This window comes from Bos indicus, chromosome 3 (genome assembly GCF_029378745.1).
Source record: "Bos indicus isolate NIAB-ARS_2022 breed Sahiwal x Tharparkar chromosome 3, NIAB-ARS_B.indTharparkar_mat_pri_1.0, whole genome shotgun sequence".
Lineage (NCBI taxonomy): Eukaryota > Metazoa > Chordata > Mammalia > Artiodactyla > Bovidae > Bos > Bos indicus.
In genome coordinates this window covers 114,761,299-114,904,626 of record NC_091762.1, presented here as the reverse complement: position 1 = coordinate 114,904,626, position 143,328 = coordinate 114,761,299, and the positions used below count along the sequence as shown (strand labels likewise).

The window sequence follows — 143,328 nt, the reverse complement described above, 5'->3', positions numbered from 1 at the left end:
GAGTCATCTGTTTCTGCTTGAAGTCAACTGTATTTGATCCCAGTTACAAAAGCCCAGAAAAATAGAAGACAGTTACTTTATATAAGACATGTACATAGAACAACCATGAAAAATATTACTCAGGAAATGAAAATCAGTTTCAATCAAACAGAAGATATTTCTTAAGAGATTTACTAACATAGGCTGACCAAACTTATGATATGTGCTTTTCCACCACTTTTTAAAAGATTTCTTTGTTTATTTTGTTATTTTTGGGCCGTGATGGGTCTTCTTTGCAGCACCCAGGTTTCCTCTAGTTACAGTGAGCGGGGGCTACTCTTTCTCATCGCGGTGGCTCCCTTGTCTCGGAGCACAGGCTCTAGGGACGGTGGGCTTCCGTAGCTGTGGCCCCCAGGCTCACAGTAGCAGTGTGCATGGGCTTAGTTGCTCCTTGGCATATGGGATCTTCCTGGACCAAGTATCGAATTGGTATCCCTTGTGTTGCAAGGCAGATTCTTAACCACTGGACGCCCAGAGAAGCCCCTCCATCACTGTTCTTTTGAGCTATCTTTGGAGATGTGGGGACTTCCTAAATAGTCACACAATAAACAAGGGCCAAGATGAATTTGAGATGTAGGGAAAGTCCTGAAAGGTGATCATGGACCAACCAAGCGAGGAAACATGCTGCCTGCAGAAGAAACACACACACTTAGCAGTCTCAGTGGATGCAGAATAACGTGGAATAAACCCAGGTGTGCACCGGACATTGACTGGCCAGACTTAATACCTTCTATACTAAGGTGTAGAAGTAACTGACAAAGCAGGGTCACAGCAAATATACTGTTGCCTCGTTTCTTCTGGAGACGCTGCTGCCTTTGACTCAGAAATTGTTCTGATCAAAATTTGGCAGCTCAGTGACTTCTTAACATCTTTATTTTCCCAAAGTATAATACATAAAGTTAATTAAAATTCAATTCTAGAGTGATTCATACATTCCGTAATTTTCAAACTTTGTGATCCGAATCAGGCTGACCTCCCCCAAGGAGCTACTGTATGTACAACAAGGAAATTAAAATGTCAGATGTGAGTGAAATATGCTTTTCTGCCTTAATAAACAACTGAATACATGCACACTGTGAATTCAAATCCTTTCCCCTGTGTGTCTTCAAGTTACCTAGCAAGACCATGATTCATCATCCTGGGTTTCCCTGGAAACCATTGATAAGATTTCAAAACACTTCAAAACAATGTAACCCTTCTCTGGAGATGTTTCCTTGGTTGCCTAGGAAACCTGTCTCTTGTTTTGGCTCCAGAGTGGATGGAATGAGATTCCTATGCCAGGAGCAAAATGGTATCTGAAAATTCCTGAAAGGTGGGTTGGCCCCAAGCACCTTAGGTATTTCTGTCACTCCGCCTCTGGGATTCAGTCCGCTGTCCTGTTAGGGGCCCTCCCACCCAAGACAAGAGGGCTGCCTGCTCCGAAGTCCACCGCCCTCATTCCTCACCATCTTCCCGCACAGCTGGAGACGTCAACTTTGGAAAATGTGTAGGTGATTCAGTGTAGTGGTTTCCTGGCTTTCCTGCTGTTATCTTGGTTTCTTACTGTTATCCAGATAATTCACAGAAACTGAGTCTGCAAATCCAGGTCCCACCCTCCCCTCTTGCTCCAGCCCAGAAAGTTGTGGTTGTGGGCAGGGGTCTGGGGTGGGAGGCAGGAAGTGGTTAATGACACAGGGAGGAAGTGATCACTGGCATGGAGAGCAGAGACATCCATCAGGGCCTTGTAGGTCCCTTCCAGCCAGGGTTTGGAGCAGAGGGGGCATAGAGCCAAGGTGAAGGTCAGCTTCTTCCTGCGGTCTGATCAGAAGGTGCCTCTGGGCTGGGTGGGGGGTGGGGTGGGGTGGGTGTGGGGTGGGGGCAAGTGTCCCATGGGGATAAAGACAAGGCTGCAGATGGAAGGAACTGCATGGAGACCCGAATGGCCATGTGCATCCAGGAGTGGATGTGACCGGGCAATGGGCCAGGATGGGCTGAGACCAGAAGGACAGGAGTCCAACCCCTACTGACGGGAGGCTCCCTAGGGGAGGGGTGGGAGGAGGGGCCCAGGAGGAATGTTCCAGAAGGAGCTGGAAGCATCCGTGTCCAGCCACGGGGTGAAAAGCCTCCTCACAAACACATAAATCCACTTTTTTAGAGAAAGCACAGTACTTCTTAGGAAAGTTGAACTGTGTCTCTCAGGCTCAGTTTGAATGATGAGTTTGACTCAGACTGAGGCTTGACTCCCGGGCACCCCAGCCCTGTCTGGGGGCAGCAACAAGCCCACGGTGCCTGGGAGGGCAGAGGTCAGCTTTGGGAGCCTGGATGCCCCCGGGCACACAAGGTGACCGGACACTGCTGAGTCCTCAAGAGATACAGGCAGGTGGGTAGGGGACCTGGGGACACTCATGGGGCAGGAGGTGCTTGCTTGAAGCCTGAGGTCAGGTGCCCTGTTTATGACCCTTGAGAAGGAAGGAAGACTGTCCAGGAGCGATGTGATGGGAGAGTTGGAGGCCCAGTGTCCGGAGCTCCGGTTTTTGAAAGGGGGAGATACAGGTGGGTCCCGGCAGGTATGGGAAGCCTCGGGGTCCCTCTGTGGACAGCTGACAGAGCCCACAAACCCATCGGTGGCTTCACAGCTGCTGAATATGCCCAGCTTGGAAACATGGGGGATTTTCCTACTCTCAGGAGAAGGGGGATGAAGGCAGGATTTGGAGGAACCGCAGGCCGGTGGTGGAGACAGCTGGCGTCTGGGGTTTTTCACATCCTGCAGATGGGCCAAGGATGCTGTGTGCACAGGCTGGTGTGTAGGGGAGCCTCAGGGTCCCAGTGAATCCAGGCACCGTGTTCCTCTTACTGAGGACACAAGTTGTCGGGCCGGGACAAGGCTCCTTCACAGGCAGGGCTGATGGATGCTCAGCATGTGGAAGGAGATTCACTTTGCTCCCTCAGCTCCCTCCCTCCTCCCCAGGGATGTCAGTTCCAAATCGCCCTTCATTCTGCATTATCAGTGTTTCCAGCTACGGGGTTATCCCCATTAGCGAATAAACTAAACACACACGCACACCAGCAGCAAAGTGGCGACCTTCCCTGCTCCTCCGACCGCTCTCTTGTTTCCTCCTCCCCTTCGGCACTCAGCTTCCTGAAAGAGCCGCCTTGACTGCTTTCTGCCCCTTTTCTCCTCCCAGCTCCACACTTTCCCTCTGTGCTAGTTTGAGCCCCATATACACAGAGCTGGATTAATCACGGTCCTCGATTCCTGCTCTACCCTCACGGTGGATCCATGGGTGAACCACACTGGCTTATCTACTCGTTAGTCACCCTTAAGCTCCTTTGGACTCACCGCCCAAAATGAAAGCTGGCGCGCTGACAGCGACCCACCTGTTGCCACCTGCTTTTCTCTGCTTCGGAGAAGGCAATGGCACCCCACTCCAGTACTCTTGCTTGGAAAATCCCATGGATGGAAGAGCCTGGGTAGGCTGCAGTCCATGGGGTTGCTGAGGTTTCTCTGCTTGCCCATCCTGCTCCCGGCTCCTGCTCCCAGAGGCTGATCATCACCCTGAACCCTGAGTCTGTCTTTCCCCAGCTTTCCTTCCTGTGTGGCTTTACCACCTGGCTGGGTGGCAATGAACAGGTCATCTCTCCCATTGACCAGCATGAGGTTGTTCCCACGTCTGTGCTAAGGCCCCAGGGCTGCAGTGAATGTTCCTGTACAAGTTTCCTGCTGCACAATCTCGAGGGCTCACCTCTTTTCTTTTTAAAACACTGTATCCAGAACTATCTTCAATGCACACATATCTTTCTTCCTCGGGAAATGCACACGACAGCATGTCCTGTTTCTACCGTCCTCATGTAACGTGGTCGCGTGAAGTGGTCACAAAGTCCACTTCATGGATGTGGCCCTTTACCTCTAACTTCCTTACTGTGTGACTCATGGCTGATGCAAACGATCCCACCTTGAGTGTACTGACGGCACGACTTCCTGTGAATTCAGATTTGTGTCCCCTTTCCTTTTACACCATCGACCCCATGGACTATATAGTCCATGGAATTCTCCAGGTCAGAATACTGGAGAGGGCAGCCTTTCCCTTCTCCAGGCAATCTTTCCAACCCAGGGATCGAACCCAGGTCTCCTGCATTGCAGGCAGATTCCTATCCCTTCTCCAGTGGATCTTCCCAACCCAGGAATCCACCTGAGGTCTCCTGCATTGCAGGCGGATTCTTTACCAACTGAGCTATCAGAGAAGCCCTCACAGATACTTAAAGAGTAGTAAGTGGAAGTTTAGCAAATAACTAAAGCAAATGGCTAAACCGGGACCTTTCAACCCCCTCGACTGTGTGGATCTTCAAACCCGCCATGGGTTTTCTCTTTGGCTTGTTTTCATAGATCTGTAGGGGCTGACTATGTTTTGTTAATAAATAATTGAAAGGCGCTCCCTTGGTTTCTTTAGGAAGGACAGGAAGCGTGCAGAACTCCTCCAGGCATAACAGATGTTGGGTGAGAGAGAGGGATGCATCAAGGAGACGAAAGACTCTCCACCCCATGTGTGAGACTGAGGAGGAGAGCTACCAAGCAATGCCCTAGCTATTTTGCTATAGAACCAAACTCCCTGAAAAGTCGAGGTGGAAAACAACATCATCATTCGTGCGGATTTTGTGGGTCAGGAATTGAGGCAGGGTAATGGGGAAGGCTCATCGCTGTTCTACCATGTGACTAGGATCTGCTGGAGGCTTCTGCACTCACATGTGCTTTGAAGGATGGAGTTTGACCAGAACTGTCCCCACGGCCTCTCATGTGATCTGGGCTTCTTACACAGGTGCAGCCTCGTAGGACTCCTTTTGTGGCGGTCAGGACATCAAGCGTCTTCTGGAAGTCGCAGACACTAGGGGGCCCTCCTGTCCGGGCTTCAGATGTCACATAGCATCACTTGGCCGCACTCTGCAGGGTGAGGCAGTCACAGTCCATGTAGCTTCAAGGGGAGGGTGCAGAGAATGCAGAGCAGGCTGGGAGGAGGGACCAGGTGTCATTTTTAAATTAGAGATAGCAAGGGAAGGAAACTTGGTCTCAAAGGGCAGCTCTGCTGTTCTGCGTGTCCCAGGAGAGAGCAGAGTGGGATAGAAGTGGGGTTGCTGGGAGCCCAGCCTGGGGAGCTCTGAAGACTTGGTGCCTTGATCACATTCTCCCAAAACACGAGAGCTGGGCGGCTCCATGGCATCCTTAATCCAGCCAGGCAGGGAGAAGGGCTAACTGTCCTGATTCAAAACTGCTGAATGGTCCATGATTTCTGCTCTTCAAATGTCCTCACCACTGTGGTCCAGGCTTGGCAACCCCTTCCAGAGTAAGATAAAATGAGTTGAGAGTTCACTGGACTAAATACATTCTAATGAGAAAGAAAGCCATGAAGTTAGAAGACACTTGCTCCTTGGGGGAAAAGCTATGACAAACCTAGACAGGATATTTAAAAGCAGAGACATCACTTTGCCAACAAAGGTCCATATAGTCAAAGCTATGGTTTTTCCAGTAGTCTTATATGGATGTGAGAGTTGAACCATAAAGAAGGCTGAGGCCAAAGGATTAATGCTTTCAAACTGTGTTGCTGAAGAAGATTCTTGAGAGTCCCTTGGATTGCAAGGAGTTCAAACCAGTCCATCCTAAAGGAAATCAACCCTGAATATTCATTGGAAGGACTGATGCTGAAGCTTTAATAATATTTTGGCCACCTGATGCAAAGATCCAAGTCATTGGAAAAAATCGTGATGCTGGGAAAGACTGAAGGCAAGAGAAGGGTGTGGCAGAGGAAATGATTCAATAGCATCACCAACTCAATGGACATGAGTTTGAGCAAACTCTGGGAGATGGTGAAGGACAGGGAAGCCTGGCAGGATGCAGTCCTTGGGATTGCGAAGGGTCAGACATGACTTAGCGACCAAACAGAATCAACAATGAGACAGAAGAGACTCTGACAACTCTAGTAAAAGAGAGTTTGGGATCCACGGTCTTTGTGGCAGGAGAGAAGAAAGAAGGCTGAGAACCTGGGAGAGGGGAAACAGGGAGGAAGGAGGCGTGCAGTGGCTTTGATGGAGCCAGGAGCTGAGCGGGCTGATAGTTTCTTAATAGTTAAGGTGGGAGTAAAGGGCTCTATGTGGATATCCTGAAGATTAAATAAGCATCTTATGTGAGTGATTAGTAGGAAACTTGTGTATCCTTCATTTTTCTGGTTTTTAAGATGTGGTTTACCCCTGGGGATCTTTTTAAGAGAAGTTCTGGGACCTGGAGCCACTCAGGGACCAGATCCTGCCTTCACAGCACTCTGGACTCAACCTTTCTCTGTGCGAGTATAAGCATCAGTGGTGCCCTGGTCACTAGTGGGGTCCATCCCTGTGTCCCTCATCATTCCTAAGGGGACTCTGCATTGGAATCCCCTCAACCAGTAGATGACAGAAACTGGTGAGACACACACACACACAAAATGCACTCAACTCCAAAAGATGTCCTTGATGAGGGCCTGCAGCTCAGGGGGGCCTCCAATGGAGGGAAGTGGAGACTCTTGTCCTGGAGGGGTCTGACACACTCTGCGGGTGGGGGTCGGGGTGGCAACAGTCACAACAGCGTTTCTCAAGTCTTTCTTTCCTACAAAGTTCCTCAGGGGATTTTCAACATTTTTCACAAAGATGCCTGGATTACTAAAAAGAATTTTTGCATTGTTTTCCTTTGAAAAAATCTTCTGGAAAAACATTCTTTTGGTAGCAGCACGTTGTACCTCTGAGACTACTGACCCTGCTGTTTATTGGGGTCAGGGCTCCTGTGGGCCAGACTGACTTGTGCTCATCCCAAGATCCAGACAGACTTGGGCATGTGTCTGCAACCTCTGGGCTGACACCACCAAGGTCATATTTGCTGAGAGCCTTTGGAACTTCCTGCAAGGTAAGTCATCTGAAGAAGAAGGAGAGAGGAAGAGCACAGGGTGACCTACAGCTAACTCAGGAGGGGTGGGGCCGCTGTGATTCAGAACGGCGTGTTCCACAAACTGTCCACAGCCCAGGCCTGCATCTTAGGAAGAGGTTCTGGAAATGAAAAAGTGAGTAGGAATGAACAGACTTAGTGTTTCACTAAACTTCTCCCATTTTGCAGTGTGGACTATGGTAGGGAAAGGATGTGCGGTTTGGTGGCTTTGCAGGCTGTCCATTAGGAGCTGGAATCAGGGACTGACATCTCATATCTCCCTGTGACTCAGAATGTGGAGGCAGTTCCTAGGAGCTGTGCATGGAATGGTTTCTGCATCAAGTAGTCCTAAGGGCCTGAAGAGAAGGTCAAGACAAGAAGTAGACCAGAGATGATCAAGACTCAGTGAGGAGACTTGAGGAGGTAGGGAGATGAATCACAGAGGAAACCCTTGACTTGAAAAATAAGCAACAAATAACACCAATTAAAACAGAAGGCTCCCATTTCTCAGCTATGACACTGGCAAGGGTCTTTAAAAATTATTATTCTAAGGGACATCTAAAACTGTTAGGTGAAAAGCTGGTAGGCTGACAAGGCTGATCCCACTCATCTGTCTTAATGTTGCCAAAAGTGGGACTGCCAGGCATCAACTCCCCACTGAAGCTCTGCAGTAGGAGGGTTACAGCCCCACCGGTGAAGTATCATTATGGAGAGATTGAACCTGAACCCGATCGAGCCTCTAGACCTACGTGCCCATTCATAGCTAATGCGAGGCTGAGAAGAAATTTAAATGATGCCCAGCGAGTCAGCCGGCCAAAGCCAGAAGTGAGACATTCTCTTGGACAAATGACCTGGAAAATGATCAGATTGTTTCTAACAAATCACTGGCGTGGAAAAACCAGAAGAGGAGGCAAACTGCTAAGATTACAAAAGAATTAAGAGTCACATTATCTGAAAGCAGAGAGTAGAGCAAATGAAACCTAAAGGCACTTCTGAGACAATCAGGAAAAATTATAGATTGGTTTTCAGGCAACATAAAGAGATTATTGCCAATCTTTTGGGTGTAATATGGTGTTACATGTGTGTGTTTAAGCTTTGATCACTTATTTCTTAGAATGAACACTTGAATATTTATAAGTGAAATTATATGATATCTGAGATTTGTTCTCAGTACTCCAGATTTTTTTTTAAGTGTTCAGAGGCCAAATGAAACACAAAATAGAATCTGGGTAAATGCTGGAAATAAATGACAAGCACTGGAAGACCATCACCTTCTTTTCGACACTCTTCTGAATGTTTGCCATATTTTCATAAAGATAGAAAGAAATGGCTCCTCTGGATTGGCAAAGGTGTGGAGAATTTTCAATTTCAGATTTGTGTTATCCATCTTACTTATCAGTTTCCTTTGGTTTTATCTTCTATTTCTCTCTTCTTTATGTTCTTATTTTCCTTAATATGCTTAAGCATATTTATAATAAGGTTTAAAGTCCTTCTCTGCTAATTCCATCAATTCTCCATTATCTGCACCATTTCTGAGTCTGTGTCTGTGACTGAACTATCTCTTGGTGGTGTGGCACATTTTCTTTCACCGTTGCTTATCTAGTAAAATTTGAGTGGATATTGGACATTATGACTATTATGTTATTGAATGTCCAGATTTTTTTTTTTGCGGGGGCAGGGGGGTGGCTTCCTTTAAATAGTATTGCAGGGTTTTCTTTTTGGCAGGCAGTTAAATTATTTTTTAGTCAGATTGATATTTTTGAGTCTTGCTGTTAAGTGTTTAGTAGACAGGTTTACTCTTGGGCTGTTTTTATCTATGACTAATGCACAAACTTTCTGAGTTCTTTTCTGAATGTCTTGTACATTCAGTGAGTTCTCTCCACTTGAGTGGTTGGGACTATGTGATCTCTAGAAATGGTTAACCTTACAAATCCCCTAATAGTTGCTCTTTCCCTGACTTTGGAGAGTTGGTCATATGTATGCACAATATAATTTCCCCCACAGAGACTCAAGGACATTGAAGGAGAACTCTAAAAGAGCTTTTTTTTTTTTTTTTCCCCTGTGTGGTTTATTCTACTCCAGTACTCTGCTCCATAAATTTTGGCTTCCTTGACCTCTCTGAATTCCAATTCCTAATGCTCAAGTCAATTAAACATCTATGACTTGCTTGGATTCCCCCTCTCTCTGCTGTGGTCCAGAAAGTGCCTCCCAGTGGAAATCTGGGGCCATGGTGGCAGTCACCTCATTTGTTTTCACTCTCTCAAAATCATGCACTGACAATCCTGTTCACCATTGCAATAAAAAGAGTTAAATATCTAGGAATAAACTTACCTAGGGAGACAAAATAACTGTACACAGAAAATTATAAGACACCAATGAAAGAAATCGAAGATGACATAAACAGATGGAGAGATATCCCATGTTCCTGGGTAGGAAGAATCAATATTGTGAAAAGGACTATACTACCAAATACAATCTACAGATTCAACATGATCCCTATCAAATTACCAATAGCATTTTTCACAGAACTAAAACAAAAAATTTCACAGTTCATATGGAAACACAGAAGACCCCATATAGCCAAAGCAGTCTTGAGAAAGAAGAATGGAGGTGGAGGAATCAACCTTCCTGACTTCAGATTCTACTACAAAGCTACAGTCATCAAGACAGTATGGTACTGGCACAAAAACAGAAATACAGACCAATGGAACAAGATAGAAAGCCCAGAAATAAACCATGCACCTATAGGTACCTTATTTTTGACAAAGGAGGCAAGAGTATACAACGGGACAAGACAGCCTCTTCAATAAATGGTGCTGGGAAAACTGGACAGCTACATGTGAAAGAATGAAGTTAGAACACTTCCTAACACCATACACAAAGATAAATTCAAAATGTATTAAAGACCTAAATGTAAGACCAGAAACTATAAGACTCTTAGAGGAAAACATAGGCAGAACACTTGATGACAAAAATCAAAGCAAAATCCTCTATGACCCGCCTCCTAGAGTAATGGAAATAAAAACAAAAGTAAACAAGTGGGACCTGATTAAACTTAAAAGCTTTTGCACAGCAAAGGAAACTATAAGCAAGGTGAAAAGACAACCCTCAGAATGGGAGAAAATAATAACAAATGAAACAACTGACAAAGGATTAATTTCCAAAATATACAAGCAGCTCATACAGCTCAATACCACAGAAACAAACAACCCAATTGAAAAGTGGGGGAAAGACATAAATAGACATTTCTCCAAAGAAGACATACAGATGGCTAACAAACACATGAAAAGATGATCAACATCACTCATTATTCAGTTCAGTTCAGTCGCTCAGTCATGTCCGACTCTTTGCAACCCCATGAATTGCAGCACGCCAGGCCTCCCTGTCCATCACCAACTCCCAGAGTTCACTCAGACTCACGTCCATCGAGTCAGTGATGCCATCCAGCCATCTCATCCTCTGTCATCCCCTTCTCTTCCTGCCCCCAATCCCTCCCAGCATCAGAGTCTTTTCCAATGATTCTTTTTTCCAATAAAGTCTTTTCGCTCATTATTAGAGAAATGCAAATCAAAACTACAATGAAATATCACCTCACACCAGTCAGAAAGGCCATCATCAAAAATCTTACAAACAATAAATGCTGGAGAGGGTGTGGAGAAAAGGGAATGCTCTTGCACTGTTGGTGGGAATGTAAATTGTTGGTGGGAATGTAAATTCCAGCCACCACGGAAGACAATATGGAGATTCCTTTAAAAACTAGGAATAAAGCTACCATATGACCCAGCACTCCCACTCCCTGGCATATACCCTGAGGAAACCAAAATTGAAAGACACATGTATCCCATTGATCATTGCAGCACTATTTACAATAGCTAGGACATGGAAGCAACCTAGATGTTTATCGACAGATGGATGGATAAAGAAGTTGTGGTTCATATACACAATGGAATATTACTCAACCATAAAAAGAAATGCATTTGAGTCAGTTCTGATGAGGTGGATGAATCTAGAACCTATTAGACAGAGTGAAGGAGTCAGAAAGAGAAAGATAAATACCGTATTCTAACACACATATATGAAATCTAGAAAAATAGTACTGAAGAATTTATTTACAGGGCAGCAATGGAGAAACAGACATAGAGAATAGACTTTGGACATGGCGAGAGTGTGAGATGTATGGAGAGAGTAACATGGAAACTTACATTACCATATGCAAAATAGATAGCCAACGGGAATTTGCTGTATGGCTCAGGAAACTCAAACAGGGGCTCTGTATCAACCTAGAGGGGTGGGATGGGGAGGGAGATGGGAGGGAGGTTCAAAAGGGAGGGGATATATGTATACTTGTGGCTGATTCATGTTGAGGTTTGACAGAGAACAACAAAATTCTGTAAATCAATTATCCTTCAATAAAAGAAAAGAAAAAAAAAAAAAAAAGAAAACCCATGCACTGACACATTGACTCTGGTCCAGTGTCTGAAAACTGCTGTTTCCAGTATTTTTGTCCCATTTTCTCATTGTTTATGGTGAGTAGGCAGGTTCAGACCTGGTTATACCTTGAGGCTAGAAACAAGTCCAACTTAAAAAAAAATCATTTAATCAATTTAGAAGCTTCTTCTAGAAAATGAACCAAGGCAGAAATGAGGTCTAGACAATAATAGGTTCAGCACTGCAGGGAGGTGGGAGGGAGGTTCAAGAGGGAGGGGAGGCATGTATATGTATGGCTGAGTCACTTTGTTGTACAGCAGGAACTAACGCAACTAGTAAAGCAACTAAACGCCAATAAGAAAAATCATGAACGGTGTTTTATGGCCAGAATGAGGGCCCCTGAAGCGAAGAAGTGACCATGACTCATTATTTCTTCATTATCTTTGCAGGAAGGAAAAACAAGTGCAAACAGCCAGCAATAAACCAGAATAGGAGAGGGAACCAGTTTCTTTAGGCCTGAAAGACTTTTAAAGGAATTCGATCCTTAGAATGAATAATGAACAAGCTCCCTGGTTAAAAACAAAAACAGAAACAGGTGTATCCTTGTTCCCAGCCACAGACCAACAGTAAGTCCAGAGGACCTGATCTGCTGCCGCTAAGTCGCTTCAGTCGTGTCCAACTCTATGCAACCCCACAGATGGCAGCCCACCAGGCTCCGCCGTCCCTGGGATTCTCCAGGCAAGAACACTGGAATGGGGTTGCCATTTCCTTCTCCAATGCATGAAAGTGAAAAGTGAAAGTGAAGTCGCTCAGTCGTTTTCGACCCTTAGCAACCCCATGGACTGCAGCCCACCAGGCTCCTCCGTCCATGGGATTTTCCAGGCAGGAGTACTGGAGTGGGGTGCCATTGCCTTCTCCGCCTGATCTACTAGCCACACATAATAGTAATTGGATTCAATACATTGTAAACTTGCATTGATTTCCCTGGCACACACAGACAGCTTCTAATTTCTTATAACAGTACTTGAGTGGAGAGGTGTTGGTATGAAACCACTTTTATTAAGAGTGTGAATTCAAAACAAATGAGCCTGTTCAAGAGCAGTCAACAGGGGCAGACAGGATGAGCGGTGATATCCCACACATTTTCTATTTAGGAAACTCTCCCCCATCCTCTCTCTCTCTCTCTCTCCCTCTCTCCCTCTAAGTCCTCAGGTCCAGGGCAAACCAGGCTTCTCTAAGAGCCGGGGGTGTGGTGGATGTGGCAGAGATCACGTCAGATCTTCCAGGATGGAATCGGGGTTTTCTAGAATGCAGTTCAGCCCAGAAGGACACTGGCCAACTGCTGCCACCCAGTCAATGGATGTAGCTGTTTCTCCAGCACTCTGAGCCAACCTCCTCACGGATTTGCACTTTAACACGAAGAATCAAGTATCTCCCCTGATGCAGGGTTCAGGTCAACTTCACAGAGGTCATGTGTTGTGCATTTCTTCCCTTCACACGGGATGTGTGTGTATTAATATAACTCAGGAGGAAAGAGCATCAATGGAAAATATTTGCTGCAGAGCAATGGTGAGTTATTGTCGTTTAGTCCCTAAGTGGTGTCCAACTCTTTGCAACCCCACAGACTGTAGCCAGCCAGGCTCTACGGGATTCTCTAGGCAAGAATACTGGAGCCAATTGCCATTTCCTTCTCCAGGGAATCTTCTCCAAATCAGAGATCAAACCCTTGTCCCCTGCATTGGCAGGTGGATTCTTCACCACTGAACCCCCAGGGAAGCCCAAGAAGGCTGGTAAGAGCACTTAAAGGTCCAAAGTTTGCAGAGAAGACTGAAAGGAGCTTCAGTCAAGCTCCTATCTATAGGCAGCCCTTCATTTTAACAAAACCAAGCTATAAAGCCGCAGGTAATGGGATTCGAACCAGACGCCTGCAGGCAATTTTCAAAAACCTACCATACATTCAGATCTCTGAGTATAAAATGTTTTTTTTATAAAATACGATGGCAGTTTTGTTCCTTTAAGCCACTGTAAGCCCGATGGGAGACGCAGCTTGAGAGCGACATTAGGCAAGGGGACGGCGCAGCAGCAAGGAAGCTGGCTGGAATCTAGCGCTTGGGCTGGCGTTGACGGGCTGTCTGCCTCTGAATAGAATCAAAACACCCAGCAAAGTTCATTCTGGGTTTGGCTCCAGTTTTGAGCTCCGTAGGGCTGTCAGACCAGAGCGTCCATGTGAGAATTTGGGGGGCTCATCAATGCCACGCATGCCTCCCCAGCATTCTTCCCTTCTCCCCTTCCTTCTTCCTCCACAAGTGCTTATGGTGCGGCCAGGGATGCAGTGGTGAGCAGAGCCCAGAGTCTCATAGGGCAGGCAGAGGTCAAGGAAGCAATCACATTAAAGATGGTTGTTGAACTGAGCTTCCCCTATGGCTCAGCGGGTGAAGAATCTACCTGCAGTACAGGAGATGCTGGAGAGATGGGTTTGATCCCTGGGTCGGGAAGATCCCCTAGCGAAAGAAATGGCAATCCACTCCAGGATTCTTTAAAGGAACGGAGCAAGCCAGGATGGAAGAGCATCCCTAAGATGTGCTGGGGAAGAAGCTCACTGGGGGCTGCGCAGGAGGGAGACGATGGAGGGAGCCGAAAGAGGGGACCACCCTCCCTGCTGTGTGTGTGCGTCCTCCCCAGGAGGCATCAGGGAACTGAAAGCAGCTTCCAGGTGTGATTTTTCAGGTCTCAGATGTGACCTTCCTGTTCATCTTTAACTCAAAGAGATTTCTTCTATGGCGTGGTCCTGTGCAGGCTGACAAGATGTTGTTCTGGGTCTCCCGAGCCTGTCCAGATAAGGGGATTCTGGCTGCTTATCAGGGTGACCCCAGCACCTTGAGGAGGGGCTGTGCCAGACACCGAGTACATGTTTGTGGGCTGACTTCAAGACAGCCCTTACAGCTCCTACATTTTTTACGGAGTAACTCATTTTGTATGCAGCTCCCACAGGGACATTTTAAAAGATTCACAAGCTGTCGTCGCATGCTCCAAAATGCTCTAAAGAATCAGAGTACACGAAATCCACCTCTTTAAAATATTTTAGAGCTGTGATAAACAAAGAATTTTTATGTTAAAGAAACAAGGGTGATAGGTTTATCCTCAGGAACTAAAAGAAAAAACTGATATTTCCCCAAATTATAGGCTTTTGAATCACCTTACAGTTACTCCTTTGGGTGTATAGGAAACATAAATCAAAGGTACTTTTGGAAGACTTAAAAAAATACCATCATGTGTAACCAGGAAAGAGAAGCTATGATCTGAATTCCCTCTCAAATAATCTTTCTAAAACGTTGAGCAAATATCCATGTATTTTGAATTTTCTCTTTTGGAGGCAAAGAAAACGTTATTCTTTTTCTTAAGCTTTGGGTATTTCTGTAAGGATATTACACTCAGTGTTTTTTTCCTCGTGTATTAAATCTTGATCTAACTGATCTGCCATGTTCAGGACGACCCTTATATTGTCATAAACAGGAGGGGAAACTTGAAGATTATGCTTTCCGGTAGCCTCGCTTTAAAATATAAGGTTTTCACATTAGAACTTTGGAGTTGATGTGAAGAAAATGGAAGCTTTTTAAGGAAGAGAGTGCTTTTGAATTTATACCCATACTCCGTTTCTGCGGAGATGCTATCATTAAGTAGAGGGTGCTTGACCTTTGGGGAAATACCACACTGCAAACATTTCTTAGCAAACATTCTGAAAGGGAAGGCCGTGTAGCCAAGAGCTTTCCTGGCAGTTTGATGAGTGCAGCTTGGACTATTGGACTGTTTGGATCATAGGAGAGGGGGCTGGGCTGTGGTGGGTGTGATTGTAGGAGGCTGGCTCTTATCCTCCAGAGAGACTGCTCTTAGTTAGAATACACAATAATAATAATGTCAATGTGTTAGACACTCAGCCGTGTCTGACTCTTTGAGACCCCATGGTCTGTAGCCCGCCAGGCTCCTCTGTCCATGGGATTCTCCAGGCAAGAATACTGGAGTGGGTAGTCATGCCTTCCTCCAGGGGATCTCCCTGTCCCAGGGATCGAATATGGGTCTCCCACCTTGCAGGCAGATTCTTTACAGTCTGAGCCACCAGGGAAGCCCCAGTAATGTCAATGTCACTTCCTTAAACTTGAATTCTATGTCATTATCTGGACAGTCACTCTCTGTGCATCTGGACCCCTGTTTGGCCATTTACATCTCATCACTTCTAGCTGCCCTTTTCTTCCAACCGAATGCTTCTCTGGTGACCCAGCTCACTGCCTGCTCCTGCCCCAGGCTTCGGGCCCCAGTTGGGAGAAACCCACCCTTGCTGGCTGGTAGCTGGTGGTGTATAGGATGAGAGCTCAGAGAAAAGGCTTCCTTGCTTATTTTTAAGAGTGAGGAATGTGAGCCAGGCTCATGGAATTTTTGTTGATAATGGAGGTGCCCTGGAGAGTGTGCAGAATTGGAACTTAGGGTGAATTAGGCACAGGTGGCTGCTTTATTTATTCTTTTCTGGTAGGTCAGTTCAGTTCAGTCTCTCAGTCATGTCCGACTCTTTGCAACTCCATGGACTGCAGCACACCAGGCTTCCCTGTCCATCACTAACTCCTGGAGATTGCTCAAACTCATGTCCATCGAGTCAGTGATGCCATCCAACCATCTCATCTTCTGTCGTCCCCTTCTCCTGCCTTCAATCTTTCCCAGCATCAGGGACTCTTTTCCAATGAGTTAGTTCTTTGCATCACGTGGCCAAAGTATTGGAGTTTCAGCTTCAGCATCAGTCCTTCCAATGAATGTTCTGGACTAATTTCCTTTAGGACTGACTGGTTGGATCTCCTTGCAGTCCAAGGGACTCTCAAGAGTCTTTTCCAACACCACAGTTCAAAAGCATCAATTCTTTCATGTTCAGCTTTCTTTATAGTCCAACTCTTACATCCTGATCTGGTAGACCACAACTCATCTGGTAGGTCATTTTTATTAAAATGCATTTTCCATTCAACTTAAAAACTCGCTAAACTCATAAACCTTCAACTTACTGCTGTACGTCAATTATATCTCAATAAAGCTGAAGAAGAAACACAGTTTGCTCTATTTTTATAATTTTTATTTATTTTTGGCTGCTCTGGGTCTTTCTGCAGTTGCAGCAAGCGGGAGCTACTCTTGGTTACTGTGAGTGGCTTCTCGTGTTGCAGAGCACTGGCTGCACTGGCTTCAGTATTTGTGTCTCTTGGGCTTGGTTGCTCCAAGGCAGGTGGAATCTTCCCAGACCAGGGCTCGAACCCATGTTCCTTGTATTGGCAGGCAGATTCTTAGCCACTGGACCACTAAGAAGTCCCAGTTTGCTTTCATCAGGAATGTTTTACCATGTCCCAAGTTGCGCCAGGCACTTTTATTGGAGTTATACTTGAATAGTTTAAAATCGTGTGATACTTGGCTTTGATTCTAATGGTACCAGTGGAAGCAGGTCTGTAATCACAGCTCTTGGCTATACTTTCACAGTGAAGGTTTTAAGCCAGCTTTCATGTCCAATTGACCAAATAATCCATGCTTGCCTGCGGGGAGCGAGCTCCGCCCCTGGCAAAGGTCATGAGGAAGGAGGCTTGGCATACGCAAAGGCGGGATCAAGCCTCAGGAGTCTCCCTGGAAATTCTCGAGCAATCTACCCCCAAAACCAGAGTCTGCCTACTTTCTGCTTTGTGCTCTCACCTACACCTCTGACTTTACGGGGGGCTGTCCCCCACTACCTCTCTGAAAAAAGAGTTAGCTTACAGCTCCAGTTAATAATTCCTGGGTGTGACAGTGTTTCAACCTACAAACTCCCTTGGAAGTCCTCTAGCCTGCCTGAATAGGTTTTTCTGGCCACATGTGATTGCTCAGAGCCTCCAAACTGTGAGAGGCATGAGATGTTCTAAACTGTCTAAATACAGATTCCTTTGAGCAGTTAAAAGATTGATTAGAAATTGTATTGGTGAAGGGATTTTCACTTGTTGGGCCAATGTTTGCTGCTAAGTCTCCATATCCCTTACCTGCTGTGTCCCTGGCAGTGTATTGATTAATATAATTGGTGTAAATAGTAGCTTTAATGTTTGTAACCTGGGACCCTTGAATTAATTCTTTTTTTTTGTTATAGCCCACCACACCTTTGCTCTGTAGGAATGCAACTTTATCTAATGCTTTTTGGAGGCTGGCGCCTGACTTTAGAATAATCACCTTTAGAGAAAAAGGCCTCCGGGCCAGAAGATGATGCAAATCACCTAAACTTTTGCATATGCTAAGTTTGCAGGAAGAAAGCCTGGCTTGCTGCATGACTCTACCCCTTCCCCCATTATCCTCTATGCATAACTTAAGGTATAAAAACTACTTTGGAAAATAAAGTGCGGGCCTTGTTCACCGAAACTTGGTCTCACCATGTCATTCTTTCTCTTACCTTCTGGCTGAATTATTCAGCCTCTTTTCTCCACTGAATTTCCTCACTGAGCTATCCTCATTCTATTACTCTTTATATCCTTAATTAACGTTTAATTAAGCAATTGTTTCCTGATCCTTGCTGACGCCGTCCCCACTTCGAATTCCCTGGATCCACCGGGGCTGGACCCCGGCACTTGCCAGCACATGGTGGAAAAATAGGTTCAGACACGTGTGTGCATGTGCGTGCGGGGCTTCCACTTGGGGCTGCACAGCTGGCACCGGCCCCCAGTTGTCCATCCTCACAGGACGTCTAGTTGGTTTATGGTTACAGGACAACCAGCTAGCCGACAGACTGCTCCCCTTATGGCTGGGGAGGGAGGTGTCACACAGATGCCCCGAAGCTGAGGATCGTGGTGGGGGGGCAGTGAAGCACGATGGAGTTCTACGGAGTGCAGTTATCAGAAGGTTTTGCTTCCCTAACTAAAAGAGACAGACACCTGGTAGACCCCATGCCCTTTGCCCTCTCTCCCTCTTGCCGCCTGGAAAATGGACCTGGTACCCAGAGATGTGGTACAAAGCCACAGGGTAAGGATGACTGTGCGGGAGGTGGAAGGCCAGTTTTCTGAGCAAGTGCATCAGCCCCGGAATAAGCACTCAGCCTGGGCAACGGGTCAGATGAGATAAATAAACTCAGCTGGTCTCGCCCAGGTTTCTTTGCATTTGGCCCAATGCAGTCCTGGCAGACTGGTAGAATGATGGATGTCATGCATGTGAGACACACGAGATGCAGTTGTGAAAACCTCCAGGCAGGATGTGTGCTGGGCACTGGTGGGCTGCATTTGACCACGGCCAGTGCGTGGGGCCCTCCTGCTATGTGTTCCCCTAATACTTTTGAATGCCCTGAATAGGAGAGTCTTTTATATGGACATCACCATGTTTTCATATCCTCTAGGGTAGTGGTTGTTCAACTTTGGGGGATCATGAACATGTATGAGTACTTAATTAAAAAAAAAATACTCTGGGACTTCACAGGTGGTCCGGTGGCTAAGACTCCATGCTCCCAATGCAGGGGCCCTGGGTAGATCCCTGGTCAGGGAACTAAATCCCACATGCTGCAACCGAAAAAGATCCCACATGCCACAACCAAGATCCAAGATCTTGAGTGTCCACCACCAAGATTTGGTACAGCCAAATGAATAAATTAAAATGAATATTTAAAAAAGCAAGCTCTAGATGTCTTCCTTGGAAGATAAACAGATCAAAGTAAAGAAAAAATTAGCACACCTTTTGAGGGTTTCAGAGAAAGTCCTAAAACGCATCTGAGGGCGCTGGCTACAAGCATTCTGTTCCAACAGCCAAATCAATTTTGATGATCTCCCTCCACAGGCCCACTGTGCTAATTAACAGTATGCAAATTAGGTACTTGTATGATTTTTTTTGATTTTGCAAATTGGAGTATTCGTTCTAATCCCTGGATGCCTACCAATTCTAAATTACTCTCATTTCATGAATCATTATCTGCAGCATATAGAATTATGAAAATATCACTGGTGCAGAGCCAGAAATCAAATGGCACAAAAAAGTGTGTGTTCCTACTTGTCACTTCAGTTGTGTCCAACTCTTTTTGACCCTATGGACTGTAGGCTCCTCTGTTCATGGGATTCTCCAGGCAAGCATACTGGAGTGGTTTACCTTCCCTTCTCTAGGGGATCTTCCTGACCCAGGGATCAAACCTGCGTCTCTTTTGCCTCCTGCATTGGCAGGAGGGTTCTTTACTACTAGTGCCACCTGGGAACCTGGCACAAGAAGGTCCACAAGGAAAACGGAGCCCTTCCCCGAAGGCAGATCGCCAGGCCCCAGCAACCCGTGCCCATACTTCCCGAGTGGCGTGCCAGGAATGCTTTTTGTGTGAGTTCCATAAATGGGAGATTTTATAGTCACTGTTCAATTTGTTTTCTTTTTAACTTACTAGATCTTGGAGATCCTTCCACATCAATTACTATAGATCTTCCTGTTCCTTTTAGAGGTTGAAGAGTATTCCATCGTGTAAACATACTGTGACTTATTTAACCACCCCAGTATCACTGGTCATTTCTGTAGAGGAAAATTTTTAAATCACTCTCACTTCAGCAGGCTCATTGCTGTCTCCACATCAGCCATTGAATACATAGAGGGAATATAAACTAATTACATCTCTTTAAGCAAAGGCAATTAAAACAACAAGCGAATTACAAAACCTCTCTCCACTTCTCATTGTCTTCATGTAAAACATGCTGAACTCAGAAATACAATGTTTGCTCTTTACCACGTTCAATCACGCAAGTCCCCATTTCTTTCTCTTAGAAAAACATCACCTGGGTATGGCAGGAATGGGGTCCAGCAAGCACCTTGGAGCCAGACTGTCTGGGTTTGAATCTCGGCTCCACACTTCGTAGCTCTGTGACTTTGGGAAAAGTATTTAACCTCTCTGTGCCTCACGTTCTCTGTAAATGTGGGTAACAATTTTACCGATCTCACAGATGTGTCAAGAGGATCAAATGAGTTAAAATCTCTAAAGTTTTAGGGTGGTGACACACAGAGAAAGCGCCGAGTAAGTGTGGGCTCTCACTAGTCTGGGTGGCCTTGGAATAAAATGACGGCCAGTGGCTTCTGCCGTGGCATTGCTGCCCAAGGTGAGGAATGCCTGGAGGCTGGCTCCGAAGCCTCTGGACCCCTGGTGCAGGGACCCTCACACACATGCTCACGCACTCAGGCATACTTGTGCACACACAAGAACACTCTGTGCACACAGCCCTGGCATACCTGAGGTCTGCTACATGTCACACACAGAAAATGGAGTTGCTCTTTACTCGGGTATTAATGTTGGAATGCAAAACCAATTTATTTTTGTTTTGATGGTTTGAGATATACCGTGCCTGGCATCCTGACACTAACCATCAGGACATCGCTACATGTTTTGCACAAACCTAATATTTGAAAAATGATGACTGTCTCCCAGGTCCTGGGAAAAACACATAGATCTCCAAGGTCTGTGTAAATTATTTCTAACTAGGTCAAGTGCCCTGAGTCTCTCAGTACAGATTCAGCACCTTTTCTGACTTGAATTTCTCAACTCATCTGTCACATAGAAAAAGTGATAATTAGAAATATGTAAAGGTGTTTTGAGAAATGACTTGCGGAACTGGAACCTGATTTTCCAAGATTTTTGACACGTAATTGTTTTCCCACTAATTCACCAACTGCACAAAGAATACACATTCGTACGACACTTCCATACACACAGGTGAGGTTGCATTTGTATGTTTCAATATTACATGTTGTTAAACTGACTTGTCAGCAGGGATTTTATTATAAGTTCTTCATTCTGCAGATGTGGATCTGAACCAGGCTCAGGGTCAAAAATGAAACTGACAGTTGTCCAGACCTTTTCTCTTCTAGACAAGGAGGACGCTCTGTGAGTCCCCAGAGTTGCTAGACAACCTCCTGCCTGCTCTGCTCAGGTGTCAGGTGGCGGCCCAGGGAGGCCTGTGACACCAGGACAGCTCACCTGAGGCTGCGGGTCTTCACTGAGTTTACCTTCGACTGCTAGTCTCCCCGAGGTGTGATCGTCCACACTGTGGGTGTGAACTGATTTTATACTTAGAGTGTAGAAAAAACATGCCTGTGTGTGAAAAATAAAGCAAACACTTTTTTTTTGCCCTAGTGTGAGCTTCAGCTGAGTTGAACATATGTAATGTGAGAAGACCAGTGAACTCAAACAAGTAGAGATAGAACTTTCCAGAAAGAAATCCAAAAGTGGACTCGCCACAATCTTCTATTTGTTTGATTTTTTAAAATCAGTACAATTGCACGCAAGGCTACTCGGACGCTGGTACCTGGCCTCCATTCTCCCAGGGGAATCGGTCGGCCGTGGTCATTGGAAGTTGTTCATTCAAAGGGGTATTCATCCAAGAATGTACAGAGTGTGAGTTGCTTGAGTGTGACCTGGGCATGGGAGCATCTTGGTTGTCCAGTTTACAGTCTGGACACAACAAGCAAATGCAAAGCTCTAACAGACAGATTCGGGGTTTATTGTGGTAAGGCTGGAGGGCTGGCATGTGGGTTTGCATTTTCTGGGTTCCATGTACAGCAAGACTGTCCTCAAGAGGAGGACAAGCTGACCACCTGGAAAGCATGGTAAAGCCAAAGCACAGCGAGGAGGGTGGTCTCAGTAGAAACGGCCGTGAGAGTAGACAGCCACGGAAACAGTACACCTTGTTTGTCCCTGCTTCAACGGACGATCTGAGTCATGAGAGATGCGTGGGTGTTTGCCCCTAGTGGCTCAGATGGTAAAGCATCTGCCTACAATGAGGGAGACCCAGGTTTGATCCCTGGGTCGGGAAGATCCCCTGGAGAAGGAAATGGCAACCTACACCAGAATTCTTGCCTGGAAAATCCTATGGGCGGAGGAGTCTGGCAGGCTACAGTCCATGGGGTCGCAAAGAGTCGGACACGACTGAGCAACTTCACTTTCACTTTCATCATCAGCCAGCACTGTACTTTGCCAAGAAAGACATTAAGACAACTACGATGGTTTACTAGGTCCATCAGTTACCAAAACGGCTCTTCAGTTAACATTAAAAAGGGACAGAGGGCTTCATCTCAGCAACAGAAAGGTGTTTGCTTTCTGTAACTCTGGCTTTCGTGAAAGCCCTCTGAGCAGTGTCCCTGTTCCTCTCATTTCATGGGGACAGGTAGAAGCTTATCAGGGCCAAAAGGGTCTGTGTATTTGGGAGGCCTCCATTCATCCGCAAGGTCAGGGTTAAGTAGGCAGGGGCACGCGTTTCTAGTCCACGTGGACCATGCTGGTGGCCACGTGGGCGATGCGCTGAGGAGGCAGGGCTGGGGTTGCAGGTATAGGGAAAGGTGACGTGGCCAGGATCAAGGTGGAGCCCCGTAGACAGGAGGAGAAATGGGGTGGGGGGTGACTCAGAAACCTCAGTGGTCAATGTAATGATCGTGGGAGTGGGGCGAGGCCCACCCAAGGACATGGAGGATGTCCTTCCAGGTTTCCATACCATCTGCACCAGCTTCTCACTGGCTTTTTTTTTGGTCTAAAATTTTCAGTGGTATCTTCCATCTTTCTGTTGCTTCCAAACAGAAAGAACTCACTGCTCTCCCCCGACATCCATGTCCATCGCCTGTAGCTTTCCTCCAGGACCATCCCCTCCCCACTTTCCGGTAAAGCTGTTCATCAATGCCTGGGACCCGTCATGACCCGCTATGTTCTCAGAGGCCACTAGCCCCTCTTGGTCTCACTGCTGCTGTCCAATCAAAAGCCACACTGAGTCCATCTTCCCCGTCTGTCACCCACACCCTTCTGCCTCTGACATCCAGGGCCTTTGGGACTCCTGCTTCTCCTCGGCTAATCACACCAACACCTCCTATCCGATCTGTCACCCCTTACTCCAGTCCCCCAAAGCCTTCCCCTCCCTCTGAGCCTAACCTGGCTTCCAGGCTGCTCCTCCCTGACCCCACCTTCCCGCTCTGCTTTCTCTGCCCTTTGTAGAGCAGCATACTCCCCAGCCTCTCTGAACCTATGCATGCGTGCATAGTCGCTCAGTCATGTCTGACTCTACAACCCTATGGACGCAGGCTCTTCCATCCATGGGGTTCTCTAGCCAAGAATACTGGAGTGGGTTGCCATTTCCTCCTCCTGCAGATCTCCCCGACCCAGGGATCAGACTCAAGTTTCCCATGTCTCCTGCATTGCAGGCAGACTCTTTACCCGCTGAGTCATTGGGGAAGCCCTCACTACTCCCAAACTGTGCCTCATCAGAGGCCTTCCAGGCTGTCCCGGTCTACACTCACTCCTTCCCCTAAGGTCACAGTTTTCTTAGTTCTCCTCACAGCCCTTACCTCCATCTGACCTGCAATGAACACTGATCACGGTTATTGGCCCTTTCCCCACTAGCATGTGGGCTGCATGGGGACAGAGGCTACACTCCAGGCAGTATCCCTTAGTAACCCCTTTCCCCTGCCCTTCCAGAATCTTCTCAGGATTTCCCCTCCACCTTGGGGTCCCTTCTCAGAGCCCCCATACACAACCATACTCGGAGTCCCATCACCCAACAGGCTCCATTCTCCTTTCTCCAATTCGTTCTTGGTCCACCTCGTGGCAGTGCAGGGCATGGCGTTAGGAATGGCTGGGGCTACTAGCGGCTGCAGGGACCTGCTGACCGACGGAGGGGAGGTGTCGGGGCTAAAACTAGTCTTGGTGGATGTGGACAGGTGACCTGAGACTACCCGGAGGAGTGGGGGCTCAGTGACTACGAAGTAAACAGCCTCGTTTGCTAGGACTGCATGACAGTCGGGTAGAGACCAAGGCAGGAATGGACCACAGACAAAATTGCCCTCTTCTTGGGAAACTGGAGCACGGCTGTTTCCGATGTAGTCTTTCTTCTGGGTGTTACATCCTCGAAGTGTTAGTCGCTCAGTTGTGTCCGACTCCTTGCAACCCCATGGACTGTAGCCCACCAGGCTCCTCTGTCCACGGGGGTTCTCCAGGCAAGAATACTGGAGTGGGTTGCCATTCCCTTTTCCAGGGGATCTTCCCCACCTGGGTCTCGCACACTGTGGGCAGATTCTATACCATCTGAGCCACCAGGGAAGTCCTAGGTCCTCAAAGACAACTACAAATACCATAACTTTCATGCCAACTATTACCATTCTCAATGTCAAAATCAACATCGTAAAGGACTGGAAATTTTATCTGAGCATCTTGGACCAGCTTAGAGAATATTCAGTAAAAACAGGATTAAGTCATTCATATTCAGACTAGTAGTGCTCAATTCTGGACATGGACAAGCAAAGAAAGAGCAGGACTAAGTTCTCCTCTTTTGCAACCCCATGGACTATACTGTCCATGGAATTCTCTAGGCCAGAATACTGGAGTGGGTAGCCATTCCCTTCTCCAGCGGATCTTCCTGACCCAGGAATCAAACCCAGGTCTCCTGCATTGCAGGCAGGTTCTTTACCAGCTGAGCCATCAGGGAAACGACTTTCACTTACCTGATATAATCCAGGTGTGACAGGGATTTTTCCCTGTAAGAGCAAACCCCTCGTGCCTCCAGCTTTTCCACTAACAGTAGTTATCTGAGAATACGGGACCTAGAGGAATGCCGGCTGCCCTAACAGTGAACCCCACAGCCTCAGAGGCCAGGAGGTAAACTCTGGTTTGAAGGGGTCATTTGAGGACCTGTGTCCTCATTTAGGTCCCTGGAGTTCTTTCTGCTCAATTGGGAGAGCAGAAGGGGTGCCCAGAAGGTTCGACAGGCCAGGCTGATGCCACCTATGGGTGGAGTCACTTGGCCACCACTTGAAGGGAGGCTGGGAAACACGAGATGGTGATATGGTTGGATGGCATCACTGACTCAGTGGACATGAGTTTGAGCAAACTCTGGGAGTTGGTAATGGACAGGGAGGCCTGGTGTACTGCAGTCCATGGGGTCGCAAAGAGTCGGACACGGCTGAGCGAACTGAACTGAACTGAGAAACACTTGAGCTGTTTGCTCAGGAAGGAAGTGGGTTTCAGTGAACCCAGTGGTCCTGTCCAGAGTAGCTTCCCATTGTAAAGATTCACCTCCCGCTGCCCCTCTGCCTTTTGCTTAAACTGAGCAGAGACCCTGGAGACAGATCCAGCTGGATTTCTTCCCCATCCTCCTAAGCAGACCACCGCCAAGGCCTCAGTATAGGGGGCCAGGCTGTGGGTTGAGCTGTTTTTCAAGGTCTGCTGGAAGTCCCATCCCCCAGCCTGTGAATGTGGCCTTGCTTGGAAATAAGGTCATTAAAGATCAGTGGCTCAGATGGTAAAGAATCTGCCTGCAATGCAGGAGACTTGAGTTTGTTACCTGAGTCGGGAAGTCACCCCGGAGAAGGGAATGGTTACCCACTCCAGTACGCTTGCCTGGAGAATCCCATGGTCAGAGGAGCCTGGCGGGCTACAGTCCATGGGGTCACAGAGTCGGACACGACTGAGCAACTAACACACACACACACACACACACAGAAGATCGAGTTAAGATGAGGTCACACTTGATTCGGGTGGGCCCTCTCCCATAACTGGGGTCCTTAAAGAGAGGTTTGGACAGGCACAGGGGGACGGCCATGGGACGCCCTGATCTTGGACTTCTGGCCTTGAGATCTGTGAGAAGACGGCACTCTGTGACAGCAGCTCCGGGCTAAAACCGCCACCTCTGCCGCTAGCCTGTGTATGTCAGGGGCCTCACTGAGCCCCTTCTCAACTGCAAAATGGTGCGAGGTTCTGGCTGGCGGGGCTGGACTTGACAAACACTGAGGGGTGATGAGGAGGGCAGAGGTGCGCTCAGAGGCTCTTGCCTGTTCAGCACACCCCGGCCCACGGAGGGGTCAGCCTCCGGTGGTCCCTGTGCCCCCTCAATGCTGCAGGCACCCTGTTCCCCTGGTCTGGCCTGGCTGGTGCCTGCTTACCCCTTGACCTTGGGCTCAAGTCGCTTCTAAAGGAGGCTGGCCTCCTCCCCACCCTCCCCACCACCTCCAGGTGGGGCTGGGCTCCATCGCTTGCCCCCACCCCATTCCGTTCTCTCCCTGAGCTACATGGTATTCCGAAAGCAAGGTGAGGGCAGGGCCTCTGGGAGTCTGTCTTGCTCTAACCTGATGTCCACGCTCAGCTGTGTACGGTGGGTGTGGGATTGGCCAATTCCAGGTGCAAAAGACCGAGAAAAAGGTAAGCCATCTGCACCTTTGGGTACTCTGGGCCACACTTGATTCCCATTAGTCAGTAATGGCTGAGATTCCTATATTCCAAGAGCAATTAAATCAGCAGCAAGAAAACAAGAGCCTCACTAACCCAAATGTCACCCTGCCATCTATGTCATGTCCCCTTGACCATGGCGGAAGGCAGAGGGGGAAACGGGACATGGCTCTGTGCATAGATACACTAGGCTTTGTGCTTTATTTAAAGTCTGGTTGGGTACAGAAACACACGCACGCACAGTTAGGTTAAAATATCCAAAGAAAATTTACTGCAACTTTCATACAATTGAATTTGTGCTACAAGACACGTTGCATAGGAAACTATTTAAAGCCCCTGAGGAAAAAAATCTCCATATTTAAGGTGCGACTGGTTTTGTTTCTTCTTTGGGGAAAAGTGAGAGATGCTCTCTGGGAAGACTGAAGGCGGAGAGTGGAGCGCAGAATGTAAGATGATTTCGTGGGATGATGGGGAGGGGAATCGTGGGGTGTCTCGGTTTTTGCAGCATAAAATCTGTAATGTTTTTTGTTGTTGTTGTTTTCTAGCTGTGGGTTTTCTGAATCGGAATCAATAGCTGTAGAAGAATGTTTTAGCCCAATAAGGGATTTACATGGATTATACTAAGTAATTAACGCGCTTCCAGCAAGCAGATTTAGAGAATGAGATTCCGGAATCCCAGATGGTGCATCGCTCCTGTAAGCACGGCGCGTGTCCCGGCACCTTCCCGGGCATCGACTCTATTGATCTTCCAGATGTTTCTTCTCGCCCATCCCTCACTTTCTTCCGAGATGATGCAACCACACGCGACTGCAGAATTCAGCCCAGCAAGGTGATCTCCAGCTATCAAGCCATCAAGGCAACCGTCAGCCAAGGCTCAGATTTTACGTGAGAACATTTTCAGACAATGGTCACCCTGCTCAGATAATCTTCATGCTCTTTTTGTCTTTAAAGATTTCCCTATGCTCTTTATTTCCAAGGAAAGGAGAGACAGACAGACGAGGAGGGGAGAAGGGCTCCATTTCAGGTGAAGTGGAGTTTGGCAAATGCCAGCAGGCATCTCTGGACATCAGCATAGGGTGTGCTTGTGGTGATGTGCTCTCTGTGCCCAGAAGAGAGGCTGTAAGCTCTGCAGCAAGCATTCCCTGCCCCCGGGAGAGGCTGGGCGAGGCCTCTCAGAGCTGCAGGGACCACTTGGCTCCGGGTGGCGAAGGGCACACAGGCAGGGGCTCAGAAAGTCTTCCCCTGTGTCATGGCCGATCCTTCCTGCAACACGAGGCCAGGGTCGGAAGGTAATAAAAACAGGAGGGAAGAGTAGGACCAGGACAGCCTCAGAAAGAACGGGCGGGCACCGACTGGACTCGTTTACTGAGACACCACGTTTCTATTTGATTTCTTTTTCACAAGTACACAGCCAAGAAGGTCTGGCACTTGAGCAAGTGTCTTCCCGTGCTCAGTGGTGAAATTCAAAGTGTGTCCGACAACCAGAAACGCTCCCACAACCCTTAAATACATATATACATCTGTGACATAATTTAAAAAGGTCTTCATAGAACATAAAAACCTCAACACTATCTGATCCTAAGAAGTGTTTTCTTCTTTTAATTTAGGGTCCAGTAAAAAATTAGATAACCACCTTTCTGGTACGCCCTACCCCCATACTTTAAAAAAAAAACAAACTGATTTTAAATTTAAATTTATACTTAACAAATAGAAACCTATTTGATTGGCAACTACCTGCAGTAGAAATTCCCTTCGGGCCTCCCCCACGATGGAGAAGGCCGGTGGAACATCATATGTGTGCTTGGTCCTGGGTGAGGGTCCAGTGGGGAGGGCCCCTGGGTGTGTCTGAGCAGCTGACCCTCCCTCCCTCCCCAGTGCCATGTGCCCGCCCGGGCATCCGGGGCAGACGGAGGGTCCGTGCCCCAGAGCAGCAGGAGGTCGGGGACCTGTTCAAATCACGAAGTCATCATGGTCCACGGGACTGAAGGCGGAGGCCCGCAGGATGTCCAGGGAGTTCACCAGGATCAGGGTCCCCGTGAGGTGCTTCCAGCGCTTGGTGATGGGGTTCTTCATCTTGTCCAGGCCGATGTGCAGTTCCTGGATGACATCCCGGTAGCTGTCCCCAATCTGGTGGCTCCAGGTGAGGAGAAAGTCGTAGGCGGGCTTCCACATGGCCTGGATGGTGCGGTCATCGAAAACCAAGAGAGAGAGCAGAGATTAGGAGACAGTGAGAGAGCTGGTCCGAGTTACCTCTCCTAGCACCAGCATCATGAACCCCAAAGCAGTCGACCCTGTCCTGGGCCAGCACATTTCAGAGGGAAGAAGGCACTTTGCGTGAGAGCAGGTGGGCAGTGCTGAGAGTCAATTCCTAGGTAGGTTGATAAGAAGTCCAGGGTCCCCGAGAAAGAGAGAGGGGTCTGAGGCTCTCTAGGAGAAAAGGACAAACTTTTTTTTCCCTACTTTGCTTTGTCTTAGTCAATATAACAAAGTATCCTGCTCAAGTTCATGTTTCTGCCTAACAAGAACCCTCTGATTTATCTTGTTCTCTTAAGATGTTTGTTGTGGGAGTGGGTCTGGTAAAAGTATATATGGCCTTGGTAAGACTAGTGAGTGGGAGACGCTCTTCGTCCCCCTTCTGAAGTCTATGTCAGAAGATTCCTCTGTCCTTTTCATACTTTAACAAAACTTTGCTATACAAAAGCTCCTGAGTGATCAAGCCTGGTGCCTGGTCCCTAAATCTTCTTCTTCGGAGATTATGAATCCAACACCGTTCATTGTAAGCTATCAGTACCACGTACTGGCCAAGCCAACAGAAGGGGCCTCTTTCCTTCCAACCCCATAGCACTTTCCATTTATTTAGAAACTCGCCACATCAATAAAGGATGCCCTTATCCTGGGGACTTCCTGCTTCCTAGGTCTTCAGAGCCTTTCTGTCTTTCCAGAAGCTTAAAGTGACCTCCACAAAACAAGTGAGAAAACAGACTCTCTGAGCAGGGACCCAACCAGCCTTGGCTGAAGCCGGCAACATACAAGGATCTGTCCACCCCACCCTGTGTGGGGCAGAGCCCCATCATCCTGCGTCCTCCAATTGGGCCAAAGGTAATTTAAGATCAGGATCAGCCAGGGACTGGCAGTTCCGAGGATGCCGTTCCAATGTCCCACCTGAGAGCAGAGCAGCCTCACCACCACCCAGGGCCTGGCTGCCAACTAAGGATCCCGATAAGGATGGACATGCTCCCTCTCATCGCGAGCCTCCTCTGCACTGAGCACTTGCCTTCACACTTCATCATCTGTCCTCCTAAAAATGATCTAATGTAGACGCTGTCACCACTGCATTTGACAGGTGGAGGGAAGGGCAGCCGGGCTCACCTCGCTGTCCACCACCCCGTTCCTGTCCCGGTGGGGAGACTCGTATGCGTCCATCTGCTGCTTGGACACCTTGGCGAGCTTCTCGGCCAGCTCCCGCCAGCGCTGCGCCACCTCGACCGCCGTGGTCAGGAGCACGAAGTCTTGGATGAGTCTGACCACCAGGCCCTGGCAGTCCATCTTCAGTAAGGCCTGAGGAGGAAGGGGCGGGGATGAGGCAGGGCTGAGGGCAGGCTCTGGGATCCCAGAAAGCTGGCCCTGCAGAGACCACGTGCTGGCTCCCTGGATGCTGTGTGGCCTGAGCAAACCCTCTGCTGGAACCCACGATCGCAGGATGTACTGGGCCCCCCGCCTGCACATCCTCGCCCTCCTGTAAATCACGCAGGGTCTTTGCAGATGGAACCAGATATGCTGTGGCCCTGGTGGAATGGGGTGCCTGCCCCTCTTCCAATGACTGGTGTCCTTATGCGGAGAGAAACAGACACGCAGAGAAAGAGGGAAGACTGGAGGTAGGGACAGGGTGATGCAACCGCAGCACTGGAGCCCCCAGGAGCTGGGAGAGCGGCACGACAGACCCCCGCAGAGCCCCCAGAGAAGCCAGCCCTGCGACAGCCCCAGAACAGAGGCAGGATGAACCTCAACTGCTTGGAGCCTCCCAGCCTGCGGTCCTTCCACTCGGTAGCCCGGGACACGGACGGGTGGGGTGGGTGAGATGACGGCTGTTCGTGTGTTCCCACCACCACTGGGGAAACTGGAGAAGTGATGCGCTTGACCCAGACGGCCAGTGCAGGACGGCCAGGGCGCAGAGCAGGACAAGCTGCCGTCAGCGGGTGGGGAGCCTGACTCACAGAAGAGGCGCGAGCAGGGGGTTCAGATTGGGACCTGGCGTGCAGAGCAAGATCTGGGACCCTTGGGTTCTGGAGACACACGAAAGGCTGGGATACAGGGAGGCTGAGAGAGGCCAAACCATCAAGAGTCTCCAGAATCGATGGGACCCCCACCCTTGTCACAACTGTGAGAGATGTCCAACGTGTCTCTGCACAGGGCTAACTAACCGTGGAGGGACTGGGGGGTCAGGAGGAGAGAAGTGTTGTCAGCTGGGAAGGAGGCAATGGGCAGATTCCCAGGCCACGTCCCCGCGTGACCCGAACAGCATGTGGCCCCACCTTGGATGTCATCCCCCACCCAGGTGAGGGGCTGGCCCATCAGGGCAGGCTTTTAACACAGGGCTTGCTGCCCTGGGGTTCTGTGCAGCCCAGGCTGGAGGCGCGGTTCACACTAATGTTTCTGGCTTAAAGAAATGAAGCCACATCAGTATCACAAACCCACAGGTCTACTGTCCCCACACGTCACCCCAAGCCACACGGACGTCTGCTGGGTGTCGGGCTGTGGGCCCCACGGAGCCGGCACAGAGTGTGTGACTGTGGGCGGCCAGGATGCAGCCCTGGCAGGAGGAGAAGACTCGGTGAGGACCAGACCCACCTAGGCCACGGAGCCAAGGCTCACCCCAACCTCATTCACCCAGCAGATCCCTAGATTACAGCCTAACAGCTGCAGAAGGGAGCCTCCGGGGCCCCAGCGATGGGGTCTGAGATGCCCTGGTGCCCTCGGACATCGAGGATGCGACTGAAGAGACACTGAGACCAGGCCCTGGCTCCTTTCTGTCCCTGAACGCTCTGTCCAAGCACCTGAGGCTGTCACTTCAAGGCTCCACAGAAAAAGTGCTAAAAACATCAAGACACCTACCAGCCAACCCCTCCCCAGCTGAGCCAAACACATCTTTCTCTTCAAACATTTTGTGAAGCTGCAGGCAGCCTGGCATCCGAGCAAGGTCAGTCTGCTGGGCTGCTACTTGAAAAAACGCAGCTATTTTAGACTGAGCATTCTCATTGAAGTACATTTATTTGGGGGAACTTAACAAAATGAATGGATGGTGACTTTGGGCAAAGGGGCTCCCTGAATGTATAAGCATCTCAATCTTTACCTTTAAAACACAAGCTCATTCTGAGGCTGTCCAGGGTCCAAAGGCTTAGCAACTGGCTTTAAGGTGGGAAACCAGAAGGGAGGACCATGTGGTCCTTTTCTGATTTTTGTCTTTATAAACAAACTGCCATCACTGAGTCCTTCCGGTGAGCTGGGCATGGGGCTCATCTACTCCCCAGAAGCCCCATGGAGAGAAGCCAAGCTCACCCCAGTTTGCAGATAAAGTTGAGAGGACAGGGGTCCAGTGTTGGAGCTGGTCTGGCCTCCAGGCAGCCTGTGCCCGGCTCCTACTCACTGTGTGGGCTGCGTGGTGTCTGATTTATAGACCCCGTAGACACTGGGTGACTTGTCCAGGATCCCATAGCTCGAGGGGACAGGAGTGCTGCGTGGTGTCTGTTTTATAGACCTCGTAGACGCTGGGTGGCCTGTCCAGGGCCCCACAGCTTGAGGGGAGTGAGGGGAGGCAGGTAAGATTTCCCGGCGCTCAGGCCAATGCCTTGCCAGCTCTGTGGGCACCACGTGACTTCAGGACCCGTGCATGAGGCTTCAGCGCGATGATTCAGACATTTCAGAAACTGGTCTCTTTGAATTTAGATATCTTCAAGTGACATTGTTTGAAGAAAATTAAATGTTTACTAGATTTGTACTGCAGAACCTGCTATGGGGGGGATGTGTGATATATTGGTAGAATTCAGGATTTAAATTCTTTTGCTTGAATAATAATAAATAATAATAAAAAAACAAGGTCCTACTGTACAGCTCAGGGAAGTAGAGCCAATACTCTCTGATAAACCATAATAAATATGAAAAAGAATGTCTCTCTATATATGTATAACTGAATCACTTTGCTGTGCAGCAGAAATTAACACAACACTGTAAATCAACTATATTTGAATAATAAAAAAAAGTAAAAAAAAAAAAAAACTTTTGGCGTGGTGTGGTTTGAGCCCAAATGCACAGCGGAGGCAGGGCCCCTGCTTGCCATGCCTGCTGTTCTGAGAAGGAGCCGGCCGACCCCCCGTGACAACGGTCCCTCCCAGGCTTCCACATAGCGTCCCGGCAGCGCGTGTGTGCTCAGCTGCCTGGCTCCGCAAGCGGCCTGTTTTCCAGATAACAGAACACTTCAGAGTCCCCTGCTTCTGCTTCGGGGATCCCTGGTGGGGGTGATCAAAGCTGCTCTCTCCTCAGGGTACAGTGCACAGGGACAAAGGTCCTGAGAAGCTCAGCCCCTCTCTCTGGCCTCTGAGCAGCTACAGCTGCCCACACCATCTTCAAGGGGTAGTTCTTACATTTTCCCCCCACCCCGAAGGATGCATTTTGGGTGCTCACCAAATCTCAGAAATAAAATTTTCTCAGCTGCAGGGGTCTGGTTCTGGAACCTTTTCCCTGTGGCACCTCTTTAATTTCTGCACACACAAGTTAACACAGGTAACAGCAGAGAACAGAACACACCCAATGAAACAAAGCACAAAACCGGCCCCAGCTTGACTCTCAGTAGCTGGAGTGACCGTGCCTTAGGTCAGGGTGGCCAAGCTTGCTCTGTAGGGCCAGACAGGATCTGTTTTTGGCTCTGCAGGCAGGGGGTCTCTGCCTTGGCTGCGTGACTGCGGTGGGGCGAGAGAGTAGCACAGACAGCACTTGAACGAGTGGACAGGGCTGCGTTCCAGTAAAACTTCCCTTACGAAAGCAGGTGGCCCTCGGGCCAGGGTGCCAATCCCCGTTTGAAAAGACATTCTTATGAGAATACGACAAAGCATCATTCTGCGGTATGCTCATTCCAAGCTTCCATTCCAGAGGTTCAAACACCAGAAGGGCGGTCACCATGGCAACCCTGCTCCTCCCGGTGTCAGTGCCCTTGGGGCTTCGGGACCACCTGGCAGGAAAGAGCCCAGAAACCTCCATAAATGCACAGCTGGTAGGTAGCTGCATCCGCTTCTGGGGGAGAAGGTGGTTTTGCTCCCTTTTCAGAGAATTCCTTCATCCCAACCTTTCCAGCCCCAACTCTCCCTGATCTCAACACTCCCCTCATTTCCATTCGCTTCTCCAGGTTCTCAGTGTTGATTTCACCTACAACCTTACTCCTAAAACCACCACCTGCCTAGACTTGTATTCTTACAGCAACTTTCTCTTTTTTCAGAGAAACTCCAAGAGCCCACAGCATCCTTCCCTCTAGCTCCTGGACTCCCACCGCCACCACCCGTGACTCCTGGTCACCCACCCTGATGGCTTCGCTCCTGGTGGCCCCAGGACCAGTTCTGATTGCTGGCTTAGGCCCCTTCAGGAGAGGCCGCCCTGCCCACATCCTGGTTCCTCCTGTAGTTCCAGCCAACTCTCCCTCCTTCCCTCCCAGCCCGGAGGACAGACTCCTTGCCGCTCCCTCAGGGTGTAACCCCCAGAGTCAAGAATAATCTCTTACATTGAAAGAGTGTTGCTAAATGAAGACACTTCCAGTTCTTACAGAGCTAGGTTCCTGAGGGTTCTGTCTGCCACCCTCCATACACACGCACACACACACACGAGATGGCCATCACCCAAATCTTCACAGTCCTCGAGTATGAGCCAAACCCTTCCCTCCACTCACTGTAGTCGCCACGTCCTGGAACAAATACACAGCAGTGTTTCCCACCTGGATTTTCAACCACACTCAGAAAACTCTTCCCCAGACCCACAAAGTGTGTCAAAAGCAGCATTAATGCCTTAAAAACAGAAGAACACACTCTGTCATTTCTTACTCTCATGCGTGCTGCATGTTCAGTCGCTCAGACGTGTCCAACTCTTTCGAGATCTCCTGGATTGTAGCCTGCCAGTCTCCTCTGTCCATGGGATTTCCCAGGCAAGAATAGTGCAGTGGGTTGTCATTTCCTTTTCCAGGGGATCTTCTTGACCCAGGGATCGAATTCATATCTCCTGCATTGGCAGGTGGGTTCTTTACCCCTGAGCCACCTGTGGAAGCCCTCTCACCCTCATAAAACAAAACTAAATCCCAGATGTGGGAACCCAAGGGTCAAAAAGGCGAGAAGGGTGCACACCCATCAGCAGGGGCCATTCAGTCCGGTCACTGCAGAGACAGAGATGGACACCGGTGGGCTTTTAAATCATCCCCCGTCACTCTCAGGCCTTGCTCGCCTCAATGTGACCCCGCTGCCATGGCCAATGCTGGCTCCTCCTTCTCTGCAGGGTGCCTGCAGCTGGCAGAATGTTGTCACGAAATGGAAGGGACAAGCCTGCAGAGTCACGGGGCTGGGACCTTCCTCGGAGCAGCGTTGGTAATGGTGAGATCAGGCACCACCGCCTTCTTGGAGATGGAGGACCAGAGCATCTGCCCAGCTGGGGGTGGCAGCTCCGCACAGACCCAGAGCCGCCTGCTCACGTGCTCCAGGGGGAGGAGCTGATCACAGACAGTGCAGGGCAAACCCAGGGAATGGAGGAAGACCCATGGTGTCTACCCTGCGGACCGCTAACACAGGCTGCTTTGGAAGACGGGCCCGGAGTGGGGGCTTTCTGCTGCTGTTTCTCAGGACTGGCAAATAACAATGCAAGAAGAGCATCCGCCGTCTTCACAAACAGAAATGCCAATGAGGACTATCTTCATTTTGGAAAAAAACCAAACCTGGGATGAGCCACAGCAGCGGGCCAGGCCCAGGACCCCGGGGGACTCTGAAGGTCAGCACAGCTGTGCAGGTGGCCTGGGAACTGCCCCTCTGGGCCACAGCACAGACCCGGGGCCATCCGACCCCCACGCAGCATGGCAGGATGGAGAGAAAGCCCAGGGCTGCCTCGCTGGCTGCCCGTCCTCTTGCCAAGGTGGGCCAGGTCTGAAGGCTAAGAGTGGGGCAGGGGTGGGGGGGCACTGACTGTCAGCCGTGTGGCTCGGAGGCTGGGAGGTGACAAGGCACAACAACACACCTGGGTGGGTCCCCAAGGAGAAGCACACACCTGGGTCCCCTTCCCGTCCCCTGAAACACTTACCCCATCCCCTGGCCCAATGCTCAAGGAAGAAAGCACGAGCGTCATCCAGCCTGGGCCAGCCCCACCGTCAGCACGTGGCCATCTAGACTCAGCCCAGCCTCTGGCCTCCCCTGGCTTCTGGTGCTACCTCACCCCTCCCCCCCTGCACACAACAGCCCCTCTCTGCTGGGTGGGCCGCGGCCCATCCCCCGTGTCAGCCCCTCTCTGCTGGGTGGGCCACGGCCCACCCCCCGTGTCAGCCCTCCCCCCACACTTGCCTTTCCCTGGCCCACTCACGTCAAGGGGATCTTTTCTTCAGGGCCCATCACTGATCTGTCCTGCACTCCTGTGGGTGTTCACTCCGCATCTCCCTCAAGGAAAGGCGCAACACCCTACCCTCAAATAAGGGCACAGCAGACACCAGAGACATGTTTCATGAACATGGAGTACCAACTCCCGCCCTGGACGGGGCAGCTCTTCCGAGCTCTGTTAGAAGCTGCAGCCATATGCCTGCCACCAGTTCCCCCTGGCCTGTTTCTGACAACAGAACTTGACTTCAGAAGCTCTTCAAGTATGTGGTGCCTATTCCAGGATCTTCCTAAGCCACAAGTCCCGCCAGCCAAGCGATCATCCGGGGGGTTCATTCAATGCTCTCTCATGCCTGGGGATGCTCCGCGAGCTCCGTCCGTCCTGGCTACCCTCCTCGGGGTCAGCGTCTCACCTCCCCCCAGGGGGGTTCATTCAATGCTCTCTCATGCGTGGGGATGCTCCGTGAGCCCCGTCCATCCTGGCTACTCTCCTCGGGGTCAGCGTCTCACCTCCCCCCAGGGGGGTTCATTCAATGCTCTCTCATGCCTGGGGATGCTCCGTGAGCCCCGTCCGTCCTGGCTACCCTCCTCGGGGTCAGCGTCTCACTCCCCCCAGGGGGGTTCATTCAATGCCCTCTCATGCCTGGGGATGCTCCGCGAGCTCCGTCCGTCCTGGCTACCCTCCTCGGGGTCAGCGTCTCACTCCCCCCAGGGGGGTTCATTCAATGCTCTCTCATGCGTGGGGATGCTCCGTGAGCCCCGTCCGTCCTGGCTACCCTCCTCGGGGTCAGCGTCTCACCTCCCCCCACTCTATTGATGGTCGGGGTGGTGGTAGCATCATCCATCCTGGCTACCCTCCTTGGGGTCAGCGTCTCACTCCCCCCAGGGGGGTTCATTCAATGCTCTCTCCTGCGTGGGGATGCTCCGTGAGCTCCGTCCGTCCTGGCTACTCTCCTCGGGGTCAGCGTCTCACCTCCCCCCACTCTATTGATGGTCGGGGTGGTGGTAGCATCACCGTGTTGGACGGCCATCGTTTGTCACAGACAGGCAGGGCCTCTGCTGGAGAGCTGGGCAGGCCGGGGACAGAGGGGTGCTTTCCACGGTGGTCACACCGTGCGGGTGAGACAGGGCTGCAGAAACAGCCGGAGATCGTAGTTACATAAGGTGCTGCTGGGCCAGCTCTGATATTGAACAGATGCACGAAAATGGCGAAAGAGCAAGTGGAACCAGAGAACAGAAACACACCTGACCTCAGGAGACTGCGTCCAGGTCAGATCCTCAGCCTGCGTCACTCATTCATTCGCTCACTCCTCATTCACTCACGTATTCACTCATTCATCGAATGTCTGGGTGTTTCCTGCGTGCCAGCATGGCTTCCCTCGTGGAGTTCATATCCAATTAGCCTAATGATAAGGACCGTGAATACGAGTAAACAAGAGCATTTCGGATTTGAGAAAGCGCCATGAGGACGAAGCCACAATAACCCAGGGAGCCTGGCGCAGGGACCCAGAGGCGCCAGGTCGCTTCATCGAGGGCAGCAGGAAAGGTCTGGCAAGGACATCTGAGCCGGGACCTGAAGGACATAAAACGCAGCCACGTGAAACTGGAGTGGAGAGAATTCCAGGCAGAGGGAACAGCACATGCAGAGGCCGGGGCAGGGGCAGCCAGGTGTGTCCAAGGCACGGAGAAACGGCCACCGGTGCAGCTGGTGTGCAGCGGCAGGTACGACCCCCAGCGGTGGGCCCCGCGGGGCTGGACAACTCAGTCCTTGGTTCCTTTATCCTTCTCATCTGCCTGCAAATTTACTGTCTGAAAACCTTCACCACTTTTAATTCATTCAATCACTGCTTCCAAACCAAGGAGTCATAACTGAACAGAAAGCTACCCTCAAAACGAGAGGGGTGGGGAAGAGGTGGTCTGCCTGGGACAGGGCTGGAGAGAGGGGGGGGCGGGTGAAATCAGCCACTGAGGCCGCAGGAAGCCTGACAGCCCAGTGATTTGTTAAGTCCCTGGAAATAAAACACCTGGTTTCCAGCAACTCCCCAGACACGCTGGGATAAATCAGCCTGTAGTTTCTAGAAGTTTGGCCAAGCATTCAAACCTGCCAGCCCACAAGATGAGGCGATAGGAGAGGAGCCGGGGAGGGGCGGGAGAGGGGAAACACTGCTAAACCACTTCCACTGCGGCACCACAAATCCAACCTTGTCCCGGCGCCACGCTCCTGCGAAGGTCAGGTTTCATTTCCTCCTTGCCTGGGAGTCCTGGTGGGTGCGGGGCTGGCAGGGGATGGGGGGAGGACCGAGTTGCACACGGAACCCCTCTCCCCTCCCGACTAACCCAAGGAAGCTTCCCGAAAAACCCACTCTCAGGGCAAGCTCCCCAAGTTGAACAAAAAGATGAAAAGAAATGAGTTGGAAATGGAAGTTGAGCGCCACCTCCTCAGTCCGCCCAGGTTCATTCATCCTGCCCCGTTCAAGGTGAGCGATTTCCAGCTGTGAGGAAGGAACAATTAAATACCCTTCATGGTTCATGAATGCACATCATTCCACCATCATGGAGAATCCCTGCTGGTGGCTCCCTCCCGCCCCCCTGCACGGGGTCCATCCACGAGGGCACCATGAAACTCAGGCTGGACACAAATTGCGAGAATTGATCTCACAGGTGGGCTGGCGGGATGAGCCCTGAAGGGGGGCCCTGGCTCCTTGCTGTGCAGGACCCCCATCCAGGGCCTGGGCAGGTTCCTCTGTTGCCCATCCCCCTCACCTCATCCCCACCCCTGTTGCCATGACAACGGGCTTCCTCCCCACTGAAGCTGCCATCAGTGATGGATGCCCTCAGTGACCTCCTGGTTGCCACCTCCAGGTTCGGTGTCCCTCCCGTGGGCAAAGTCAGGCTCTTATCCCGTTCCATGTGTCTGGCACTTTGTATTACTGTGGGGCTACTGTCAAGGGGTCTTTCTTGATGCCTTGCTTCCTGTTAGGCTGCCGTTCACGCTCCCTGCAGCAGGGGCCATGCCCCCGAGGACGTACCCCTTCTGCGTCCCCCAGCCCCAGGGGGCAGCACGGGATGTGAATGCAACACTTCCATCCACGCACACACCCTCACACCCACACAAACAGGCCGGGCCCATCCATTCCAACAGGCACACACTCAGAATGGCAGGTGCTGGGGGAAGGAGGGGAGTTGAGGTGGCAGAAATGCAGGGGTGCTGGGAGTCATACCTTACAGGGCTTAGGAGGTGAAAAGGGCTGAGTGGAATGGGCAGAACGAGGGGGAAAAAAGGCTATGACCGAGTCACGGGCTTCCCACGGGAACAAAAACCAGTGGCATGTTCGTATCGGGGGACGGGCAAGGGAACTGAGTCGGCTTCTGTTACACAAAGAATCAACAGAATGTCTGCTGGCATGAATTCAATCAGTGATGCCCAGAAGGCATCAAGCTTCTCCCGGGTAACTGCACCGGCAGTTAGAGTGACCAGTGCAGAGCCCGGGCCTGTTGGAAGCTGTGAATGGGTAAGGAAGGTGCTTTCCGGTTGGTTTATAAGCTCTAACCAGCAGGGGGGGCTCTAACCGCCCCCCTCTTTACTTAGGATTCCAGTTCCCAGCTGTGCTGGCAAAACAGAGGCGGTCCTCACTTGTTTCCTGAAGGAAATCAACCCTGAATGTTCACTGGAAGGACTGATGTTGAAGCCCCAAGAATACTTTGGCCACCTGATGTGAAGAGCTGACTCATTGGAAAAGACCCTGATGCTAGGAAAGATTAAGGGCAGGAGAAGAACGGGACGACAGAGGATGAGATGGTTGGATGGCATCATCGACTCGATGGACATGAGTTTGAGCAAGCTCCGGGAGATAGTGAAGGACGAGGAAGCCTGGGGTGCTGCAGTCCATGGGAGTGGCAGACAGTTGGACGTGACAACCACTGAACAACAACAATAACAACCACAACGTCACCCCAAATCAAACAGAAGCAAAAAGGAGGAAGAGGAAATGATACTGAGGAGGGCAGAACCTTCAGGTGAGGCCCAGAGAGAAAAATTCACACTGTGATCAAGTCAGACTTCGGGGCAGTGGTTCACCAAACCTTCACGTCACAGGTCCCACTGGATCTGACGAAAGGATGGATCTCCTCCCAGGAGATCTAAACAGGAGCGGGTGGACACAGGGCCCCCTTGTGCCCCAACCCCCGCAGCCGGCAGGGGGAGATGCATTCTGGACCTCCCAGCTCACAAATTCAGCGGGAGGAGCCCTGAACGGCCCTCACGCCCCGGTGGTGCTGAGCTGCTTGGGGCTCCCCTCCCCGAGGCCCACGTAAAAGCCTGTCCCCAGGTGCATGTGAGTGTCCGGGAGCAGAGAGGGGCCCCAGACGCCGGGCCCACCGACTGAGGAGACCACGCCCGTGCCCGCGCGTGCCAGGGCTCTAAGGCCAGGCTGGGCCCCCAGCCCCCGCGAAGCCGCGCCCGCCGGCCACTCACCATCATGAGCTCCTTCTGGAAGGACTTCCGGTCTTTGTTGTCCGTGTTATTGCAGTCTTCCTTCAGCTTCTCCAGGACGGACGCTACCCGCTCAGGCTCGCTGTCCAGCTCGGCCCGGCAGAAGAAGGTGAGCGGCAGGTCCCCGTAGCCCAGCGCGTCAGCGAAGGAGCGCCAGCTGCTGACGTTCTCCATAAGCAGCGTGCGGACGGAGGCGTAGATGTAGGTGAGGAACTTGCAGGGCCGCAGGATCTGCTCCAGCAGCACCGACGTGCTCAGCTCGGGCCCCGCGAGCAGGCTGGGCCGCGCCTTGCCCACCACCAGCACGTTCTTGGCGTGCACCAGGCCCACCCTGCCCTGGTGGTAGCCGATGTACCACTCCTTCGTCCACAGCTGCCCCTTGAGCCGGATCTTCTCCTCGCTGAGCAGGGCGATGGCGTCGCCCTTCTTGTACTCCAGCAGGTAGTGGTTCTTGCTCTGCCGCACCACCGTCTTGAGTAACTTGCCGAACTTGAGGCTGGACACGGGGCGGTCCTGAAACGTCGGGTACTTGGTGGTGGCGGCCAGCGGGGACAGGATAATCTTCCCCACCTCGTTCTTCTTGAGGAAGCGTCTCTGCCCGGATGGCTTGATGGCGCTTTTGGGGGGCGGCTGGGGGGTCTGCACGCAAAACTGGGTGAGGATGGCCTCCTGGTCATCTTTCACCTGAACCCGCAGGGTGAAGTCAGAGAGCTCGCTGGGGTTCTGGCAAGTGATGGGGAAGATGAGGCGGCTGACCTTGCCCAGCTTCACCTGGAACCCTCTCACGGCCTTGGCCTGCTCACTGGCTTTGACCTCGTAGTTGGTCATGTTGGAAAACACACAGACTTGGAGATCCTGGGGTCTGGACAGAACGAACTGGTGCTTGCCCCAGAGCTGCAGGGCCACTGGGGCTGGGGTAGGGGCCTGGCGGGTGACCTCGCTGACCAGGAGGGTCTTTGGGGCGCAGTCATGCCCGAAAATGGTCACCACTGTCTTGAAGGACGGGTGGATGTGTTTGGGGCCATAGAGACCCACGGTGACTTTTTTATTGATGAAGTCCCAGACCGTGGAAGGGTAGAGGATGTTCGGGCCGTGGGCGACGATGGCCAGGTACATACAGGGCTCCAGGTTGTCCAGCTGGACCTGGACTGTGTCCCCGTAGCTGTAGGCGAGAGGGATGGGGACGTAGGGCCCCTCTTTGGAGTCGCTCCTCAGGCACTGGAGGCCCACCGTGCTTTTGCTGAAAATGTCACTCTTCACCTCGGCTGATACCTTCATCTCCAGGATGAGGTGGGTCTTCACCTCCAGGGTGCTCAGCTTCACCTCCAGCACTGGGCTGATGGAGCTGCACCGGTCGCTGTTGAGCTCCAGCGGGGGATCCAGCAGAGCCTTCATGGAGATCTGCTGCATCTCCCCGGGAGCCACGTGGCCCTCGGGCACGTGGATGCTGATGTTGGCGTCCGGGAGCTGTACGGCGCCCCCCGAGCTGTCCAGCTTGCACACGATGTTCGTCTCCACCGCCTGGGTCTGGCCCCACCCAGGGCTCTGGCCCAGCAGGTCCAGGTCGTGGCAAGACCGGGCCAGCTTCCGGTGGCTCAGCCAGGCAGCCCGGAAGTCCTCGCGGCTCTGGAACTGCTCGGGGGCAGGCGATTTCAAGCCCGTGAAAAACCCCGAGGACGCGGGCGCGTCAGACTTGGCCTGGAGCACGGAGAGCTCCGAAAGGCTGTAGGAACGCTTGCTTCGGAAGAAAGGGTTGTCCCGCTTGACGGGTGGCTCCGTGGGGAGGCGGCCAGCGGCCGGCAGCTCGTCGAAGATGTTGCCGGTGCTGTTGGTGGTCGCCGAGCTGGACTCGGTGAAGGAGGATGTCCCTGTGTCGAAGAGGAGCAAGTCCACGGCGCTTCTGGGCATCAGCTCGTCCACGCTGGGCATCGCTGGGACATTCCCATTAAGAAACGGGTTCGTCTGGACCCCGTTCCAGAAAGGATTATTACTGTAGGGTTTGCTGGATTCCTTCTTGGCATCCGTCCATCCCCCGAGCAAATCGAGCTCCTTGGCGACTTCGTCCGGGCTGTCTGGAAGATTGTCGATCATCCCACTGTCGCTGAGGGTGGAGTTCCGGTAGTTTAAGGGCTGCACGTAGGAGGAGGGGATGTAGCCCATCTCTGTGGTGTTGTGGGCGTACCACCACTCCCCGCCTGATGTGTCCAGGACATACAGGTGGTCGCCCTTGGAGAACTTGAGGGTGGTGAAGTTGGTTGGGCAGTAGTCCTTGATTGCAATCACCTCCTTCGCGTTTCCAAAGGGTGTGGGATTGTCGACGAGCAAGGCACTGGGAGAAGGCACTGTGCAAAACAAAGAACAGGAGGTGAGGGTGGGCTCGCAAGAAGAGGCAGAATGTTGTCCCAAGCCATGGAGAAAAGAGGCCTGGGAAACCATCACCCCTGACATGGAGACAACAAGCCAGGCATAACTGACAGAAACCAATCAGTGAAATCTGGGGTCTGATTCACCTGGCTGAATTCTCCCCAAATTCCATCACATCCCAATCAAAGTCTAAGTCAGGTAGAAAGCCTCTCCACCATCCACAGAAACACAAATCAGCATGATAGAATTATCAGATGTCCCGGGTTTTACCATAAAGAAGGCTGAGTGCCGAAGTATTGATACTTTTGAACTGTGGTGCTGGAGAAGACTCTTGAGAGTCCCTGGGACTGCAAGGAGATCAAACCAGTCAGTCCTAAAGGAGATCAACCCTGAATATTCTTTGGAAGGACTGATGCTGAAGCTGAAGTTACAAAAATACTTTGGCCCCCTGATGCAAAAAGATGACTCATTGGAAAAGACCCTGATGCTGGGAAAGTCTGAAGGCAGGAGGAGAAGGAGGCGGCAGACAATAAGATGGTTGGATGGCATCACAGACTCAATGGACATGAGTTTGAGCAAACTCCGGGAGATGGTGAAGGACAGAGAAGCCTGCAGTGCTGCAGTCCACGGGGTCACAAAGAGTCAGACAGGACTTACTGACTGAACAGCAACAACTGGGGTTTTAAACATCTCCTTTTAACTGGACTTTTCTTGATTTAACTAACTTATTGGGACTGCTGCTAGGTCAAAAGAGAAGTTGAAAGTGATTTAGAAAAACAGTGTTAAATGACCCAATGCATGTAACCAAAGACCAGAAAAGCCCTCCAGCAGAAATCTCTGTGTCTAAGAACCAATTCCACTCTCTCCCTTCAGAATGAAATACATACACCGAGGGGAACGTACCCTTGATAATCAGACCCGTTTCCTGGTTCCCAAGTTGAACCCATTTTTCATCAAACTATTTATATGAAATAAGATTTTTGAGTCGGGTCTCTTTCAGCCTCTTTTAAACAATCGTTCAGAAGAACACCATGAAATCATTTCTCTCTTATCCCCTGAAAATTAAAGGTTGAGGTTCAGTCATAATTCACGTTCTTTTGAACAACTCTTGAAGCAATCTGAAAAAATGCCAACACTTTAAACAGCGGACTTAAGCTAATTTATGGCTCTTGGTGTCCAACTATGTGTTACCAATGTAGACAGCAATTAGAAGAGCAGAGAAAAAAGTCATCTAAACAAGTAGGATGTGTTTTGAAAAATAACGGATAATTAAAAACCTCCCATAGGTGACCAAGTACATATACATAGAGGATTAGGGTTAAGAGGATGAAGACATTTCTTTCTGATGGAAATAACCCCATATATTGGCCCCCTTCTTAGCCCAGCTGTGCCTTGTTTTACAGAGTTTGCTGCCTTCCTGTTACGGAAAAATGAAAGCAAATGTTCTTAGTTGTCTTAAATGAACAAGCAAAGAAAGGACATTTTTAGTGGAATTACACTTTCATCTTGTCTAATGTATGACTAAGTCAACAGATAAACTAGTCTATCAAATCGGCCCTCCTGCAAAAAAAACTCACCTGCCCATTTCCCTTTCCTAAAGGAAATAATAATAAATTGTATAAAGGAAATGATAATAAAGTATATTGTATTTCTACAGCAAAGTCTCAGGAAATAAGGTAGGAAGTTTCTATTTATTTACACTAACTAAATTACAGAGATATGCTTGGCAGGGTGTGTACCTGGGCCTTGGGGAGGCTGTCACCTACCACCAAGTCTGGGGTGTCAGAGAAAATCTGGCTCTGGGATCATCAGATCTGGACTTTTAATCTATACCCTTAGGGCTTCCCTGGTGGCTCAGCTGGTAAGAGAATCCACCTGCAATGAGGGACACCTGGGTTCGCTCCCTGGGTTGGGAAGATCCCCTGGAGAGGGGAACGGCTACACACTCCAGTATTCTGGCCTGGAGAATTCCATCGACTGTGTAGTCCAGGAGGTCACAAAGAGTCGGATTACGACTGAACAACTTCTTTCACTTTAACAGCTGTGGGATCTCTGGAGTCTGGGATTGTTCATGATGGATAAACCATCTATCCTCAATGGGCTCTGGTGGGGATTAAATGAGATGATGCTGATGAAGTGATGAATATAATGATACTTAGTCCAAGCAAAGGACTCACAAAACCAACGAACTTATGGTTACTGCAGGGAAGGGATAGGGAGTTTGGGATGGACATGTCCCTGTTGCTATGTTTAAAATGGATAACCAGCAAGGACCTACTGTATAGCACAGAGAACTCTGCTCCATGTTATGTGGCAGCCTGGACGGGAGGGGAGTTCAGGGCAGAGTGGATGCACGTATGTGTCTGGCTGAGTCCCTTCACTGTTCACCTGGAACTATCACATTGTCAATCAGCTATACCCAATACAAAACAAAAAGTTTAAAAAATAAATAAAGCCCCCTCCTCCTCGAGCCCCCTCCTAAGTTAATTTTTCTCCATAGCATTTATCGTTAAGTGATACAAAATGTCCTTACATATTTATTTTGGTTTTGCGGGGGAGGGTTCCACTGCCCCACTAGGCTGTTTGCTTTGTTAGGGTACGTCTTGCTCACAGCAAGTTGCTTACAGCAGAGAAGCAACATCCACGTTATTGAAACAAGGTGTTGGCCGAAGTCAAAGTTAGTATTCCCCTGGCTTTGCCCTTTTTCTGTAAAATCACACCGGAGAGAAATCACTTAAGACAGAAAGGAGGGAGTGAATAAAAACAGCCAAGCCAAGATAACAGCTTTGGGGGGGTGGGGAGTGAAGAAGGGAGCTGGGTCAGCTGAGGTCCATGGATAGCATAAGATCTTCCCGCCTACTTTTTTTTTCCAGTCACAGGCTCCAGGAATACAAACAATTTTTTGTTTCCTTGACACGTCTCATGAAAGTGTCACGTAAAAATTAAAACCAAATGATAATTAAAGAAAGCTGGCCGGCTATTAAAATCTTGTTAGACTTCCTCAAAAGTTATATCCCTATTACATTCCTCCAGAATAATTCCCTTACAGTAATATTTTTTTAAATTAAAAACCAAAGCTATTAAGCAGGATGTAGCCTGAGAAAATGTATCAGTGCAAATGAAGAATAAAATGGTTTTACTTAATATTCCAAGCTTTCTTCTTAGGAGAGGAGTGGCTACAGACTTCACTTAAGGATGAGGCTCATTTGATGGGAGACCGCACCCCTTCCAGTCGGGACCCTGTGGAGGTGGACCGCGGGGTGAGCTCCCTTCTAAGACCTGCCTCTTTATCAGTCGAGTGCTACAGACACCTGGGGACAAGAGGCTGGGACTTCCATTAAGTCCGATGCAGGAAAATCCCTATCGAATTCCATCTTAATGAATTCTGGAGAGTGCTGCCCAGATTCACAGGTACCTTGATTTTTAATACAAAAAAATATCCCCGGGTGTCAGGAGGTTCAACTTACTGAATAATACATTTCCTACCCTTCTGCCTTGGTTCTTATATAGGAAAAACATTTATCAGGTGTGGAAGACATTGCGCTGGATATTTTGCCTGAAATAAGACCCCACCTTGAAGCTGGCTTTATCATCAGGATGTGCAGGGAGCTGCTGGGCTGAAATGCTGCCTGGGCCACAGGTCGCCCCCTCCGGAGTGTGGTCCAGGGGTCTCTCCCCACTCCATCGCCCTAAGCTAACCGGCCCTGCCTCACAGCCCTGGCTGTCTCGCCTGCCTTCCTTCCCAGCTGCAGCATTCTTTTAGGATCAGCGTCATCATCTTTCAACGTTCCGCTCTCTGCCCCACATTTCAACATCCCCAGCCCAAACCCCATAACTTAAGTTCCCAGTTTCCCGCTTCAACTGTGAGTAGCTGGGTTATAAGGAAAACAGTGCCCAGTACCTGACTACAAAAAATAAATGGTTCGATTATTTATAGCAACACCCAATAGGTCCGCTGCTCTTATTAATAAAGCCTCCTGACTTCCCTGGTGGCTCAGATGGTTAAGTGTCTGTCTACAATGCGGGAGACCCAGGTCCAATCCCTGGGTTGGGAAGATCCCCTGGAGAAAGAAATGGCAATCCACTCCAGTACTATTGCCTGGAAAATCCCATGGACAGAGGAGCCTGGTAGGTTACAGTCCATGGGGTCGCAAAGAGTCGGACACGACTGAGCGACTTCACTTTCTTTCACTTTCCTGATTCCTTGGGGCTTCACTTCAGGAGATGTAACAGATGTGGGTTCAGTCCTTGGGTCAGGAAGATCCCCTGGAGAAGGACAAGGCAACCCACTCCAGTATTCTTGCTTGGAGAATCCCATGGACAGAGGAGCCTGGCAGGCTACAGTCCATAGGGTTGCAAAGAGTCAGACACAAATGAAGCGACTTAGCACACACGCATGATTCCTTGGCTAGTCTTTTCTTTAGAAGAAAATTTAAAGCGATACTCAGGGCCACAAGAATAAAGCACAGACAGGAAGAGGCAGAAGTTGAGGATTAACGGAAGAGAAAAGGCAGAAACGTGCACATATGTTTACTACATCAGGGTGAAGTGTCATGATTTTATCTGGGAGAGAGCAGTTTAGCTCAAGAAATATTTATTTAGCACTGACTTTGTGCCAGGGACTAACGATATAAAGGTACAGAGAAAGCTTTTGCTGTTGAGCTGTCTGTAGGCAGCACAGTGGATCATTTCAACAGAATTCACCGGCAGAGTCGACTGATGATGGTGGTGATGATGATGACGAAATGTAAGATGCCAGGAACCTCACAGGAGACACACCATGATGGCTAATGAGGGCAGGATGAACTCTAGGAGAAAAATGACCCACCAGCATCCTCTTTAGTGTCTAAGAATAGACTTCACCACCAGCCCAGTTTTATGGAGCTGTTAGGAAAACCCGGACTCAGTGATTAAACCCTGGGTCCACCTCTAAACCTTCCCTGGTGGCTCAGATGGTAAATTGTCTGCCTACAATGTGGGAGACCCGGTTTCGATCCCTGGGTCAGGAATATCCCCTGGAGAAGGAAATGGCAACCCACTCCAGTATTCTTGCCTGGAAAATCCCATGGACGGAGGAGCTTGGTTGGCTACTGTCCATGGGGTCGCAAAGGGTTGGACACGACTGAGCGACTTCACTATCACTATCTATCCACCTCTAAACCAGGGGTGGGCAAACTCTGGCCCCTGGGTTTGTCAGCTGTTTTGTGATCCAGGTGGTGGTTTTCATCAAGTTTTGTTGGAACACAGCTATGCCTACTTGTTTACTCTCTTCTGTGACTGCTTTCTCGGCCCAATCGCAGAGCCGAACAGCTGTGACAGAGGCCATGTGGCCTGCAAGGATTCGAGTACTTACCCTGTGGCCTCCTGCAGAGAAGGCATGCTGACCCCTGTCCCAGACCACCCTTCCCTTCCCCAGTGGCTCTCAGGACCTCATTGGCTCACCACACTCTCCTTCCCCTGGTTCTGTGTTCCACCACGCTCTTGTCTTAATGTCATCAAAACTCACACAAAGAGAAAGAATATTCTTCGTTAAGAAGCTGTTTCATTACTAAGGGGAAAATTCAAAACAACCTCCCCACACATCAAAACCAAACCAAACACGAGGCTGTCGTTCCAGGGCTGAATTTATAACCTGACGAAGTTTAGGCAGCTCAGATTCAGTTATCTTAATGTGAAACCTGGCAGCCTATAAGTAGGAGAGTCTCTGGGTCTTGAGTGCTCATATGCTGCATTTTCTCCCTAAGCCAGTGCTGTTCCCGGGAGCTCACCTTTGACATCATTAAAGCTCGATTCTGAAAACCCTTCGCTGAGGTCAATCAGGGTCCCCTCGGACTTGCACCGCGGGAGGCCGCTGGAGTTGGCAGCCCGGATGCGCTGAGCCGCCATCCTGAAACGCTTTTCCCCGGGCGGATGGGCTAAGGTTTCATATTTCTCCCTCCAGTTATTCCAGTGAGTGCGGAAGCTGCTGTCTCAGGCAACCATGCTGCACGACGGCATCAGCTTGGCAATGTGCTTCTTCCTGTGAGGGGTGGAAGAAAAAGAGAAATTTCCTTGGAGCAAGTGAAAAGACACGGGTTAAAGAGAAAATCAACGGCAAGAGGGAATCCTCGCTCTTCCAGAGGCCGTGCCATTTTTCCTGGCCCAAGAGCACATAGCAGGGCTCAGGCTCCAGCTTCTCTGCCCCTCTTATGCCTGTCTCATGGGTCTCTGGGTGCACACAGTCCCAGCAGTGTTCCCTGGCCTGCTGTGTGCACCCCCTCTTGCTGGGGGGTCATAATGAGGTTTGTGAAATCTGCTCGAGCACCTGGCCAACCCATTCATTATAGCCAAAGAGGAGGACAAAACAGCATCTGTCCCGCTGCTAGTTCCAGGGCTCGGAGAAGGGGGACTAGAGCTCAGTGTGTACAGAAAGTGGCTGGTCCCCTTGACTCCAGCCCGGGGCGGGCCGTGCTTTGCATCTCTGCAGTGGGTGTGAAGGGCCTGCTCCCTGCCCACACACTCCCCTAGATCCTCCCTGGACCCCCGAATAAACACAACACACACGTGACCACCTGTGCATGCAAGGTGTTCTCATGTGACTTCTGCAGACGGAATTCGGTACATTCACTGAGTCACTGTGCTGATAGCACACCGGGAGAGGAAGATTTTGTGGGAAAGAACACAGCTTCCCTTCTGAAGCCTCGGTTTTCCTGGGAAGGGGCACCCAGGTATGTGTATGTGTGTGTGTGTGTGGCAGGGGAGGGGGTAGTGGTTGGAGATGAACAAGGTAACTGACTGTGAGCAGACCCCTCACCAGGGCCAACGGACAGGAAAGGACCATCCAGGAGTCAATTTCAGAGCAGGGAAGGTCACACGCTTTCCCAGAGCAGACCTGGGCCGACGTTGCTCTACCTGGCCACAGGTGACCACAGCACTCAGCTCAGCGGGCAACTGAGGGCAAGCGAATTTCACCCAGTAGAGCCGGGTTCATGAACCCTGGCCGCAGGGCCCCTGTTCCTGGATTGTTCCATCCACAGACAGTAGGAGATGCATTGTTTTAATGCAGGAGGATCACCTTTACTCATGAGCGAGACCTGGAGCCCCAGCACCGCCCTGTGCAGGGATGGACGCCCTGTGCAGAGTGGGCAGGACGGAGCCCGCCCCAGGCTGTGTGTGCAGCAGGCAGACCCAGATTGCATGCGTGCTGTCTGCTGGGGAGGAGCCTGTATTGAGCACCTTACATGAGGTTCGCTTTCATGTTGGTAACATGGGACAGTGAGAGCACCATCCTGATTTGTCTGAAGGAGAGAGAGATAATAACAACGGGAAGGTGCTGAGAACGAGGGGCCGGACCCCGTGACTCCTGGACCCCCCCCTCCCCCGCCTCGGCCTCCATAGCCCCCATCAGCAGCCCCAGTCCTGGCTCTGAGTGACCCGCGGGCAGTGGCTCAAGGGCAGAGTTTGGGCCGTCTGTCTCAAAGGATGCCACATTCCTGCACCTGAGCACCCTGGGGAGAAGGCTGGCTGTGGGCCGAATGCATCTCCTTTGTCAGAGCTCTGACACCCTGCAGGGATATCTGGAGATGAGGAAGGGGTGGGGTGAGGTTAGATGAACCGGGTGGCATCAGTGCCCTTACAGGAGGAGACCCCAGACAGCTTGCCTCTCTCTCTGCTGCCTGCCAGGTGAGGTGAGGACACAGCGGGAAGACAGCCAGGAATGGGGCCCTTAACCCAAGATCTGGGGGTGGGGCACGCATGTGCACAAGGGGCAGGTCAGGAGTGGCAGGCTCCCTTGGAGGACACTTTCCCTAAAAGCAGGCCCAACCTGAGCCCAGACTGTGGTCCCTCCCACCCGTCTCCCATCCTGGAGTCCTGCAGCCCATCTGGAGTTGCCCCATCACACACACACACACACACACACACACACACACACACACACCAGCACTCACAGGCATGCCAGATATTTGAAGGATGATGGGGTGAAGCACCTGGATGGTTTCCCCGATCGAGTGGCTCCCACATGACTTCCATTCCTTCCCTGTGAGGTTATGACTGACCAGGTGCTCAGACCCCCCTGCCCCACGCCCGGGTTCCTCTCTGCAGAGAACTGAGCTGTGCCTCCAGGAGAGAGGACAGTGGCAGGGACCTGGACTGGAAGCAGGAGGGCCTGAAGCCAGTCCCGGGATTCCCTGCCCCCAACCCAGAGCCCACCCTCCAGGTGGGGACACAGCCCCACTTCCCCATCAGCCACGGCGGCCACATGACTGTGCAGAGGCCATCGGAGCCGGACCAGATGACTGGTGACCAGGCCAGAGGCTCTGGCCCGACCAGGCAGCCTAGGGCCCTGAGAAGAGAGGATGTGAAAACATTTCGGATCCAAAAGTCGAAGCCTCATTTCCTGGAGGGAATCAACGCAGAGGATGAAATGGGATTTGTGGGCGGGCAGATCGGTGCAGGAAGAACTCTGTGATGGTTCTGCGCCCATAACCTTCATTTGACAGGTGGGCTTTTTTCAAACTAAGGACAATTTCTACCTGGGATTCCCGGCCTCTTGGGGAGGCAGCAACAGGGAAAGGAGGTGGGGGTTGGTTAAAGCCAGGAGATGCCATCAGCTGTGGAACCTGCCAGCCCTCCCCTCCAGGCCAGGTTGCTCCCAGGACTCACCAGCACAGGGACGGTGCTCGGGGTCACGCTCATAGTCGGACGCACTTCCTGCCCCACACCCCCCAGTCCAACTCCCCCCTGACCCACAGGCTCCCGGTCAGGACTCAGGAACCCCAGCAGCGGTGTGCTCACGGAAACAGGATCCCTGGGGCTTCCCAGGGCAGTTCACCCTGACCAAGCTTTGAGAGATCAAGATGCAAGAGGAGCTGCCCCCACTCCCTGCCTCCCCTTTACTCACTTTTGAAGTATCACTGAGCTGCCGCTCACATCTGGGGAAGCATCTAGCGGAGGGAATAAATAAAAGTGAGGATGGGCTCAGTCATGAGGCCTCACTGCTCCCGAGGACCCCAGGGCCTGCGGGACCGGTGAGGGTCCCCAGAGGCGGGACGGCAGCCCAGAGCAGGGAAAGGGGCCCAGGTTATAAACTGCGAGGAATCAGTGCCAGGCAGAGCAGGGCCTGTGAGTCTGGGGGGCACGGTGGTTGAGCACCGCAGGAGAGGCGGGGCAGGGGCCAGTCTCGGCCCTGGACGCCACGGGAGAGCCACCGAAGCTTTCTGATTCAGAAAGATGACTTTGGCTGCTGATGACACCGCTGGAAGCACCAATGCTGTTTTGTCTTTCAAGACTACTGACACAGTTTAGGAGAAGCCAGGGACAGACGCAAGTGGAATTGGCAACGGAGAGGGGATATCAGGCAAGCCCCACCCCCTCAGAACTCTGCACAGACGCCCATGTCCTCGACAGAGGAGCTGGATGAAGTCTGGATGGGCTTTTACGCAGGGCTGGGAGACTGGTGGCCAAAAAGTCAGCTGAGGCCCAAGATAGGACACAGACGGCTTCGTGGGAGCAGCCAAGAAAAGCAGAGATTTAAGAGCGATCGGATTCCCGCCGCCCCTGCCGCTGCCAAGAAGGCAGTTGATGGGGAACCAGGGCCTCAGGGTGGGCAGAAGAACAAACCACAGAACACCGCTGGGAGCTGGGGAGACTGATTCCCGTTTCTGTTGTGTTATCGATGGCAGATACAACCGTGACCCTGAGCCAGTGCAGGCAGAAAGCGTGCTGGCAGTTACAGTAAGAGATCTGTGGTCCTTGTAAAGCACAGACAGCCCTCTCTGAGGCTGCCGTGCAAGGAACCTGGAAGCCACCAACTGTGGTCCTGACGTCGCCGCCACTTACCAGCCGGAGCTGAGGACTGAGGTCTGATTCCCCAACGACCGGGAGCCTCATTCACAGGAGCATGAACGCGGTCATTCACACCCTTCCTTGGGACCGGGGCCCTTTGGTCCGTGCTGCTCAATGCCCTGTGGAAAGCCTGGAACGGCTACTTTCCTCAGGGCAGGCCTGACATCCACCCCAGACACTAGCCTTCCCCTCGGGGATGTTACTTCACAGCAGAGAAAGAGCCAGGCCGGGCCACGCCTGTTGGGTGTGCTCCTCCCGACCTGACACCGCCAGGGTGAGGGTTCACGGTGAGGCTCTGTAACTCCTCCTCCAGAGATGCCTGGAGGGACCCCACTGCCCCGCCCAGCCGGGAGGGCTCCAGGAGGTGCGGCTGCAAAAAACGCTCCCTGCTTCCCGGCTGGCTGACACTAGAGCTCACTTTATTGCTCCTGGCTGTCAGACCCCCGATTACCGCCCTGGTCCAATCCATGAAAATGAAATGAAATGGAAATGAGCTCGGTCGTGTCCCACTCTTTGCGACCCCATGGACTGTAGCCTGCCAGGCTCCTCTGTCAGTGGGATTCTCCAGGCAAGAATACTGGAGTGGGTTGCCATGCCCTTTCTCCAGAGGATCTTCCCGATCCAAGAATTGGATCCAGCTCTCCTGCATTATGAGGGGATTCTTGACCCTCTGAGCCACCAGGGAAGCCCATGCCCTTAATTTTCTCAAAGGTCCCTCCAGCTCAAACCGCCCCACCCGCACCCCGATGGGTGTGGTTTGCTGCTTTTAAACCATCAAAGGTGGACTCCCCGCCTGGTACTCAGAGCCCCACCGCCGTGCAGCTCCCCTGGGCTCACCTGGGCATCTGGGTTTACTCACCTCCACCCCGCGTGAACCGGGACCACTCGTCCGCCCACCCTGCGTGTCCATTGCACCTTCTGCCCCTGGAGCCCGCTCGCTGCCCTCCCCTGTGTCTCCGGGAAACTGTCTTCTCTCTCCCCACCCTCCTAGGGCTCCACCCTCCTCCCCACGGCCCTGCGAGCTCCAGATGACTCAGGGGCTGGCCTCAGCCCTGCAACCAGCAGAGGAGTTCTGCGCCTCTCTCCTGGAGGAGCCTCCGATTCAAGAGGCCCAAGGTCAAGAGCCACGCCCCGTGAATTAGTCCTTGCTTTATTCAAATAATAATAATAATAATGTGGGGGTAAATGACCTGATGCTCTGATCTGCTTGGCAGTGAGTTCACCAAGGTTCATCAACACTGTATTTTAACCATCTGTTATACTATTCCTAGGACATCCCTGGTGGCTCAGCTGGTAAAGAATCCGCCTGCAATGTGGGAGACCTGGGTTTAATCCCTGAGTCGGGAAGATCCCCTGGAGAAGGGAATGGCTGCCCACTTCAATATTCTGGCCTGGAGAATTTCATGGACTATATAGTCCATGGGGTCACAAAGAGTTGGACATGACTGAGCGACTTTCACTTTTCATACTATTACTATATATTACTATACATTATGCTTTCTCTACTTTTTTTTTCACCATTTCTCTATTTTATTATTTTTTATCATTATTACTTTCCTTATATATTCCTTCTACTATTATCTTATTTATGCATGTGTTTGAAAATGTCCCAAATGAAACATTTTATAAAATTAGGAAACCTCCATCATTCGCCTCTCCAGGAGGGATGTGTCAGGAATGAAGTTATGAATATATGTGTGTATGTGTCTCTTTGAAAGAGAAAACCTCTAAGGAGCGCTAAATACAAATGCCCAGGTGGTCTCACAGCACAGCTGGACATGGCAGGGTTCCCGCTCGGTTGACAAATGACCAAAACTCCAGACGTGGTCACCGGGGGCTCCCCTCAGGGCTAGCGGGCATCCTGTACCTCCCAATCCAAACCCAACTCCGGGTTTGCCCCAAACCTCCTCCCCAAAGTTGCTACCTTTAGTCAACAGGAGAAGGGCTCACTCGACCAGGCCCAAAGCCCCGTGTCCCTCCCCTGGCTCTCCATGGTGGGTGTGCACGGCGTGTGTGCGTGTGTGCCCACACCCCACCCCACCCCCGGCAGCTCCGGCTGAGCTCCCCTCAGCACCTCTGGCCACCATCCCCCTTCAACTCAATACAGTGGTTGGCTCCTTTCCATCAGGTCTAACACGTCCAGCTCTGCCCTCCCGTAATCCACCCCGCCGTCAGCAGTCAGGACTTCCTTCAAAACAGTCAGTTGGGCCTCTGCTCAAAACCCTCCAAAGCTTCTCAGGCCTTCCTTCATGCTCGCAATGCCCTCATGGGCCCTGCTGGCTTTCTGGTCCTTTTCCTGTTCTCTCCCTCCCACCCCAGGGCCTGTGCACATGCTGTTCCCGCATCCTGGGAAGCCCCTGCCAAGTATTTGCCAGGCTGGACCCCTCACTGCAGTCAGGGGTCTGCGACACCCCACTCTACTTTCCTTATCAACACCAGATAAAGCCCATGCTCTTCCGTTTCCAGCCTGATTTCTCTAAGAGAATGTAAGCTCTCTGAGGCCTCTTGGGTTGTGATAAGCCAGTACAGAGCAAGCTCTCAAATATAAATGGGTGAATGAATTCTATTTAAATAAAGAATACAGCGTTGGAGCTCTCTGGCAGGTAAAGAACCTGCCTGACAATGCAGGAGAAGCAGGTTTGATCCCTGGGTCGTGAAGATCCCCTGGAGGGGGAAATGGCAACCCACTCCAGTACTCTTGCCTGGAGGATTCCATGGACGGAGGAGCCTTTCGGGCTATGATCCACGGGGTCGCAACGAGTCGGAAAGAACTGAGCAAGTAAGCACACAACCTGGGCTAGTACCCTGTAAAAGCCCCAAACCCAACAAGGGTTACATGTCTCCCGGCATGTATGTCAAAGTCATAGTCGCTCTGTGTCCGACTCTTTGTGACCCCAGGGACTGTAGCCCACCAGGCTCCTCTGTCCATGGGATTCTCCAGGCAAGAATACTGGAGTGGGTTGCCATTCCCTTCTCCATGGGATCTTCCTGACCCAGGGATCACCCCCACATGGCAGAAGTCAGGTCTCAGAGTCAGGAGGGAGCATTAAAACTTACTAATGTCTGACTCACAATTAATGAGGTTTTCTTTTCTTTAGTATACAGGCCAATTCATTCAGAAAGAAAGGAGCCCGCTGCCAGCTCCCTCCCTGGTTAACTAGGGGGCTGGCCTCTGGATGGCCGACACCTTCGTACAAGGACACAATTATTTACAGATGCTGGTGGCACAGTCAGGAACCCACACACAGCTGCTCAGCTACCCCTGGGGACTCGTCACTCCCAAGATCCTGGAATCCCAGAATACTACTGTGGGGGCCTATGTGCCAACATTCTGCCCGACGAACAATTTAAAAGCGAAACAAACTGGGCTTCCCTGGTGGCTCCATGGTAAAGACTTCGCCTGCCAATGCAGGAGACACAGGTTTAATTCCTGATCAAGAAAGATCCCCTAAGCAGTGGAGCAACTAAGCCCAGAACGACAGAGCCTGGGCTCTAGAGCCTGGGAACTGCAACTGCTGAGCCCACGTGCCTTGTCTACTGAAGTCCCCAAGGCCTAGAGCCTGTGCTCTGCAACAAGAAAAGCCACAGTGAGAAATCTGGGCACCGCAACCAGAGAAAAGCCCATGCAGCAACAAAGACCCAGCACAGCCAAAAAATAAATCAATAAAATAAAATTATACAGAAACGCAACAAAAACCAAGCAGGAAAAAGGACAGAAGCATTTGTGGGGTGGAGACACCCTACAGCCAGGACCCCAGTGTGTGCACCAGCCAAGCCCGGGCCCTCCAGGTGACCCACCCCAGGATAGCACAGGAGGCAGGCGCCGGGCCTGGACCGCTGCTGCGGGAGGCCCCGGGCGCCGAGACGGCCCTCGGCCTCCCCTGGGTGGATTCCGGTCGTGCCTGGTTTTTAAGATGACTCACTCTCCACGTCGGATTTTAATTTCTGGAGTAGGAGTATCATGTGGATTTCATCAGATTTCCTCCGGCTGAAAGAGAAAGCACGAGTTTCAACCGGCTCCGGGGCGCCTCGGTCAGCAGGCTCTGTGGACACACACTTCATCCTGTCTGCCACCGCCCCCCCACCCCCCGACTCTCTGCCCAAGAAAGAGCGTGATCCCGAGGACTAAAGTCAACCAGAGCTACGCTCCCTCCCTCCCCCAGGAGATCCACTTCACTTCCAGCGAGCAGCCAGAAGAAACCCAAAGCCCGGGGCTCCTGAGCCTCTGCGATGCTGCCTCAGAGAGGCCCACACGCCCGGCCAAGGCTGCGGGGAGGAACCTGGCTTTACGGACACCTCCCCGGGATCGAGGAGGAGCCCTGAGGAAGGCGGGCTGGGAGTGACCCAGCGGGCGAGTGTGAGCCCGTCAGCATGCCTGGAAACGTCTACAACAACCTCAATACCCTCTTCCCTCCAACGCCAACAGCCAGAGAGGGAGACGCCAACAGCCAGAGAGGGAGACGCCAACAGCCAGAGAGGGAGACGCCAACAGCCAGAGAGGGAGACGCCAACAGCCAGAGAGGGAGACGCATCACCCAGCCTAAACAGCACCCTATCTTCCTCTGCCTCCTGACCTCCTGACCCTGACCTTGACCGGTCTGGGCAACTGGCCCAAGTGAAAAGGCAGCACGTGACTCGTGCCCCTTTCCAGGTTCTGCTCTCTTGGCTGGGAACGCATGGGCTCCAGTTAGGAGAGCTCCGTCCTGCACAGGGAAATCTGAGCCTTCCCGCCACCTTCAGAACCTTTCTGTGTCCTGGATCCACCTGGAGCAGAGATGAAGGACCATGATGCTGCCCTCTGGTGTGGCCTGGAGAAGGGCCGCCTCCTTTCGGGGTAAAGCCCACGGTCCCATCAGAGAATCAGGACCATGGGGAACCCAGCTGCTTTTTCCAGTGTCTGTCTGCGATGTATTTTGCTTTGGTTCAACGAGGACCTTAACATAGGAGATAAGTATTGGGAGGTATCAGAGCACCCCACAGCCGGCTGTCTGTGCGGAGTAATGAGGTTCGTGGGCAGAATCATCGTTCTGGCCCCTGGGCACCTCCTGAGCAGGGGACCACATCTCCTGGGTGAACAGCTGCTGAGAGCTCCACCTGCTTCTTGGAACAGGCTCTGTGTACACTGGGCTGGCAATGTGTCCATGTTCAAGGCCTAACTCTGTTCACCCAAAGCTGGTGATCAAGTTCAACCCCCCATGGTCTCTACGTGGTGCACAGGAGGGACCCCGCCATTGTGGGCACCACTTCTCAACTGCTGCTTTTATGGTGCCAAGTGTGATGGCTGGAAGGACCCAGCCTAAGGACCCAGCGTTTCACCTAGTGCTCAGTCGTGTCCGACTCTTTGTGACCCCAGGGACTGTAGCCCACCAGGCTCCTCTGTCCCTGGGATTTTCCAAGCAAGAATACTGGAGTGGGTTGCCATTTCCTCCTCCAGGGGATCCTCCTGGCCCAGGGATCAAGCCTGTGCCTCCTGCATTGGCAGGCGGATTCTTTACCACTGAGCTATGGGGGAAGCCCCAGTGTTTTCATTGGCCAATGACAAAATAAGAAAATCTGAGTCTGGAGAATTGCGGGGTCGTGGGCGATGGTCAGGGTGGGGCCAAGAGCCCTCCACTGCCTCTGCGTGGCCTGAGCTTCTCACTCCGTGGCCTCCTGCCTCCAGCCTCCAGGATGCCCAGCTGTGGAATTTTTCTTTGGGGCGGGCTGGACCAATCCCACCATTTCCTTGAGTCAAAACAACAATCTCAATCCCTTCAGGGGCTCCTACAGTCTGTAGAAGACAATCGACACCTGGCTTGTCTTTCCAGACCCTCTATACACTAAGCCACCCTCCATGTCCGTATCACACTCGCCTTTGTCAGCCCTGAGCTCACCAAGCAGTGACCGATTCTCCCACTTGGCTCTAAACGTCCCTTGACCACCTTGAAATCTCAAGCTTCCATCTCTCTTTCCACCCCATGGACTTAAAAGACCCAAGAGGGCTCCCAATTTCTGCTCTGTTAAAACCTACCCATCTGAGAGGACCCTCGTCATATGGTGCTTTTGAAGACAGAATTCCACCTTTTCTCTGAGCTCTCTTGGGCTTTATCCATCATCTTGTCTGGGCACTTACTGCTTTCACTCTGGGCATCAGAGCTGTAATCCTGCACACGATTTCATAGTTTCCAGACAGCTACCCTCATGTCCTCTCAGAAGCCAACTGAATACCTGGCTCCTCTGTAATCATCCAGCACCAAGCACATGGGCCTGGCCCCAGCTGGGGTTTGGTCCATCTGCTGAACAAACAAATGCTTCATTCAAACATTCGTTCAGCATCACGGTGCATCGGGGGACCAGCAAAGACACAAGCAGATGGAGATGCAGTCTCTTCCCTTGACTGCTCCTCACTTAGCTGGCGCGACAACGTGCATGAAACTGACACCGAGGGGAGGGGAGGGCTGAGGTCTGCCCCACGCCTTCTGAGCCTGCACAGGACGAGAAGCCTACATGCCTTGGATTGCCCAGCACACTGTGTGTGCCACACGGACACCCTCTACCCGCCCGCCCTCCTGCGCCATCACCCCACTGCTGATGACAGCAGGGAGTTCAAAGATGGCCAGATCTGTGCATGTCGAGTGCTCCCCAGGCATGGGGTTTAGCCAGTCTGGTGGGGTGGGGTTGCCCCCACCGAGTCACATGGGAAGAGCTGCGGCAGACAGGCTGGGAAATAAAATCTTGTGATCAGCCCAGACTAAAAAAACTTCCCCACTCTGGTCCCCAGCCAGTGACAAGAAAGAAAAGGCATGATTATCTCTGAAGATGTTATAACAGAGATGAGAAGAGAGGCCCATTCACTTGATGGGCTGGAAGGAGGGAGACTCAGATTCTTGACTCTCATCTGACACAGTCAATCAAACCGCAAAACATCAGCACTGGGAGGACTTGTGGTTTCCAAGCATTAGTCTCTGATTTACTGTTTTCCTTTAAAAAAAAAAAATCAAATTATTTAACACTTCTCTTTAAACCAACCTACTTTCTAACAACGTAAGCTCATTCAAAAAAGTTATTTTAAAGGCAGCTTTCTATAGCTTTAAAAAGGAAGTTTCTAGTTTTTTTTTCCTTAAAAAAAAAAACAAAAACTCTTCCTTAGACTGATAAATCTTTTCTAGTATATATTAACTTAAAACATTTTTTAAAAGTTCATCTTAGCTACCACTTTGGGAGACAGAAGAGTAGCTGGTGGTACTCATTTTACAGATGAGGAAACTGAGGCTTGTTTGGTTTTGATTGAAAGAGGTTTTCCCTGGGGTTCACATCTGAGACTCATGAAAATACCAAATTCAGACAAGCTTGCTTGCCTGGGAAGGCATCATCTAAGGCTTCATGCTACTCCTGAATTTATGGATGATTCTCATTAATGACAGACACGTGCCACATCTGAGGTTCAAGTTCAAGTGAAGACGGGAGGACTGCAGAAACCAAAGGGATGGGGGTGGGAGGACGGTGATGCGTAGGCAGAGAACAGAGCCACACCCACCAGGAGGCATCACTGAAAACAACCAGCAAATACAGTGCGTGGCCGGCACTAACCCCACAGAGCCTGCCGCTGAGCCTGGGAAGAGAGCGATGCTCGAGGACGGACTCGTGAGGACAAGGAGCTTACTGCTGCCCCTCAGCCAGGCCCTCCCCAGCATCAAAGGGAACTGTGTCAGTTTCATCCACCCGTTTATCAAAGACCCAGCATCTGGCATAGTAAGCAACAGATGAAACTCAAGGAATAAATGAATTTTTTTACAGAAAACCTACCGTGTCCATGGCTAGTTGAGATATCCTGGGCAATAAACCAAGCACCAATCTCGACACTTCATCAGTATTTGTTAAGGGAAGGAGAGAGGACAGGACTCTTATTCCTGCTCCCGTTCCACTGCCCCTCAGCCTCTCTGTCCTGAGGAGAGCAAAGCTGCCGGCCCAGCGACCTCCGCACAGCACTGTTTGAGTGAGACAGGAGTGCTGCTGTGTTCAGCCGCTCGCTCAGCGTGTCCGAGCCCCTGCGACCCCGTGGACTGCAGCGCGCCAGGCCTTCCTGCCCATCACCAACTCCCGGAGTCGGTGGTGCCATCCAACCATCTCATCCTCTGCCACCCCCTTCTCCTTTGGCAGGTATGGGAACAATTATTTAACATGTGGCCTGAGGGTGTTCTAACTCCAGCCTGGGTTTATGCAGCTGTTAAAATTAATGTTCTAATACTCAAAAGAATGGAAAATCCACACAACAGAACTCTTGAGAAAAATGAAACCCACAAATATTACAATAATGTGTTCTTAGAAATGTGTATTTGCTAGAAAAAGAAGAGTCAATTTCACACTGAACGCCGACGGTGATTATGTCCATGTGGCAAGCGTATGGATCATTTAGTTCTTTATTTTTCTCTAAATTTTCTACTTTTTGTAATTAAAACATACACACACATTTTACAAAATAAATTTCCATCCTCCTTCCCAAACACCATGATTCCAGCAGGTCATTTCCAGCCTTGCAAGACCGTTTTCTAAGTATGTATAACAGTATGCCATCTGCCAAGCTGATTACACTTTCAAACACTTGACTGAGCATCTAGAATGATGCATCCATTAATCCCCGTGGATCTAAAGCCAGCCTTCCCAATTCTAGCTCCATGAATTCCTATTCCTTCTGGCCTCATGATTCTCCTAACTAGGAAACACAGGCTATCTGATTTCTGATAATGTGATTTATTTTATATACATATGGGCTTCCCTGGTGACTCAGCGGGAAGGAATCTGCCTGCCAATGCAGGAGATGCAGGTTTGATCCCTGAGTCGGGAAGATCCCCTGGAGAGGGGAATGGCAGCCCACTCCAGTATTCTTGCCTGGAGAATCCCATGGACAGAGGAGCCTGGTGGGCTTCAGTCCCTGGGCCACAAAGAGTCAGACAGGACTGAACAGCTACCACTTTCCTTTTCTCCATAAGCTCTCTGTAAAAACCCAAGGCTGGAGTTCTGGAGGCTTCAGGGCTGGTGACCACATGGAGATGTGGGGGAGGAGAGGGGGTGCTAGGAGAGGAAGTGGAAGCCCTGCCCCCTTTTCCATACCTTGCTTTAGGCAGCTCTTCTGTCTGGATGTTCCTGAATTACATCCTATTTACCCTGTTAGTAAAATGTTTGAGTTCCATGAGCCTCTCTAGCAAATTAATCAGACCCAAGGAGGGGATCATGGGAAACTGAAATCTGCAGCCAGCTGGTCAGAAGCACACGTGACAACCTGGACCTGTGATGGGCCTCTGCAGTGGGGCGGTGGCAGCCGTCTTGTGGGACCGAGCCCTCGACGTGGGGGACCTGAGCTCATCTCCAGGCAGAGAGTTGAGCTGCACTGGACCCCCAGCCCGAGTCTGGGGACTGGTGGTGGGTGGGGGGGTCCCCACAGGTACTGGAACCACTCATTCCCCACGGAGAGTCATCACCAAAGATACTGCACAAAGGAGCTTGGGCTGCACAGTGTCCCTGGGCACAAAGGACTCGCCAGGCTTGTTTCCAGGTCTGTGAAGCAGGGAACACCCTGACCTGCGGTTGCCCGCAGGCTCCCCGCTTTCTGCGGCTATACATGGCAGGGTGGTGACCGTCTTTATCCCTAATCTCCAAACTTTGGATCATTTTCTTAAGATGAATTTCTAGTAGAGTACGAAGCGTTGCCAAACGCTTTTCCTGGAAAGCTGTAGAGAGTCACCCTCCCAACAGCAGCAGACATTCCTTCCCTCCCTTGTGACGGAAGTTCAAGAAAAGCTTCGCTTATCTGACAACTGGGCAATGAAATACCAAGTTTAACTCCACATTCCTTCGAAACCATCAGTCAGAAAATTTTCAAGTTCATTACATCTTGTTTGCTGCTTCACGACTATCATTATGCATCCTTTGCTTGATTAGACTGTAAAATTTCATTTGTTGTCGCCCAGTTGCATAGGAATCTTTGTGACCCCAGGGACAGTAGCCCTGCAGGCTCCTCTGTCCATGGGATTTCCCAGGCAAGAATACTGGAGTGCATCGCCAGTTCCTTCTCCAGGAAATGTCCTATCAGTTACAAATATCTCCCCTGCTGTTGCTCGCACACAGGAATCCATTTGCTAGCTGAATGAAGTCTCAATTATCTAACCCCATCAATCTTTCCTTTGTGATTTCACACTGAAGCACAGAGAAGCCTCCTCCATTGAAAAACTTGATAAACATTCACATCTATTTTCCCCTATTTAAAAAAAAATGGCGTGTGGACTGACATTAATGTACAAAGAATTTATTTGGCTGCTCAGAGAAGAACTTCGCCAAATTAATTAGCAAACAGCTAGGCAATTACTCGTTCATCAGTCCCTGCACAATCTGTCCCCTCCGTGATGTCACTTGGTGCTTTTTAAGTGTGTATAGATACCAGGGTTTGAATCCGCCCGATTCTGCGTCGTGAGTCTGCCTATTTTTATCACAACACCAGTCCTTATGTAACTCCGGGAGTTCTACCACAGTTGGCCATCTGGGAGGACTAGCCTCCATGACTCGTTCTATTTCAAAGCCTCCTATCAGTTATTTTTACCTATTTTTGTTTTCTTCCAAATGAACTTCAGAATAATTTAGTAATATGTCTTTCCCACCTTTTCATTCCTTCAAAAAAATTAACCCCACTGGGTTTTGGTTTTTGCTGGCATGGCACTGGTGAGAACTGACACCTTTTTACTATTTTATCTTTTCCTCCAGAAATATGGTGGGTCTGTTTATTTAAAAACGAGTGCCAGAACAGTGTGTGTGTGTGACTGTGTACGTGTGTGTGTGTGTGTGCAGTTGCTCAGTCATGTCTGGCTGTTTCTCACCCCGTGGACTGTAGCCCACCAGACTCCTCCATCCATGGGGTTCTCCAGGTAAGAACACTGGAGTGGGTTGCCATTTTCTTCTACAGGGGATCTTCCCGACCCAGGGATCAAACCCAGGTTTCCCGAATTGCAGGCAGATTCTTTACCATCTGAGCCACCAGGGAAGCCCAAGGAAGCCCAGCTGGTTTATAGCTGCTTCTGCTACTGCTAAGTCACTTCAGTCGTGTCGGACTCTGTGCGACCCGATAGATGGCAGCCCACCAGGCTCCCCGGTCCCTGGGATTCTCCAGGCAAGAACACTGGAGTGGGTTGCCATTTCCTTCTTCAATACATCCCTAGCGACCCCATGGACTGCAGCCTATCAGGCTCCTCCGTCCATGGGATTTTCCAGGCAAGAGTACTGGAGTGGGGTGCCATTGCCTTCTCCGCTGGTTTATAGAGGCTTTATTAAATGAGGACATATACTTTCTTTATAAATTACTGATCACTTCATAAATCCTACCTCCATTGCTATTACAACTGTGGGTTGTGTGTAGTGAGGGTTTAATATCACTGCACCTTACTTCCATTACCTTGAGCTATTTAAGGCCCAGCCATGGGGTTGAGGTCAGGTACTTGAGCAAGCATCTCTTAGCTAAAACCTAAAAACCACCAGGCCAGGGAGAGCAGTCCTGAGCAGTCACACATGTTCACGCCTTTCTCCTACCCTCATATTATGAACTGAACTGTGTCCCCTGCCGACGATGCTGAAGTCCCAACCTCCGCTACCTGCCAACACAAACTTATCTGGAAACAAGGTCTTTGCAGATGACCAAGTTCAGATAAAGCGATGAGGGCGGGTCCCCATGCAATATGACAAGCATCTTTACAAAACGGGGAAGCTGAGCACAGAGGGAAGGTGACGTGGAGACACAGGGAGGAGGTGGCCATCCAGAAGCCCAGGAGAGGGGCCCAGGATGCTTCTCCCTTGGGCCTCAGAAGGAGCTAGTCCTGCCGCCACCGCAGCCTGAGTCTCAGGCCTCCGGAGCCACGAGAGATGGAAGCTCTGTTGTGCTGAGCCCAGTCTGCGGCAGTGTGCTCTGGGGGCCCCAGGAAGGTCACACAGCCTCCTGGGGGTGTGGACACAGATCCGCCATCTCAGCCCCTGGTGCTCCTCAGCCGGCGTGGCCTCCCATCTCCCAGGAATTCCTCTTTTCCAGCCCCCTCTTTGTCCCAGCTGACACAACCGGAACTCAAGAAGCGAATGAGTGTCCAGTCCCAGAACACACGCCCGGCCTCTGCAAAGTGTGGTCTTACCTCCACATTTCTGGAACGTTATTTCCTAAGATCCCAAACTCCCAGGCCATCGACTGAAGTGCTGAATGTGGGGTGACCCACATTCCCGAAGTCAGAGTTGGACGTCGGCAGAGAATGGCACCCACGGACCCAGAGTGCTTCTGCAGAAAACCTTGCCACCTCATGGGCCCTGCAGAGGCATTTCTTTGCAGCAACCAAGTACGTGGGGGTTGGAAAACAAGCAAGTTTCACCATGATTCTGGAGCTCTCTGAACTTTTCCATTCACTGAGAACACAACGGAACCACCAGAAAATAGGGGTCGGGTGGAGGACAAAGTAGATCGGTGTCCCCTAAGCTACGGGGAGACCCTCCCTGCCAGAGGGCTCCATCTCCATGATGTCAGGCTCCCCGTGGGGGAGTCCAGCCCGTCTGCAGCAGGACACGCACAAAATGAGCAAATCCTTAGCAACACAAAAGACACCTTATGTAGTCACAGCACAGAAGCAAAACCTTGGCTAGAAATTTCCTGCAGCTGGTGGAAGCCGAGTGGGAAAGCAGCTGAGGGCAAGCGATTAGTCTTCAGGGGGCCCTGGGATCCCCCAGGGACACAGAGACAGAACGGGCAAGACGGCACAGCTCAAAATACAACAAAGGAGCGAGGGACCCGCCGTCGAGAAGAAGAAAGGCCGGCGAGAATGACAGGCCCGTGGGAACAGCAGCCGTCTGGAGGCCAGACAGCCCGGAGGACCAGCATTTAGGGGAGTGCTGTGTCTCCTGGCTCCCTTTGTAGCTCAGTTGGTAAAGAATCTGCCTGCAGCGCAGGAGACCCGGGTTTGATCTGGGTTTAGAAGATCCCCGGAGAAGGAAACGGCAAGCCATTCCAGTATCCTTGCCTGAAAAATCTCATGGACACAGGAGCCTGGTGGGCTGCAGTCCATGCGGTTGCAAAGAGTCAGGCACGACTGAGCAGCTAACTTACACTTGTGTCTCCTGGCACAAACCGAACCACAGCTTCACTGATTCCTCAAGATGCAATCATTCTGGAAAAGACCAGGGCAGGGACAAAGCTGTTCTGGAAACATCTGTTTCCAGACAAAAGCTCATTTTCTCCCGCGGGCCAACCCTCTCTGTAGCCTGGGAGATAAGAGGTCGTTTCCGGCGGCCTCACAAAGGTGAAGACGCTGCAGTCTGCACGCTCGGCACCCTGCCTCCAGCCCAGCTCTGTTCCGAGGCTCTGCTTGCTCTTCTAGCACGTGGTTTCCTCACCTGATCCTTTTATCACCATCTTCCTCCTCCTCCTCCTCCTGGCCTGCAGCCGGGACTAAACTAAGGTGATGCCACCGTACAAAGAAGGGAACACGAGGCTTTGGAGTCAGGCTGGAGCGTGACCAGCAGCTCTAGCTGTGTGCTCTTGGACACGTTGCTTAAGCTCTCTGAGCCTCTATTTGTATCACATTCAGCAGAAAGATAGTAAAATCTGGCTTGACATGTGAGCACATAGTAGATGCTCAATGAGGGCCATTCCTAGTCATCACCGTGCCTGGAGATGAAGGCCAGCTGGCCCAGCATGGATGTGCCCAGACAGCGACGTGCCAGGGGCTCAAACCCACTCAGGAATTCTCTGCGTTTGCACTCAGAGGCACTGGCATGTACTCGAAACCAAAGCCACTACCTTCTCACCTTGATGAGCTCTCTTTACTCCGCTGTGTCACCTGGCTCCGGGCAGGGAAGCCCTCTGGCGAGCAGAATTCAACTGCTTGGCGCCTCCCCCTCTCCATCTATAATATGGGGTGACGCGCTCTCTGCCTCTTCCAAGCGTGTGGGTAAAGTCGGCTGGTTCATGCCGAGCGCTTACTAAGACCCAGCAGGTGCTCTGTCCCCAAGTCAGGGCTTCCTGCTCTTGATGCTAGAAACACTTTGGATGGGACCACTCTGTGTGTGTGTGTGTGGTTGGGTGGGGCCTGGCGGGGGTGGGGTGCCCTGCGGGACTTCTGGCAGCATCCTTGGGCCCCCACCCCCAGAAGCCGGGAGCATCTACCCTAGACAACCCAACTCCAGGCACCACCACGTGTCCCCCAATATCACCCCTCTGAGAACCACCGTCCCTGCTGAGGGCTACTGTTATTAACGTTATTTATCCTCTTCCTTTACCTTTAAAACCGAGCTGCCGGGTCGTGTGTTTCCGCCTCTCTCTGGCTCCTGCCCTTGCATTTCAGTCTCAACCTCCACCCCATGGCCACGGCCGACACCCCTGGGCCCCAAGGGGCTCCCCCTGACAGTTTTCCCACCCTGGATGTCAATGACAACCACCTGGGGAGGCGTTGGACTAACACGGTCCCACCTGGAGATTCAGCAGCACATTTTCAAAGCTCACGCACTCCCAACGCACACACAGGGCAGAGGGTCTCTGTGCAGCCCAGACTCACCTCTCAGTCAAAGAGTCTACAACAGTCCTTCCTTTAGAACCCAGACCCCGATCGCTCAGCCCCCGCTGTGAATGGCAGTCCAAGGTCACCCCCGCCAACCCCACATCCTGGCCTCCTCAAGCCCCAACCAAGCTCTCTCTCCCTATTCAGGACCTAGCCTTCTCCAAGGTCCTCCAGATCCCTCAATATCTGTACGGCCTTACTACTCAGAAGAAAGCCCACTTGCTCAACCCCCGAGATACCACTGGCTTCATCCCCCTCAACCCCAACCCCGAGCTGCAGGTCCTAACGACCAGCTAACAGGCCCCCTCCCCAAACTCTGCACTCTCAGCCAGGCGCGCCGCTCACCTTACCTGGAAGATGCTCTCTGACTCTTTTAAGCCTGACCAAACCCACCTACCCTTTAACAAATCCTCCCTGGACCTCTGCTGTCACTGACCCTAACCCCAAGTCCATCACAAAAGCACCCAGGGGCAGCGGCACTTTCTGGGTGTTACTCACAAGGTCCTGAGTCTACACACTCACGGCACTAAGTCCTGGAGGCGAGTTCTGCAGGCGCACACAAGCTGCACACGGGACCCTCAAGTGACTCCTTCCACGCGGGGCACAAGCCCACAGGGCAGGTGATAGCAGGTCTGCGAATCCACCGGCCACTGTGCCCAAAAGAGCATTTTGACCTTGAAAGGATCAAGGTGCATTTTAACAGGTAAGTAACAAAGGCCAGAGAGACGGCCCATGAAGGAGCAGACTGAAGCGGTCCCAGGAATTCCAGCACCTTCGCGTAGCCTTCAACCCCGACTCCCGGTGTGGCTATTGCTGCCTGCAGAACAGATGCAACCAAACGTCTCTGGGCCTGAGTCTGAAGTGAAGCGGATCACAGAAACACAAGGCCAAGCACTGGGGAGAACTCCCTGTAACAGGAGGGCCCCAGGGGCAGGCAAGGTTTTATTTTTAGAAGCAGGACACATTCTTCAAAGGAAATCTTTGCAGAAACCTTGAGCCAAAACCTCGCCCAGGTGTCCTGGGGTCAGCGAGGCCCAGATGCGCGGGTTCCCAGGGCTGGTGTAAAAAATAACCACAAACTGGGCGGCTTAAAACCAAGAAACCATCCTCCCCCAGTCCTGGACGCTGAAGGTCTGAAATCAGGGTCTCTGTGGGCATGCTCCCAGAGGCTCTGGGATGAGCGTGTTCTAGGCTCCCTCTTGGCTTGTGGCTTCATGGGCAAGCCTGGTCTTTCCTCGGCTCGTAGATGCCCCTGCAATCTGCCTCTATCGTCCCGTGGCCCTCTTTCCTGTGTGTCCACACGGCTGTCTTCTGAGGACACCAGTCACGGGATTAGGGCCCACCCCTGGTGGCTCAGTGGCCAAGCATCTGCCTATCAGTGCAGCTGCTGTGGAAGATTCAGGTTTGATCCTTGGGTTGGGAAGATCCCCTGGAGAAGGGCATGGCAACCCACTACAGTATTCTTGTCGAGACTCCCATGGGCAGAGGAGGCTGATGGGCTACAGTCCCTGGGATTGCAAAGAATCAGACATGACTGAGCGACTGAGCATACACACAGACTTCAAGTCAATTACATCTGCAAAGACCCTACTTCTAGATAAAGTCATACTCTGAGCTTTTGGTAGATGTGACTTTCTGGGGACACTCAGACCCTGGACATCGAGGAACAAAGGACAGGGTAGGGGCAGCAGGCCAGGGGAGTGGGAGGAGGCAGGCTGGCTCCTGGCTAGAGCAGACGGGACCCGCCAGAAGTCCGAGGGGTGTCCAAAGTCCATAAGCCAGCAGGCTTCGTTCTGAGTCAACACCACGTCTGTGGTCACCAGCCCCTGCGCCCCACGCTCCCCTACGATAGGACTGATCACTTCACGCAATAGCTCTTTTAACTGCTTGCATCTCCAGCCAGGCCAAGAGCTCGGTGTCAGCAAGCACCTTCAGCCTCCTTGGCAGATAGCATCACTCAGTAAGTAGTTCTTCACCAACCAAGGGTTTGTGGGTTGCTCCCATCTCACAGTGCATAGTGGGCTGCCTCTCCAACCGAGACGTCTCGTGTTCCCAGCCTTCTTCACCTCTGTCTAGTGCAGATTTCTGTCCTGAAAACGGGAAGGTTATCAGGAGCGGCACCCTCCCTAGTGTCAGTCACTGACGACAGGGGCACTGAGCCTTGCCCTGCACTATGCGAGCTGCTACGTTAGAACACAGGAGCAAGACCAGCCTGCCGTAGAGGGCTCACAGAAATGAGGAAGACACTGAACTACAACAGAAACCACGATACAGGTTAAAACAGCCAACCACGCCCACTACAGGCGGTTGAATGGTGTCCCCCCAAAAAGGGGCGCTGGAATCCTAAACCATAGTACCTGTGAATTTGACGTTTGGAAGCTGGGTCTCTGCGGACGTGATCAAGTTAAAATGAGGTTACAATGGTTTAGGGCAGGCCCTACATCCAATCTCTGGTGTCCCTGAAAGAAGAGGGACCTTGGGATAATGAGACACAGACACATGAGGGGAAGATAACTGGGAAGATGGGACAGAGACTGCAGCGATGAAGCTCAAGCTGCTGGGCATGGAGATGGGGAGTGAATGTCCAGAGCTATGAGGAGGAGTCCTCAGAGGAAATCTGGCCCTGTAGACGTCTCATCTCAGACCTGCGGCCTCCAGGCTTGAGAGAACCCACTTCTGTTGTTCTAAGCCAGGGCGCTTATGGTCACTTGTTATGCAGCCTTGAGAAAGGGGCAGACCCCTGAGACACGCAGGTTCGGTGCAAGACCTCGGCAATAAAGCCAGCAGCAGGACAAACAGAGGTGGGCTTCCCTGCTGGCTCAGCGGTATAGAGTCCGCCTGCCAATGCAGGAGATGTGGGTTCAACCCCTGATCCAGGAAGATCGCACATGCCGCAGGGCAATTAAGCCCGTGTGCCACAACTCTACAGCCTGTGTTCTGGGGCCCGGGAACCGGAACCACTGAAGCCCGCGCATCCTAGGGCCGGTGAAGCCACCACAATGAGAAAACCACGCACCGCAGCTAGAGAGTAGCCCCGCCTGCTGCAGCTAGAGAGAAGCACACGCAGCAATGCAGACCCAGCACAGCCAGAATAAACAAATAAAATTTTTTTTAAAAGAGAAACTTAAAAAAAAAGATGCAGTAAGTCACATGAATAAGGGTTCAGTTCAGTTTAGTCACTCAGTCATGTCCGACCCATGAACCGCAGCACGCCAGGCCTCCTTGTCCATCACCAACTCCAGAAGTAGGTACCCCACCCCCAAAGTTGTACCGCTCTGGTCCACGGCCTGTTAGGAACCAGGCTGCACAGCTGGTGAGCGGCAGACAAGCGAGCAAAGCTTCATCTGCATTTATAACTGTCCTCCATCACTCGCATTACCGCCTGAGCACTGCCTCCTGTCAGATCAGTGGCCACGTTAGATTCTCGCAGGAGCTTGAACCCTCTTGTGAACTGCGTGTGAGGGATCTAGGTGGCTTGCTTCTTGTGAGACTCTAATGCCTGATGGACTCTAATGCCTTGGACTGCAAGGATATCCAACAGTCCATCCTAAAGGAGATCAGTCCTGAATATTCATTGGAAGGACTGATGCCGAAGAACTGACTCCTTGGAAAAGACCCTGATGCTGGGAAAGATTGAGGGCAGGAGGAGAAGGGGATGACAGAGGATGAGATGGTTGGATGGCATCACCGACTCAATGGACATGAGTTTGAGTAAACTCCGGGAGTTGGTGATGGACAGGGAGGCCTGCTGTGCTGCAGTCCATGGGATCACAAAGAGTTGGACACAACTGAGCAACTGAACTGAACTGAACTGAATGCCTGATGATCTGAGGTGGAACTGTAATGTGCTTGAAAGTGAAATGAAGTTGCTCAGTCGTGTGCGACTCTGTGCGATCCCATGGACCGTAGCCTACCACACTCCTCTGTCCATGGGATTCTCCGGGCAAGAATACTGGAGTGGGTTGCCATTCCATTCTTCAGGGGACGTTCCCAACCCAGGTCTCCTGCACTGCAGGCAGATGCTTTACCATCTGAGCCACCAGCGAAGCCCTTGGATCATCCCCAAACCATCCACCACCCACCCCCCAACCCTGCCAATGCCAGATCCAGGGAAAAATCGTCTTCCATGAAACCGGTCCCTGGTAAGAAAAAGGCTGGGGACCGCTGATGTGAGTTTTTTGGTTTCCCAGCGCATCTAAGTTGGTTTTACACTACACCACAGTCTATTGTGCCATACAGTTTATGAAGCTCTGATACGACCGTCTCTCTCCCATCCCTCTTCACCACACCGCTAAGACTCAGAGCTGAAAGTGAAAGTGTTAATTGCTCAGTCATGTGCAACTCTTTGCGACCCCATGGACTGTGGTCTGCCAGGGTCCTCTGTCCATTGGATTCTCCAGGCAAGAATACTGGAGTGGATTGCCATCCCCTTCTCCAGGGGATGTTCCCAACCCAGGGATCGAACCCGAGTGAGTATATGATAGTACTGTCAAAAAAAAAGTGCATGCCTTAATTTAAAGATTTTTTATTGCTACAAAACGCTAACCATCACCTGAGCCTTCCCTGAACTGTCTTTTTGCCAAGGTCACATCAAAGATCATAGATCACAGACACTTAGAACAAATATAGTAGCTATTATTTGAAATATTTAATTTAAAAAGTGATAAAAAGTTAGAAATCAAGCATTACCGAAACGTAACAGAGACACAAAGTGAGGACCTGTTGCTGGAAAAAAGATGCCAGGAGACTTGGCTTGATGCAAGGTTGCCACAAATCGCTGTCAATCTGTAAAAACTTGCCTGTCACCCCCTGACCCCGCCACTTGGAGGGCATTTGTTGGGTGCGTGCCAGGCGTTATCATTCTCAGTGCTTCTGTGCTCACTGATTTACATGTGATAGCCACCCCATGACACAAACATTATTCCCCCATCGAACGGTTGGGAAAACCGAGGTCTCTGGTCCAAGGATCCCAGCTGGGTGGCTGAAGGGGGAGCCCATGAACCCGAGGCTGGTGTGAGCCCAACACAAGGATGGCTGAGCTGGAGAAGCCCTTTTCTAGACAATTCCAGGACCACCAGCTGTTCCTCCCTGCTGCCCACTGGGCCGACAGCAGCCTGGCTCCTGGAGACCAGAGCAGGACCCTCAAGCTGGGCTTCTGGGGCAGAGCTGACAGGACAGCCCAAATGTCCGCTTGGTGCGTTTCTTTTTTTTTTAATTAATGCATACATTAGCAGGGGCTTCCCTAGTGACTCAGATGGTAAAGAATCTACCTGCAATGCAGGAGACCAGGTTTCCAACCTGGGTCAGAAAGATCCCCTGGAGAAGGAAATGGCAACCCACTTCAGTATTCTTGCCTGGAGAACCCCATGGACAGAGGAGCCTGGCGGGCTACAGTCCATGGGGTCCCAGAGAGTCGGACACAACTGAGCCACTAACCACACACATTTGCAAGCCTGGTGTGAAACCACCCTGTTTGTCCGCTGAGCTTCTGCTACCCGTCTGCACCAGGCAGGGATGAAACAGAACCCGACCGACCCAGCAGCTTTCCTGCGCGGAGACTGAGTGCCCCAGAGGCCTTGGAAGCCAGGCCCCTGGCCTTTTGATAATTGGCTAATTTCCTTCCAGTTCTGAGGGTGACGCAAGAGCTTGGCCGGTGCGGGGAAGACTGTGACCTGGAGCCAGAGGGCAGTCGGGGAGGAGCTTTCCTTTCGCCTCCCAGAGGGTGATTATTTTATACAGAAGGTCAGAAAAAGCGTCGAGAGGAGAAAAGAATCACCCATGGGCAGAAGGGGCAGCGCCTCGGTAGTTCCCACCCTCTGCTTTCTCTGCTCAGCGCTCGCACTCGGCCGTCTAGAGGATTCTCAGCAGCACCTTCGCCCTGCTGCCCCGCCCCATCCTTCCCCCTCCCCTGGTCCACGTGAGGTCTCTGTGCTCTGTCCTGCCGGGCCTGGGCTTGGACCGGAGCCCCAGGCAGCTTCGGGCCCCCTCGCCTACAGCACCAGCTGCTGGCCTGAGCCCAGGGCTCCTGGCTGGCTGGCTGGTGCCAGTGCCTTTCTGCTCACAAACACCCTCCCTGGCTGCCCCCTCACTGCCCCCAAAGCCGCTCCCGCATCAAGGCCTGGACGCCCTGTTCTCATTGGAGTTGATAAGGCCACGGGAGCTCCAGGTCCCGAGGGCGTTTGCCCACATGCGTCTCCCCGGGTGGCTTTCGCACGCTGACCGCTATCCCTGCTCTGAGCCAGCCTTCGAGGCCTGTCCCGCAGGTCTCCTCTCGCACCTCCAAGGCTGGTCCTCCCCCGTCCTTCCATGCTTTCTCCTCCTCTGCCGGCCCCTAGAGTGCCCACTGTCCCCAGTGTCCATCCCTGCCCTTCTGCTTCATCACTAGGCACATTCTCCTTGGGGGCTGGCCACTGCCAGGCCACCCCTGGGGACAGGGTGGGGAGGGACCGCCTAGTCTCTGCTGATGTCTGAAGCCTGGTCTCTGCAGTACCTGCTCATGCCCTCAGGATGGCCACCACAGGGCCAGACAGCCAGGTCCTTCCCCCGCTGGTCTGAGACCACTGCCCCCTCTCCCGCATCCCTATCCTAGCAGAGGGCACCACCCATCTCCCCCAGCCGGTCAGTTCTGGAGTTGAAACAGAAATGCTCTTCTGGATGGCAGTGTTTCTCAACCTTGGTCCTACTGACATTTGGGGAGGGATCATTTTTCGTCATGGGGCCCATCCAAGTGCATCCCAGCAGCACGCCCACCTCTACCCACTGGATGCCAGGAGCCCCCCACCACTGCCTCAGCTGTGATGACAGAAGCGTCTCCAGACGCTGCCAGATGGCCCCTGGGGACACCCTTGCTGGAAAGGGCCAGGCGGGGAAGACCGCAGGCTCTGTGGGCCACGTGGTCTCCACTCGAACCATTCAGCTCCGCCCTGCAAAGGCAGACACGGCCACAGACAGTGAGCGTGCGCGGCTGGGCTCCGAGGAAACCTGATTTGCAGAGGCAGGGGGCACACCGGATTTGGTCCACTCGGTCCTGAGACCGCAGCCTCCTGGTCCTTCTCCGGACCCACCTGCTCTCTGGCGGGCTCCCCTCCGCATCCATCCCCTCCTGTTTCCTCTTTTGGGAATTTCCCACGCATCACCTCAATATACTGCCTGTGGTCTGGACCCCCTACTCAATTTCTCAGATATGAGTCCTCCTTGACCCTAGGAAAACAGAAATCGTTTGAATCCTAACTAGGAAGATAACGCCCTTTACTATGGGCCAGGCCCTGGGCTACAGGCTTTACCAACTAATTTAAACCTTTAGAACGGGTTCGGTCAGTAGAGGGAATGAAAGAGATTTGGGGAACCAACTTGTCCACAGAATCTGTGTGGGCCCCAAACCTTCATCCTATCCCGGGGATATCACGTGGACCACTTGCTGCTATCCCTGCCCGCTCCCCCGGCACCTTCCTCCTCCACCGTCCCCTTCGGTCTCAGACCCTCTGAGACCACAGGCAGGGCCATGGGACGAAGAGGTGGTGCTGGAGGCTCGCGGCAACCTGGACCAACACCGCCATCCCTGGACGGGCTTGTGTCTCTGTGGGTACACTGGCCAGGCGGAAATCCGGGCCAGCAGCCCTGGGTGGCACCTCAGCATGAGACCCGCGGTTCTGAACACCCCGCAGTCCCGGCTGCCTCCAGCCTGCTGGTTTCTTTTCTGGAAGGTTTTTGCATCACAGTTAAAAATCATTAAAAATGAAAGAGAATATACTTTCATAAAGTTTCTCATAAAGATGCTATGCCAGAGATTTCTGGTTGATCTCTCTTTTATCAAACCCCAGAAACGTCAGGTACGATATCCTTGAAGCAGCAGGTAGCCCTTACGAGGTTTTCTGAACGTGCCCAAGAGCATAGGAAAAGGAAAAACAAAAGAGAAAGGAAGGCAGCAGCAGCATCATCAGTAGGAACAGAGCAGGGAGAGATGGGAGGATGAGGCCATGCCCCCCTCCATCACCTGCTGCCTGTCCTCTGCTTTGGATCGCAGAGTTAGACACGACCGAACGACTGAACTGAACTGAACTGAATGACAGTGAGATGAGCGGGAGGGGGGCAGCGAGTGTAGGGAGACCCCAGAGTAATGACAGTAGGAAGGAAGGGATGGGGAGGCAGGTACTGGGGATCCAGGGAGCGACCACCCCGATCTCCCCTGACCTCCTGTCCAGCCTGGTCTTTCTACTGGAGGCAAGCGAGCCCACCCAATGCAGTGGTTCCAGATGAACCCCCGGCCGACCTCCCAGCAGGTACAGAAAGGACACGAGGGGAGTCAGCACACAGGAGCCTGTCCGCGGGAGCTCACTCATGAGTGGTACCCTGAAGACTTCCTGCAGAAACTGAGCATCCCAACTGAGACAGGAAGCGGGTAGGGTTTAGGAAAATGACGTAGTCCGAGGACACAACATACACTGATTAGAACCAACGAGGTCCAAGACGGCAGACAAGTGGCCCTCCACTAGACCTCGAGCCACAGTATACGCTCGCTGTAGCACACCAGCAACCTAAACCACACACCCCCACCCACAGGCGTCACGAGAGCGCCAAGGCCGAGCATAAAAGGTCAGAAAGTTGGGGAGTCGACTTTGATGTCTTTCATCAGAGTCATAGTTTTCTGTATGCAGCTCTTTCGTCTCCTTAGGTAGGTTTATTCCTAGGCATTTTCTTCTTTTCCTTGCAATGGTAAATGGGATTGATTCCTGAATTTCTCTTTCTGATTTTTCATTGTTAGTGTATAGGAAAGCAAGTGATTTCTGTGTATTGATTTTGTATCCTGTAACTTTACCAAATTCACTGATCAGCGCTAGTAATTTTCTGATAGGATCTTTAGGGTTTTCTATGTATAGTATCAAGTCATCTGCAAACAGATGAGAGTTTTACTTCTTTTCCAATGTGGATTCTTTTTATTTCTTTTTTTTCTCTGCCTGCCATAGCTAGGACTTCAGAACTATGTTGAGGAACAGTGATGAGCCTATCTGAAGGGCAGCAGTGGAGATACAGACATAGAGAACAGACTTGTAGACACGTGGGGGTTGGGGAGGGAGGAAAGGGTGGGATGTATAGAGACAGGAACATGGAAACGCATACATTACCATATGCAAAACAGACAGCCAGCGGAAACTGGCTGTGTGGTTCCAGGACCCAAACCAGGGCTCCAGAACCCAGACGGGCGGGAAGGAGAGGGAGGTGGGACGGAGGTTCAAGGGGGAGGGGGCGTATGCGTATCCATGGCTGACGCATGTTGCTGTATGGCAGAAACCATCACAATATTGTAGAGCAATTATCCTTCAATTAAAAATAAAGAAATTTAATCATAAAAAGGTGGGGTGGCTCAATTCCTGGAAATCCCCACCCCGTCCCCCAAACAGCTAGAATACTCCTCCCACTCATTAGCCTATGAAATTACCACCCCTTGAGAGTTTCTTGGACTCTCAAGGAGATCAAACCCATCAATCCTAAAGGAAATCAACCCTGAATATTCACTGGATGGACTGATGCTGAAGCTGAAGCTCCAATACTTTGGCCACCGGAAGTGAAGAGCTGACTCACTGGAAAAGATCCTGATGCTGGGAAAGACTGAAGACAGGAGTATAAGGGGGCAACAGAGGATGAGATGGCTGGATGGCATCATTGACTCAACAGACATAAGTCTGAGCAAGCTCGGGAAAATGGTGAAGGACAGGGAAGCTTGGAATGCTGCAGTCCAGGGGGTCGAAAAGAGTCGGACACAACTTAGCGACTGAACAACAACAACAACACATAACCGACAACCCCATACCTTGGATGCCCCTCACCTTCTGAGACGGCCCACCCTCTGTCTATGGAGTGTGCATCTCCCTGGATAAACCACCTCCCTCATCGGTAAGAGGAAGCCATGGAGCCCTACCTGGCCTGGCATCACCTCTGGGAGAAGGTCAAAAGGTCAAGAACAAATCCGAGAGCTCTGCAAACTGTAAAGCACTCTGCAAAATTTCAACAGTGGACCTATGGAAGAGCTCTTCGAGCACTGCGCAATACCGTCTCCTCCCTGAAACCTCCTCGGCCAAATCCACAACAGGCCCAGACCGCACACACCGTGCATCAGAAGCCCAAATCCACAACAGGCCCAGACTGCACACACCGTGCATCAGAAGCCCACCTCCCCTGAGAGCCCATTCCCAAATTCCTCTTCCCACGGCTCTCAAACCTGAGCACCATGCAGACTGACAGTTCAGGAGGGCCCCCTCTCTCCAGCCACCAACCCACGGACAGCCTGCTGGTGGCCCGGACCCTGGCTTCCTGTCAAACACCCGCAGAGCATCTGATTTTCAGGGGTGGGAAAGAGGAATCTGACAAGGGCTGTGGGCTTTCTCTTTAGAAAACCAGCTATATCTGTAAAGTTTTGCTTGACATGTTGGGACCTTAAGGACCCTCTCAATAGGCTGCTAGAAGTCCCATGGGGACACGCCTGCTATTGATGAAGATGATGTTCAAGGGGCCGAGGCTCAGACCACGGTGACACCCCAAGCACACCTACAGCATCAATCAATGCTTTTCACAATTACTTTAAAAAAAAACCAAAGGCAGAGATGAGGCTCTATGTTCACACAGAAAAACAGCAAATGTAAACAGGATTGATGGTGGGCAATGATGAAGCGGGAAGAATCAGGTTTATGGAACCCAAAGTCCAGGGCTGCCCAGGAATTGGGGGTGGGGGGTGTCCTGTCCTCTAGGAGCCAGGGCGAAGGGCTTGAGAAACTGTGTGAAGTGTCTGGGGCAGGGCAGCCCTGGGGCCACATCAGTGACATGTTCAGTGACTGATGCTCGGGGGCCCCTAGATACAGACACACGCCAAGGGAGTCCCTGGGAGGTTAAATGGCTTACCCATCTGGTGGGGTGGCAACCTCAGAAGGAGGGAGGCAAAAGGGAAGGAAACAAGGAGGATGGGAGGGAGAGAGAGAGGGAAGGAGGGAGGGGAGGTACGTTTGCATAAAGGCCCGGGGGAGGGTGAAAGCTCGCCACTCCTCACTCTGCTGGGCGCTTCACTGCCTGGTCCAGGCGCTCCTCCAGCCTGGACACCCCATGGCCTTGTCCCCTCCCTCTGATGGACGAGCAACGGACCCCACTTGCAGGTCAGCCAATCCACCATCTGCCTCCAGACCCAGCAACTGAGGACCTGCTCCAAAGGGTCAGCGGGCCCCAGCCCACTTCCAAGAGCAGGGAGCTGAGAAGGGCAAAAGCACCCCAGGGCAGGTCCTGCTCACAGACTGCTGGACCGTGGCTGGCGGCCATTCCTCTGCACGCTGGCTGAGCGACAGAGGCCGGGTGACCGGGGAACACGCCACACAATTCCTGAAAAGCGGTTTCATTTCTCCAACCCTGGTTCCCAGGTCCTCTGCGATCTGGGGGCTTGACCTCTGATCTGGGGGCTTGACCTCTGGATGTTTCCAACAACCCTCCCGCTGTTTCTCTTGAGCAAGCTGGAGTGCCTATTCCATTCCTTTTTATCTGAGAACCTTCTGACCTGGGCTCCGTCTTTACAGGTGAGGAAACCGAGTTTCAAGGAAATTAGTTTATGCAAAACGCTTGTGCTCATTATTGAAATCTGTCTCTGCCTGGAAAAGATTTAAGCTGTAAGTTTTTGGCAGAGATGTTTTTCTGACTCCAAATAGACATTTTTCTGACCCAGGAATGAAACACATTCACTCTGTCCTTCCTGAGTTGCAGCTGGCCCAGTCAACTTCAAAAAACAGATGAACGAAAGGGGAAAACTCCAGCCAGGGATGGGGACCCGGGGGGTTTCTGATTAGATTGGAAAGTGCTTTGTAGCCTACGCAGGTTTCAGCAGGAGACTGGAAGGCTCTGGAAATAAACAACTGCGGGGTCTTTCTTCCACTCACCTTTTATCTCCATGGCCTCAAGTATGTCAAAAATGTCTCAGCGGTCCCCATGCCACGCCTGCTTTAAGAAGAGTGAAAACGCAGGCTGGTGAGGAAACTAAAACGCAAGGCCTGTAAGACCACAGAGGCTGTTTTCCGTTTAGTGCCTCTGCCCAAGTACTCAGGGTTCTCACCCGCCCGCATTCCCCGGACTTCACTCTGGTGGCCCCTGACCTCACGGTCAATATGAGGTTTTTAATTTTTATTTAATATAAAATTTAAACTTATTTTAATAAATATTTTTAATTTAATGAGGCAGCCCCGATGTGACTGAGGCTCACTCATGCAGAGCTTCCCAAAGAGGCTGAGCACCGCTTCACATTCAAGCGATGTGTGGCCAGGTCCCTGCAGTGGTCCAGCTGCTGATCCCCTGTGATGACAGGCCTCACCTCCAGGGGGCGGCCTGCAGGCCTGGGTGTCTGCAGTTAAGGATGCTGGCCTTGGCTGCAGGAAAACCGTCCAATTCAAACCTCAAGAGTTAACCCCTTAGTGGCAGGGCAGGAGGGCAGGGGGCAACAGGAGTAGGCCCTGAGGGGGAGCGGGGGTCTTCTTCCGAGGTGATGGAAAGGTTCTGAGACCAGAGAGGTGCTGGTCACACGACACTGTGCACTAAATGCCAACTGAACTGTATACTTTCAAATGGTTAGTTGAATGCTATGCAAATTTCATGTCCCAAAACCCAAGCTCACCTAATCAGAAAATCTGGCGATACACAGTCTGAAAAGTAACCCCTGAAGAGCAAGAATCTGTCTGAGTGTCCACGTGGACGAGACCTTGGCCAAGGCACTCCCTACAGGGAGGGTGGACAGGTCCATGCAGCTAGACAGCACCGATCTTTGAGACCACCTAACTCACTTCCTAACTGCAGCCTTGATTTTTAAGTAAATTTACAGTTTTAAGAGAAAAACTTTAACCTGTTTGATTCACAAGTGATTTCTACTGGCCAGAGGGGGACTTGGGGATACTGGCCCCATAGCTCATGTGTCCTCCCAGTAAGGAAGGATGACTTGGTACACACAAACAAGCTTATTAATAACCCTCTGAACCTGAACTTGAATGGGGCACTCTCTGAGCCTGGCTTCTTGTCTGTAAAATGGACAGGACGTGTTCCTGGGCGGCAGGAGACCGAACATGCAGACAACAGGTGAGCGAGGCTGGAGCTCCCGCCTCCATGGCCATTGGCAGGATCATGGGAACTGGCCTTGACCCTGGTCTCCCGCTGAGCCCCTCTTTGGTTGGCATACTCAGGCCAAGTTCTGCTATTTGCCGGTTACGCTGGTCCTTCACACGAGTCTTAAAGTGAAGGGAACTGGAATCAGGCATCATTCCTGCTCCCTCACCTGCTCCATTACCTTTGAACAGCAGCATCCACTGGCCTTTTAATAAATGATTTCTGGTGGCGGTAACAGGGGATCAGTAACAGGTAAAGAACCTGACGCCACGTGAGTGGAGAGTGAAGTACTAAGTCGCTTCAGTTGTGCCCGACTCTGTGAGACCCCACGGACTGTAGCCCGTCGGGCTCCGCTATCCATGGGATTCTCCAGGCGAGAATATTAGAGTGGGTTGCCATGCCCTTCTCTAGGGGATCTTCGACCTAAGGATCAAACCAGCGTCTCTTAAGTCTCCTGCATTGGCAGGCGGGTTCTTTACCACTATCGCCACCTGAGAAACCCAATGTGTATGTAATTCCACGTGGGTGGAACTACATGCAAATCACAAAATTAGGCACTGGTGGCTCAGACAGTAAAGAATCATTCGGCAATGCGGGAGACCTGGGCTGGATCCCTGGGTCGGGAACATCCCCTAGAGAAGGGGATGGCTACCCACTCCGGTATTCTTGCCTGGGGAATTCCATGGACAGAGGAGCCTGGTGGGCTACAGTCCATGGGGTCGCAAAGAGTCAGACACGACTGAGTGACTAGCACTTTCACAAAACCCCTTGATGCCCCTCCTCACAATGAACTTAGGACAAATCAGATCTTGAACATTAAGAAGCAAAGAGAAAACACTTCATTTGTGTGTTTTCTGTAGGGGGGAAAAAGCCACAAAAATTGGCCAAATGTGTGAGGATCCCTTTCTGGCCATGGCCAGTGGGTGGTCTCTTTAAATGCTGGGAGACACACATCCACTCCCTAAAGCCCCCACGGCTGTCTGCCATCTCCATGGCCAGGAGAGGTGTGAGCCCCTCTCTGGGAGCCCTTAACGACAGGATGGAGACCCCGGGGGCAAGGCCCACCCACCCTGCTTCCTCTTCCCAGGGGTCCTGATGCCCTGGGTACCCTGGCTCACTCCCAGAAAAAGCAAACCACATAAATGACACCCAGGAAACTGTTGGAGCTGAAAAGGGGTCCTAAGTAGAGCTCCCTGTTGACCTCCTGCTTTGCTCGAGGGGTCCACCCCGGCCAAGCTGTGTCCTCAATTCAAACCCAGAGTGGGTAACCTGGGGAGGGGGGCCACAGGGCAGGGAGCCCAGCCACACCATCCCTGGTATCTACCAGGGTTATCTCCAGAGAAGAGCCAAGCCACATGCTTGCTGTTTGAGTTCAGAAACCCCAGCTTTCCGGCCAATGCCAGTCCAAAAGAATGCGAGGAATGTGGATGCCTTTCACTGGGTTTCACTGCAAACCCAAACAGATCGCAACCTCCAGGGCAAAGGCTTGCTGACAGCCACTTCCTGGGCAGAGGTATTTTAAGTCCCTAAGACCTCAGTGGGGACCAGAACACTCCTGAATTCCTCACCCACTATTAAAAGCCCCAGGGTCATAACCTGCAAACCTCCTGCAACATTCTTTCTTTATAGCAAAGGCTGATACTGGAAAACAAAAAGATATGATATAAAAGGTGTGGGGGGGGGGGGCGGGCGGTGAAAGCTGAAACAAAATCCAATCAGCTGCCTCCCAGGGAACAGAAGACATACAGGATTTAAGGATAACCTGCACTTATTCAGACACTTTATCCGGAACAGCTTTTATTATTCAACTGGGTCCTGCAAGGATTTCCTGGCTTCCCTGGTGGCTCAAATGGTAAAGAATCTGCCTGCAATGCAGAAGTTCTGGGTTCAATCTCTGGGTCAGGAAGATCCCCTTGAGAAAGGAATGGGAACCCACTCCAGTCTTCTTGCATGGAGCATTCCAGGGACAGAGGAGTCTGGTGGGCTACAGTCCATGGGGTCACAAAGAGTTGGACATGACTGAGCAACTAACATTTGACTCTACAAGGCAGCAGGGTCTGGGCTCTTCCATCTCAACCCCCTTCTTCAACTTGTGTCTGCAAATGACCCCCTTTCATTATATCTGATCCTTTTCACCCCGAGTTGGAAAGTCTCCTTTGTTTTTAAACATGAAGTCTGCACCATGTTACCTAGATAATCTGACCCAGCTGATTGTACAATAGATGGTTTTTCCTACTATTATTGCAGGTCATGGGGATAAAGATCAAGAACAGCGGAGAAAATATCTGAGAACGTTCTACCCGGCCACCATTCACTCTCCCTTCTTTCTGCCAACTCCTTCCTCCTGAGCAGTGGCTAAAGCTTCCTGCTCACGTTTTCTGCCAACCTCACACTCCTTTCCCAGGACACACCTGTCCCAGGGCCACACAGAGCCAAAGGCATCGCATCTCATCACTGGTGGCCATTGTTTGGGAAGCTCGGAACCTCTCCAGCTTTAAGAATAAAGCTTCTTTGTGCAAACACACAGGACAGCCAACCTGGGCTCCGTCCCCCCGCTGTCAGGGAGGCAGACAAGCTGCCCAGCTGGTTTCTGGGCAGAGAGAGAACGTGTCATCAGTGGACACAGAGGGAAGTCACCGAGGTAAACAGAAACCCGAAGCTGTTCCGGGAACTTGCCCGTGCCAGGAATGCCGGTGACCTCTGACCTCCTGCAGGCACGTGGAGCGCTGCCGAGGAGGAGGTGAAGACAGGCCTGTGCGGGGGGATGGACGGTACTGCAGGGTCTCGGGGAAGCGACTTCTCCCTCCTGAGCGGCTCGCAGGAACTCCGGGCACACCCTCTCCAGAGGGTGACGCCACCCCCTCCGCGGGACAGGCCCTGGTGCGGGGCAAACTCAGGCGCCCTGCCCGCATCGCTTACCTGCCACCGGCCCCAGCTCCCTGACGTCAGAGCACCAGCCCCAGGACGCAGCCTTCTGTCCAGAGAAGGGAGACGCTGCAAGACAAAAGGGGAACCGAGACTGAGAGCCAGAGTCTTGTGCTGCTGAAGAACTCATTTCCACCTCTTTCCTCCAAGGCTCTTCCACATCTGGAGCCGATTACGCTGGCCACTGTGTTTACCAGGGAAGATGAGGGTGGCGGTGGATGCTGGAATCTGCCCTGGAACCCTTTCCATTCTGGCTGCCAGGTGCGTGGCCGGCTTTCTAGAACCCCCTCCCAGAAAGAGGCCCTCCTCCACCAGGTCACGGCCCCGCTGGGGCAGCCACTCTGCCGTAAAAGGATGCCCCCCACCTCCTACCCAACCCGGACAAGTGGGAAAGGGCTGTCCAGGGCTGGAGCATCTGTGGGGTCTCAAGGGTTACCCTCTGCATCCCCAACCTCAGGTCCCTTCCAAAGGGTCTGACCCCAAGAGTGCACCCCAGTAACCTGCACCACAGTTGGCTTCCGGGAGCCCAGGCACCACGAGGGCATTTTGGGCTTGTTTCTTCTCAAGGCTGTATTGTCTTCCCTCACCTGCTATTACTTCTGCAGAGATAGGCAGTGCAGACTCAACAGAATAATCTTATCAGCTAGACCCAAGAGATGGATTCCTCAATGGCTTGCCAGCAGTGGGGTTTCCTCCCCACTTGCTGGTCACTTAGGAGGTCGTGACTAACAGTAACCAAGGAGCCCACGTCCGCAACAGGTTCCTTAAACAAGGGTGATGATGGACGGTGGGATCGAAGGTACCACTGTGGCACGACACCCAGGCCTTCTGGACAGGAGTAACAGAGCTGCTCCAGGATTTACAGGAGACCCGCATCCGGCCAGCCTGTGAAACAGGAGGAGGAAATCCCATCCTGGACACCTTCCCTAAATCACTGACCTCCCCTGGAACAGACCCTCAGCCACGTTATCAGTCCACATGCAATCACAAGGAGCATCACAGGAGGGCAAGAATTATCCCGAGATGCTGGGGCAGCTGGCTGGTCTCCATAGCACTGTTTCCTCCGGGGCTTCCATGGCGAAATTAATTCCAGACGCACAGAAAGGTGAGAGGACGGGCTGGGAGGCATGGAAGGAAATCAACCAGAAGGAAAGAGAAAACCCAGCACTTGTACACTTAACTCTTAAGGTAGAGACAGACCTAACGCACAAGGAACGTAGGACACACAAAGGCAAAAGGAAAAACCCCAGTGAAATCAACGAATGCTACAAAGAGGCAGCAACAACCTGAGGAAACATATCTGAAGGTGACTAAAGATTCAGACCCTGAGAAGTTCAGAAAATGCAGGTGGGGTAGGACGTTCAAGGCTCAGGATGCACAGGCCGCTGTCCACCCATCACCTGGATTCTGGGTGCATCTGCAGACCTTGGCGTGCCATCGAGGTGCTCGCGGGACCCCAAAGACAGTCTAGACAGGGCAGATGAGAACCTCGTCACTTTGAAGGGAGCGGAAGTACTGAAAAGGCCTGGGGGGAATGAAACAGTGCAGGGGTGGCCTCTCAGAAGTGGGTTTTTGGTATTTTAATGCTTGTTCCCTGGTGGCTCAGTTAGTAAAGAATCCGCCTGCAATGCAGGAGACCCTGGTTCGATTCCTGGGTCGGGAAGATCTGCTGGAGAAGGGATAGGCTACCCACCCTAGTATTCTTGGGCTTCCCTTGTGGATCAGCTGGTAAAGAATCAGCCTGCAATGTGGGAGACCTGGGTTCAATCCCTGGGTTGGGAAGATATTCTGGCCTGGAGAATTCCATGGACTGTATAGTCCATGGGGGTGGCAAAGAGTCGGACACGACTGAGCGACTTTCAGTTTCACTTTCGATGCTTGTTCAGACTTCTCTAATCTTTCCAATTTGCTCTATGGTGTGAATAGCATACATCTCTTTTTTTTTTAAGTCACTGTATCAGCCTGAGGGGCTTCCCAGGTGGCACTAATGGTAAAGAACCCGCCTGCCAACGCTCGAGATGCAGGAGAGGCAGAATTGATCCCTGGGTTGGGAAGATCCCCTAGAGGAGGTAAATGGCAACCCACTCCAGTATTCTTGCCTGGAGAATCCCATGGACAGAGGAGCCTGGCGGGCTACAGTCCCTGGGGTCACAAAGAGTCGGACATGACTGAAGCGACTTAGCACGCACACATGCACCGGTCTAAGAACTTGGGTGTCTCCTTTGCTTTATAAACCATCCCCTCCCCGGCATCTAGGCTGGGGGGACAGGACTTTCTACCCTCCCTCCTGTCCAGGTGCCCACTCTGCTGAGCCTCTTACCTCTGCACGGGTCCACCTGCAGGCCCTTCAGGAAGGGCGAGAAGGGGTCGGGGGTTGGCAAGGCCACAGAGTCTCATGCAAAGAGCATCTCTAGTAATAAACAGCCTCTACTTCCCACATCTACATCACGGCTCTCCCTAAAGCCCATTTCCCAGATGCAAAATAGCTGTGTGCTCTGCGCAACCAGAGGAGACCACCACCAAGTCTTTTATGAGAAGGGGAGGACTTTATGAAGAGGGGAGGAATGCGTTTCCTCTCCCATTCCAATTACAGCATCCTCAGTCAATGCAGCTTTAAGTGCTGGATCACTCAGCATTTTGGGCAAGAGCCTAGGAAACCACTGGGCTTTTCTCTTGCTCACTGCAGCAGGTTCCTGAAGCTCTGTTCCCTCATAGGGATCCCTGGAAGGTTCCTAGATAGATCTGTGGCAGGACAGGAGCACACCCGGAGCCCTCTGCCCACTCAGCGTTCACGACTCTGGCTGTGAACCGGTGAGTCTGTGAGGTCCAGGGTACGGGGACTAGGTGAACAGGATCAGCACCTTCTCACCTCCCCAGCTGCAGGCTCTACCTCTCTGGAAGCCCCAGGTCTCTGCACAAGGACCCGCTGACCTGAGAGGAGAGGGGTGTGGTCCTTCAGCCAAGGAGGGAGCAGCCAGAAGCCAGGGGCCCATCAGTCCCCACAGCCCCCAAAGAAAATACAGGACTTAGTGTATGTGGGTCAAGTTAGCCCCAAACCCTGGAGTCTAGAGTCTGATGTCCTGATTTCATGGTTTGTTTCCAGACACATCAATGCTGTTACTGCTGAAGTTTGGGGGGAATCTCCAAGAACCACAGAGCTGTCATAAAGCAATGCTGAGAAGGCTCTGTTGTCTTCAGGAGGCTTCAAACACGACCACAGTCCAGTGAGGACACCATTGACATCACTGGCCTGCATCACTCTGCAGCTGCTTCATCTGCAGCTTACCATCTTGGCTGGTGATAGGATGACAGGGCTTATCCTACCTGAGGACATCTGGAAAGCTCAGCAGGTAAACTTAGAGGCTCAAGAAACTTAGACGAGAAACTATTCAAACAAAGACAGAGCCTCATCCTAAAGTCTCACCCCAGGACAGGTCCCAACAAGACACTCAGCCATTCTCTCCCTGTGTCTGAAGTTATGGCCAAAATCATGCCCCCTGTCCCATGCACACAGGCATCCCAGGTGGCACTAATGGGAAAAAGAACCCACCTGTCAATGCAGGAGACATAAGAGACTCAGGTTCCATCCCTGGGTTGAGAAGATCCCCTGCAGAAGGAAACGGTAACCCACTCCAGCATTCTTGCCTGAAGAGTTCCATGGACAGAGGAGCCTGGTGGGCTACAGTCCATGGGGTCGCAAGGAGTCAGACACGCCTGAAGCAGCTTAGCACGCCACACGCACCCCATGGATACGCTGAAGCCCTAGCCCCCAGACCCTCAGAATGTGACCGTATTTGAAGAAAGGGTCTTTATAGAGGTAATTAAGTGAAAACGAGGTCATGAGAGGGAATCCAAACCCAGTTCGACAGGTGTTTTCACACAGGAGGAAATCTGGAGGCAGATACACAGATAGGGAGAACTTCACGTGAGGATGAAAGTGAGGGTCAGGACTATGCATCTACAAGTCAAGGTTGCCAGCAAACCACCACAAGCTGGGGGAAGCCTGGGACCATGTCTCCCGCAGAGCCTCAGAAGGAACTGACCCTGAAGACACTCCATGTTGGACTTCCAGCCTCCTCTGTACCAGGAGACGATACATTTCTATTGTTTAAGCACCCAAGCTTGGGGCTCTTTGTTACGGCACCCAAGCCAACTCATACAACCAATCTCATACAACATACAACAAACCAGGAGAAGGAATCCTCAGGAGGCCACCTGTCTCAAGAGCTGAAAGTGACAGGTTCAGAAACACTCTGAAACGTTCCCTTTGCTCGATGTATAGCTTGGTTCACATTAACCCCACAAGAGCTGGCCATCCTGCAGTGCCAACCCTCTCAGAGCAGGACCTAGGTGGCCCTCTGATGTCACTGAACACCCAAACCTCCGTGCTTTGCTCCTACAACTCCAGCATGTGCTCAGTGGCCTGGGATCTATGCAGTCACCCAGCACAGTTCTTCCCAGCTGGAGGAAAAGCATTTCTAGGGTGGCTCTGGGGAAACTGGCCTATTACCTGGGTTTCTAACCATCACGATGGACACGTATGGATCCACTGGCCAGAGGGTCCTTTACATCGGGCACCTGCCAGTATCTAGACTGGGATCTCTCTAGGGGAAGATTCGGTCTCACCCACTCTTGTGCCCACCACACCTGAAAACACCAAGTAGCAGCACTAAAGCACAAAACAGAGCCAAGCCCAGCCCAACAGCTGTCTCCGCCCACGAATGAAGAGCATTTATCAACAGGGAAAGCACATAATAATACATAAAAATTATACGAAATGTTTTACAAATATGAAATTCAGACCGCAGTGTGCAGAAGTACAGTTTTATTGAACACAGGCACCCTGTCCCTTTATGGATTTGTCTGTGGTTCTTCTGTGTGCTGACGGCACACAAAGGTAACTGCCACAGACCCCTGGGGGCTGCAAAGCTGGAACACTGCCTGGCCTGGCCTTCTGCAGTGAAAGTGCGCTGACCCCGGTCTACACCAGCCCCATACAGGCTGCAGGGCAGAGGCCAGCCTGGGGTAGGCTCAAATCACAGAGGTGGGCAGCACCCACGGGGCGTGGCCAATGCCCGAGGGCTGGCCAGGTAGCAGGCAGCATCTGAGATGGCAAGAGGAAGGGAAGGGCAACAATGGGAGGTGTGGCTTGAAAAGGAAGCAGGAATGACCCAGAGGTAAATTTTATCAACCAGAAACTGCTTCCTGGAGCCCGCTCCAACCTGCGAGGGGAGAGCTTGGGCCCCTCTGGGGCACAGGTTAGCACCCCGAGTCCCTCTGCAAGACATGCTCAAGGCACATGAGCATCGGGGTCCCAGGCCTGGTGGTGGACTTCACTCTTGGTTCTCCATTGTTTATGGAAGAAAGGACAAGGCAACCAATTTATAAAACTGAGAAAAATCATGCTTCTGCAGACAGACCTTGGTATTTAACGCTAACAAAATAAACACCAGTGAAACAACAGTACTTAGGTGTGTGGTGGGTGAGGCACCAAGTGAAAGGAACACCTGGTCTCTGGGGAAACCTTTCTTACAGAGAACACAGAACTGCTTCACCTACCTCTCCTAAAATTTCATAATATTTCAAATTTTATAGATTGGGGGGCAAGGAACAGCCTTTCCTCTCTCGTGGAGGAAGCCTAGATTGACTGTGAAGCACAGAAGGTGGGTTACTGAGACACAGGTCGACCAGATGCCCACGGCAGCTTCACCCTACACACCTGTGCGTTCCCACCTGGCGCCTGGCACAGTATCAAGTTGGTGGTTTGGTTCATGGTTTGTGGCCAGCATTCTGCGCATCCTTCCTCCCCAGCAGGGTGGGGGCGAGGGTGGAGGCTCCCGTGTGTGGGGGTGACCTGTGCCCACTCCCTCTCAGGTATGTGGACGCCCACACCTGTGGCTACAAGGCTGCCTTCTCCTCCTCCTTTGGGCTTCTGCTCCCACTGGATGGAGCTGATGGGCTTTGCTACGGACATTTTAATGGATCTAATTATCATATAAATCATCACGGGAGATGAGCAGCTTTCAGGACCAGTCAAGTGGAATATTTTGTAAAGACCTGATAGAGGGGAATCACTTAAAACGGGCTGGCAAACTAGACCACATTAACACTTAAGAAAATAAAAGAAAATAAAATAACTCCAGAACTCTTGACTCAGGCTGCTTTGCCAGCCTTTGTGTCATCCCTTGACTCTAAACGGGGAATCGGGACTTCCCTGGGGGCACAGTGGGTAAGAATCTCTCCACCAGTGCAGGGGACAGAGGTTTGATTCCTTATCCAGGAAGGGTCCAGAGGCAGCAGATCATCTAAGCCCGTGTGTTGCAACTACCGAAACCTGTGCCCTAGAGTCTGTGCTCGCCAACAAGGAGCCATCACGATGCGATGTCCGCACACGCAACTAGAGAAGCCCCTGCCCCCCGCAACCAGAGGAAGCCCGCGTGCAGCATCAAAGACCCAGTGCAGCCAAAAACAACAAATAAATATAATAACTGTAAAAAAGTAAACAAATGGGGAATCGTGAGGCTGTACTAGGCTGGGGTCCATGCATGCCAGATACAGTCATCAAACACACACTCAGAGAAAGACCTTCACCCAATGTAGGAAGACTGGAAGATCCATGGACACTGGTTTTTTTCCATTTAAAAAAAAAAATCTAATTCTTCCAGGCTTTGACTAACTTTTTCCACTCACTGACTAATTACTTAGGACCTTTACAGTCTGACCGGGGTCACAGATCTGGGCTCCCAGGAGGGCTGGAGGTTTAAATCCAACATCATGACAATCCCCACTGCAAAGCTGATGAAGGAGCTTCCAAAGTCTGAGGTTTTCCATCCTGACTGTAGCCTCCTCCTCTGAATAAGTGGGGAGGTGGCTCCAGCCAGGGGCTGGGTGTGTGAGATGCCATATGGATGGGGAGAGCCTGGACACGGAGGTTTCTGAGATGACCCCATCAGATCTGAAGACTTGCATTCCAGCTCTGCCCTTCATGGGCCTGATAACCTCTGCCAGCTTACCTAACTTGACTCTAGGTCTGGGCTTCCTCAAGTGTGAAATGGGGCTTTCCACGTCATGCTGGAGATTACTCTTTAGTTTTTGTTTTTTCTACTCTACCATCTTTTTTTTCTCCTATCATGTAGAGTAGACACTTCCCATCTTTTCTGTTAGTCTATGTACTGCAAGGAGATCAAACCAGTCAATCCTGACGGAAATCAACCCTGAATATTCACTGGAAGGACTGATGCTGAAGTTAAAGCTCCAACATTTTTGCCACCTGATGTGAAGAACTGACTCACTGGAAAAGACCCTGATGCTGGGAAAGATTGAAGGCGGGAGGAGAAGGGGACGACAGAGGATGAGATGGTTGGATGGCCTCATCGACTTGATGGACATGAGTTTGAGCAAGCTCCGGGACATAGGGAAGTGTCTGGAAGGACAGGGGAAAATGGGGTGTTGCAGTCCCTGGGGTCACAAAGAGTCGGACACGACTTAGCAACTGAACAACAGCAACATGGGCCACCTTAAGGGCAGAGGCCCTGCCTTTCTCTTCTTTGAAACACAAAAGTCCAGGGATATAGCCAAATGCAAAATAGAAACCTCGCGATTATGCTTATGGCATGAATGGCTGAGAACTAAACTTCTTCTGTATGAATAAGGCGGTGATTCTCAAACAAGGGCATGTACCAGGCTCACCTGGAGGGTTTGTTAAAACACAGCCTGCCGGTCTCCACCGCGAGGCCTGGGCCGGGCCTGAATGTGCATTCCCAACTTGCTCCCAGGTGATGCTGGTGCCTCCGGTCCCTGGACCACACTGATACTACGTGGGGTAACTGACAACAATGTGCTTCTCCACCTGGCTCCTGGAGGTTGGAGGGGGGCAGCGTCAGCACCACTGTGTCCTCAGCAGACTCCGTAAGTGAGGTTCAACGGGGTTTCAATGACTGACTGAGGTCAACAATTGGGAAGCTGAGAGCATAACCCAGCGGTCCAAAGCCGCCCCCAGGACCTCGATGAACAGAACAACGGCCGAGCACAAAGAGAACAGAGGCAGGCAAAGCAGGCTGCAGGCAGACCCAGTGTCTCCGCCTGAGGGCACCAAATGCCAGCCCGGGTTCCAGCGCTACCCTGCCTTCCTTCTGTCCTTCTTCCAAGACAGAAATTATAACCTCCCCCATCTCAAGTCTCCTAAAGTAAGAAGAAGTACACCATCCTGCCTGGTGTTTATGAGCTGCAGGAAGGGGGGCTTCTGTGCCAGGCCTGGGAGCCTCCCGACAAATCCAGAGGAGGCGGAAATACTGGGACAAGTCAGCGTGTGCCAAGCGCAGACCCTATTTGAACAGAGCCTCAAATCTGGCTTCAGCCGCTGAATCTGAGACCTGGGATGCGCACCCTTGCTCCTTGGCGCCCAGCAGGTGGGGTGGGGAACTGCCCAGCCTCGAGTGTGTGCTGGCAGGGCCTGGCACACGTGGGCTCCAGCACAGTCCCTTTTCTTCCAGGACCCCAGCAGCCACCTCCTTCCCCAGAAGTGCCCTTCTGTGGGTCACCCCTCCCTGAATGGGGCTGGAGGGGAAGACCTGTCAAGGCGAGGACCACCCACCCTCTGACCTCGCAGATTCTTCCTGGAGGTCACGTCTTCACCCTGGCAACCTCTCACCTTGGCAACAGTGAAAGAGGAGGGAGATGGAGCCTGAGCCCTCCCCCCGCTAACAGCGGGCCTTTTCCAGCTGACCCCAAATCCCCTCCATGCTGGGCTCGCCTCCCAAGAGCCCCCTTCCCCTCTCAGTTCTGCAGAGTGGACTGGGGGTCCTCCGCCTGCCTTGCTGTTGGACTGGGGTACCATAGTCGTGGGAAAAGGGTGGAATCCCTTCTCTAGGAGAACACGGACTGCTTTGTCATTTGTTAATCTGCTATGTACCCCAGCCCAATCCCACTTTTAGATAACATGCCCTACCCTCACAGACATGCAGAAATGGGTCAGAAACCAGACTCACTGCAACATTTTCTGAAGCCCAAGACCCAAACCAGGTTATAAGAGGACAGTGTGTTTTTATTCATTTCCCCCAAAATAAATCCCCAGTTTCTAAATCTCTCTGTTGAGATAAGTATACTGTTATCCAGAAATGCAAGGCAGTTCCCAACCCCTGGAACAGCCTACTTTTGTAACAAGACTTAAAAAAAAAAAAAAAAAAACAATCTTCAATACACATAGATAAAGAAAATGCTAACTTGAAGCTATTTCAATAGACGCCTGTGTGCTGGAGAGGTGGGCATTGGGGAGACACTGGTATTGGTGGACACATGCTTGGGTGACCATTACCCACCACCCACCAGCAAGGCTGGGCCAAGGGCATAGGTCCATGGGGTCACTTCCCTCTCTGACCCCACAGGTCTAACTACAGGCTGGAATAGGTGTGTGGAGCCAGGTCATGTCAGAACACCCCGGCCCAGGTGGCTATTATGGGACAAGAATGGTGGATTCCACTGGCCATCCTTCACTCCCCGCCAGGGCCACGTGAGCCTCTCTGATGAGTCTCTCCACCCAGCGGCTGTTCTACACAGTAAGACCTCTGTCATCAGCAACCACCAATCAGGCGTGAAAGGTTAACACAACTGTGAACACAGCTCAAGCCGTCCTGGCTGGTGCTCATTCGGCTCTGAGGGACAGGAGGTTAAGTGTCAACAGATCGCTCCGCCATCTCCCAAATCTGCACTTGGGCTCTGTTCCCTGCAAGGTACAGACGGACCGGCAAGATAAATAAAACCAGGTCCTGCACTCTAGACAGGAAATAAGAGACAGCAGGGACCTAAGTATAAGACAAGGCTAGGGGCTTCCCTGGTGGCTCATTGGTAAGAATCTGCCTGCCAACACAGGAGACGTGGGTTCAATACCTGGTCCGGGAAGATGCCACATGCGGAGAAGCAGCTAAGCCTGGGAGGCACGACTTCTGGGCCCTCGAGCCCTAGAGCACGTGCTCAGACAGACAAGAGAAGCCACTGAAGTGAGAAGCTCGTGTGCCTCAACTAGAGAGTAGCCCCTGCTCTCTGCAACTAGAGAAAAGCCCATGCAGCACGAAGACCCAGCACAGCCAAAAATAAAATAAAATAAACTAAAAAAAAAAAACAAAAAACAAGGCTGAAAATGGAAGATGCCAAGACACAAAGCTGCTGGTTTGAGTCCAGAACTAGATGGAGAGAAAACTCCTGAATGGAGGAGGGGCTTCTGGGAGACGGGGAAGGTACCACCTGCACTGACCGGGTTCCAAACAGGTACCAAGAGAGGATGCTACACACAGGGTCAAAAGTCCCTCTGCGGGCGAGGTGCTTGGCGCCTCTGTGTTCCCATCACTCCTCACACATGCATCTGAACTTTCTCCAAGCCTCACCCAAACACCGTCTGCTTCACCGACCGTGGACAGGCATGAAGACATGCCTGGGAGGCTGTCTCAGCTCTTGCTGGAGGGCGGCGGCTGAAATAGCTGCCTTTCTCAGGACCCACAGGGATCGTGAGTCTGGATTTCACGGAGGCCACACTGTATCGGATTTGTGTACAATGAGTCACCCCTCACTGTGCTGTCAAGATACCCTCCAGGACTTCCCTGGTGGTCCAGTGGTTAAGAATCCACCTGCCAATGCAGGGGACATGAGTTTGATTCCTGGTCTGGGAAGATTCCACATGTCACAAGGCAACTAACAGGACAGCTGCAACCACTGAAGCCCTGCACCGAGAGCCTGTGCTTTGCAACGAGAAGCCGCCCAGTGAGAGGGCCATGCCCTGCATCTAGAGAAAGCCCACAAGCAGTGAAGACCCAGCACAGCCAAAAAAGGAAAAAGACCATACCCTTCAAATGGGTGGGTGTGACCCCCATCACAGCACCCCAGGCCCCCAGTCCTCGAGCAGCCTTTAGGGCACACTCCTGTGGCTGCCCCATCCCCCAGAGGGACCATTCTAAGGTTCTTCAGGAGAGTCCCCAGCAGTCACAGTGACCATGAGCTCACAGACTCACCTTGTACTTGCCTCCCTCACTTCCTCATGTCGCCCACCTGTGTCCCCACTCCTGCTTCTGAGGACCACCTCTCCCCATAATGTCAATTCCAAAGTCCTCACCCGGGGCTCCGCACTTGGGGATCCCAAACAAGAACAGATGGCAAATGTCAAGCTGGCACTTGGCCACTAGGCCTTTTTTGGCCAAGACACAAGCTGAGTGACATGGGTGCGTTATTTCTGGCCAGTTCTGGTCAAAGCCAGTGTGCTATTTTGTATTGCTAGAAACTCCCAATTTAGAAAGCCAAGGAAATATTCTGTTCCATTAATAAGATACATGTACACACAGCTAAATCTGGAGAAAAGCAGTTGACATTTTTACATTCAGTTCAGTTCAGTTCAGTCGCTCAGTCGTATCCAACTCTTTGCGACCCCATGAACCGCAGCACACCAGGCCTCCCTGGCCATCACCAACTCCTGGAGTCCACCCAAACCCATGTCCATTGAGTCGGTGATGCCATCCAACCATCTCATCCTCTGTCATCCCCTTCTCCTCCTGCCCTCAATCTTTCCCAGCATCAGGATCTTTTCAAGTGAGTCAGCTCTTCACATCAGGTAGCCAAAGTATTGGAGTTTCAGCTTCATCACCAGTCCCTCCAATGAACACCCAGGACTGATCTCCTTTAGGATGGACTTGTTGGATCTCCTTGCAGTCCAAAGGACTCTCAAGAGTCTTCTCCAACACCACAGTTCAAAAGCATCAATTCTTTGGCACTCAGCTTTCTTCACAGTCCAACTCTCACATCCATACATGACCATTGGAAAAACCATAACCTTGACTAGACGGACCTTTGTTGGCAAAGTAATGTTTCTGCTTTTTAATATGCTATCTAGTACTCTTGCCTGGAAAATCCCATGGACGGAGCAGCCTGGTGGGCTACAGTCCATGGGGTCGCTAAGAGTCAGACACGACTGAGTGACTTCACTTTCACTTTTCACTTTCATGCATTGGAGAAGGAAATGGCAACCCATTCCAGAGTTCTTGCCTGCAGAATCCCAGGGACGGGGGAGCCTGGTGGGTTGCCGTCTATGGGGTCCCACAGAGGTGGACACGACTGAAGCGACGCAGCAGCAGCAGCAGCAGCAGCAGCAGCAGGTTGGCCATAACTTTGACTGTGTGGATCACAATAAACTGGAAAATTCTGAGCTTTAGCTCAACATTCAGAAAACTAAGATCATGGCATCTGGTCCCATCACTTCATGGGAAATAGATGGGGAAACAGTGGAAACAGTGTCCAGACTTTAGTTTTCTGGGCTCCAAAATCACTGCAGATGGTGATTGCAGCCATGAAATTCTTCCATTAAAAATGTATAAATCCACTGCAGATCATGTCCAGGCTGAGGGCCATCAGGGCTCACAGTTCCCAAGGAAATCTCTGACTCGAAGCTGGGACTGGATCCCAGGGCAGGCCCCACGGTCCCAGCCCACAGGTCAGCCGGGGAGCCCACCCTCACATTCTGAAAGCATCGTGAGCTATGTTTCCCACCCCTTATACCTGAAATAAGTGAAAGTGAAGGTGTTAGGCACTCAGTCGTGTCTGACTCTTTGTGACCCCATGGACAGAACCCACCAGCCTCCTCTGTCCATGGGATTCTCCAGGCAAGAATATTGGAGTGGGCTGCCATTCCCTTCTCTAGGGGATCTTCCCGATCCAGGGATTGAACTCGGGTCTCCTGCATTGCAGGCAGATTCTTTATCTTCTGAGCCACCAGGGAAAGTTTTTTATTTACACCTGGGCGTGGCTTAAACATCACCTCCTCAATCTCCGGGCTTCCATGTTCCTTTCTTAGGGAAAGCATGTGACAGCCCTAGGAACTGTCACAAACTGCCACAAACCTGGCGCCTTAAAACCAATTTATTCTTACCATCTGGAGAGCACAAATGTGAAACCAGTTTCACTGGGCGAACATCAAGTATTGCTGGGCCTGCTGCCTTGTGGAGGCTCTACTGGGAGAACCCGTGGCCTTGCCTTTCCCACCTTCTGGCATTCCTGGTTTACGGTCCCTTCCTCCAACTTCAGAGCCCACTCACTCCATCTCTGACTCCATCACCTCCTGCTCTGCAGTCACATCTCCCTCTGCCTCTCTTACAACGAGGCTGGTCACTACAGGACATTCAGGGCCCCTCCAGGTAGGCAGGGTCATCTCAGGATCTTTCAGTTATCACACCCACCAAGTCCTTTTTACTCTATGAAGTACCATTCATAGGTTCTGGGAATTACCACGTGACGATCCCTGGGGGAGGTGGGAAGGGACAGTCAGCCTTCTACGGGAGTGTGTGCTAAGTCGATTCAGTCATACTCGACTATTTGCAACTCTATGGGCTATAGTCCGCCAGGCAACTCTGTCCATGAGATTTCCCAGGAGAAGAATACTGGAGTGGGTTGCCATGCCCTCCTCCAGGGGATCTTCTCAACCCAGGGATGGAACCCATGTCTCTTGTGTCTCCTAAATTGGCAGGTGGGTTCTTTACCACTAGCGCCACCTGGGAAGCCCCTGAGCCTACTACACTCCCTCTTTAAACAGCACAGTTTGTCTGCCCATCCCGATACCCGGCTTCAGTGATCACTCCCAACACTCTTTATCATCTGTTTATTTCCTTTCTCTCCCACCAGAGGAAAGACTCCTGGAAGGCAAAGATCTCACCCGGTCCACCTGGAACACAGCAAGCACTCAGTGAACTGCTATAGAACCCCCCCAAGGAATCAGCCCTGGATGTCTCACAAGCCTATCTATATGGTGCACAGGGCAGGAGAACACCTGTTGTGCTCAGCTCTGCATCCAGCCCCTACGCCTGTTTCACGGAGCACACAGTAAGATGCTCCACCAGTGGTTCCTGGTGCCTGCACATAAAAGGAAGCCCCCCCACCCCCCTCCATCTATAATCTGCTGGCCATCTTGGAGCAAACGATCAGCTGTTTCCCAGATGGTCCCAGCTGCATCTCCACCGAATCCATCCTCTGGCTCCCTCACCTTCAGCGACTGTTCCCCTGCCCGTGCACAAAAAGTGCCCTTCTCCCTCCTAGCACCAGCCCACCTGAGGCCAGGCGTCCCTGCCCCAGTTCAGGGCTCTCCCCAGCTTGGCCCCATCCCACCAGCCTCCTTAGCACCCACGCCAACTCCCTTCACTTTGGTCAGGCGAGCCACCCACCAGAAAACTCCTACGTACACGTCCCCTCTTCCTTCGAGGCCCAGTGCTGGCCCACGACTCCCACCAGGAGATCTGTAACTCCGGGTCTGGGTGACATGCTTGCCGCCCACCTCCGCTAAAGGGATGGCACTCCTGGGCAGGCCAGTGAAGTGGGCTGGTGATGCCCCTGGTTCCGTGAACATGAGCTTCTGATGAGCACGTCTGTTCTCCAAGGAAGATGACGGGCCAGCTCCCCCGTGCCCTCCAGCTTCTGGGCATGGAGTGATGAGGTGGAAGGACCCTGATGTGCGTGAGCGACTGGAGACCTCCTGTGTGTTCTCCATCCGCGGAACGGGGGCAGCACGAGCCATGATTGCCTGACTGCAAGCCCGAAGCAGCAGGTGAAGAGCGGCCAGCCCAGCGCCGGCAGGAGGAAGTGTCCGAGCCCCTAGGGACAAACCTGGAGAAGCCACGGGGCCCACCAGCCAGCAAGGAGCAGGCGATGTCCCTTCCTCACCTAGCAGGGCCTCAGGCACCATGAGAGCAAGACCGAGGACCACAGAGGAAAGTCAGAGGTGCTCTCCGGGTGTTAGGACACCCTGTTAAAACTGTATTTCAGACACGCAACAAAATTTTATTACCCTAAGTAAGTCCCAAATAGTCAACCACGCCAGGGTGACATTTTATTTTTATTTGCTAAACCTGGAGGTGGGGTGGGAGGATGCCCCCTCCCTGCCTACCCCAGTCAGAGGGGGCTCCCCCAGTCACAGGGGGCTCCCCAAGAAGTCCCAGCCTCCCCACCAGGAGAGGTGGCCTCCCCGCGAGGGGGCGGGGCGATGGGGATCCAAGCCCCCGCAAGGGCCCAGGTCCACTCCTTCCAGGGTTCACCCACAAACAGATGCACTCCACGGTATCAACTGCCCATTCAAGAGCTTTCGCAAAAAAATAAAATCTTTTTTGCTAGCCATAGAAAGGAGCTGTTTCAAGACTATTTTTCCATGCTGGCACAATTCTCCGAGAATTCACAAACAAAGCAGTGACTTCAACCACAAAGATCGCCATGGAAACGGACCACCTCCATCCCGCAAACCATGACTTCACCGTCATACTCCACCAGAAACCGACCGCAGATTGTTACCAGAAGAATCCTTGTGCAAACAAACACCAGCCAACTGCGGCTGAATGGCAGGAAGTGTAACTGCTTTTTCTAATTTTAACTTCCTCCAGGAATGCATTCCTTCTAAACAGGCTGCATCCAGGCTCCCCAGACCCCACATTCCTTTAGTAAAGCTCCCACCTCCAGGGGCCACAAAGAAACGCAGCTTTAATCTGCCGGGCCAGGTGGGGCTGTGCCCCAGGCCCAAGGTCCAGGGCTGACTCACTAATTTTCCCCCAAATGACTAAGAGACCAAAACGATTTGTGCAGGAAAGCACTCCCAGACCCCGGGGTGGGGCGGATCCATGAAGGGGAACAGAAAGTGAGAGAAGGCAGTGACGGATCATTACAATAAGCTGGACCTATGACCTCCCAGGCACGATGCCTTGGCCGAGACCAAGGACACACCGGCCAGAACTAGGAACGCCTGGAAAACAGTTCTGTAAATTATCTCCCAGGACAGATTTGGAACGTGCCTCATTGGATTTTTAAAGCACGTGTGGGCAAGTAAACTAGGAGGCAATATTTGCAGTGCTCACAGCCAAGAAAGACTTATTTTCCAGAAAATTCAAAGAACTCCTACAATCCAGCAAGAAAAAATGGGGAAGACCATGGAAAAAGGGAGAAGCTATACCAGTCTTATGAGTGGTCACTGTTTCTGCCATCTTCTATTCATCCCAGATATTTAAGTGTTATTTGTATCTACAGGCTTCCCAGGTGGTGTTAATGGTAAGGGACACGCCTGCTAATGCAGGAGACATAAGAGAAGCAGGTTCAATCCCCGGGTTGGGAAGATCCCCTGGAGGAGGGTGTGGCAACCCACTACAGTATTCTTGCCTGGAGAATCCCATGGACAGAGGAGCCTGGCGGGCTGCAGTCCATTGGGTTGCAGAGAGTCGACACAACCGCGCACGCACCCATGCATTCAAGATTTAGGAACCAATTGGCCTGGCCCCCTGATAACCCAGTGGAGTGGTAAGGACAGGCACTGCAGGCCTGGGGAAAAGGTGGCTCCCTCCCCGATCTCCTTGCTCTGCAGAGAAGCGGCCCAGCTGTGACCTGGAAATAGGGCCCCACCTAGAAACCCTCCTCCCAAACCAAATTCACAGGCCTCCAGCCTCACCTGGAAGCCGTCTCCCCCTGGGCTGGGTTATGACTGTAAGAAATCGCCCCACCTCTCCCCCTCCCTCCCATGCAATTAAAGATGCTGGCCCCAGACGCTGCCGGGCTGGGCTCTTCATTAACCCAGGGCTCCCCCCAGGGCCCCCGAAGCGCCCTGTGGTTACGGGGTTTGTCCCTCTCCAGGCAGTGGAAAACAAGAACCTTCGATTGCTGGAAGCTGGGAGTCACCCAGACCACATCCTGTTTGGCAGCAGCCATGGATTCAATCATGCCAATAGCACCGAACAAAAGAAACCTTCTACGCGGGCTGACGGGCAAGACTGCGGCTGGCAGCAGCGCAGGGGCCCAGCCAGAGTTCAGCGCTCAGGGCGGCCCTGGTCGGTGAGCACACGGCCCAGTGCACACCAGCTCGGCCTGGGGCCCAGGGAAAGGGTATCTGGTCCCTGCTGCCCACGGATGGAGAGCGGGCTGTGCCTGGGACTCTGTCCTTGGCCCCCTCCATACTCCCAGGTGCAGCAGGCTCTCAAATACTTGTTGACTGAGTGATAAAGCACTTCCAGAGGGAGTGACAGAAGGCAAAAGTTGCAAACCATCAACATCACCTGAAGGGGACGAAGCTGCCCTTGGCTACAGGAGCAAAGCCCCCAGGGCCATGGCAAGGCGGCCGCCCTGCTGTTGGGGCTCCGGTCCCATGGCCAGGAGAGACATGGGGAATGTCCAGGACCTAAAGATCAGGCCAGCTGTAGAAAACCCCCCCACAAGCTGCACAGCCTTCTTGCATGGAAGAGCTGAAAAGGACCAGAAAACTTAAACACACCTTGAGCACGTTAGGAATCTGGAAAGGTTTCTTCCCAGGGTGGCTGGGGAACGCGGTGGTGCTAACTCAAACGTGCGGACTCTCAGATTTGCACATCTGAGCGGGAAGAGTGTCGAAGGGAGAAACTTCTGGAAAGCTCCGACAGCAGGGAAGTGGTCCCCGGGTGTGGGGCGTGGGGCTAGTCACCAAAGCAGCCATCCCCGCTCTATGTCCATCGTGGGAGTCTCTGGTCCAGAGGTTGTCAAGAGAAGGGCGACCCCAGAAGCTCCCAACACCCGGAGCTCTCCCAGTGCAGGGACCCTAAGCTCTAGGGCGATGCCTGTCTGTGTAAACACACTGGCTGGGAAACTCCAGCTGTCCCACCCGAGGAGGTGCCAGGCAGGGTGGGCTGCCTGGGGCCCAGCAGCATCATTCCCATGCCCTCCCACTGGCAGGACCTTGAGCTGGGAGCAGACCTGCCTTCATCTCTAAAAAAGGGCACCCAACCTACAAGCTATTGTGGGGAGTGTACGTGTGAAGCGTTTAAAGAGCTCGGCGCCTACAGTTGGCACTACATAAGTGCTCCAGGATTTACCCTGCGATGAGGAACCAATGTGTGCACACAAGGGCCACCCAGGACGACTGCCATCTCTGCTCCTCCCACCTGACGCCCCCTTGTCTCTTTCCAGCTGAATCTCAGCCCAGACCAAGGCCCCCTGCCACTCAGCATGCGGTCCCCACATCAGTAACCTCCTCCCGTCACCAGGAGCTGCTCAGAACTGCCCCCGTCCCGGGCGATCCCTGGGCACAGAAGACTGGCCAGAGGACGGCGGGGTCCAGCTGGAGACAGACATTTGTCCCCATGCTGTCCCGGAGCCGGGTCCCCTAAGAAAGCCTTCTGGCCTAAGAAGATTACAAGCTCAAGTGCAGGGGCCGGAGCCTCCATGCCTGTGTGCGCGCTCACTTTCCCGGTGCGGGGCGCGTCACAGCGCTTGCTCCCCCAGCCCTGACTCAGGGGATCAGCAGAAAATGCCTGAAGGAGCAAACGCCTCAATGCAGCCATGCATGCTGCTATCAGCCCTCTTCAGAGGAGAGACAACTTCACCAAATCATCCCCTCTTCCGCGCATCACCCCTCGAGCTGCTAACAGGATTAGTGGGGCCCTCGGCCACCCCGACCACCCCTTCTAATGCTCCACCACCAGCCTAATGCTCTAGACTCGGAATTGCAGGGCAGTTTATACACAGCCCCACTGTTCCCGCTGTTCGGCTGCCTTTCTCAAGTTCAAGTTCACCTGACAGAGCTGACCTGTGCTTTGTGTTTGGAAGCTGGCTTCCTTGCTGACCTGGAGAGCAGCTCACTGTTAAAAGTCCAGTCCAGGAGAGAACAAAGAACCTGCTGACTGGAGGAGACAGGCCAGCGCCTGACCTGGAGGGGGTGGGCACCACACTTGGCAGAAGGTGAGGAGGCCTGGGATCCTCCCTGGAGGGGGCCGCCGAAAACCACGGGCCCGCACTGCAGGGCACCCTCTGGACTCCAGCCACGGTTACCGCCAACGGCAGATACCAACCAGAGCCAAGGGCCTGAGAGCCGAGCCCTGGCACCCCTGCCTCCCAGCGGCCCTCCCTGCCATCGTTTTGTCTCTTTTCTAAAACAAACTTCCTTTTAAAGTGGATTTGGATGTATAGAAAAGTCGTCAATATAACACAAGGTATCCCCATATGCCAGCCAACACCTGACTTCCCTGTTATTAAAATCTCCCATTAGGATGGCCCATTTGCCAATGAATGATGACGGTACTTTAGTTCAGTTATATGAACTGAAGTCCACTCTCTGATTCCCTTTTTGTTGTTGTTTAGTGGCTCAGTCACGTCCAACCCTTTACTACCCCGGAGACTGTAGCCCACCAGGCTCCTCCGTCCATGGGATTTCCCAGGCAAGAATACTGGAGTGAGTTGTCATTTCCTTCTGCAGGGGACCTTCCAGACCCAGGGATCGAACCCTCATCTCCTGCATCGGTAGGTGGATTATTTACCACTGAGGCACCAGGGAAGCCCTGAGATTCCCTGAGTTTTTCTCTCTCATGTCCTTTCTCCATCCCAGGATCCGTGCCAGGTATCACACGACATTCAGCCCCGTCTCCTGAGGCTCCTCTGGACCGTGACAGTTCCATAGGCACCCTTTGTCTTCAGTGACCTTGATGGTTCTGAGCAAGACCAGGCAGGTACCGGGTAACTGCCCTTCAGCTGGGGTGTGTCTGCTTCTTTTCAGGGTGAAGACTGGGGCTGTGGATCCTGGGGAGGAAGGCGGCAGGGGAGGTGCCCTCTTCACCCCGCACAAGGGCATATACTGTCCACAGGACTTGGCACTGTTGATGTTGACCTTGGTCACCTGGCCTGACGTCTACTAACCCTCTTCTCCAGGCCACTCCCTCCCTCTTTGCTGAGACACACCCCCTCCCATGCACTGCCAGTGGGAAGGACATAAATACAAGCTCCTCTATTACAAAACAAGCAACAGTCAAAGAGCACCACACGGGTGCAGGCAGCCGTATGTAAAAGCTGCTCGGTCACACACTCTGCCCTCCGCCCTCCTAAGGACTCAGGTTAGATTCAGAACTGTCCACTGACTAGAACATCAATAGGAAGTTACAGCCTGAGAGGCTGGAAAACAGGTGATAACCTGGCCTGTATTTATAAAAAAACAATTTATAGAAGGGCCCAGACACCACTTGCTCTGCTCAGGCCTTTATGCAATACCTGGCCAGATGAGCAGGGGGGCCCCCCGTGCAGGGATGGATGGGTTACCTGAGGAGGTCCCCTGGGTCTGCAGGCATCCTTCAGAGGGGTCTCTGGGTGACAGCTCGGCCCCCAGCCTCGGAGACGCCAGCCCGTATGGAGGACACGCAGCGTCCCTGATGCCGAACTCAGCCCTGGACTCCGGTGCTCTGGGGTTATCAATCAATTTGGAGAATCGATTACCATCTGCACAGGACTTGGAAACGCTGGGCTGGAGGGCACCCAAGGATGACACAGGAGGAAAGAAACTCATCCCCTTTTAGCTTCGTTCAGGACGAGAAGCGGGGAGGTGGTCGGGGGAAGCGGGGGTGCTCCAAGTCAAACCACGTTTAGTTTGATTTCTGACCCTCAGGGGAACCGCTCCGTGCCCCCGGGTTTCCCCTAACGCTGAGTGCTCACAGTGCCTGCTTCACAGGTAGGATTCTAGAGGCAGGCATGAGTCTCCAGGCAAGGGCAGATGACAGCTGTTCCAGGGCAGTTCCAGGATGGAATTCAGGCCGTGATGGGGGCCCCAGGCTCGGGGGCAGGCCACATCTGGGAGGAAGGCGGCCACGGTGGGCCCTGGGATGTGGCTCAGCTTCCCCGGGGGAAGCTTCTCCATCTGTGAAAAGTGGGAAGGGGCAGCAGCCGTGGGCAGAGGGGCCCGGCACAGCGCTGCCCTACTGCTCACAGGCAGGAAGGACTCTGTTTAGGGGAAAGCAACTCAACCCAAACCAAACTCCTTTCCCTGGGCAGAGCATTCCAGCACGAAGCTGCTGGATGCCGTCCGGCCAACTCTGCACCACGCCGATCCCGAGAGATCCACCACGCCCCAGTCACCGCCCGCCCCATCCCTGACCCCTCGGGCTGCAGGCAGCTGCCGGCTAGGCCAGCTCGACTGCTCCCCGGGCGGGGCTGAGCCGTGAGTCAGGCAGGCTCCACACGCGCCTCTAATCGGGCAAGTTATACAATTATCCCCATCACAAATCGCCACGCGTCACGGGCGGCGGGCCTGCACGGTTGAGGATGAGCTCCTTTCCCAGCGTGGGTGCAGAGACCGGCTCAGAGCCACCTAATTCCTGCCCCTCCTCCCCCCCAGCAGCCAAAAGGGACCCCAACACCTGCCAGTGAACAGGGAAGGTGAGGGGCAGAGAGAAGTCAGAGCGGCTGGGCTGGGCTTGAACCCCTCGCCCTTTCTCAGCTAAGGCGGCTGGACCTTGCAGTGTGGGAACAGAGCTCCTGCCTCCCGGAGCAGCAGATGGGCCTACCCTCAAAGCAAGAGCCTCAAGGCCAAGTCCAGCTAAAGATTCCAGGAGCTCCTGGGCTCCCAGGGGGACTGGCAAACCCCGAGTTGCATTTCAGGATAACTGTCAGCCAAGGGTGCGTGTCCACAGGCCCACCCACTACACCCGCCCCACACACCGTGCGTTTTCAGTTCAGTTCGGTCACTCAGTCATGTCCAGCTCTTTGCGACCCCATGGACTGCAGCATGCCAGGCCTCCCTGTCCATCACCAACTCCCAGAGCTTATTCAAACTCACGTCCATTGAGTTGGTGATGCCATCTAACCATCTCATCCTCTGTTTTTCCCTTATCTTCCCACCTTCAATCCTTCCCAGCATCAGGGTCTTCTCAAATGAGTCAGCTCTTCGCATCAGGTGGCCCAAGTATTGGAGTTTCAGCTTCAGCATCAGTCCTTCCAATGATTATTCAGGACTCATTTCCTTTAGGATGGACTGGTTGAATCTCCTTGCAGTCCAAGGGACTCTCAAGAGTCTTCTCCAACACCACAGTTGAAAAGCATCAATCTTCATTGCTCAGCTTTCTTTATTGTCCAACTCACACATCCATACATGGCTACTGGAAAAACCATAGCTTTGACTAGATGGACGTTTGTTGGCAAAGTAATGTCTCTGCTTTTTAATATGCTGTCTAGGTTGGTCATAACTCTTCTTCCAAGGAGCAAGCGTCTTTTAATTTCATGGCTGCAGTCACCATCTGCAGTGGTTTTGCAGCTCAAAAAAATAAAGGGCAGCAAAGTGGAATCAAGTTCACGACTTTCCTGAATTTCTAAAGGACCTTCCCTCAGGCAGGTAAGGAGCTGATCCACTGAGATAAGTGTAAATATTTCTTCTGCAAGGATGAGCCTAACTTTCTAAATCACACCTATCAAACCAGACCGGGGAAAACACTTTGAGAATGGCTCATACTCTGTGCGGGCTGGTTTCCTCTGGTGGCTCGAATGGTAAAGATTCTGCCTGTAAAGCAGGAGACCTGGGTGTGATCCCTGGGTTGGGAAGATCCCCTGGAGAAGGGAATGGTTACCCACTTCAGTATTCTTGCCTGGAAAATTCCAATGACAGAGGAGCCAGGCGAGTCCATGGGGTCACAAAGAGTCGGACAAGACTGAGTGACTAACACTTTCACTTTTCACTTAGAAAGGAACAGAAAAGACAACTGACCTCCACTCCTTAGAGGCACTAGTACGTCATCTTAGTCACTCACTTGTGTCTGACTCTTTTCGACCCCAAGGATTGTAGCCTGCCAGGCTCCTCTGTCCATGGGATTTCCCAGGCAAGGATACTGGAGTGAGTGGCCATTCCCTTCTCCAGAAGATGTTCCCAACTCAGGGATCGAACCCGGGTCTCCCGCATTGCAGGCAGATTCTTGACTGCCTGAGCCACAGGGAAGCCCTAGTGAGAGGCACTGGTTGGCTTCAGTTCTTACGTTTCAAATCGACAGGGTGACGATCGTGTTCTACAGGTGTCATTCATCAGAACGCGCTTGAACCCTTTGAACAGCCTGCAAAGGGGAAAGTGGCTTTCTGGGGTGAAGGCAGGGGACGGGGGGCAGTGAAGGAGGAGATCCCCCTTTTCACAAGGAGCTCCTCCTTCTAAACGGTCTATTCAGAAATAAGTTCCCCCAGCACACCTGCATGGGACAAAGCATGAAATCTGTATCAATTAACTTGAGTTTTCATCTTACCAGGGGTATGAAGAAAAAGCCTCCTCAAAAACACTTTATAGAAAAATCTAAGTAAATGAATGCCATTTAAAAAGGGCAGGCTAGCCAATAAGCATATGAAAAGATGCTCAATACCGCTAATCAGAAGGGAATGCAAGTCAAAACCAGGAGATGTCACCTCACACCCTTTAGGCTGGCTGTGTATAAAAATCATAAAGTCACAAGAGTGGATGAGGATGGAGAGGCTGGAACCCTTGTGCGGAGTCTGTGGGGATGCAAACTGGTACCACCGCCGTGGAACAGAGTATGGAGGTTTCTCAAAAAATTAAAAAAAAAAAAAAATTTTTTTTTTAGTGACTTAGTAGCTGCTAAGTCACTTCAGTCGTGTCTGACTCTGTCCAACTCCATAGACGGCAGCCCACCAGGCTCCCCGGTCCCTGGGATTCTCCAGGCAAGAACACTGGAGTGGGTTGCCATTTCCTTCTCCAATGTATGAAGGTGAAAAGTGAAAGTGAAGTCATTCAGTTGTGTCCGACTCTTAGTCTACCCTATGATAAAGAAATTCCACCTCTGGGTATCTATCCAAACGTGAAAGCAGCTTCCCAAAGAGATATTTGCCCACACCTATGTTCACAGCAGCATCATTCACAGTCTCCAAGAGGTGCAAACCAAAGGTCCAGGAATGGATGGGTGGGTAACAAAATGTGGTCCATCCATCTGATGCAACATCCTTCAGCCTTGAAAAGGAAGGCGTTCTGTCACAGGCTACCACCCGGATGAAACCTGAGCAATATTCTAAGTAAGATAAACACCAGTCACAAAAAAAGACAAGTACTATATGATTCTACTTATATGGGCTATGTGAAAGAGTCAAATTCACAGAAATGGAAAGTAGAATGATGGTTAGTTCTCAGCTGGTGCTAGAGGAGAAGGCGAAACGGGGAAAGGTTTAATGGGTAAGTTTCAGTTTGGGAAACTGGAAAAGTTTTGAAGACCAGCTGCACAACCATGTGGACGCACTTTACACTGTTCAACTGTATGATTTTAAAAACTGTCAAAATGGTAAATTTTATATTATGTGTTGTTTTTAAAAAACCACAATTTGAAAAATAAATAAAATTTCTAAAAAGAGAGGGAGGTCCTATACGGTGGCCTATTTTGTTTTCTTCACAGAGTTTCTGAAATTGGTGTCTGGCAGCGCCCTGCAGCAACACACAATGTAAGTCTTTGCCATTTCCACCGATTCCCCTCAGGATAAGTCTAAAGCAGTTTCTTAAAAAAAAAAAAAGAGGCAAAAAGTGATCTTGATCCCCAAGCTGATAAACAAAGAGGGAAATTATACCTAAACCCCACGTGGGGATACAGAAGCGGAACCCTGAGTGATACAGGTCGGCAGAAAAATCCACAACCTGATGGAATTCGCCCCAGGAAAGTTGTCAGAAGCAGAGATATAGCCGGCCCCAGTGAGGGAGAGTGACTCACTTTTCACTCTCCAGGCAATATTTGGAATGATTACAAAAGCACGTACTTTTCTTACAACAAAACAATGTAAAGCACACTGACGTTTTTGAAAAACCATCATCTGAGGAACAACACTGTTCAATACGTGGATTCCCAAGGGGTGACTTGAAGCTGGGCAGAGGGTCATTTAGGATGCCTCCTTTTCTTTCAAGGAGCAAGTTTATGGCTGCAGTCAGCATCTGCAGTGATTTTGGAGCCCAAGAAAATAGTCTGTCACTGTTTCCATTGTTTCTCCATCTATTTGCCATGAAGTGATTGGACCAGATGCCATGATCCTAGTTCTTTGAATCTTGAGTTTTAAGCCATGATGTTAGTTTTTTTGAATGTTTAAGTTTCAGTTCACCAGTATGTCTAACCAATGTAGCTGGAACTAAACAGGAAGACGTTCAGGGCCACCGTGTGTGACTGTCTGTGAGGGACATTTATCCCCAAGGCCTGTGGAGAAGGGTCCACACACATCACACTGGGGCATCACCATGCGGCATCTCAGGGACCAGCGGGCCAGTGCAGAGAAGGGCAGGCCGGAGTCAGAAAGCTCAAGGACAGCCTGCCAGACCCAGTGCTGGGCTGAAAAGGCCAGACTTGCTCTGTGAAACCGGGAAGGCGTCGAAAGTGTGCAGGCCTATAAACACGGTCAGCTCCTGCTCTGAGTTCTTGGCAAAGGGGAAGTGTCACTGCCGAACCGCGTCTAGCACACTAAAGCCACCAGGTGTGTCTGCGAAGCGCACTGATGAGCAGGTGAGCGGGAAGAACAGGAGGGGGTCGGCCTCCCAGGCAGACGCGGGCCAGAGAGCCACACCAGGCACAGCTGAGGCCAGTGCCTGGCGTCACGTGACTGCAGGGTCCCATCGAAACCCACAGTCCACGTGACACACACGACCGCCCAGGCACACAGAAGGGGCTGCACGCTGGAGAGGGGGACCCCGAAAGTCCTTAAGCATCAAGGCACACCAAACCAAACCACACACTCAAGGCTGCAAACCCCGACTGATTAGAGAACCTTTGCCACAGAGAACACAGCAGCATCACAGACGCCACATCACCAGGGGAACACAGCGCCCCGGGACCCTGGGAAGAGGGAACCCAGGGAGGAATCCAGGTTGAAACACTCGCTCTGCCCGGGGAGCAGCAGAGTGCCTGAGTCCTGATACAGCTCTCGACATGCACCAAGCACTTTCCGTCAAAATGTCTTCCTTTTCAACGAAGGTAACTAGAGCCACGGTCTTGGGTAGTTTAACTTCCAAACCACGCTCAAAGGGCGGATAGAAGGAGCAAACCCTTCATGGGAAAGGCAGTGATGGAACCAAGCATATGATTGTTACCAACATAAGACGTCCAGGAAGGAGCACTGACCGAGGGAGAGAAAAGCTTAGATTCCACATGACGCACATCTGAAAATGACCCAGGAGGGAAGACAGAAAAGCACGATGAGAAAGGTACAACTCAGGCCACAAACACTGAATACACACGGGAGAGGATTTTCTGATTGATCCAAAGATCCAGTCAGCTGCCAGAACAGCTCATGAATACAGAGAAGCTGTTAGAGTTGATCCAGGGAACACGACAAAACCACAGTCCCGTCGGGAAACGGGAGCCTGACCCTTGAATCTGACAGCACAGTGAACAGAGCACGTTCTGGTCACCATGTGAAACGTGATGTAATCAATGAACGTAATTTAATTGATCCACATTCGCCTGCATGTCCTGGAGAAAATGCAACTGCCGCTTGAGTATCCAAGGAACGTTTGCAAACATGAGAAGCAACCTGGAAATCCCAAAACCCTCTAAAGAAAGCTGCACAGGGCATCGCTGACTCCAGTTGAGTGGAAAGTAAGAGGAAGGAAGAGGAGGAAAGAGACAAGGAAAAAAATTAAATACTTAAGAAAAGAACTCTTGGGTTAAAGAGTATTAAAATTAAAATTAGAAGAGATGCCTTAGAAAAAAACAAGGATGGCATTGGGGTCCACCTTGCTCCAGGCACTCGGGTGGCTCCTTGGGATGTCCCATCCCAGAAATACAACTGTAACCCCACCACCACCAGTGGTACTACAGATGTTGCTACTTTCAAAAATTCCCTCTTGAGATCAACCACTGAAAAAGGCAAGACCCGGGACATTCCATCAGTCATCACCAAGATAACCAGAGCCGCAGACCTCCTGGTGGACCGCAGCCCACCTTCCCTTCCATCAGCTGAGCTCGGATGGGTCACCCGGGACCAGGTGGTGCCCTCACCTGAGGGAGGGAAGTCTGGTGGGGCTCCTCCGTGGGTGGCAGGTGGGAAAACCGGGGGCACCAAGCCCGTAAGTGAGAGCTTCTCACACTGCACTAGTTCTTAGCTGAACATATAAGGGCTAATCAGATTCTTGGATTCAGTTGCTAAGTCGTGTCAGACTCTGTGACCCCAGGGACTGCAGCACGCCAGGGGTCCTGTGTCCATGGGATTTCCAGCACTACTTGCCATCAACGAAAAGAACTTATTTCTGAAGTTTCTGAGTATTCTTGTAATTCAAAGGAAGCTAAGAGGGGGTCAAGGCACAGGCATCCTCAAATGCAGGATGTGGGGAAAGAGTCGCTATTACATTAAAACACGATGCCAGGGTCTAAGGTGAGTTCAAGCGAGTGGGAAGCGAGCAGCGTGCCACGTGGGGCCCGGGTGAGAACGCTAGTGCGGCTCTGATCTGACAGGTGCTGGTGAATGAATGTCCTCCAGGGCAATGTCTGGTTTGGGGTCATTCTCAATGCACTTGATCCTTCCACTCTAACAGTGTATGTTTCCACAATTGAACAGCTGCACGCGGAGCCTGGCATTCATGCTTTGGGTAAATAACCCTCTCGCTTAATATCCAGGCATAAGGGCCACATACAACAGCTTACTCCCTGGGGTTTCTGGATACTCCCTGGGTCCAGGGACACAATAATTACCCTTTTTGGCTCTGGTTTCATCATTGGAAGATGTGAACAAAGCCACCTACCCTGCTGGCTTTTAGAAGAAGTGAAGTCGCTCCGTCGTGTCCGACTCTTTGCGACCCCATGGACTGTAGCCAGCCAGATCTCTCTATCCGTGGAATTTTCCAGGCAAGAGCACTGGAGTGGGTTGCCATTTCCTTTTCCAGGGGATCTTCCCAACCCAGGGATTGAACCCAGATCTCCTGCATTGCGAACAGATGCTTTACCATCTGAGCCACCAGAGAAATCCACTGGCTTTTAGAAGGATCTTATATATTAAAAGTGAGAGCACCTGTTATACTGAATGCCTGTATCTGTTTGACAAATATTAGCTACCTTTTCTCCTCTTTCTCCCCCAAACATGTTAAATTTACAGTTTACTTTTTTTGTTAAGGACAACAGAGGGGGTCTTAGGTGAATGGGGAGATGACCACTCCGGACCAGCCCAACAGTTTTCACACCAAAACCACTTTTGTACACTCCCGCTAGCCTGGTGTGCAAGCTCTAACGAGCTGTCTATTTGCAATTCCCAGCAGTAAAACCTGAAGGCAAAGGACAACTGCAAGCAACCTGACATATTCAAAGTCACACTCGCTCAAGATTTTCCCATAATGCCTAATTTACAGTGGTCTGCTAAGCCGTAAATCAACACTGTGCTGAATGTCTTGCACACCTGTTACTCACAGCCTTCCAACACCCAGTCCCCATGGGAGTCACCCAGGGCTCTACATGTTCCTGCTCATCAAAATAGCCCTCTTCTTCCCAGAATAATCATCAGACCCTCCATTTAGCAAGCGGCCAATTTCTTGACAATTTCACTAATGACAAAAAAAAAAAGTGGTATTTATGACATCATTGTCCAGCTTTTAGTTCTGTCCCTTTTAACCTTGATAAAGGAATGGCTTTCCTCCGAGAGCATGATGAACAGTGGGTTGTCTGACGGGTGCAGAAGGTGGGACTGAAGTTTTTCCCCAGAAGTAGACACAGGATTAGCCAGGCGAATGTGGGTTAAACACAGAAATCTTCTGGAAGGCCAGCAAAGCCGCACCTTTGCGGCTACCAACTCAAGGTAGCCATATCGTAGAAGAAGGGGGCCATGGGAGGGGAATGACTGCCAGGCCTGGTGAGAACCCGACAAGGAAAATCAGGACTCACCCTGCCTGCGCCCCTGAGCGCGGGGTTGAGGGGGACAGCCATGCTCAGAAACAGCCAGGGACTCCACTGACCAGGGCAAGGCATTCAGATCTGTCTCACTGGGTCCCTCCCACGTCGTTTTATCCAAGAAGCCTTTGCATCTTGATCCACACCTTCTCCTTTCTGGAATACGAGATGCTATAACTTGATAATCCGACAGCTGGCCCAGTTGCTAAATGTCATTTGGGTAATGAAGGTCACTCTTAAAACTGTCCAGGGTGGTCGTTTAAACATTTGAATGATTCTATGATGCTCTCACAGTAGGTCAGAAGGGCGTGGCTCCCCACGTGGGTTGCAGAGTGGGGCGACAGGAGGGGCCCCAAGGTAGCTGCAGGGGATCACAGATGTGAGCAGGGAGGCATGGTCATCTGCTCAACTTCTGGACCCCTTGCGAGTCAGGTTCCTTGTCATCATCCTTCTGGTGGCCTGAGATAAAAGTTCAATGCTGACTAACGACCAGAAGGACCCACCCTTCCAGACGCCTGCCACCCAAGTTTCCTATCCCCTCCACGTGCTCCCAGAAAACTAGTACCTCTATTAGTTCCAGGCATTCCCCCAACCGCCCACCACGCCTAAGTCCCCCCATGGGCTCCCACTCAATTCCTTCGGGGCCCCCACTTGGCAGGGCTTCTCTGGGGAGCCAGTCCTGACCTCCAGCACCCCTGGGGAGCCCTGACCTCGTTTCCTGGGACACTAGCGGCTGATTCCTGGCACAGAGGCTGTCCCTGGTGGATTTTCCATCCCTCCAACCCCACCCCCCCACCAATCTGGCTCACAGTGAGGGAGGAAATGCATGAGTCCAAGTGAAACACGAGCTAACGAGTAGGGGAAGGCACCAGGACAGAGAGTTACAAGAGGGCCTGGCTCTCAAGCCCGATCTAGAGGCTCCCCATCCCCTCAAACTCCATGAGGTGGGCCTGGCAGCCAGGACAAATAACCAGTACGAAAGAGCGGTCCTCCTGCCTCCCGGGCAGCCTGAAAAGTGCCGCCTCATCTTACGCTGAGTGGACGATGACTCAAGGGAACCCTGGTGCCAAGACAGAGGAGGCAGCCAGGTCCCCCGCAAACCACGCTCAGGACATGGGCCAACCAATATTCCGCCCATAACTCAGCTTCCCCCTCCTGCCAGAAGGAAGAAGTCCTGTGATGCCAGACCGCAGCTAGAAATCAAAATTATGGCCTTACCATCAGTGGAAGGTATTAAGTACTTTCTGCCCTTAATGAACCCACAGGTCTCAGAAATCAAGTCTGCGCCATCACCGTGGGCTAGATCAAAGTGCAGTCTGTCAGGCCACAGCTCCCCAAGGGACACAGACAGCCCCAGGGGTCACTCTCGATGCCCATAGCGACAGGAGCCTGGGGAGCTCCAAGTGGCAGTTCCTGAAGCCGCATGCACGGACATCAGCCGCTTCCCTTTCCAGCAGGGAGAGGGCCCCGAAGATGTCCAACAGAAACATTTCCCAGGCTTCAGGACACACGACGTCCCCATATGGTCCTGTTTTTGAAACTGGCACATGTGTACACTCCCTAAAACCGTGATGAACACTTCCAGCCCCTGCCTGCCAAAACTCACGAGGCAGAGCACACTAGCACCCAGACGGTCAGAAACCAATTCCCCAGGAATTCCCCGGGGCTCCAGTGGCTAAGGATCTGGGCTCCCGATGCAGAGGACCAGGGTTCAATTCCTGGTCAGGGAACTGGGTCCCACATGCTGAAACTCAAGATCCTGAGTACTGCAACTAAGACCTGGTGCAGCCAAATAAATAATTACATTAATTAAAAAAAAAATAAGAAATCAATTCCCTGCAAAGGAATGCCAGAGAGGCTGAGACTGATCTCAAAGTTCACCAAGTTTCACTCATCATATAGAGAAACTCTCCTGGATGTCACTCCCTTCGGACATGCTTTTCTGAGCACCGATTATGTATTTGTGTGTGCTCAGTAGCTAAGTTGTGTCTGACTCTTTGTGACCCCATAAACTGTAGCCCACCAATCTCTGTCCATGGGATTCTCCAGGCAAGAATACTGGAGTGGGTTGCCATGCCCTCCTCCAGGGGATCTTCCTGACCCAGGGACCAAACCCAGGTCTCTTGTGTTGCAGGCAGATTCTTTACCATCTGAGCCACGCCAGGGTGTGAGAGGGGTGAGGGAAGCTTGCCTAATTATTCTCGGATCTCTAGCTAGGAGCGGGTGAGAGAGCTCCTACATCCCGACACCGGTCTTGTTTCTATTCTGTTCTGGACAGAGCAGCATCTGTCATCCAGATGCCCTTGGGACCAGCCTGCAGAAGAACCAGCCCCATAAGCTGAGACACGTCATCCTTTCAGTAATCACGTCTCCCCTGATGGATGGAGAAAGCAGCACTGGGTCTATACATCAGTCGCTGTGAGTCTAGTTAACTTGTGTCTGTCTCAGCAGTAACTAAATCAGGTTCTGGAAACAAGAACTGGAAACCAAGCACAGAGAATCCACTGAGGTCAGAGCCCCCCAGGGGCACCTGCTTGTAAGGCCAGCTCTACAGCCCCAGAGGCCGACTCACTAGCCCCAGAAGCTCAGTGTATGTGATCACTGAAGAATCATTTTTTTAACATTGCCAATTCTTTTTTGTAAATATCTGTGCTTTTCCTTTGCTTCCTGTGTCTGTTTTCTCTCTTATTTTTGCTGTAAGCACAAGTAAATGCTCAATAAATGCTGATTTAATACACGGATGGGTGAGTAATAGCTTCAGTATTTTTGACTGAAAACGAATAAATATTTCTGAGAGCAAAGGCAGACAGTATGTGAAAGCATTTAGGAGGAGTGCACTTTATAAATACAGGAGGGTTGTAAGTGACCAGTGGGCTTCCACTGTAACACTTGACCACACAAGGGATTCACGTCAAAAAGATCTCCAGGTCTGCTGAGGGCTGTGTTGTTATAGTTCCTCATGTATATGTGCTAAGTTGCTAAGCTGTGTCTGACTCTGTGACGCCATAAACTGTAGGCCACCAGGCTCGTCTGTCCATGGGATTCTCCAGGCAAGAATACTGGAGTGGGTTGCCGTCTCCTCCTCCAATTATACATTCACCTGATCAATAATAAAGTTAGAAGTTCTTTGTAGAAGTTGAGAACAAAAGAAAAGAAAATCATTGGAAGAAAACACTTACATGTGTTGAAAGATGTTCACTGCAGTACTGTCTATAATTTCAAAGTCACTGGAAACTGTCTATGAACAAGAACTTGTTAAGGGGGTGCATCCCCTAAGAGATCGACAGTAAAACTGAGGATGCAAATCTGTACTTATTGATCTGAAGGCATATCAACAATTTTTTTGGTAAAAAGCGTAGTATTCATTCAGCAGGGAAGGACTGACTGAAGGATAACTATGCGTCAGGCATCTAGTGAACAGAAAACCAAGTTCCCACTCCACCGTCTTGTTCCTTTTGCAAGGATCGAGATTTACATGTGAAATTATCTGAAAGACACAAAAATGCCCAGAGCAGTTACCCTGAGTGGCAGAATTCCACTGTGAACTTTTTTCTTCTCTTGCATTTTCTAATGTTTCTAAAGGGGCTCCATGATGGCTCAGATGGTAAAGAATCTGCCTGACCCAGGTTTGATCTCTGGGTCGGCAAGATCCCTTGGAAAACAGAATGGCAACTCACTCTAGAATTCTTACCTGGGAAATCCCATGGTCAGAGGAGCCTGCTGAAGTATAGTGTATGGAGTCAAAAAGAGTTCGACACAATCGAGGGACTACCACACGCACACACACGTTTCTAAAATGAACACATAATTACCTGAGGAAGGGAAAAAAAAACTTAAGCGGACACGGTTTTTTTAAGAATGAAAAATCACAAAAGACCCTTCCCAAAACAATTCATATATCTAGAAAAGATGTCTGTTGAACACTAGATGCTTCACCTCCCTCCCTGGACATGTCAGGCCTTCTTGCAAGAGGCACAGAGCAGCCACTGGCTGCTGGGGCCCCCAGTCTACAAGCCAGGACCATTCTCCACCCCAGGTCTCAGACTGGAGTGAAACTTACCAACCCCACCTCTCACCTCTCTTCCTGCACCAGGAATTTCAGAGACAGAGCAAAGACTGGCAATTCTAATCCTTAGCCATTTACCATCATCTTTAATGGAAACACTTACATTCTTTAAACATCAGACTGAATACCTAAAAAATATAAAACCCCTGCACTCCTGTTTAATTCAGATGTGAGGCATCACACAAAATCTCTACTTAACATTTTTAAAAAAATCTACAAGTGTGCACAAGGCCCCAAAGGCTACAATCACGAAAACCTCCCCAGGACAGGTACGGGGCTCAAAGCACGAGAGAGGGTGATGCAGTAAGGTCCATTTCTCCACATGAAAATCTCCCACCCAGGGAAGTTCAGTCCCACCAACACCGCTTTACAGGTAAGAAAGCTCAGCTTCAAAGAAGTCAAACAATTTGTCCAAGGTCAAAGCCAGAAGCAAACAGAAGTCAAAGATGCAAACACAGACAGGTGTGTGGGATTTGGAAGCCCATGACATCACCCAAAATAAAACAGATCTCAACAAAGGCCACTGATGACACACCGGAGGAAAGGAACTTGTCACATTCCAGTCTGCCCCGACAGTGGCCTCAGGTACAAAAACCAGTGTTTAGAAGAACATGATGGATGGTCAGTCACTTAATTTTTGAATCTCCTCTGATGACTTTCAGTTGTGCAAATCAGACTGTTTCATATTTGGCTGACTGAAAAGAAACATGTGATCAAAATCTGAAACTTTGGTCTCCTAATCCAGGACAGAAAGGTGAAATAGCCTAATGGCTGTGGACCAGCACAAAGCCAGAATAAAGCTTCCCTCCTTAAGATGTCATAAACACTGATTTCTGAAGCCACAAGGGCGAAAAAAACCACGACTTCTGCCAGAGGGTTATTTGGGTCAGGATGACAGGGAGGGAAAGTGCGAGCAGACCGTAGCAGCTGACTGTTTCTACTACCATTGCCTTCACCACCTGCTGCGGTGAGAGGCCCTGGCTCACAGGCCTGGCCCAGAGCTTGACATGAATCATTACATGCAGAATAGCGACTCCAGCCAGCACCCCCAGTTAAATTCAAACACCAGGCCTTATTTTCCACTTCTCTAAGGAACACACAACAAACATCTGACACCACTTGTCAGAACGACAATTCTTAGGGTAATTTTCAAATGTTTAAATGAAGCTGCATTTTCCACATATTCCATTTACAGATGGTCCCTGACTTATTGGATGTTATTGCCGACTCACTGGACATAAGTGTGAGCAAACTCCGGGAGACAGTGAAGGACAGGGCAGCCTGGCAGGCTGCAGTCCATGGGGTCACAAAGAGTCAGACACGACTTAGTGACTGAACAACAAGCTGGCTCAGTGGTAACGAATCTGCCTACCAGTGCAGGAGATGGGAGTTGATCCCTGGGTCGGGAAGATCCCCTGGAGAAGGGAATGGCAAACCCCTCCAGTATTCTCGCCGGGAAATCCCATGGATAGAGGAGCCTGGCAGGCTACAGTTTATGATCCCAAAGAGTCTGATGTGACTCAGTGACTAAGCACAGGCATGCACACCTGACTCACATCTCTTGACTTTGCCAGACTCTCTTTACATCTCTTCACTTTATCATGTGAAAGCAACATCCACTCAGTAGAAACAGGACTTCAGATTTTCAATTCTGCTCTTTTCTGAGGCTAGCATATGTGGGTCTCACACTCTTCTGTGATGCTGGGCAGGGCAGAGAGTTACCGCTGGGGCCAAGAACAGACACAAAACCATTCTGCGCCCAGACAATCATCCTGTCTTTCGTTCAGTACAATATTCAATCAATTATGTGAGCTATTCAACACTTCATTACCCAAGAGGCTTTGTGTTTGATGACTCTGCCCAACTGTGGGCTAACAGTGTTCAGAGCACGCTAAAGTTGGGGAAGGTTAAGCTACGATGCTGGGGAGCTTAGATGTATTAAATGCGTTTTCAATATATTCAGCATACAATGGATTTATTAGTACATAACCTCATCTGAAGTCAAGGAAGAGCTGTACCTTCCTGTATCCTAAAGTTATAAAAATTAAAATCTTTCCAAAAGGGTGATAGCTCAAACAGGTAAACAAAGGCAGGAAGTTGGGGTAAGTGACACGGCAAAGGGCAGAGCTGCGAGGGGACTGCTGGGCAGCATTTCAAGTCCGTTGGTTATTATTCATAGGCATTGCTTTCCTCCTCTGGCATAATTTTTAGCTGTGAAGATAAGAAGAGACCATCAGCATCGCTGCTTCGTGGTTACAGGGCAGTCACTGCCCTGGTCTCCACCCTGCTCCCTCCTGGTTCACAGGATGCGCTGTTTGTACAGCAAGGATGCGAAGAATAAGAAAATGCAGCCCCTTGCCCACCAGAGCCCCGCCCAGGGGGATGACAGCGAGGAAGCCGCGGTCAGCTCCTGACCTCAGCAGTCAGGAAAGGCTTTCCTGAGGAGACTCAGGGAGCTGGGTCTTGGGGACAAATGAAGACCGCCCCCCTCACCCCAGAAAAGGCTGGTAAAAACAAGCTGCAGATGTACAACATGAAAAGGCATGGAGGAGGGGGTGAGGGGGAGTCTTTTAAAGAGTTGGTCCCCATGACAACCTCTCACACCCACCTCTTGCCCTCACATCCCCGGGGCCACTCACCCCCTCACTGGACCTCCATCACTCTGTGCTGATCCTACGCCCCCTCCCTTCAGCCCCCCACCAGGCCTCCACAGCCCTAGCATCCCAGCCCCTCTGACATAATTCCGGGTCCTTCCTGCCTTGACACCCTCAAATGACACTAACACTCAGTGTCTGTGGGCTACGTGTCCCGTCCTTGGTTTTCTAGAAGCTTCCCCAGGAGCACAATCACACGGTCCTAACAAACAAACCCAGGGGCCCCTGGTCTTCCAGGTGTGACTTCTCTGTCATTCACGACCCAGAATTGTCCTGTTTGTATTGGGCTCCCAGACCCCTTCCTCCACATCCCAACCTCCTCCTGGGTGCCTTGTCATCATGGAGTGACTGAGAAGGGTGTTCCCAGGCCTGTTCCTCACTTCAGTCTGCAGTGACCTCTTCTGGGGTGATGGTTCGACTCTAAGGAAGTGAGCCCCCAGCCAGCCCCTCTCACAGAGCCGCTCCCTGACCCTGCGTGTGTATCACACGAGACAGATGCCTCCTTGAGCCTGCATCCCAGGCCTGGTGGCCCCTTCCTGGTCCCAAGCTGCTCACAAGCCTGGCTCAGCCCATCTCCTTCCCACGCACTTGCTGCCTCTCAAGGAAGCACTTACATTTTAAATAATTTGACTGCTAATTATGATAGCGAAAAAGTACTCAGCTTATGTGCAACCAAGCTCAGACTCTTAAAGGACCCTCAGCCATCGAGTTTCTCCCTTCTCCCCTTGTACGATCCTAGGAAGGCCCTGTGGATGCCGGCTCTGTCTCCCTCACTCCACACGGTTCAACTCCTTGGTTTCAAAAACAGAGTTGACCACTCCTAGTCCCTAGTTTCCTTCTTATACAAATTCCCTACCTTGGTGGAGTTCAACCCTGGACACACATCAGAGTGCTGATTCCACTGCTGCTGCTGCTGCTGAGTCACTTCCGTCGTTTCGACTCTGGGCGACCCCACAGATGGCAGCCCACCAGGCTCCCCCGCCCCTGGGATTCTCCAGGCAAGAACACTGGAGTGGGTTGCCATCTCCTTCTCAAATACACGGAAGTGTACAGTGAAAGTGAAGGCGCTCAGTTGTGTCTAACCCCATGGACTGCAGCCCACCAGGCTCCTCCGTCCATGGGATTTTCCAGGCAAGAGTACTGGAGTGGGGTGCCATTGCCTTCTCCAGCTGATTCCACGAGGGAGCTTTTAAAGTTTCCAAGGTGGCGCTAGAGGTAAAGAATCCGCCTGCCAATGGAGGAGATATGGGTTTGATCCCTGGGTCAGGAAGATCCCCTGGAAATGGCAACCCATTCCAGTATTCTTGCCTGGAGAACTGCCATGGACAGAGGAGCCTGGTAGGCGACAGACCACAGGGACATGACTGAGCACACACGCATACACACGTAGGAGCCTTGAGTTTTGAAGCATTCATCTCTTGCTGGCCAAATTAGGCTACTCAGCGACATCCAAATCCTTTCAGAACATACAGCTCCCGGGCAGCTGTGGTCCAAACAGAAGCCAGGCAACCTTTTCACCTGTTCTACAAGGGGGCTGAGCTGGTGAGCTCAGTGCAATGAAAGGCAAGCTGGAGCCCACTCTTACTGGCTACACAGATCTTCAGATGCTTCATAATAATATTGCCAGACCCAACTGGCAGCTTGAACTCAGCCATGGGGGCAGGATGTACACCAGGGCAGCTTGCATCAAGGCTCTTTGTTTTTTCCCTGAGAGCAGGTTGACCAGCACACTTCAGGCTCAGAGACCAAGGAAACATTTAAATTCCTTTTATGCCTGCAGACCTTAGCAAGCTTCCCTGTTTCATGAGAATGGGGCAGCGTTTTCCTCAATGAAGCAGGCTGGGAGAACAGGGAAGGGGCGGGAGAGGGGAGAGGGTGATTTAATAAGAATTTGGAACCACAAAAACTCTTTCACAGAAAGGATTCTTTTCAATTGGTTCAGAAGAGCTGGGCTACCAGGCATCAGCTCAGAGTTCCCTGAAGACGAGGCTTCGTGGAGCAGATAAGAATAATCTCATTAGTATGTCCTTTATTTGATTGTACAGTGGAAGGTGGACCTTATCTTACGTTTACTTAACAGCCTTCCTATAATCTTAATCTTATTCTAGTGACCTCATCTGCCCAGAATACCCTCTTTTCATGGTACAAAGACAAACTTCAGAGCAGATTCTGAGCTGTCCCCAACTTCAAAATCACCATCTTCCAAATACATCAAACTTTACCTTGTAGATAGGGTGCAAGGGCATGGCCCTCTGGGGGACAAAGGTGCAAACAGACTGCCTTCCATTTAGGCTGCAAAGATTTCTCAGGTTTGGAAGATTTCACCACCTTTTTGTTATCACTGTGTAAAGGAGGTAGGCACTCTGCTATTTCCATGCCTGTGTCTTCACGCTCCCAAAGGTGTGACTTGTTTCTTTTATTTAGGCACACGGGGAGATGTGATGAAGAGCTCTGGGTTCAGGCAGGTCCGAGTTTAAATCCCAGCTCGAGCACTTACTGGACAATAAGGCTGGAGGAGCGACTTCAGTTCTGGTAGTTGTCCTGTAAAAGGGAAACCCTCACGGTTTTTGTGAGGATTTTAAAGTCTGCACGCTGGATCAGGTCCATCACAAACCCTTAGCAAGCAATCCCCGTTTGTGCTCAGCTGTGTCCGACTCTTTGTGATCCCATGGACTGTAGCTTGCCAGGCTTCTCTGTCCACGCAATCTCCCAGGTGAGAATATTGGAGTGGGTTGCCGTTTCCTCCTCCAGGGGAATCTTCCTGACCCAGAGATGGCACCCAGGGATCGAACCCGTGTCTCCTGCACTGGCAGGCAGATTCTTTACCACTGTGCCATTTGGGAAGCCCAAGGGATCCTCATTACAACACCCCAAATCTCAACTCACAAGTCCATACTTGCTTACCAGTGCTTTGGGAAGGTATTTTGTACGCTTGGCGGATGGGAGGCAGTGAAGAACTATAAAGAACTTCACCCTTCCTGGAATCACATCACACACTCTTGTGTCAACATCCTTCCCCCAGACTCTGGTCCTGAGTGCATCAGATGCTGTCCAGTAACACACGATGCCCGCAGGGCCCACGGAGAAGCAGGCTCAGGCTCCCTGGAAGACCCTGGTAAGTAGTTGGGTGTTTAGGGGCTTGCTGAATTATTTTTTCTGTCACTCTCTGGAGGGTGAAGGCAGAATGTGGGGCTTCCACTGTGCAAGCAGTGGGGAGGCAGGATCCAGCTTGCAGAAAGCTGAGTGTCAACACTGGACTGCCCCAGGCTCCCCTCCTGGCCCTGAGGTCAGGGTAAAGTCTATTTAGCTGCTCTGTGACCCTCCCCAGCTCCCGGCTGTCAGGCGGTGCCCTCAGGACAAAGCAGTCCCAGTGCTCATCTCCAGGACCTTAGGAAACACATCTCAGGGGACTGACTCCAATTCTCAGAAGAAAAATTGCAACGTGGCCCAATTCAGGTGTCGAATTTGAAAATAACCAAGTTAAAGAAAACCCACGTGGCTGGCCCCGAGCCCACAAGGCACACATAAGCCTGGTTCCTCAAACAGAGAGCTATGGTGATGGTTTGCCCTCAGCTCGGGTAAGGTCAGCCAGGGCCCAGTGAAGTGGCTTCTAACCTTGTCTGGGCCCAGGGCTCCCCCAAGAAGCTGAGGGAAGCCAGGTGGCCTCCTGCCTTGCAAGAAGGAAGCGCACACATCCTTCCCACACTTAACCGGCCCGGAAGCAGGATTTAAACATGGGAGCGGCCTCCCAGGACCCAGGGGCGTCAACCTTGTTCCTATTAGCATATCTTATTATCACACCAGTACCATTAGAATGAGAAAAAAGTCCGTTGAAGCAGCCTGCAGGGAAACAATTCCAGGCTGCTGGGTGACTAGAAATTGAGTTAGCAAACAGCAGAGGAGAAAATCCAGGACTCCCCCTTCCTCCCAACTCAGAGAACATTCTGGGCACAACACTAAGAGCCCAGGAACCTGGAAGGATTCTTATCAGTAACTCGTCCAGCCCACTTTCTGGGTCCTTCCGAAAAGCCCCCTGTGTCTGGACTGTGCTCAGCTCCTAGCCCTTGGGCAGAACAAAGTGCTGGTGGGAGTGACAATTAAAAAAAAATGAAACTATCAAATGACAGGAACCCTCCAGACCTACTACAGAAAGAGGCGCTTCCGTCACGGCTGCTTTGCCAGGGGAACAAAAGGCAACCTGTGTGGCACCTCAGATGGCTCTGGCTCCAGCTTTTAGTATCCGAAATTAACAAATGATCCGAGTCCCTCCCAATTGCTTTCAAAGGCTCCTTAAAGCATGGTGCCAGAGTCTTGGGACAACAGGAAAAAAATGAAAGCTCACAGAAGCTTCTCAGGCACCACAGATCTGAGCGGGTCATTGTTCATTTGGTAAACAAGAGTGCCGTAAAACAAATGCCTAGGAAGCCAGGGTTGTTCACTGTCTGAGTCCTTCTCCCAGAACTAACTGTTCCCCCTCAGATCAGCGTGGCCTCGGCATCAGGCCTGTGAACCCTGGGGCTTTAATGTCAAAGCCCCCTTTCACTCTGGGCATTTGCCCATGTGCACAAAGCAGATAGGGAAGGGATAAGGGGGTTCTGTCTCCTTCCAAGCCTAGCACCGCCCCCCCCCCCCATTTCCTGAGAGACTCGGCCTGGAAAGACAGTGCTGAGCAGGGAGCCGGGAACCTTCTCCAGACTCCACTGGACACTCCCGTTTCCTAGTCGGGATGACCAGGTGGCAGGTAGACTGTTTTATTTGATGATGGAAGCAAAGGACACGAATGAAATGCTTCCTAGCCCCTAAAAGTACAGCCGCTGTCCATGCAAGGATGTAGAAATGCTTTGCAAACCACCCATTAATTTTTATGGTGCACTGAGAAGCAGATTGAGAATCATTACCTTCATTTTTACAAGGCATGGAACCCAAACCACAGCCAATCCCCTCTGAGCCAGTGGTCTAGCTGACTGCCGGCTTCTCTCTCCATCTCGGCCCTGCAGAAGGCATGCAAAACACCACCCACTGGAAAGGGGACCCCCGGGGCCTGAGAAGGCAGCCAGGTCCAGACACCCAAACTTTGGTGCTCAGAGACAATCAGGTTTAGAAGTGGGGAGGGGAGGAGCTTCACAAAGGGATTGCTTTCATTTAGTCAAGAGAGGTTCAACGTCTAAACTTACCGATTAGATGAGCAAGCGGGTGCAATATGAATATCAAAGAAGGAAAATACTGAAGCCGGTAGGAACTGTGGGATCAATGATGGTTTCTGTTCTACTGTTTATATTTCTATGCTTTCCACCCAGAAAATACAGTGTTGCTGTGATCCGAACAAAAGTTATGTGTGAACTTCTTACTACTAATAAAGCACACGGTACCGATCTAGTTGCACTAACTTGGAAAGAAAAGCGCGGATAACATCCTGCCCGGGTTCCCTTTTTGAATCGCATTGACCGGTTAGGCTCCACCGGCCTCTCCGCACGCAGGAAACCCGGCCGCCGTCCCCCTGGCGGTACCGGGGGCAGCCCAACACCCCCGGGAGAAGGGCCAGAGCGGCCTGGTCCCCCCGGCTACCCGGCCGGCCCGGGCTGGGAGCCGCCGGCCTCCAGGGCTAGGGTCCTACAGACCACCAATACGCACCGCGGAGCCGGCTTCCCGCGAAACACCACTTAGCAACGTGCGTCTCTGCCAGTCTTCCCCGCCCGCCCGCCCGCCGCCGCCGCTGTCACCTCGCGGCTGTGGGTCACCGGACGGCGAAGCCAGAAATCGGGGTTCTCATTTCCATCCTAAAATGAGGGGATCTCCGAAGAAGCTGAAACACGCATTGTCACTAAGTTTAACCCCGGACTGCGCGCCCTTCCCTTTGCCCGGGACCCGCGCCAGAGAAAGCCCCGGCGCCTCCAGACCTCGGAGCACCCACGGCCCCCCGAGCCGAGCGCCCCGAGGACGCGAACAGTCGCCGAGGAGGGTCACCTCTCAGGGCCGGCCTCGCTAGGACCAGGGAAGGGGGATCTGCCGGGCTTACGCGGGAGCCGTAAGTGCGGCTCGGCTCCCGGAACCCCGAGCCAGGCCAGCCTGCGCCGAGGTGACAGAGTCCCCGGGGAGCACGAGGGGCACGCACGGCTTCCCGAAGCCGTCCGGCGCCAGCCGCGCCCGGGCACCCCGGAGCCCCGAACTCGGGCGGCGGAGGGGAACGATCGGCACCCGCGAGGCGTGCAAAGCCGCCGAGCCCCAGAAGGCGCCGCGGGAGCGCGGCCGGGCGCGGGGCTGGAGCGGCCCGCAGGGGCCGGCCCGGGCGCGCAGCCTGCCTACCTGGCTCGCATTGCGTCCCGCGGGCTCCTGCGGTTCTCCCCGCGGTCTGGGAGCGCGCCCAGGCCGGCACCGCGCGCCGATCCGCGGGAACCACCGCGCGGCGGCAGCTAGTTGCCGGGACCGCCGAGAGTGCCGGGAGCGCTCGGCCCCCGCCGGGGAGGGCTGAGGGTGGTCCCCGCTCCGGGGCGGGGCGTGCGAGGCGGGGCGCGGGGCGCGCGAAGAGGAGCGCGGGAGGCGGGGACCAGCGCGCGGGCAGCCGTGGTGGGGCGGGGGTGTCTCCTGGCCCGGGCGAGGTCAAGAGGGCGGGGCCTTGGGGCGGGATCGCGGGGTAAGGGTGTTCCTGCGCCGGAGCGGGGAGCCTTGGGAGGTAGGGGACAGAGACTGAGCCGACAGCCTTGGGGAGACAGGGGTGGGACGACGCCCAGGACGAGTAGGCGAGCGGGTCCTAGCCCGGGCCTCCGGGAGCCAGGGGCGGACCGCGGGCGGGCAGGGGGCGGGGCGAGCTCGAGGGGGGCGGGGCCCAGAAAGCAGCCAAAAGGGGGGGGGGGCGGGGTGGGAATGAGTGGTGGGCGTGGTCACGGTGGAGGGCGGGGCCTGCCTGGGGCGATGGAGAGGAGGGCGTGGGGCTGGAAGAAGCAGAGGGCGGGGCCGAGCCCATGTGGCCTGGGGCCTGGGGGAGGGGCGAGCGGCGGGGGCCGGGAGGCGGAGCGGGGTGCGGACAGGCAGGGGGTGGGGCCTAGAAAGCAGCCGAAAGGCGAAGGCGGGGGTGGGATTGATTAATGGGCGTGGTCACGTATGAGGGCGGGGCCTGCGTTGGGTGGAAAAAGGAGGGGCGGGGCCGAGCCGATGTGGCTTGGGGCCTGGGGGAGGGGCGAGCGGCGGGGGCCGGGAGGCGGGGGCGGGGTGTGGGCGGAGGGGCGGGGCCGAGCCCTAGTGCAGAGAGGCCGGGAGGGGGAGCGCTCGCAGGTGAGGGTCTGGCGCCGCGTCTCCCGGAGCCCTGGCTAGGATCCGGCCTCGGCGTCTCCTCCTCTTCCTCCTTTAGGCGGGGGGCCCCGGAGCGAGGTCCAGGAGGCCGGGCCCCTCCGGAACCGTGGTGGTTGGTACCGAGCAGATCTAGAGGTGGCGGTCGTCTCGAGACGTTTTGGCCGCCCTCGCAAGCCCCTGGCATCTTCCTCCGCCCACCCCTTCTCTAGGAGCCCCAAGCGGAGACCCCTGGGTGATGTTCGGATCCGCAGACTGGCCGGCGTCGGCCAGATCGCGGACATGGGCACCTGATTCTCAAAACCTTTCTTACACTCGTCTAGGACCGTAGAGAAAGAAAAAACAGCATGTGGGGACCAGCGCAAAGTTTAAAAAGTAAGAACAAGAAAAAAGTCAGTCACGTGGAAAATTATAAAGAATTTCCTGCTGAGCAGATCGCAAATGGAATACACATCATCTGGCCGTGTACACGTTTTCTGGTCAGCACACCGCCGGGTCATCAGTGCCTGGAATATGCTTGGCACGTAGTAGATACTCAATAAATGCTCAGTGAATGAACGCACCACTTACTGTGTGGCAAGCAGTTTCCATGGACTGGAGCATTTAATCTCCCCCAAATCCCACACTTGGCTACCCTCATTAGTCCATTTCACGCCTGAGTTCACTGAACCTTGGAGAATTAATTTGACAGCAGGAAACTGGTAGAACCAGAATTTGACCTGAAGGCACTTGGGAGGTTGGGCTCTAGCCATTTCGAGGACCACTGGTTACCATACTGAAGGACTGGGTGCCCCATGCAATGCAGAAACCAGGAGGAAGAACGGGTTTTTAGGGGGAAACAAGCTAACACGTGTTGTTCTGTGCCCAGAAATATTGTGGCTCAGCTGGTAAAGAATCTGCCTGCAATGCGGGAGACCTGGGTTCGGTCCCTGGGTTGGGAAGATCCCCTGGAGAAGGGAAAGGCTACCTACTCCAGTATTCTGGCCTAGAGAATTCCATGGACTATACAGTCCATGGGGTCACAAAGAGTCGGACACGACTGAGTGACCTTCGCTTTCGCTTGACTCGCTTGAGTCATTCCTCACCGTTACCTAGCGAAGTCGATATTATTACTATTCTCATTGTGTAGATGACTTTAAACCTTAGGTTACTGCTGTCATGAGCCCTTGGGGCATAAGTCTAAATTCAAATCTTTGATTTTCTGGATCCCAAGCCCTTGCAACCTCATTGGTCTTTGAGACCTCCCTTTAACTTAGGGATCTGTTTACTGCCACTTCAATTTTAAGTTTCTGATGAATTTTTGGAAGGAGACATAGGAAGACAGATACATGGACCTAGAAGGGTGGACACTGGTGTTCTGATTTGGCTATCATCTATGTGTCAGTCACTCAGTCATGTCTGACTCTTTGTGATCCATGGACTGTAGCCCGCCAGGCTCCTCTGTCCATGAAATTCTCCAGGCAAGAATACTGGAGTGGGTTGCCATATCCTCCTCCAGGGGATCTTCCCATCCCAGGTATCAATCCTGCGTCTTCTGCAGCATTTGCACTGGAAGGGAATTCTACATCATCTATGTGTTAGGACAACTGAATTCCTGAAAATAGATACAATTAGCCTTAAAATGTATGCTATGGATTTCAAAAGGAAGCTGTCACCCTGAAAAGACCTCAGAAGAAGGGTGCAAAGGAATGTGGGAGGCCTAGGGGGTCCTTAGTAGTATAAGTACACGTTTGGAGCACTGGCCTGGAAGCCAGCCTGCTAGACTTGCCTCTCTGTGACTCGGTTTCCTAAATGAGAATGAAAATTCAGTGCAGCGTGTAAGGTGCTTAGCAAAGAGCCTGGCACAGAGTAGCATTCAGTTTGCTTTGTCTACTATTATTACTGCTATTCCCAGTGCCTAATATCCTTACTGTGTAAAAATGCCTGTAAAGCATTGAACAAGACAAGCCAGTGGAAAATGGACAAAAGCTATGAAAAGACAATTCCCAGAAGCACACAAACGGCCAAACACGAGGAAAAGCTCAGCAGCCATACCGAGGAAGGGAGCTAGGGCAGAGCACAAAAACAATCAAATAAGAAAGCCAAGGACAAGTCTGGGAAAAGCTGAGTTCACTAAGCAGTGAGGGAAGAAGAAGCATTAAAGTGCACAAACAACAAAGTGATGTGGAAACGCAAGATACAGCGCTGATAGCAGAGTGCCTGCTGCGTTCCCCTTTGGGGGCAAAGAGCTGGTCTCATGGTGTCCACAGCTATACCAGCCCAATACTTGGTGCCATAGGCATCTTCAAAGCAGCCTGCATCCTAGGAGAGGAATTTATGGAGGTCAGAATGTTTAAAGAAAATTGAAAAAAAAAGGAAAACCCGTGAACAGATTCTCTTGTACTCTCCTGTATTTCATGGATTTGATGTGGGAATGAGCTGGGAGAGACAGCGCCTCATGGGCAGGTGTAAGTTGTCTGTGGACTTTTCTGTCTTTGAAGTTCTGAAAAGCAAGACGGTCTCAAGATGTTGTTCCCCATTAACTGTATGCTTTCTCATTCTACCAAGTTTTCCTAGCTCTCTTTCCAAAGGCAAAAGAAAAAAAAAAAAAAATGAGCTACTTATAACATTCAATGACTAAATAAGCATTTCTAGTGGAAACACATTCAGCAAATTCAATAACTTGTTTTTTTAAGTGCCAGAGTAATACTTGTTTGTCTCAAAGGATTCAAATGATTAGAAGAGTGTGTTCAAAATCACTGTGGATGGTGACTGCAGCCATAAAACGAAGACACTTGCTCCATGGAAGAAAAGCTATGACAAACCTAGACAGCATATTAAAAAGCAGAAACATCAGTTTGCTGACAAAGGTCCGTATAGTGAAAGCTATGGTTTCTCCACTAGTCATGTATGGATGTGAGAGTTGGACCATAAAGAAGGCTGAGAGTCAAAGAATTGATGCTTTCGAACTGTGGTGCTGGAGAAGACTCTTGAGAGTCTCTTGGACAGCAAGGTGATCAAACCCATCAATCCTAAAGGAAATCAACCTTGAATATTCACTGGAAGGACTGATGCTGAAGCTAAGCTCCAATACTTTGGCCACCTGATATGAAGAGCCAAACTCATTGGTAAAGCCCCCAATGCTGGGAAAGATTGAGGGCAGGAAGAGAAGGGGGAGACAGAGGAGGAGATGGTTGGATGGCATCATTGACACAATGGACATAAGTCTGAGCAGACTCTGGGAGATAGTGAAGAATAGGGAAGCCTGGCATGCTGCGGTCCATCGGGTCGTAAAGAGTCAGACATGACTTAGCGACTGAACAATGAACAACAAGAGTAACAGGTAGGCATTGACCACAATTTCACACCCTCTGCCAAGATCCTGTGGTTAACAAAGTATTGTTACGTGTCTATCCAGAAACCTTTTCTTAAGCATTTACAATGCACCCCACTCCAGTACTCTTGCCTGGAAAATCCCATGGATGGAGGAGCCTGGTGGGCTGCAGTCCATGCGGTCACTAAGAGTCGGACACGACTGAGCGACTTCACTTTCACTTTTCACTTTCATGCATTGGAGGAGGAAATGGCAACCCACTCCAGTATTCTTGCCTGGAGAATCCTAGGGACGGGGGAGCCTGGTGGGCTGCCATCTATGGGGTTGCACAGAGTCAGACATGACTGAAGCAACTTAGCAGCAGCAGCAGCAGCAGAGTGTATGAATGTATATATGATACATGTGTGTGTTGTAGGGGTGTGTGTGTGTGTGTGTATACAAGTGTGCATATTGGGTACTGAAATCAGGCTGGGGTTAAATGCCAGTCCCATCACTTAACAGCTGGGTGTTTTCTCATCTGGAGCTGGGCATAATATTTGCAAGGATTAAATGAAATAATGTGTGCAGATTGCTCAGCATGGAGCTTACAGTGTTTATAAATATAAACTACTGTCATTTTGTATACACACACATACTTACAAGTTAATCTTTCATTCCTGGTTTTATACCAGCTGTACATAGAAATACCTTTTGCAAGCCTCTGTAGTTCAAGGAGTTGACCACATTGCCCTGGCAGAAAAGCGTTGATGACGGAATCCAAGAAAGTGACCTTCAGACTTCACAAAAGGATTTCACCTGCCAAATTTCTCTATGAGTGTAGGCTCCTTTGTAATGGCATGCACTCAGTGTATTAGGGGGGGAAATGCCATCTTAGGAAGCCTCATGTGTTGGAAAGTAAGATGCCCAAGAAGTTAGAGGAGGCTGGCACAGATTTGGACATCAACATGGAATCACTGTTATTTAAACCAGCAATAGCATGAGCTTAATCCATGCTGACCAACACTGCCTGTCATTCATTCTGGCAGCTTCTTAAAGCACATGCAGCACTGCTGGAAACAGCAGCTCAAGCAAGAATAAGTAATAAATACTGCCCTGAGCTCTACCAAAGCTTGCCAATGTTGTGGCATTCTGGCCACTTGTAAAATACACTTCACATTAGGGAGTAACTTCTCAGAAATCGCACGTGGGCTTATTGTGAAAGTCTCTTTTTAGGAACAAGGGCGTTCTCTACAAGGAAATAAAAATAATGTTCTTTTGGAGACGTGAGATCAGTTATGATCAAAATGCCCATGTCAAGGGGAAAATAGAATTAAAAAAATACAAAAAGGGGGAAAAGACAAATGTAAGGCATTAAGGTATTTATCCAATGGGATCTATAAAATAGAAATTATATCATCCACATGGTCGAACAGAATTTCAAACTTGCTATCTCTGACTCAGAGTGTGAAGAGGGGGCTTCTGGGAAAACCCTAGCTTGGCTGAGTACCCTCTGTGGATTTCAACTGAGGGAGAAGATGCTCCTGACATGAATCACAAGCCTGAAGAGTGACAGTTGTGCAATTCGACATACACATTGAACACATGTATGCCAGGCCCTGGGTTCAGCCCTGAGCATTGAGGATGGGTGAGACAGCATCAGCTCTGCCTTCCTGGTGCTGAGGGTCCAGCGATGACTTGAAACAGAAGGAAGCGGACAGCCCGTGGGTGGTACGAGCTGGAAAGGAAATCACCCAAAGCAGGAGACAAGAGACTTCCCCTTAGGTAGGACAGCTAGAGAGGGCCGTCAGGGGAGGGGACATCCGTGCCAAAGAGAAAGGAGCCAGGGAGGGGCATGCAGGCGGACAGCACAGCAAATGCCAAGTCTTTGAGGAGTCGACCAAAAAAAAAAAAAAGTAGGGGGCACACCTAAGAGTTGAGAGTTGTGTTTGATTTGGCGGATGTCCTGAGAATGTCAAGCCCTGGACACAGCATCTCAGATGACACTGAAAAACTGCTCTGAAGAGGCAAGGGTGAGGGCAGCCAGGATATAGAGGAGTTTTTGCAACAAAAGGCCTTGTCAGAACATCAAAGATTACTGTTAATAAAAGAAAACCAGATGTCTCAAGTTAAGGAGTGTAGTGTTTTTCTGTGCACGGGAAGACGCAAGAGTCTGGGCTCACTGCAATCATTCCTTTGACACGCTGCTCAGCTCTCTGGGGCCAGTATCCTGTGCTTTCTCCTCCTGAGTCTCCTCAGGGTACATGGTGGGTGGCTGGGGTGGGTGGCTGCAGTCTGATGATTCAAAGAGGGGGAGCATCTTGCCTCCACTCAGAATTCCCTTGGAGCTTGCTCTTGGGGCCGCTGTGATGTGATGGCTGGATGTCTGCAACGCCATTTGTTTACTGGTTCAGTTCAGTTCAGTTCAGTCGCTCAGTCATGTCTGACTCTTTGCGACCACATGGACTGCAGCATGCCAGGCCTCCCTGTCCATCACCAACTCCCAGAGCTTGCTCAAACTCACGTCCATTGAGTCGGTAATGCCATCCAACCATCTCATGCTCTGTTGTCCCCTTCTCCTCCCGCCTTCAATCTTTCCCATAATCGGGGTCTTTTCCAATGAGTCCATTCTTCGCATCAGGTGGCCAAAGTATTGGAGGTTCAGCTTCAGTATCAGTCCTTTCAATGAATATTCAGGACTAATTGCCTTTAGGATGGACTGGTTGGATCTCCTTGCAGTCCAAGGGACTCTCAAGAGTCTTCTCCAACACCACAGTTCAAGAGCATCAATTCTTTGGAACTCAGCTTTCTTTATAGTCCAACTCTCACATCCATACATGACTACTGGAAAAACCATATCCTTGACTAGGCAGACCTTTGTTGGCAAAGTAATGTCTCTGCTTGTTAATATGCTATCTAGGTTGATCATAGCTTTTCTCCCAAGTAGTAAGCATCTTTTAATTTCATGGCTGCAGTCACCATCTGCAGTGATTTTGGAGCCCCCCCCAAAATAAAGTCTGTCAGACTGTCAGACAGACTGTTTACTGGTATGGCAGCAATATTCTAGTTCTCAGAGCTGGAGAGAGCTTCGTGCCCTTTTGGAGCTGACATGATGGCAGTGTGGCTAGAGTGAAAGGGTGAGGTGGAGAATGCAGAGGGGTGAGGGTGGAGAGGTTGGCAGGTGCTGGGTCACCACACCCGGTAACTGTGCAGGGATGTGGGGAATCAGATGTTCTTCCATCCTCAGCTTTTCCCACCCTCTGCCCCCTCACCCACCACTGTAGATCAGAAAAACTTGCTCTGCCAATAACTCAACATGAGCTATAAGAGAGTCCCTGTTTCATGAGAAAGTGTTGGACAACCTGTTTGCTGTTTGTGGAAAGCTCTGTCCTTCCCCCACTACGCTGCTGTGACACTGAGCCCTCCACCCTGCTGGGTGCCCTTAGTTCATTCATACACACAGGAGAGTGGCTAGAATGTCACAGGTACAAGTGCGGAATCCAGAAGGGAGATAGATAAAAAATTCAGCTGAAAGGAGTTCTGCAGCTCTCAGGAAACTTCTAGAAATACTTCTAAATAAATATTCATTTCTCTCCTCAAGTATCCAGTTATTCATTTAACAAAAATATCTAGAATGCTCATATATGCCAGTCAGTGTGCCAGGAGCTAGGGATAGAAAGGTTAAATACATCCTGTGCTGTGCTTAGTCACTCTGTCCTGTCCGACTCTTTGCCACCCCATGGACTGTAGCCCACCAGGCTCCTCTATCCATGGGGATTCTCCAGGCAAGAATACTGGAGTGGGTTGCCATGCCCTCCTCCAGGGATCTTCCCAACCCAGTGATTGAACTCAGGTCTCCTGCATTGCAGGTGGAGTCTCTATGGTCTGAGCCACCAGGGAAGCCCTAAGTACATCCTACATCCTCCTATTGAAGAGTCAGACGGCTGTGGGAATAAACAGTTACTCTGTAAGGTGTTAAGTAGTGAGTGTCAGGGCGCACACAGGACAGCCACCTGGCCCAGCCTGCACGCAGGTGGCAGGTGAGCATCCTCAGGGCCGGATGGCAAAGGCCCTGAGGGTGTAATTTGTCCGAGGTTAGAAGCAGGTGGCACTCCACTCCAGTACTCTTGCCTGGAAAATCCCATGGATGGAGGAGCCCTGTAGGCTGCAGTCCATGGGGTCTCTCAGAGTCGGACACGACTGAGAGACTTCCCTTTCACTTTTCACTTTCATGCATTGGAGAAGAAAATGGCCACCCACTCCAGTGTTCTTGCCTGGAGAATCCCAGGGACAGGGGAGCCTGGTGGGCTTCCGTCTCTGGGGTCACACAGAGTTGGACGCGACTGAAGCGACTTAGCAGCAGCAGCAGAAGCAGGGAGGAGGGGCGACATCCCAGGCTGAGCCTGCTCTGAGAAGGAGCAGGCTGCTCCCTGTGTGTGGTGCCAGGTGGGATGTGTGACCCTGGGGATGATGTGGCTGGACAGACTAGATTAGCTGCAACCTGGGATGTCCCAGCACAGCACACCCCAGCTACGTAAGGCTGGGCCTCATCACAGTGACTATTTCAATGTCAAACTGTGAGAATTTAATAAAACTTGGTCAGTTTGGGAATTTAAGGGTGAGGTTATACTTTTGCAGCTGGATTTTAGGAAGCAGCAGAAAGAGCAGAAAAGTCTACTCAGAGCTCTAAGATTTGCCTGAACTTGCTCCTATTATGTGCACACTGCTTTCCATGTGTCCAGGAACATGCAGCTTTCTTCTTTTTTTCCAAAAATATCAGTTACTATTGACCACATCAACATTTGTTTAAATCGGGCTTAAATATGGATTTTGGAGAAGGCAATGGCACCACACTGCAGTACTCTTGCCTGGAAAATCCCATAGATGAAGGAGCCTGGTAGGCTGCAGTCCATGCGGTTGCTAAGAGTCGGACACGACTGAGCAACTTCACTTTCACTTTTCATTTTTCATGCATTGGAGAAGGAAATGGCAACCCACTCCAATGTTCTTGCCTGGAGAATCCCAAGGACAGGGGAGCCTGGTGGGCTGCCGTCTATGGGGTCACACAGAGTCGGACACTACTGAAGTGACTTAGAAGCGAATATGGATTTAAATTGGGCTTCTCTGGTGGCTCAGATGGTAAAGAATCTGCCTGCCAAGCAGGAGACCTGGGTTTGATCCCTGGGTCAGGAAGATTCCCTGGAGAAGGGAATGGATACCCACTCTAGTATTCTTGCTTGGAGAATTCCATGGACAGAGGATCCTGGTGGGCTAGAGTCCATGAGATTGCAGAGTCAGACAAGACTGAGTGATATATATATATATATATATATATATATATAAAATATTATACATATTTTTTTATCATACTCACAGTTTCCTAGAAACAGGAGGTGAGGCACACTGGGCCACCTGGAGAAGCACCAGGGTTCCGTGGGAGACATAGGGAGCCAGGGGATGAGGGTAAGAAACCTGTCCTGTGGATTCCAAGGAAAGTACTGGGCATGGCTGGGAAGCAGCTTGGGACTGGCTGTTTTGAATAATTGCAGCAGGTTCCGGGGCATAAGTCACTTCATTCATGTCTGATTCTCTGTCCCTAGCTGTCTGCTAGCAGGCCCCAGTGTAATTAGGGCAGGTGGATAGTGGTCTGGAGTGCGGGGCCCAATAAGTGAAGTGGTCGGGTGTGAACCCTGGATTGGTTGCTTTGCAACTGAGAGACAAGCGTGAGCGCAAGTTGTTTACTATGTTCAGGAACTGGACACAGATGTCAGTTCACCATGAAATGTAAGATACGGTTAATACAGAAATCGAGGCTCAGAGAATTTGAATGACTCAGCAAAGATCACAGCTAGAATCAAGATAAAATTTGTCTCTGGGTCTGCCCTGCTCCAAAATCTGACCTCCAGCCCCTGAGCAGTGCACAGGATCTATTTTGCCAGGCCACTTGGCATTCAGAGGTGGTCATGTTCTTCGGGTCTCCATGACAGTATCAGTCTTGACCTCGTGATTCATTCTTCCCAGCCACCAAGAGATTTCACGGCTTATCTGAAAATCCTGGAGATGAACCTGGAAGCTGCCAGGCTGGCCTTCCCTCTGGTCAGCAGACTCAAGCATCCTTGGAAACACTACATGGGGGATAGGGACCATATTGGAAGGTGGTCTGCTCTCACCTTGGCCCTGGGAGAACCCTCTCCAGTCTTTGAGCTGATTGTTCTGTGTATCAGCCTGAGGGACTCCAGCCACTGTGCCCCAGATGAGGCTAAACGGGGGTTTGGGTAGGGCAGAGAGCAGGTGGCAGCCAACCTAGCCTCTTTCCAGATAGCCAGATATGTTCAGAGAACCACCGTGAAGAGGCAACCAGACAGACTGTCTGTCCACACACACTTGGAAAGAAGGCTCATGGGGCTAGGGGTCCACGTGGCAACCAAAGAGGAGGGAAAACACAGGAAATAACGAAAAAGTGAGTTATTCATTAACAAGAATTTTATCACATCATCCAGGGAAACCAATTTTTTTTTTTTACATCAAATGTGCAGAGATGTAATATCTTATGGATATATATTTTTCTCTCTGTTGGTGTACTTAGAAACTTCTCTAAGTACCTCTTCTGTTTCCAGCTTGTGAAAGTTCTTGAGCTCTCTCTTGGTATTTTTCATCTATTTTGATTTATGATGGATAATTTAACAGCCCTTTCAATCTGAAAACACATATCTTTAAAATGTGAGAAAATTTCCTGATGTTTTTCTATGAAAAACCTAGAAATAAATGGTCACTCTGTTTTCTCTTTCTGGAGCTCCTGTTATTCAGCTGTTTGACACCCTGTATTGATGCTCTATTTTTCTTATATTTTCCCCCCACCTACTTCCTATCCCTTTATCCTTTTGCTCTGGTTTTAAAAGATATCACTACCATTTTAATTTTCAAAATATTCTACCAAATTATCTTTACTTCTGCTATTGTATTTCTAATAATCTCCCCCCCCCCCACACACAAATAATAGCATCCTGTGAACAGTATTCTGCAGCTTATTTTTTTGTATAAACAGAAATATCCTACAGATGCTTCTGAAGACGTTCACAGAGCTCTGCCTCTTTCTTTCTAATGAATATAGTGTTTCTCTCTATAGATGTGCCAGCATTTACTGGGGTTGTATTTTGAAGAATGATAGGCATAAATTAATTGAAGAGGTTCTAGGCATGTAAGCAGAGGAGCAAGCAGGAAGGAAGGCATGGAGGTACAAAACAGCCAGAGACATTGCCAGGTCTAGCTGATGACTGAGGGGTGGGATGGGAGTGTGTGTGTGTGTGTGTGCGTGTGTGTGTGTGTGTTGGGGAGGAATGCATTTAAGAATAAGGGACTTCCCTGGTGGTCCAGAGGCTAAGGCTCCCGCTTCCAATGCAGGAGGCCCTGGTTTGATCCTTGGTCAGGGAACTAGATCTCACATGCTGCAATTAAAGATCTCTTATGCCATAACTAAGACCCAGAACAACCCCCCCAAAAAATAAATACATAAAATTTTTTTACCTTTCCAAGGGATTTGAACTAAGAACTCTAGACTTGAAACAGGGTAGGAATATAGTGATATCTGCTCTTCAAATGTCCCCTCTGTCAGGAATATGCAGGATGGACCCAAAGAGGATCAGACTTAGGTCACAGAGAACAGTTAACTGGTTGTTACATTTGTGGCAAGAAGTGCTGAGAATCCAGACCAGGACAGTGAAAATGTAACAAAAGCCAAGGGCAGAGAGAGAAGATATTATGGAGCAGAAACTGTAGTTTGGTGGCTGTGTGGGGGATGAGGGGGAAGGGGTCTTGAAAGATGCCTCTGAAAGAGTTCAGCCTGCTGACTTCAGTGGACCATGACTCCACTAGGTGAATCCCAGAGGGTGAGACGTTCCAGAGGAAATGACGTGATCAGGTTTGGACACGTTGAGTCTGAGATGAATTTGGGACACGTGAGGAGTAGAGCTGCCTTGACTAGAGAGTGTGCGTGAGCGACATGTCCGACTCTTTGCGACCCCATGGACCGCAGCCCAGCAGGCTCCTCCGTCCACGGAATTCTCCAGCCAAGAATACTGGAGTGGGTTGCCATTTCCTTCTGTAGTACCTGATTGCTCTTAAATATAGAGAGGCTTGAAGCCACTCATGTTTCTTTCTTTTTTTAAAAAAAAAATTTATTTATTTACTTTTGGCCAGGCTGGGCCTTTGTTGCTGGGTGGGCTTTTCTGTGGCTGTGGCGAGCGGGAGTCACTCTCTAGTTGCAATGTACTGGCTTCTCATTGCGGTGGCTTCTCTCGTGGAGTGCAGACACCAGGGTGCATGGGCATTAGGAATTGCAGCACATGGGCTCAGCAGTTGTGGCACATGGGCTTAGCTGCTCCCTGGCATGTGGGATCTTCCTGGATCAGGGATTGAACCCATGTCCCCTGTTTTAACAGGCGGACTCTTTCCTACGGAGCCACCAGGGAAGCCCTAGGACCTGGTGCTTAACTGAGAAGTTCAAGCTGAAGTAGACTTGGCTTCACGGGGATGAAGGTGGCCATGGAGGCTCTGGGTTTGGGCGAGGTCCTTCTCTGAAAGTATTCAGAGAAAGAAAACTAAGGCCACTGCCTGGAGAACGATGGCCTCCTCCCCTTTGGTGTGCAGAGGCCTTTGTCACTTACCGCGGGCACTTTGGCTTTCAGTTTCCCTCTCCATTTCCCTCTCCCACCATATTCCCCCGGTTATTCTTGGAACACCCCTGATAGCCACCTACTTCGGCTTCTTTGGACTTGCCGTTCTATTTTGCACACGCACGCTCCCCAGCTCTCCACATCAGTCCCTGTCTCACATTGTTCCAGCTCTGATGTACTGTCTCCTTCTCAGAGAGCTGATTTCTGATCACCTTCATCCAGTGAGATTCCCCACTCCACTGTCACTCTCTATCGGCTTTGCCTTGCTTTACTTTGCTGCCCAGGACTTATGACCCTTTGACATCGTCCGACACACTTCTTCATTTACTCATTTATGGTTCACTCCTTGCTCTTCCTCCCTCCTTCTGTGCTGGGTTGTAAGTTCCATGAAACGAGAGATTATTGTCACTCCTGTATCTACTGGCAAATAGTTGGTGCTCCACAAATGCTTGTTTAGTGAATAAATGAGTATCAAAGAGGAGTTGAGGAAAGCTTAAGAAGGGACAGACAGAGACCTAGAAAGGAAGACAGGATAGACAGGGATGAAAATATTTCCAGTAGGAGTAAAGGGATCAGTAGGGTTGGGTGTCAGCATGATGGCTAAAAAGATGCAGGCCAGGGAACATCCATTGGCTTGGCCATGGTGGGTCACTTAGGCGATGGCAGAGGGGCATGGGGCAGACTGCAAGGGATTGGGCAGACACTGGAGGTGAAGGTGGATGACCAGTGCTTAGGAGTTTCTCAAGAAATCTGGACGGCATGGATGAGGACGAGGAGGACAATAACTAGAGGGTGACCAGCTTTTCCCCTCAACTTGCTGCTTGTTGGTTTCAGGGGCAGCAGCCAGAGAGGTGAGAGGGTGCAGTCTGAATGGAGTCTGGGGAGCAGCGTTCTGAGCATTTTGGGTGGCAGTCACAAATGTGGGTGATGGGAGGGACCTCAGGGGCGCTTCATCTCCTTTCTTCAATATCCACCTGACTAAGGTCAAGTCAGGATTAGATTCTCCTCCTGCCTCATCCCTTCTGCTGCTCTTGATTTCCTTTCACGTGGTATTCTGACAAAACTGGCTTTGGTAAATATCTGTTTTCTGCACGGAGAATGCTGCTAAAAGCAAATAGAGGAATCACAGTCCATTGGGTTATAGAGGGGGATGTAAGTGTGTGCTTGTGATCCCCTCCCCAGATTCATATCTTGAAACTCTAATCCAAGAAGTGATGGTATTTGAAGATGAGGTCTTCAGGAGATCATTAGGTCGTGAGGGTGGAGCCCTCATTGTGGGACTGAATGTTAGTCGTGTCCCACTCTTTATAACCCCCTGGACTGCCACCCTCTAGGCTCCTCTGTCCATGGAATTCTCCAGGCAAGAATACTGGAGTGAGTTGCCATTCCCTTCTCCAGGGGATCTTCCCAACCCAGGGATCAAACCCTCGTCTTCTGCATTGCAGGCAGATTCTTTACCGTCTGAACCACCAGGGAAGCCCATTGTGGGATTGGTGCTCTGGTAAGACAGACCCAGGAAGCGTGTTCTCACCCAGCTCAACTGAACTGGCTCCCTGATAGCAGACTTCCAGCCCCCAGACCTGTGAGACATTCTATTGTTTAAGCCTCCTTGCCTGCGGTATTTGTCAGAGCAGCCTGAGCTGACTAAATCAAGACCAAAAGAAAAAGTATGTGAAGGACAGAGCTAAGGATTACAGATAATAACATTTCAGAGAGTACAGAATGGAGATGAGGGCAAAACCAATTATTACATAAATAATGGAATTAAAGAAATTAAAAAATAGTGGAATAAAATACCTATGAACCCTAAAACAGAACTCGAAATTGAGGAAATCAAGACTGGAAAGAGCAGGGGATGTGCAGAGTTAAATATTGAAATTGGGGTAGCAATTTTTAGAACAAACCCACCATCTTCCTCAAAGGATATTACAAAGTCTACTTTCCTGCTGACTCTGATGACTGGTTTCCCTTCAGGTGAAGAATACATTTTAAGTGCATTTAAAAAATCTATGATGTAGCAATTAACAGAATTAAAAGGCTGTTTGCCCTACAGATCACAATGAAGTCTAGCATCATAAAAGAAAAAACAGAGAAACAAAACCCTATCCGAACAAAACAGACTAGAAAGCAAGCAATTAGAAAAAAACATTTAAAAAGATGACAGAAGCAAAACTGACTATAAATGATCACAATGAGTATAAATGGGTTATTCCTCTGAGTTAAAGGAGAAAGTTGAATGAAAAATCCCCCAAACCCAACGATAGGCTCCTTATAAAACTCAGGCTTAAAACATGATGATGATAGAAGAGATAAATTGAGGCTAACACGTATCAGGTAAACGAGAACTAAAAAGGAAGTGAAGGAGAAAATGTTAGTATCTGTCAACAGATTCAAAGTGAGAAGCCTTCCCAGGAAAGTGGAGCTCAGTTCACTTTGATGACAAAGGTCTCACCCTCTCTCCCTGGGGGAGGAGCACTCAGTTCATCATCAGCCATATGGTAGCTGCTCCAATTTACACTTCAAGCCCAGATCCATCCAATCAACTCCGCACAATTGTCTGCTCATCATCCCTTCCCAGCAGGGGCCATTCCTACTTGCTAAGTGACTAATCAATTTCCAGTTTGCCCAGGACTGAGTGGGTTTCCAGGGAATTTTGCCACCAAACTGAGACAGTCCCAGGCAAACCAAGGTGGTTGGTCAGCCTGAGTCCCTCTTGCACAGAGAAGGGAGATATCTTGCCACTTTCCTTGGGGATGCTCACCACAGATTGCTTTAATTCCAGGCTTATTTCTGTTTCCTTAGCCTCCAAGTACAGAAGACCAAAGCTTGTGGGTGTTTGCCTTTGTCTTCTGCCCTTTCTCACAGGGTCTGACACTCAGTCATTCCCGGCTGAATGAGAGAATAAATGAAAGACGGTGTAATAGTCGGGAGGAGAAAGGGGTGGCAGAGGATGAGATAGTGAGAGAGCATCACCAACCCAAGGAACGTGAATTTGAGCAAACTCCAGGAGATAGGGGAGCATAGAGGAGCTTGGTGTGCGCTGCAGTCCATGGGGTCACAGCGAGTCGGGCACGCCTTGGCAACTGAACCACGACAACATAATAGTCTGGGATCTTCTTCTGCTATATAACAGCATCAGAACATGCAAGGCAACTTCCAAATAATCTGTTCATTTAAATACAATATTTAAAAAAGCATAAAATGATAGAACATAACTGTATATACATAACTGTATAAACATAACTGTGTGCGTGTGCAGCATTTGGCCGCCTTCTCTCAGAGATCATTCTGGAACACCCCTATAACCTCAAAACCCACCCACTGTCATTCAGTTGTCTGCACCTCTTTGTTGTGTTTCCCCAAAGCTTAACTTCTGCAGGCATTTTAGTTTCCTAATATTTTGGAGTTTCTTCCACTTTGCTAAGTACGTTTGGATCCCCCAAATCAAGACCTAAAATAGACTCCCCACTTATTACCAACCAAAGATTGTCCCCTTGATGTTAAGGATTGTTCATCTTGGTATTATTTACAGAAACACTTCCACTTCCCTAAATGTTTATTAATGAGATATTTTTATCGGCCACCAGGCCTTATAAATATTTACTTCTTAGGAATCCTCTCGTGATGCTCTGTTTAGAAAAGCACTTGAAGCAGGCGAGAACAGCTCTGTCTCACAGGACTCGAGTGATTTTGACAACAGAGGGGAAAGTTTGTTTGGCTGTCGGCTTTGCAGCTATTCTCTGAGTAGGTTTGGTGCTGTTGTGTTCTATACAGCGGTTCTGATGTTTAGAAAGACTTATCCAAGGATGAAAGTGTTAGTCGCTCAATCATGTCCAACTCTTGCAACCCCATGGACTGTAGCCTCCCAGGCTCCTCTGTCTGCGGAATTCTACAGACAAGCATACTCGAGTGGGCTGCTATTGCCTTCTCCAGGGGATCTTCCTGACCCAGGGATTGAACTGGTGTCTCCTGCATTTGCAGGCAGATTCTTTACCATCTGAGCAACCAGGGAAGCCCTATCCAAGAATAGATGCATGCGAATTTTCTGAAGGGGAGCTCCTCTTGGTCCCAAAGAGGACAGTGAAATGTGAGACACCAGGGAATCTAAGTTTTGGTTCACAGCAGTGCAGGCTGGTGGACAAGACCCAGTGTTGCCTCACCAGACCCAAGGACACACCCACTGCACACACCTCATGCTGCATGGATCAGGTAATGCTCCCCATTCCTCTCTGCCCTCTGGATCTTCTTCCATTCCTAATCGTTCACCTCTGTCCGCGCTTTGGCTGAGCATTCTCCCTGCTCCCCTCACCTGATTTTGTGACATCTCAGATTTTACGGGACCATCTTGAATTTAAATATTTAATCTGTTTTTTTTTTTTTTTTTCTTCTGACCACCTGTAGCAGATTCGTTCCAATCTGGGGCTTGGAAGATATGATCCTCCCATAGCTGGGTGACTTTCAGTACTTTCATTGGTAAAGTAGTAGTGTTAGTCGCTCAGTCGTGTCTGACTCCTTGAGACCCCATGGACTGTAGCCCGCCAGGCTCCTCTGTCCATGGGATTCTCCAGGCCAGAATACTGGAGTGGGTTGCCATTTTACGTATCTGGTTGCTTGCAAAATAAATGCCATTCTTTTTGTGGGGGCTGTGTGTCACTTGAGATGTCAGGATTGTTTTATACTCTACATGAGCTCTTTTCATCCGGGCTGTTGCAGCACGTGGGGATAGCCCGCATGCTTGGGATACTCTAAGTCATTGGTTGCTGGCAGTGTGTAGAGGACTCAGGTTGGTGAATGATTTACTTTACAATAAATGAGAGCTGCTGCTTCCAGGATCCTCCCTGACTCACATGTGTTTTGCTTTATTGAAAGGCGAGAAGGGCTGGAATGACAGCCAGCAAGCAGGATCTGTGTCACGCCTGTGAGCATCATCTGGTCCGTGTAGCTGGGGGGACTCAAGCTTGAGAACACCTGTGTTAGTTAGGTCACTTGTTTTCCAAAAATGCTCTTTTCTTTCTCTGTGAGGTGAAGAAGGCAGTTCTGGAAAAGGCACTGGGTGCCTTAGTGGAAATGGAAAACTTTAAGCAGAGCTAAGGAAATCGTTTGTTATAAGGTTCATAATAGTTTTGATGTACTTTATATAACTAAATTATTTGTGCTAATGGAGGAGGTAATGAGAAGACAATGCAAAACGGGCACAAAACTTAATGGTTTTTATTTTTAGCTTTAGAGTATGTCTCCAACCAATTGTTCTGACCGAATCTATTTTCTCAAGTCAGTGCTGCGTGGAGAGGCATTCCCATT

General features: G+C 51.2%; 1 protein-coding gene across 5 annotated transcripts; it reads right to left on the bottom strand.

Moving 5' to 3' along the window:
• Positions 1–26,813: 26,813 nt before the first annotated feature.
• SH3BP4 (SH3 domain binding protein 4) lies at positions 26,814–125,360 on the bottom strand. 5 transcript variants are annotated; one of them, XM_070786932.1, is made up of 8 exons: positions 125,086–125,360; positions 83,447–83,521; positions 79,318–79,375; positions 51,913–51,955; positions 48,800–49,050; positions 40,650–43,009; positions 29,940–30,128; positions 26,814–28,745 (listed from the first exon to the last, which is right to left on the bottom strand). In XM_070786932.1, the coding sequence occupies exons 5-8, from the start codon at positions 48,915–48,917 to the stop codon at positions 28,521–28,523; spliced, it is 2,892 nt and encodes a 963-aa protein (XP_070643033.1). In that variant the 5' UTR covers positions 48,918–49,050; positions 51,913–51,955; positions 79,318–79,375; positions 83,447–83,521; positions 125,086–125,360; the 3' UTR covers positions 26,814–28,520. The 5 variants fall into 5 exon arrangements, with proteins under 5 accessions (XP_070643033.1, XP_070643034.1, XP_019813514.1 ...); XM_070786933.1 differs by lacking the exon at positions 79,318–79,375 and adding an exon at positions 56,780–56,844; XM_019957955.2 differs by lacking the exon at positions 51,913–51,955.
• Between the last annotated feature and the right edge of the window lie 17,968 nt (positions 125,361–143,328).

Excerpts from the sequence above, each read along its gene's own strand:
- SH3BP4 (XM_070786932.1), bottom strand. The coding sequence starts at position 48,917 with ATGGCGGCTCAGCGCATCCGGGCTGCCAACTCCAGCGGCCTCCCGCGG. Across the intron at positions 43,010-48,799 it reads GAGCTTTAATGATGTCAAAG|TGCCTTCTCCCAGTGCCTTG; the intron begins GTGAGCTCCCGG and ends TGTTTTGCACAG. Across the intron at positions 30,129-40,649 it reads TCCAGAAGGAGCTCATGATG|GCCTTACTGAAGATGGACTG; the intron begins GTGAGTGGCCGG and ends CTTCCTCCTCAG.